The sequence below is a fragment of the Argopecten irradians genome, chromosome 5 (assembly GCF_041381155.1).
Source record: "Argopecten irradians isolate NY chromosome 5, Ai_NY, whole genome shotgun sequence".
Classification (NCBI taxonomy): Eukaryota; Metazoa; Mollusca; class Bivalvia; order Pectinida; family Pectinidae; genus Argopecten; species Argopecten irradians.
Window position 1 is genome coordinate 11,491,075 of NC_091138.1, and position 122,452 is coordinate 11,613,526.

Genomic DNA, 122,452 nt, shown 5'->3' on the forward strand with positions numbered 1-122,452 from the left:
TGACATTTGCAATCAATAGTGTAGTTAATCCTTGTAAAGTGTTAAAATCTTAATAGCTTGTTAACATGAAAAACTCATTAACTGTCTTTACGTACACCTTAATTGCATAAATACTGTACCAGGTGCCGTAACAGCTAACGATGTAGAAGGTTGTACAGATAGAGATGCCCTATCAATTACGGTATTAATCCCAAACCTCGCGTCCATACAACATACAGTGTACAAGGACATTTTGTGACGTATAAAAGGAACATTAACATTTAAGTTAAGAGTTATTATAATGTGACCAACCGGTGTGGGTTTGGGGCTATTCAATGCTATTTAATTGTCATGCGAACACCTGCCACTGGTCATAATAAATTTTGTGGGTTATTATTTTAAATGCAATGGAAATATTTCCAATATTTATTGCTTTACACTCAATACTTATATGTATTCATTTCGAGACCATGCTTGAAAATTACAATTTGGATTTTGTACGATATTGATGACTTCTTAGGGAGTTTTCCCTTTAGCATACCAATATTCAAGATTTCTATTTACACCGTGTATTATGAGAACTGTACCCTATTGTATGATCGTAAAAGACGACCAAATTTAGGATCTTATCTTTTCTCTTCTTCCTAACTGACTTTGTTTCCTAATGGCTTCCTTGGCACCGCCTCACTTTTGGCCTTGGGTTGAGCGTTCGCCCCTGTGAGGAAGGCTCTGGGTTCTGTGCCTTGGCCGAGACACACCAAAGTCTATAAAAGCGGTAGTTTCTTCTCCTGCTTAGCGCTCACCATACAGGGAGTGGGACGACTGGTTCGCCGGTTGTCATTATAATGTGACGGTGTGTTGCTTGGTGTCTTCGTCGGCATGCTTCAGTGATATAGTTCTATAAAAAGGGCAACAATTCCACTATACAAGAAGACACAACACGAACATACCGCAGTCTCCCAAAACACTCACCTCGCACTTTATACACGCAACACACCGCATACATGGGAGGCTGTACTTACATGACCCTGGCTGTTAATAGGACGTTAAAATAATCAAACAAACAAGCAAACAAGTATTACGATGTATGTATTTCCTTTGTGTTGTTTAATGGGACAGGTTGAAAAGAAAATTACACCATTCATTTTAACATGTATTTTGATTTAAAAATGACACATTCGGCTTGAAAGTGAACATAGAGGCTAGGCTGATTTCTTGATGTAATAGGCTTAACATTAAAGTTACTAAATCATTAGATTTACATAGATTTCTTAGGGTTTTTGACTTCCTACAAACGTTTTTATACCTGAAATTAGAAAGTTTTCAAAATTACAACATTTAATTTGAACTATTGGCAATGTTTATCAACGTTAAAGTATCGTTAAACACAACAAGAAATTGTATCTGTCGGCATTGACTGTTTACAACGGAAAGAACCGAGTGCATCATTGAGTTCGAAATCGAGGTCGCTGAAAATCTCATCCGGCTAATGGATATAGATGTAATAACACCACTAAGAGGCAACTTATAATTTATCGGTTCCATTGGCCTGATTAAGCGTAATAGCCTATATATTTACAGCGTATCTCAGTGGCGTAGGAAGATGGAGGGGAGGGGGCAAATGTCATCAATATTTGGAACCTCGCCCCGCACCCACAGTAGGAGATTAATTCTTTAATTCAACACACAACCATATACACTTTATAAACTTTTTTCATATATCGTTAAGTAGAATCCTGGTACACATTTATAGACAGTGGCGTCGATAAAAGGAAACTAATGAATACGTAAATTGCCATGCGAGCGCCGAAGGTGCGATATTTTGGAGAGAATCTCCTACGAGAAAAAATATTACGATTTAGGATGGCTAAGATGATTTTTACGATGCATTTAGATGAATTTGCGAGCGCCGAAGACGCGAAAAATTGGTGTTTGAGGACGGGTCCGAGGGTCTCCCTTGGGAAAAATATTACGATTTAGAATTTTACGATGCATTTTGATGAATGTGGGAGCGCCTGAAGGCGCGAGATTTGGGTGTTTGGAGGGTCGAGAATCTCCTACGAGAAAAAAATATTACGATTTAGAATGGCTAATATGAGTTTAACGATGCATTTAGACGAATTTGCAAGCGCCGAAGACGCGAGAATTTGGTGTTTGAGGGGTCCGGGGGTCTCCCCCGGGTAAAAATATTACGATTTAGAATGGCTGTGATGAGTTTTACAATGCATTTTAATGTTTTTAAAGCGTTCTTAACATGATTTTTTTTGTATTTAAAGTTACCTGCATTTAGAAATGATAATTGTGAATGCCGTCATATCATTATGCAACTCTGCTCGAACTGAACATACCGGCTTCACACCATCGGCACATTGTTGTTTAACACAAAATAATAATGAATTAATTGTCTTGCTAAGTCATATAAACAAATGAATATTTTAAGAGACATTTTTTTAAATAGTACGTAGAATCCCTTGATTGACATTTTTAGTCTAGTTCACGAAAATGTGCAGGAGGACCCTTTTTTCTTTCAAATGTGCAATTATAAAACATTTCAGTCGACGAAAATGGGGGGGGGGGGGGGGGGGCAAAAAGACATGTTTGCCCCCGTCCTGGGAAACGGGAAGGCAAATGTCCCCCCCCCCGGCCGTTAATTATTTATATATCATACATGAATACAGGTGTACATGTACATTATTAAGCAAACATATACATAGGTCTACAATGCATATGTAAGGTATATTTTTGCTTTGAAAACGTAAAAGTACACATAAAATTTAGATATATAGTTAGGCTGATTTTTTAAGAAAAGTTATATAATTAGTGACATGTGGGGGAATGTCCATTGGACGGATAGACACTATAACTAAGGATATATAGGAAATTTTCATTAGACGCATATATATTATAGCTTGGGCTATATAAGGAATGTCCATTAGACGGATATAGACTATAACTAGATATATATAGCGAATGTCCATTAGACGGGTAGATATTATAACCAAGGATATACAATGTATAGTTAATGTGAAATATTGATATAATGATAAAAGAAACACACGTACTTACTTAGTCCGCTAAACATGCCTATATTATTAATTTTTCCCCATTTTTTCCCTTATTATAAAGTCTATATATTAGGCCATTTTTTTAAAAGCCTAACAATATTGGCAGGTTTAGCGGAATAGTACCTAATATCATGACAAATGAAAATAAAATAATGGTAGAAGCAAGCATGAAACCATATAATATAATGAAAACTCTTCTTTATGGCTGCAAAAACCTGTACAGTATAGGATTATTTACACTTAGAAACTCTTCACAAATTTCAACGTTTATTAGATTAGCACAGTAATCAGGAACCTGTAGTCGATAAATTTGTGTTTTCAGTCGATAGCAGATATGTCCATTATGCAGATGAGATTTCCTTCGATCGAATGTTTTGAATGTTCACGCGTCGCGCATGCACATAGGGGTTGTTTACACTCGCCGAAAGATAATATGAAATAGTGACAAGGTCGTTTCTATTTATTTTCAGTTTTTCTCCATTCTGAACAAAATTGTTATACAAACTTTTAATTTTTTTATTAACACAAAGTACACAACTTTTACAATTATTTTTAGTTCTATAAATATTTGTATATTTTATTACATGATTTTTAACGATTTAGTCCCTTTAAGGCAACGAACCGCCACAAAAATACTGTTATCTTTATGTGAGAGGGGAGGTAACTCGTAAATAAATAGACGGACAGTAACAAAATGATCTGGACACATCAGATAGTATATCGTTTTAAATGGTACAGGTATTTAATGTCACATTGTTCGATTACACATCACGATACTGACCGATGGTCGAAATAATACTAACCTTACGTGATCGAAGATTGCTTTTATTTCTACCTTTAAATGCTTTCAGGAAAGAAGACTTATAACTTACAATATCAAAATGTGTTGCCTTTTATATAACATGCATAAGATAGGAAACGGTTCCTTGATGAATCAATTTATATGATCTCTAAAGAACGTTCGTGCAGGAATCATAGAAAAAGCAAGACTTAGTGGATGTTCAAAAATTTGAAGATAGTAACCATATAATCGTTCATCATATAGGTGATAGCATTAAATCAGAGTTAATTTTATAGAAGGTGCTTACTTTGGTATTGTTTGAGCAGACCTATTGGTTATAATTGTTTATGGGTTAAAGTGCATGAGGCAAATATAGATTCGTCTTGGGTAGGCGATATTTCTGGATATAATTTTATAAATAGACGAAATCACGTATTTTAAGAAACAAAACTGAGTTGGGATCAAAGGGGTACAACTACTACATATGTATTAGTAAACTACTGAAGTATGAAAAATAAGTATGTTTTTTTTTTAACTTTTGTTTATCCTTTTAGTATGTGTTCATATCTTTTTATATACCATGTGCATAGAACACTCACCTTTCTTTGCCAAAAAAAAAAAAAAAAATACGTGTCAAGTGCGGAATGTCCATTTGCAAAAGCTGACTTTTATAGAGGAAAATATATACTATATCATGATTTTGCTGTAATATTTACAGTTCCGCTGCACTGACACCAGATATTTCAATATTGCTAGTGCTTATTAGGCTTTTTCGCCAGAACTACTTGCCTTGTGACACAATTTTTTTTATAAATTTTCTGATAGTTTGACCCCATCAATGTTGGCTGACATACGTTTGACAGCACACCGTAAAGCTGTTTATCTACTTTAAGGGCAGTAAGGGTAAATTGCTGCGGCTGAGAAAACTTTAATCAGCTAGCCGGTCACTTGGTACCAACGCATCATCCGTTTTTACTGTATATTTATAGAGAAAAACTAGTCTTCTAGTATTTTTTTAATATCTGCAGTGGAAAACAATGACAGTGATATCCCTGCTTTGGGTTTTGTTCCGGACATTATCCCATACCAGTTTGACCCTTTGATGAACACTGATAATTCTCTTTTTACCGAGAAGGGAGATAACATCGGCAGAAGTTTCAGATGCTGATCAAGAAAACCCAAGAAGGTAATCAAGAGGATCGGTTGACAAACACAGCATGGTTTGTGTTACACCTATTATTTTAATTTATTGGCATTAAATATAGATGTGGATGCCTTCATGGGTAAGTGAATATAATCTGTAATATATCTTACATATTTTTTTTACATTAAAATCATCCATTGAGAACAATTAATTTCTCCTTTTATTACATTATAAATGCATTTGTATGATTGATATCAGTGACTTACGACTTATATAATTTGGCCCTGCAGGTAGGGCGCTAGAATTGTACCTGCTGCCCCTATTGAATGATCGTAAAAGGCGACTAAATTTAGGATCTTATATTTTCTCTTCTTCCTACTGACTTCTTTCCTAATGCCTCCATTGGCACCGTCTCACTTTTGGCTTTGAGTTGAGCGTTTGCCCCTGTGAGGAAGGCTTTGGGTTATGTCCCAAAGCACGCCGAGACACACCAAAGTCTATGAAAGTGGTAGTTTCGCTCCTGCTTGGCGCTCAGCATACAGGGTGTGGGACGACTGGTTGGCCCATTGTCAGATAATGTGACCGGGTAGGGTGTGTTGCTTGGTGTCTTTGGCGGCATACTTCAGTGATATAGCAATTTAAAAAGGGCAACAGTTCCACTATACAAGAAGACACAACATGAATATACCGCAGTCTCCCAAAACATGCACTTCGCACAACATACACGCAACACACCACATACATGGGAGGCCGTCTTTATATGACCATAGCTGTTAATAGGACGTTAATTAATCAAACAAACAAACAAATCACCCGTTGTCAGTATAAGGTGACCGGGTGGGGTGTATTGCTTGGTGTCTTCGGCGAGATGCTTCATTGATAAAGCACTATAAAAATATTAAATTCCACTTACTGTCTAAAAAAAGGGTAGAAGGCAAAACGCGCACCGCGTACGTCATACACGCAACACACCGCATTCATGGAAGGCTGTCTTTACAAGACCCTGGCCGTTATAAGGACGTTATTTTTATGTTTCAATAAATAGGACGTTAATTGAATCAAATACCATACTAGTGTTGTGTATCCATGTAATAGTGGCACACTTGCCCTTTTTCACTGGCCATAGCCCTGCAGGTAGGGCGTTATAATTGTACCTGCTGCCCCTATTGCATGGTCGTAAAAGGCGACTAAATTTAGGATCATATATCTTCATTCTTCCTTGCTTACTTCTTCTTTCTAACGTCTCCCTTTACACCCCTTTACTTTTGGTCTTGGGTTTAGCGCTCGCCCTTGTGAGGTAGGTTCTGTCCCTGGCCGAGACACAACATAGTCTATAAAAGTGGTAGTCTCTGCTCCTCCTTAGCAATATAAAAAGGACAAGAATTCCACTCTTACATGGAGACACAACACGGACATACCGCAGTCTCCCAAGACAGGCATCTGGCACTTCATATACACCGGTCCGCATACAGGGGATGCCGTACTTACACGACTCTGGCTTTTAATAGGACGTTAATTAACCAAACAAACCAATTCACTGGCCACATGACAAAGTCGCTGAAAACATCGCACAAGTATGTCCCACCCGGTCATATTATACTGAGAAGGTTAACAAGTAAATGAGTCTTCATACTCCCTTTAGGTTAGCGCTTGTAACTACCAACATTATAGACCAAGGTGTGTTCCAGCTTAACTTAGAGCCTTCCTTACGGGGCGAGCGCTCATCTGAAGGCCAAAAGCGAGGTAGTGTCAAGGGAGACGTTAGGAAAAAGAGAAAAGATAAGATACTTGTAGTCGACTTTAACGATCATATCATTAAGGCCATTAACAAGTGCCGCCAATACCATCTATACTGTCTTACCTGCAAGACAGATTCTATATATCACGAATTTAGTTGCATTTAACATCAAGGGAATGATTGCAAGGTTCTGGGAATTTTTTTCCAGGCAATTTTTTGTTTTGTTATTTCACTTTCAGACCAATAGTTAGATAAATATATTCCATTCTGCTAAATGTCTGAAAAAGCAATTCACCTTTTGACAGATCGGGAGACCTTTGTCTCTATATTTATTTATAGATAGTTGATGGACGTAGGCATAGTTGCCTCTATGTTTATAACTTGAATGTTATGGTTAATATATATTGTTAAAGCGAATAGTCGGACAAACAAAGGCTTAAGTCGGTAAAAATGGTGTTAATATATCCAGTATAATTTCTTATGAAATAGAAAAATAAAATCTCCCATCAAAATCGCTCTGTATGCGAAGAAATTAATATATATTATAGGAATCCTAATACGTCTTCCCGACCGACTATCAGTGCAGTTCACTCTTAACGCATATCCACGCAGCCTCGTTTTCAAAGAGTTAGGCGAATTTATATTTAGAACTGTGCTAAATTTACACGGGGCTTCCCCATAATTTCAATGGTCAAAACTGGACACCGTAAGCAGAACCTGACCATCATTATGGTATACAAGGACTTTTGGAAGACCAAAGAACGTTGAATGATGTTTGGGAATATATTTGGACAGGATATTCCCATTTTTAAATGAAATCGGTAGGTTTAGAAGTTAAAACGATACAGCGATATACAGAATGTTTACGTATCGATAATCTACACTGCTGAAAACCAATACGTACCGGTATATAGAGAAGAATGGTTAGTATCTTACAATACAAGGCTTATTTTGGCGCGAGACTTAGGAAAGCCGAGATGACGAGGCTCTGCCGAGTCATTTCGGCTTTCCGTGTCGAGCACCAAAATAAGCCTTGTATTGTAAGATACTAACCATGTATTCTGTTTATCCTGCAACCATTATGGCATTCAAAACGAAAGCAAATTGAAAGTTATTTACTTGGTTTCGCTCGAAGCGGGACGCTTCTTTGATGCGGAGGTAAAGATTCATTCGCTAAACCGAATGAGAGTGTACTCTTTTTTACTGCCGTGGGAAATAAATAAGCGCATTCACAAACAGTACCCGTAATTCTATTCAGCGTGATATATCACTGAAACAAAATGAAATACTCAAAAAACAATAAATACTCATTAAAGAATAACTTTACAGTACATACCTTTGCCATGAGCCAAGAAAAAGACGACACAGCCATACGAGATTTTCGATATCGTAAATATGATGTCATTCCGGTGAATGCGACGTCACGTTTTAGCGGGACTGAATGACGTTTCATTCACCGGAAGGTTCATGTTCTGAGTCAAGTTAGAAAAAGTTCGGTTAGATATGTAACAAATTCACATCATCGTATTGACGGATAAAGCACAAGTTTATCCGGCAGTAGTTATCAGTCAGTATGTGGGACAGTTGCAAGATAAATCGATATATTGATCCAGCCCTACTTGACACCGCCACATGGTCCCGACCAAGTGTTGTTATATTTAGGTCGATCTGAAATGTATGATGGCCGCAACATCCACCATCTTGAAATCTTGAACATCGAAAGTTCTACCGGAGCAATTTGGCTGAAACGATCCTGACATATATAATGTAGTGCCACAAAGTGTTGTTATTTTTTGGGTTGATCCAATATATAAGATGGCCATCACAGCAGCCATCTTGAAAACACATTTTGAACTTCTCGAGATCTACCAGTGAGATTTGGCTGAAATTACCTGAAATGATCCTGACATAGTAAATCCCGACAAAGTGTTGTTATTTGTAGGGGTGATCAGAAATTCAAGATGTCTTCCACATCTATCATCTTGAAAACACGTTTTGAACTGCTTCTCAAGTTCTACCGGTGCGTTTTTGCTGAAACTTGCCTGAAATATTCCAGATATGGTCCCGACAAAGTGTTATTTGTACGAAATCAAAGATGGACGCCAAGTGGAATTTAGCTGTAACTTGTCCAAAATGATCCTGACATGGTATATAGAAAGTTTTACGGCTTGATCCCAAATCGGAGTTTCCATCTTTAAAGTGCTATATGGTGTGTTTCAGCCAGTGGTCTGAACCCAGAAAGTTAGTTAGGAATAAGAGAACAGATAATATCCCAAATCTAGTCTTCTTTTACTATCATTTTTACTATCATTATTACGCTCTGCATGCAAGGCCGGCTTTCTCCCAAAAGTTCCAGTGGTCGACAGTAACGGTAGCCCGGTAGCCCTGGTGCTACCACAATAAGGAAAGGTCTATCAGTAACTTTATAAGCGGTAGCCCGCCTGGCTACCAAATATTTAAAAAAAACTTAATTAAAGGTGCTCCACCGCCGACAGAGCATAAACGATGTTCATCATTTGAACAATAATTGGGTGTTTAATCGTGTATATATATATGTATAATTAACACAAAAAATAATATAAAATAATTTACTTCGCCTTTGGTGCATGCGCAATCAGGACTTCATTCCATATAGGATATAGTGGCACGGAATTTTTTCGGGATGCAATTATTTTTTTTTATATTTTAACTTGAAGTAAAATTAGAAACTCAAACATTTCAATGGTGGTAATGGTGTAAAGTAAGAAACTTTTGTAAATGAAGAAAAATACTAAATCGTCTGCTCCTGTTTTTAATAGTGAAAAAATACCATTTGTCAGCGGTGGAGCATTTTAAAGGAATCGTCATATTTTCGCCAAAGAAATGAACTTCAATAAATAAAATATCGATGAAAAATTAATGTGTGCTCTTCCGTGTTTCTTTTTGGTCGAGATTCGTAATTATCAAGCGTCTGTATGACATCTGGTATTGGATCTAGAAAGCGTTTGTAACAGATGACTTTTGGTCGTAAGCGTCTGAATGATGATCTCGGTATCGAGTGCGTTTGTATCAGAACTGCATAGATACTGACTTCCGCAGAGCGCGTATTTGGCATAGATCGGTTTGGAAAAATGTCGCTCTCCCGGTGGTTACTAGGGACTTCACCACCGGCAGCCAAATAGGCCAAAACTTCGGAAGAAAAAAAGGACAGTCAACGTCAGTACGAAGCAAAGCGAGAAAGAAAGTACAACAAGTCATGGTAACGCGAGATTCCATGGCTTTACTTTTCTGAATCCGAGCAGAAGATGTTTTGCAGGGTTTGCACAAAGCTCTCACCACATGACGATTTAAGCAGCTTCGTGCGGGGGTCTTCAAATTTTCGAATCGATCCCATCAGAAAGCACTGGAATTCTAAGCAACATAAATGTAATCGTTTAAAGGAAAATGCCCGTGTTTCTGTCCCTGGAACCACAACCGCGGCAAAAACATTAACAATGCCGAACAAAGCAGCAGTGAACAAACTGTGTGTGCTTTTCCGAAATGCTCACTTTGTTGCTAAGATGAGGAGACCGTTCACAGATTTCGTTCAGTTGTGCCAGTTGGATGTAGCTAAGGGAACTGATATTGGAAAGACATATCTAACAGACAAATACTGTCAGAAATTTTTAATATCAATCGCTGATAGTGAGAGAGAGACAACCAAAAGAGCAGAGTTGAAGAAGTTCCATTCATCTCGATTATTTCTAATGGTTAAACAGACTATTCGTCAAAAGAAACCGAGATTGTTTACCTGCGATCTTCTCTAAAATGCAAGGTAAGTTACATGTATACATACCGGTCATATCTGATTGGAATAGTTTACAATTTTTGTATTGTGTCTCCTAGTAATTCTTGAGAGGGTTATAAAGGATGACAAACTTATTCTGAGGGATTGAATTGATTTCTAATGTTTTGCGCTTTGAGTAAATTATTAATTACAGCTCGGCATATTTCAATTTAATAATAAAAGTTTAATTGTGATTTATAAATATGCTTCATAAGCATTTATATCTTTATGAAGTAGTTTTCCCTTCGAATTCATAACTATTGTTCTTTCTTTTTCTATCAGGTGAAAACTTTTTTGTTGGTGTGAAACATGTTGGGAAAGCAAAAAATTGTGGCTATGGGCCCAGATGGTGGCTCTGTAATGTTCGGCAACAAGTCGGGTGTAGTAAAACGAATGGCAGCTCACCAACAGACCATTTCTCAAAGGCATTCACTGCTCAGCTCACAGGTTAGTTTTTGATTTTGGTTAATTAACTAAAAGTACCCTTTTTATACTTTATTCAATGCAAAGGTTTAGTTGTGACGTCTTTTTATTACTTCATATGTAATGTTTGGCCTACGTTTGATGTATGGTAACAATACCAGGTAGATTTAATATGACTATTTATTTTAAATTTGTTTAAACTTTTTTTCAAACTAGAACTGGCATACAAAGACGCAGTGAAGGGGATATCTATACATCAAAAATGTAAATTGCTGTTGACAAATCTGTACTTGTTCTACAAGTAAGTCTGGGCAGGAGTGAAGATGCAGAAGAATACAAATATTTTTTAAAGTCCAGATTTAATAAGCATATTTAAACATTTTAAAACTTAGACCAACATCCATTTAAAAAATACCAGAGAGGTTGACATGAGTTTCTCATTCTGATTATAATGCAAAGAAGCTCAAATTTAATGTTTTCTTTACTTTTGTAAACTGATATTCTCCGGTACAGTCCTCTGCACAGGTCTAACCTAAACATTGCGGCGGAGAGTTTGAAAAAGTCGGTGAAAGTGCCATCCAGACCTGGGGGGACTCGATGGCTGCCACACACTCAGCGAGCAATCAAGACTGTTTTTGATGGTGCAGATGTAATCATACTTCACCTTGAGCAGGTAATTCCCATGCCTTCTAAAATCTTGTCAGTTACATCCATTTTTTATCAAGATTTCCCAGTTTTCATACAGAGACAGGTTATATATGTTTTCATTAAAACATTATTTATTTATCTGATTTGCCCTATCATAATTAAAGAATTTGTTTTACACAGATTCAACAAGAACCAAGGAAAGAAGCGAGTGCGAAGGCGCGGAATTTCTTGAAAGTTCTCAAAGATAAGTCCTCAAGGTTTTGGCTGCATCTTATGTTAGATGTAGTCAAGGCATTGAGTCATGTGTCTGTGACAATCCAGAATAACACTTGCACCTTGGCAGACATCTACTCAGAGTTGGAAAGCGTCAAACAGATTTTACAGAAGTATAAGACAAGGTACTTTACTAAATCAGAATACAGTAGCAGTACTTTATCTTGAACCAAAAGTGCACGCATGTAAATGTAATTTAATAAATTCTTTTTTTTACCTTCCTCATATGCACATAATGTCACTGTAGATTAGACCTTGCTTACTTAAAGATGCTCCACCGCTGACACATGATATTTTTTCACTATCAAAAACACGAGCAGACGATTTAGTATTTTTCTTCAGTTACAAAAGTTACCTACTTTACACCATTGCCACCATTGAAAAGTTTGAGCTTCTAATTTTACTTCAAGTAAAAGTTACAAAAAATAATTAATTGCATCCCGAAAAAATTCCGTTGCACTATATCCTATATGAAATTAAGTACTGATTGCGCATGCACTAAGGGCAAAACAAATAATTTATATTATTTTTTGTGTTAATCAAACATATATATACACGATTAAACACCAATTATTGTTCAAGTGATTAATATCATTTATGCTCTGTCGGCGGTGGAGCATCTTTAAGCATTTCTTTGTGCTTTGTTTGCTTTCCTAATATGTGGTGTTGGCTTTCTAATAAAACTACATCTAATAGAATTGCATGTTAACATTGACAGTGATGGCCCATTTCTACGAACACTAACAGAGTCTACTGAATTTAACGAGTTTTCAAGTCTTGGTAGCACAAGGATTAGACTTTTGGACTCCATTATCGACAAATTAACTGTGAGATTTGGAGGCGACTCTGCCCTATTCAGAGTATCCTCAATTCTTTGTGTGGATAAATGGCCCAAAGTTTTCAGTACAGATATAGGTAAAAATGCTAACAAAAATAACCTACATTGTAGTTGTCATATGGTATTTCACCAATACTTAGATGTGCATGTGTAATACAGAATCAAACAGTAATCTTTTTGAAATGTGAAAAAGTGTAGTAGTGTTTTATGATCATTCAGTATTGTTCTGCTGACAAATTAGATCAGATCACTTTGGAGGTTAGACAATAATTGACTTTTTCAACTGGTTACAATTGTATTTCTGACTGTAAAATAAGAGTAAAAATGAGACAGGTCCAGACTGGAGAGATTAGTGATTTTTTTAAATATTCTATTTCATTTTCTTCCCTTCAAGAGAATGGGGATGAACATGTCTGTGTAGCAGTCAACATTTCTGGCCCAGCCCTAAGAGAATCCTGTCCAAATATGGATGTTGAGGCTATAGAGACTGAGTGGACAAGATTGAAAACTACTTTGACAACAAGGTGATTAACTGTTTATATTCGCAAAATTTTGAAATCCAAACATTGTCATACATCTAACCTGTTACTATTATTATTCCTATTACTTCTTGACATCAAATATTTGTTTTGTTCTAGGAAACACACTGTAACAGACCTGACTTCACTGGAAGGAACATTCAGAGAATCCTTCCCAAATCTCTTTCTATTGCTTAATTTCCTGTTGACACAACCTGGATCATCTGTTGAAGCAGAGAGAGGATTCTCTTGGTAAGTATTTTAAAAAGGATGTAATGTAAAATTCATCATTTGACATTTCTTATTGCTTATTAGATAAACACTTTGATTTATGATTTATAAATTTTCCTTTGGTTTCGTTTAGCATGAAAATGGTCAAGAGCGATTGGAGGTCTCGTTTGGGGGAGCAGAACCTCAGTGATCTCATGATGGCCACCCTGGAACTTCTAGAGGTAGGCAAGTTTGATCCACTTCCTTGTGTGGAGCTGTAGTATGGATCAGGTCAGAGAGCAAGGCGCCCTTTTTACAAAGATGAGTTGAAGGTATGATATTAAATGAAAAAAGTACTATTTTTGAAAACTAAACTTTTTTTCAAGTTGTATATTGCTTCATTACTAGAACCTAACTTCTGAATGTTATGCATCCAATTCCAGAAATGCTACCTGCCAAGGGAAACAGATACAAGTGATCATGAGTCCTCTCTGCAGAGATTCATGGTGATGCAGTTATTCCAGATGATGGCATGATGATGGATGACAGTATCGAGGATGACAATGTTGTTCCAGTAGAAGACCTTGATGCCTTGGTTAAGGGTGAAACAGAAAATTATGATGCATCGGATGATGAGGATGAAGAAGCAGAACTTTCCAGAAAAGATTTGATTGCTCTGCCGCACCGAGCTTACAGAATGTTTTTAGATATGATTTGTTGAAATTAAATAAGAACCAAAGTGAAACCTCCAATTATTGTACTGTTTCATTATGTCAACAATTACCCATATGCATGCCCTCAGACACAATTTCTAGTTAATCTCGATCCATTGCTTAGAGGTGTTTGCGATATTTTAGGGCTACCAATTATCCAACAGGCCTACCAGAAAAAAATATAGGGCTACCACTTCAAAATAGTTAGTGTCCACCACTGAAAACCCATTCACAAAGCGTAACTGACATAGAGGGAATAAATGACCTTATCAGCTGGGAAGCTACAATCGATGAATTGCAAGTAGAGCGTTAAAAGTATACCTGCTACCGCGATTGCATTATCCTAAGGCAACTAAAGTAAGGATCCTATATTTTCTCTTCTCCCTTAGTAACTTTTTTCTTCCTCACTTTTGGCCTTCTGTTGAGCGCTCGCCTTTGTGAGGTAGGCTCTTGGTTCTATCATCTGACCGAGAGACACACCACAGTCTATAAAAGTGGTAGTTTCTGCTCCTGCTTAGCGGCCAGCATAACGGGATTGGACGACTGGTTCGCCCGTTTTCAGTATAATGTGACCGGGTGGGGTGTGTTGCTTGGTGTCTTCGGCGGCATGCTTAAGTGATATAGCACTATAAAAAGGGCATCAGCTCCATTACACAAGAAGACAAAACACGAATATACCGCAGTCTCCCAAAACACACACCTCGCACACATATGCGCAACTCAATGCATACATGGGAGGCCGTCCTTACAAGACCCAAGCTGTTAATAGGACGTTAATCAATCAAACAAACAAACACACTGATTAAATGTGATAGCACAATGAAATGGACATGAGTTTCTACAATTGTAAAGAAACAACATCAACATAACATAGTCTCCCAAAATAGACATACGTGCACACGCAAACATCGTGTTCCATAATTGGCCATGGTTGTTAATAGGACGTAATAAACAACAAACCAATCGATGAATTATCTTTTTCTTCCTGTCAATTTGAATTAGAAAATGTGCGGTGGCTAACGTTAATGATGATGATGTTTATTGATACCAAAGAACTTTCGCTTTGTTACGTTGTGTTGATTGGTTACCGCAAATATCATAGTAAACTCACAATACTCAGTGAAATTAAACACAAAGCGGTTCATGATCAGAGGTCACTCTTAATTTTGTGTAGTAATAATTAGATACTTTACACAATATGTATTTTCAGGGTGACCCTTCTGGGGAATCAAGCCGTTATTAAAGCGCCGGCATCATTACTTTATGAGATGATTATATGTTTGTAAACCAACTACAAGAAAATTAGCTATGATATGAACCTGTGTATACTTGTGTTATCATACATGTATATAGATAATGTTGGGTTTTACGGCGTGAGATATATGAGCTCTACGTAAATCACATGCTTTCTAAATGACGATATAACGATTATACTCTATACCCCTTGGTATAAATCACAAACATCTGCCAACTCGAAACTCGTAAATTAATTTTCTAATGAAATCTTCATCGAAATTCTCGGCATGGGGCGTGATTACAACTTACTTAGCAAATAGTGGTAATTTATCCCATCAAGTTTAGCGCGGGAGACATTATTTGGTTTGTTATAAAACCACTTCTGATAACGATTATTGGAAGGTGTGGAATCGTCATCGGCGCGTTCGGATGCAACAATAAGCAATACCGGGTGCACTTGTTTGGTAGTTCTTTGGCGCCATGTCTTGCGAGATGCTGAAGAGGGTGTCGAGACGCACAACATGTCATCGTTAGACAAGCGCTGGCATAAAGTGGGCATCTTAGATGTGTACTGATTAATCGGTAATCAAACTGTCCTTCACAAATGTCATACAATTTCTTAATCCCCGAAACTGTGTGATTTTGTACGTAGCTTGGATTTTGCCGTTTATTTGTAATATCTTGTTGAATAACTATTGATAAACAAACTCGCAAACAGTTTAGTCTTTAAGCTTTACTGTTTGGAATAGTGTACAAAATAAGAAAATCTAATCCAACTTTTGCAGCTTGTCAAATACATCCCCTTACTGTGTTTTATTGTGTTTTAAGTGTCGTTATATATCAGGTGACCGTGTTTGCGTTCTGTGTGGCTGATATTGAGGCGGAATGCTTCGAAATTCTACACTTTTTGTCCAAACTGTAGCAATTTCAAAAACTACTTCTTTGTACATAAAATATAGATTTACCGATATACAATGTAATTAAATTGGCAAACTAGGCAGAAATGCTATAAAAACACTTTTTGTATTATAGACTGGAATTTTCAATGAAAATTAGGTCTATGTATGTAAAGAGTGCATTTTTATGTATTAGCATTTTTAATGTTCAGGATATCGTTTTGGTGCCAAGCCGGCTTCCAGCGTCTCCCTTCTGTTGGCAATGTCTCGTCAGAGTCATAAAAAAGACCTCGACATCAACAAGCAAGAAAATGGAGCCAAACAGCACAACGGGAAGTTATACATTCTGGTCAATAAATGTAGATAAAATATGCTAGACAGCACATCAGCTATATAACAGACAGAATAGGATTAGAAATAGTTGTATTTTTAACTGATTCCGAAGCATATCAAATCAACCATTATTGCTAAAATGGCAACCTTGGCTACATCTGGTATAGATATTGTTAAGGGATTTGTACAGTAAAATAGCAACACACTCCACTGAGAAAATTGATGAAGATTTGGTTTGTGACAACCAGCTTTGCAGGGTTCCAAATATATTATCAAGACTAGTTTTTGTGAGTCGGCAATGCATTCTTTGCGTTCTTTGTAGTCATTCAGATGGCTTAATAATTATTTGTAATAATTTCGTTCATATATGCGAAAGCACTCTTATATCATCAAATATGTCCAAAATACTAGCCCCTGGTGCTGCCTTTTCATGGTTCCATGTCAAGCACTGTCACAGTAAATCTTCTGTTATACCAAATACAAACCCCATTAAAATTGCTACTCCGTCGACAGAGCTCGACAGAGCATAAACGATAAAAACACATATCAACACAAAAGAAAACATAAATGTGCAATTAGTGGCGAAAGCACAAAATTTGCATTGTAATGGTGGTAATTGTGCAAAGAAAGTAACGTTTGTAACTGAAGAGAAATGTTAATTCGTCTGCTACTGTTTTTGTTTTTGCTATTCGTCAGCGGTGTAGCATATTTTGTTATATATATTTATAATATTTCTAAGTTTTAGATATTATGTTACAAAGGTATATGGACATTGGCCGTCCACCTTATTTAGCTGATAACGAAAATTTACACTATACCACAAATTCGACAAGGTTACTAATGTTTACAAAACAAATATTAAATCGCATGTTACATAGCAACGTACTCGGGCTAGAAGGCAATATTTTCCTATTGAATTTTTGGCGAAAATTATATCATTTCTCTGGAAAAAAATATTTGCCGTCGCGCTCACAAAGAGATGACAGCGATCAACACCTGTCTACAAGAGCCGATAACTCAGCAATGTACAGCAAACTGTGTGGCATAAGATGATCGAAGCGCAGTTGTCCAAACCGTCATTTAGCTACGCATGATCACATTTTAAAAAACCCCAGACATTCACATTAACACATAAATTACAGGGAAACCCTAGCTGTTAGTGAAGTTCAAGTTCAAGTTTTTAGGTCACCTGAGACGAAGTCTCAAGTGACCTATTCTAATCGCCTTTTGTCCGTCGTCGTGCGTCGTATGTCCGTAAACGATTTATATTTTCGACTTCTTCTCCAAAACTGCTGAAGCAATTTCAATAAAATTTTGCACAAACCTCCTAAGGCATAAGGCCAATCAAAATTGTGAATTATATGGTCCCCACCCCCAGGGGCTGTAGGAGGGGCCAAACGTTGTAAAATTTAGTAAAATTTCAAAAATCTTCTCTACTCACAGATGTGGTAGAATCAAATACTCTTCATAGATAGAAAGGTCTTAAGGTCCTTTACAAAACTTGTGAATTATATGACCCTGGGGTCTCTAGTTTCCCCTGGGGAGGGGGTTAAGTTTACTATAGTGTATATTGGGAAAACAAATTTTTGCGCATTATTTGGTCATTTGTAATAGGAAATGAGTCAAATGTTGTCATAATTATCAGTATGAGATGGCCATTTAATCCTATTAACAAAATTTCTATGACTGACCCCCAGGGGCCTTAGGGGCGGGGTCAAAAGGGGTCAAATAGGCCAGAAATTCTGGAAATGGTAGAATCAAATACTTTTCATAAATAGAAAGGTCTTAAGGTCCTTTACAAAAATTGTGAATTATATGACCCTGGGGTCTCACGTTTCCCCTTGGGGAGGGGGTCAAGTTTACTATAGTTTATACAGGGAAAACACATTAATGAGCATTTTTTGCTCAATTTTCATTGGAAACGAGTCAAACTTGGTTAGAATTATTAGCCTGAGATAGCATTAATATCATATCCACATTGGTCCTGGGCGACCCCCTGGGGGCAGAGGGGCGGGGCTAAAAAAAGGGTCAAATATGCATAAATTTCAATAATATTCTTTTAAAATTCTGGAAAATGGTTAATCAAATACACTTTATAGATGAAAAGGTCTTAAAGTTTGTTTAAAAAAATTGTAAATTATATGACCCTGGGGTCTCCTGTTTTCCCTTGGGAAGGGGGTCAATTTTACTATAGTTTATATAGGAGATACACATTAATGAGCATTTTTTGCTCAATTTATATAGGAAATGAGTCAAACTTGGTTAGAATTATAAGCCTGAGATAGCATTTTAAAATCATATCCACATTGGTCCTGGCCGACCCCCTGGGGGCAGAGGGGCGGAGCTAAAAAGGGTCAAATAGGCTAAAACTTCAGAAATCTTCTAAAATTCTGGATACAGTAGAATCAAATAATTATAGATGGAAAGGTCTTAAGGTGTTTTATAAAAATTGTGAATTATATGACCTTGGGGTCTCACGTTACCCCCTGGGGAGGGGTCAAGTTTACTTTAGTTTATATAGGAAAAACATATTTGTGAACATTATTTGCCCAATTTTCGTAGGAAAGAAGTCAAACTTGATTAGAATTATTAGCCTTAGATATAGCATTTTAACATCCATATCCGTCCTCGATGACCAGAGGGGCAGGACCAAACAGGGTCAAAATGATTAAAATTTCAAAAAAATACCTCTAAGTTCACAGGTTTGATGGAAGCAAATACTCTTCATAGTCTAAAAAGTCAAATTTATAAATCACTGACCAACTTCAAGGCCCAGCATATAGTGTTTATATGTCTTTAATTTGTTTCATTATTTGTTTCATTATATATTCTAACTCAGGTGACCGTTAAGGCCCATGGGCCTCTTGTATTTACTTCTGCTGACTCATCAGTTGGATATACATACATACATTAATACATTGCATTCAAATGAATCATGAAATACATATTGTCCACAGATACAAGTAGACAGTACTTATAATCCGAAGAGTATTTAATTGATTAATAAAGATCTTTTTTCGCAGCTATTAGGTATTTTGCTAAGTTATGTAATTCTTTTTCATTCGTTACATTAAAAAGCTGTATTAGTTTATGCATACTTTCTTTAAAATAATAGTTCTTCATGATTTTTTGACGGATATCAGAGAAACATGGACATTCATCTTCAACATCATTTAATTTACACAAAGTTCATATTCTTATTGATGTATATTTTGGTAACGACCGTTTTCTGCATTAAGATTGTGTGCAGAGATTCCTATTTTGGAAATTTCTTTGAGAAGATCTTTTAAGATTGGTTTTTCTTAAATAGTTTTGCCAAAATCGTGGTTAAGACACGAGTAAAATAATCCTTTTGAAGATCTTATTTGTTCAAGACAATCTGGTTTATATATATTAATTTATCTTTTTTTTTTTAAATTATGCAATAAGTACTGTTATCTATATTATCTGTTGCCAGGTAACCTTAACCTATTCTATATAATGCAATTTTGATATTTATCACCCATACATAATTATGGTAACACATTTAATAACATTATTTCAAAATACAATTTTGAGTTTTCATCAGTTTCAACCAATACTTAAATATTCTTTATTTTCTTAAGACCACCAAAGGATATCTACCAAGTTCTATGAAAACCATAGCATTACAAGTATTTTTACGTACGCCAAGTAAACGTTTACAAAACATAGTGCTTTATGAAATCACCATATTTCTGAGATGTAACTTAAAATACTATCGACATAATTAGTTAGTATTACGTTAATAATCAACCAATCAAACATTTAAATAACAATCCTGACATCCAGAACTTATTTAAGAAATAATCTACTTTGATTTAAGTCTAGTCAAGTTTAAAGCAGGTATATTGTTTGGTTTAAAGAAAATGATAAATGTTTATTACACATTATGTGATAATCATGTAATGAATACCATTTTTTAAACACCTGCAGCACCTCGTGTTCACTGCTAAAACTTAAGACGACTTTCCAGCAACCCAATCAGGAAACGACAAGCAAATTATTTTGCTTTTCGGCACCATTTATGGTTGGTCTTTATTTGATGTATATTATATATTAACAACACGCGACAAGAATTAAAACAAAACTTACAAGTGAGAGTATTATCGATATGTGTACAAATATCTTTAAGATGTTGATTAATTTTCCTGTTTCACTATACCACGCCAATAATTAGTCTCCACAAGGACGGATACTCTCCGAGTAAACTGCCGTAATATTATCTTCGTCTTCGTATAAAATTACCTTTGAACATTTAAGCTCTGTATATATGTTTACAAGGACAAAAAACTGACTATTTGCGCCATAACCTATAACAATAGCGTTACCTTGCACCAGTCGTCACTTCATTTTTTTCGGGATGTGTCCACCGATATGATAATTTGTTTTATCCTTCTCTGATAATTTGCATTAAATGCTTATTTCATTGAATCAAATCCTCATACTGTCGTATCCACATTCCTGTAATGTGTGCTTAGACATTTAAAGCACGTATTCGTTTTACAACAAAGATCATATTATTTAGCACGAACAGAAACATTCGTCGGTAACAGGAAATTGCACTTTTGTCCATCGACATCTCATTTTCTTTTTACGATGTTTCCGTTTTCGCGTTATTCTACCCATGATTTGGTTTATGTGCTTCTGTCGGAGTTTGTTCCTTGGCCGTCTCATGCGACAGTTCCATCGAAGAATCTCGACCATTTTACTTTCTTTTGGTACACAATGCATGCCAACAGGCCACGAACACGAGACTGCGTTGGAGCATGTTCCTTTTTTAATCCACCTTGGCCAGAAGAGTAGGCCTTGGTCCTCCCATTCATAATGAACCTGGCACGTTCCCTGCGAGAGAAGCCACCGTTTGAAGAGTTCTATATTTTCCTCGCTAACGTCCACTACAAGTCCATTACGGTTTGTAAATGTGAAGTTCACACGGTCAAAGTCTTCTTCCAATCTCCGCTCTATAGAACTCGTCTCTGCATTTGATAAACTCACATAGTCAACATCAGATGTCGAACTTAGAGGAGAATCAATCGACATCCAAAATGGCATAAAGCTTTTGCCAAGTTTTTTCAACAGTTTCTTTGTTTTGAGATCCTTCTTTCTGGGTCTATATTGATTATTAAATGGCGGAAAATGAAATGGTGTCGGATCGTCAGATGACGTTGAGATAACATGTTGCCCTGGGAACATATCCAGTGACGGGATACGATGTCTTTCTGGAAATATGTTGTTGATTAGTGGTTTCTCGTCATCATTATATGCGTGAACATAGAGGGATTTGCCCATCAGAGACATCGTTACAAGTAGACTGCAAATGTCCATATCGGCAGGAGCTAAGAAACCATCTTCAAAACAAAACAAATACGCCATTAGAAAAGACATTAACAAAACATGCATCTACATACACTAACCACAATTGCAACAATTTGAAGAATGCTTGAATGACATTTTCTGTCTAAGACAAAATATAGATACTGGACATGGCGCAAATATTGGGGTTATGGACCATCTTTCAAGCAACATATACGCTATTTGACATGACGGTAACAATAAGGGACCGTTCATAAAACAAACTATACGGATTACAGTATAGGACCGTCTGTAAAACAAACTGTACGAATACGACATGGCGGTAACAGTAAGGGACCGTCCGTAAATCAAAGTTTACGAATAAGACATGGCGGTAACAGTAAGGGACCGTCCGTAAATCAAAGTTTACGATTAAGACATGGCATTAACAGTAAGGGACCGTCCATAAATCAAAGTTTACGAATAAGACATGGCGGTAACAGTAAGGGACCGTCCGTAAAACAAAATGTACGAAAAAGACATGGCGGTAACAGCAAGGGACCGTCCGTAAAACAAAATGTACGAATAAGACATGGAGGTAACAGTAAGGGACCGTCCGTAAAGCAAAATGTACGAATAAGACATGGCGGTAACATTAAGGGACCGTCCGTAAAACAAACTATACGATTAAGACATGGCGGTAAGAGACAGTCCGTAAAACAAAATGTACTGCACTGGAAAATATGGCTATACTTAAGATTGCAGTCTGCAAAATGAACATTATACATGCCAACTGTAGTTATGTAGCCGTCGATGATACAAAATGTATAGAATGGGACATGGTTACGGGGTCATCTCCAATAGAGGTCCCTTATTCATGAAAAACTTGTTAAGAATGTCATTCTGGTAGAGCGTTGTAACAAAATGCGCGCCAAAAACATGATGATAATAGAAAACGCCGTCTGTAATAACGAATTATTACATTACGTTCACTTATAACGATATGAAAAAAGTGCATTTTACTAAGATATACGTCATTACACATCGTCACAGTGGTGACGTGACCTGTTACAAAGCAATAATATCGCTCAACTATACTAAAGTGTACGTCAATGGCGGTAACATAGTACCATCCACAAAGTAAAAAAAATGTAATTGTTATTTGTAATAACCAATGGATGTGTTAGACGTGACAATGCCAGGCGCCATATGCACTTGGTGTATTTGACGGAAATAACTACAATGCAGAAAAACGTGGAGTGTAAAGCTGGCAAAGATAGTGAATGGCCGGTCACGTACTTCTTATACCGTTCTTAGTATAACAACAAACATCATCCAGTCGTATACCCTGTCAGCATGCGTATTATGTACTTCTCGGTAGGTAAACTCAGGTTGGTAAGTAAACACGTACCTAATGACATTAACAAATGCATATTTGTTACACTTGGTATGCGCGGAAATTTCCCTGCATGTCCAATGTGCATTGTTGTGTCTATTTCTGTATGTACATGTAAATTATTGGTCTGACAGGGTGTCTCTAGCACTCAAACATATAAGAATCACGTACATTAGTCTGTCTATATGTCTCCATGTCTACTAAAATGTTTACTTCCGATACATGACGTCCGTCCGTCCGTCCGTTGCTTTCTTTGTAGTCACCATTCATGTTTTCGTGTTTGTAGTTGGTAAGATCTGTTCGTAAAAGTTGTTTTCATGTTCGTGTTTCAGGTGCTCACGCAAGGTCGCAATAAAAATAATCCTCTTTTAGATGTACCATTGTCCGTCCGTCCGTCATTGCTATTCATACATGTCTAAATTTGTCACTCTCTCCAATAATAATATGACCCTGCAGGTAGGGCGTTTGAATTGTACCTGCTGCCCCTATTGCATGATCGTAAAAGGCGACTAAATTTAAGATCATATCTTTTCTCTTCTTCCTAACTGACTTTATGTTTCCTAAGGCCTCCCTTGACATCGCCTCACTTTTGGCCTTCTGTTGAGCGCTCGCCCCTGTGAGGTAAGCTCTGGATTCTGTCCCCTGGCCGAGACACACCGAAGTCTATATAAGTGGTAGTTTCTGCTCCTGCTTAGTGCTCAGCATAAAGGGAGTTGGACGACTGGTTCGCCCGTTGTCAGTATAATGTGACCGGGCGGGGTGTGTTGCTTGGTGTCTTCGGCAGCATGCTTCTGTGATATAGCACCATAAAAAGGGCATCAGTTCTACTATACAAGAAGACACAAAACGAATATACCGCAGTCTCCCAAAACACGTACCTCGCACACATACACGCAACACATCACATATATGGAAGGCCGTCCTTACATGACCCTGGCTGTTAAAAGGACGTTAACTAATCATACAAAAAAAATATAAAAAAAATCTCTCCTAATAACAATAACATAGCAGAAGCTCTATTCACGTCACTATAAATGTCATCAGCAAAACTCGTGTATCGATGTTGACAATAGATGTTAATGCAAGATACATTAGTGCTTCAATAGTACATCATGCACCAATGGTCTGTTTGATATAAAGGCGAGCCTGTATGACGTACGAACGCCGTCCCATTAAGCATACTCAGACTTCCACAATAATAATTATTTAAGACAGTAAATGGGAGAGCTCCATGTAGACTATAGCTCGGGTTTCCGACCTGACGGTTCTGTCAGTGTCAGTCCGCCGTATAAACACCACACGCCTTTCTCTCAACTAATCCCCGCTTTTAATCAAAACCACAAAAACGCCAATATAACGCTGAATATAAGATGCCATTCGCTAACTACAGATGTTTTCCATTTCCGAGTTGGATAGTTAGTTCGATTTTACGGACTATAAGACCGGGTAATCTGCCAGGCCTTAGTGTCAGATTCCAGAGATTAATAGACGGATACACGGAAGAAGATATAAGGCGTGGTTCGAACAGGTGCTCTGTAACTTCCGTCTTGTCAAGCTCGGCCATCCCCTTAATCTCGTACGCATGGATTTCAAAATCGCCGATTTGGTGACCTTACCATGCGATAAGTTAATTAAAATTGCGTTGTTATTTGATATTAAACAGATTTTATACTTACCAATGTGGTATAAACGCTGTTTTATAATTCCTTTGGTTATATTCCATATGATGATATAATATCATGTCCAAGAAATGCACGTGTCCATTAACCATAGATGTTCATACGACACATGTAAATGGTCAAACCAACACCATCACTAAACGAAAGCATGAATGGTTCTTAACCGCATCACAATAGCACAATGACAACGAGTTGAGAACAATGTTCCATAGTATGAATGGCTAAGTGGAGATTACATAATTCACCAGAAGACACTAACCGTCATATCTTGCGTTAAGTCCATAACAATATTTTCGGCTGTATGGCAAGTTAACCACAACACTACAACCACAGATTAGCCCGTTTCAGCGTCTCTGGTCAAACTGCGTTACATCTACCCGTACACGCACACTTTTATAAACATCTGTTGAACACGACTTGCCAGTTATTTAAGCTTACAAGATGCTATTGATTCTCTCTTATATCAAACGTAAGAATGACGCTGATTGTGGCATCAGTGACACCGAGGCGGAGTCATGGGAACCGCCTGCGTAAACTGACAGAGTTTCGTCAGCACCAAGCACTAGAGCTATCCGTGATTTCTGTCACGTTTGCTCCTATATAATAAGTTAATAGGTTTTTTTTTCATGCAATCGTCATCTGATTTGCTTAGAATGTAATGCGAAGTTCTGCACAAATATGTGTCAAATCTTATTTTCTCGTGTTCTTCCGTTGGGAATATTTTTCTATTTAAGCATTTCAACAATAAAACAAATTGGTACAAAAGTTCATTCATGTGACCAATGCATTCATAAATTTATTTTTTGAATTTCGGCCATTAAAGATTTAATAAAAGAAAAAGAAGTTATCAAAAAGTCATCAAAATATACCTTGGTTGAGTAAAAACTGTTTGATTATTTATTAATGTAGAGTTCCAACTGATTTTTTCCAAATATTTGATCATAGCTACTGCGATATATCCCCTATCATCTTCGTTACTCCAGGGATCACTATAAATGGACGTTTCGTAGATACTTTGAAGGCATACTGTTCTGTTTATACATGTAGTAAATTGACCAGCATCGTTTTACAAAGGAAAATTGCAAATCTTAGCTAAACACTTTCATTGAAAAGCGAAGAACTGAACAAGTCAATATTATTTTACACACGCTGTCCCCTTGACAAATTAAGATAATTATGTTTAACAAAATCTATTTCTCATCTTATTGATCTTCGCAATGTAATCACTGAAATATAGCCTTGAATGCAAGTGGGTGTCGTCTTACATGACAGGCGTGAAAATAATGGAACCAAAAGTGAGTATTCATTCATGCATCAGTAGGTATAACAACCATTTTTCAGGTTTCCGATGAGCATGTCGTCATAGAACATTAACAAGTAAGTTTGTGAGGGCGTTACTACGTACGGACAATATATTACCCATTAATCACTTCTTAAATCGATATTGATGCCCGTCCATCCTCGAAAAATTATTGGTAAACCATCGACGTGATTGACGAACAGCCCCCGGTTGATATACAGACCACCGAACAGGAGATGTAAATTATTACGCTTTAAATGAAAAAACGCAGTCTTCGATAAAAACGCCAGCACGAATCTGATTACATTCCGAAAGAACATTGCATTTGACATTTTTAGTAGGGTGTAAATCATCTGGGTGTTTAGGAAGCAAGATCGGCTACATTCCAAGAGTTTAAACGATGTTACACAATTAGATCTACAAACGCTCTGTAGTAAATAGACCATTAACTATATGCGATTGATTCCTTAAGACAGCCGTGCACGCATTTTTAAGGCGACTAAACTTGTTCAAGAATTTAAACACTTAATTGTCATGAGTATAAAACATATATCTCTTAATTAGTTCTATTTTATACCCTCTTCATAATTACGTTAGTCTAAAAAGTGAATAGATTCAAAAGAAGAAATCGCAGAAAGACAAAAACTAAACTCTTAGCACTTATCGCCGGTATGTATTTGAGAAATATTGATAGCGTTTGCGAGCATGGGATTCCAGCGCTTATAAAGAGTTGTTTTGTTTCAACACACAGTTCATTAAGGACAGTAGCTAATTAAATCTGCCAATTTCATATCCGGTAGTAAATGTACGGTTATGTAATGTCTTCGCATATGTTCTCGTGGTGCGGGTAAAATCTATGTAAAAATCAATAATCATAAATTTCATGTAAAACTAAAGCTGTTGGAGAACAGCAAAGCTCGCCTATTCAGAAGAAGTTGATGTTCAAGTATTTACTATTTAAACATGGAAATATGACAAGTTAACAGACTCAAAAAAAACCTAAAGGGCCCAAATTGGTTGTATTATCACGTTCAGCATCCAAACGCATTAGGAAAAAAAATCATAAACATTTATGATGACTTATGCTTAAACAATTGACAAAATAGAAACTTGCTCAAAAACTTTAACATGGAAATATGACAAATTAACAGACTCAAAAACCCCCTAAAGGTCCCCAAATTGGTTGTATTATCACGTTCAGTATCCATACACATTAGAAAAATAAAATCATAAACATTTATGATGACTTAAGCTTAAACAATAGACAAAATAGAAACTTGCTCAAAAACTTTAACATGGAAATATGACAAATTAACAGACTCAAAAACCCTCTAAATGACCCCAAATTGGTTGTATTATCACGTTCAGCATCCATACACATTAGGAAAATAAAATCATAAACATTTATGATGACTTTAGCTTAAACAATTGACGAAACAGAAACTTGCTCAAAAACTTTAACGTGAAATGGGACGCCAACGCTGACGCCGACGCCGACGCCGGGGTGACAACATTAGCTCCCCTTATTCTTCGAATAGGCGACCGATTACTATGAGTCTATGATCGTTGGCATCACAACAACAATCATCATTTCGAGAATGTGATTGTGCAGATATGACCCACATTTGATATGGCGAGCGTCAAATATACTCTTACTCGTCTTTGCTTCTCTTATGCGGTTTCATTTTCGTTTTATCGGTGTTGAGATATATATTTCTATGTTTGAGCCAAGATACAGAGGGTTAAACACCTACCTACGAAAAATAATAAAAATAAGGACCTTGAGGGGTAGTATTTCACAGATCGTATTTGAGTTCCTGAGAGCGAATTATCTCATGGATTCAAGGCTCTCACAATTTCCTGTTTGTATAATACATGTCATTCACCATTCTCGTGATTTGTCCGTGCATTACTCGATTATCTTATTACGTTTCGATCGTTTCACAGCGACCATGCATTCTATGGAAAGTCGCGTATTGCGGAAAGCAAAAAAATCCGACTTCAATCATCGATATCAATTTCGTGACCAAGAGCACACGGGCATATAAATTTAGATATCGAGCAGACTGTAATACTGTAGATATATAAACATTAGTTATTTTACAGTATACACCCGATCTTCCCAAAGTTACATGGCTCTATGACAGGCCAAGCGTTCGCACACTAGGCATTTGACCAACTCGATCCCCTTTTTCTCCCATTTCTAAGTATTCCCGACCTATTTGAGGTAGATGTTTACCCACATGTGTTATTTAGATTGAGGTATAAGACGACGTTTGATGTTTACCTTGCTGACGTTTAGCGGGTTGGGAGGTACAGAATGAATATCCCCACAGCTTCTTGTTCGGTGCTATTAAGATATAGTTGAATAAATGCAGATAACATTCTTTTTACTTTATCGCCGACAGATATAAAACGCATATACCAAAAGGTGCATTGCTTTCCACAAGTTTCTTAATTCGAATGTGGATTGCATCCTGCAGTTAGCACGTTGTAACAGGTTATCACCGGGAGACGCTTTTAGTGTCAGGGCTCGTCTCACGCTGGCTTGTCATAGACGCTTTTTGATAAAAAAACTGAAGTCAGATTTATGATCGTATTTTAGAACATTGATACACCGCACTCTATACTTCATTTCCACATCGAGCGAGATAGCGCGGTAGTTTGTAACATTTCTATTAATTGGCGCCATAAAAAGTCTCGAAATGGGAGTAAAACTGAAAGGAGTTCAAAAGGAATACATAAAGACAGCAGAATTGAAAATTTCATGGAAAAGATCCTCACTAAAATGATAATGAAGTGATCAATTTGAGAGTTGCATCTTCTCTGCTGGCATTAGCGCCACTGAACATTGATTAGGACGGAGTAAAATACAACTTAAGGTTGATTTCGCTCTAGACTCCGATAATAAAGTTTGTCCGTGGTCATGAAGCGTTTAAAGCAATGATGAGCAATATAAATAATTATCTAATACATGTATTACAGTCTTCAGAACTTTTTCTTCTAACAGGTTTAGGTATGGGTTAAGCAAATGACTAATTCAAATATATACATGAATATGTACTCAGTATCTTATAAACGAAATTAGGAATAAAGAACTGGTTAACGAACAGTAAAAAGAAAAGAAACATCAACAAGAATAAACAAACAAACAAAAACATGAGCGAATAAAGGGTGTAACAAATGTTATCAATGGAGAAACAAAACGACAGAACAAAAAAGTGAACAAGTCAAACAATGGATAAAGAAACACCCAAAGGGAAAACAATATTCGCAAAATACCCTGTATCATCCCTATATTGTAGGCTACAATGTATAAGACTATTGTGGTAAGGAAAGATAGGTGACGTGAAGTACTTGCTGTTTAACAGATAACGATGTCTTCCATTGAATTTTGCCAAAGCAAATCAAAGATACTAATAGAAAACACAAAGGTGAATAGCTAATGAAATGATGGAAGAATCAAGCAAAGAAGAGAATGGTGTAACAAGGAAGAAAACAAATACGGGTTTACATAACCACAAAGAGAGATGTCTTGTTATCTCTAACGTCCTATTAACATCTGGGGTCATTAAGTTGTATTGTGAATGTATGTATTTTTCTGGAGCTGCTGTATATTTGTGTTTTGTATCCTTATAGAAGTGGAACTTTTATCCCTAATAAATGTGGCTATTTCACTGAAGCATTGAAGCTATCTCGCATAAGACACCAACCAAGCAAGCACATCCCACAAAGGGAAAAGAAACAAAGACATGGAGATGTACAAAGAGCCAACAAATGGAGTAAACAGTCACTGAGAGTGCAAAAAAGACAGAAACAAAATGAGAGGAACATTGAATCAAAGTGAGGAACAAGATACAAAGAAAAAGATAACGGATGAAACAAAGACAGAAAGTAATAAACAGGAAAAGAACACAGAAACAATACACAATATAAAAACAAAGAATTACAGCGTTTTAACCGAATGCAGCATTAAATCCCAATGACAATGTTACAAGACTTCTTTGCGATAAGACACAACACGAACAAACCGCAGTTTCCCAAAACACGCACCTCACACTTCACACACGATATACACTGCATACATGGGAGGCCGTCTTTACATGAACCTGGCTGTTAATAGGACGTTTAAATAATCAAATAAACAAAGAATCAATCTTTGCGATATGATTTAGACTAACTGTTAACACACAGGAGCTTAGATTTTAAAGAACAAACAACTGACACATGGATTGAAAACTTCTTATACAAAAGGTTGGTTAGCATTTCTGTAATTACCAAAATTACACTTCCATAATGAAATCATATATAATTTACACTTCTTGTATACGTGCAGCTATTCTCCATTTATGAAAGGAAATTCAACCACTCGTTACTTCTATATGTCGTATGGCAATTCAATGGTTGTGTACATGTGGACAATTATACGTGTCATCCATGTAGCATCTTTAAGTGGAATTTATCACGCAATAGGCTGAATACGACAGAATCTGGTCCGGATCATGTGCTTTTTTGCATTAATAAACCACGTTCATAACATTTTTTCTCTTTGCATTAAAAATCCATGTGCATTTTAGCTATTTTTCATCCAATAAATCAAATAGCCATATAAATAATGTCATACTGAAGGAAATATAAAAACCCCAATAACTTCTACAAATATGTCAACAATTTAATGTGTAAAACAAGACACGATATACTATATTATAACTGTATACTATCCTTCTCGGCAGCATCCTACACTAAATCGCACGTTCACTCTTAGAGGTGTTGAATAGCAGGGTCAACGGTTAGCAGTAGGGAGATAAGAACTACTTAATTCGGATCTTAAATGATTTATTATATCACCAAACCAAGAGAAAACGCCAAAGTTTCACAACTATTTCTAAGTCAAACTTTAAACTTTTATCTACTTATATTTTAGTAATAAAATGTTATTTGAAAGTCAAATCTTGTCATATCAAGTATATTACGTATAACATTTGATCAAATATATAATATTTCTATAAAATACATTTGTATGGCAGAAAGTGTAGCTCTCGTTGGCATCCAATGATAATGAATTTAATTGCCTTCTACGCGGTTTCATGTACAAACGACGATGATTATGCTAATGACGACGACGGCAATGATGATTGGCAGGAGGAGGAGGCGAGGAGATGTAAATGTGAAGTGATAATTATGATAAAATGACAAGAAAGATTACGGAGATTAAATTTACTTACCAATTGCCCCTTTCCGTCTATGAGATGTTAATCTGTGTATAACAGTTATGTGTGATATCCCTTACACTATGTATATAACACAGTGATGCGAGAGTGATGGGCGTACTCGGCTCGGTGTGAACTCCAGTCTTCCCGTCTCCACTCTCAGGTCTCTTGGTCTCCGGAGTACGGAGTGGCCCCACTCACTAACAGACTGTTCGATTGACGACATTCCCGGCTAAAGATCGGCGTACACAGATAGCAACAGATAACACATCTCTCTCATGTCGGAATCCAAACGAGCATGCGTCTTAGCACGTGCCTACCCTGCATCAAGTTAATGCTGAGTTTATTATTGCTAATTTATTATTCGGAGAAATATTTATGACCTATATCTTGTCAGATTCGGCACATTGTTATTTCTTTTCAGGATTGCCATCTATTTTTCCAAATCAGGATCAGGTCTTCAAGTACATATTTTACAACAATCTGCCTTTTTTAATTGAATTTAAGCCAAAACGTTCAGTCGTATACTTGAATTACTGAAAACGACATGGATGCACACCACGACATCTTATAAAAACCGTCATTTCGATTTCATGTAAAGTTTCTTAATCATACCGGGATGTGAATATAATTTGAAACTGAAGTTTTTACGACATAATCTTCAAAAGGGATTGTCGTGTTAATATCACCACAAGTACAACTATCAGCACATTGCTTTCCGCTGAGCGGTTATTCCGATTCGCGTATCAATCACACAGGCTGTGTTTTATAAGAGGATTTTCCGTGTTCTCGGTAAAAAGGCTGTATCTATTTTCATCACCAGCAACCTTCATTTTTGACTTGAAATAATACCGACCCACTTAACAAATAAGTTTCGCGTATTCTTTAATGATTAACTTTCAAATTAAAACCCAAAGTGTGCTCTATTTTCAATTTTATAGGGAATATTTTTTCTATGAAATCATTAAGTCATTGTTTTAGCCAGTCAGAAGCATCGTCACAAATCAAATGGGGACGTCATCTTCCCTTCGTAATATAGTTCTAACCCAATGCCCGTTACACGAAAGGATGAATTTTATTCATCTGCGGAAATTTTTGCTTTTAATTAGGGATTGAAATTGTTAATACCATATTTTAAAGTGTAGCATTACATCTCAGATGTTTGAGACTTTTTGAACAATGATCTTTAGGTCCATTTCAATTTACTACATTATCATCTAACTAGTAATGATTTCCATGTAGGTACAAAATGTATCTTACAGTCAAAGAACTATACATTAAACGTTATCTCAGATAAAATTTTAGACATTATTGAATATTTGTGTTAATAAATACCTACAATATAAACAATTAATCAATTAAAACTGCATCATAACATAATTAATTATTAAAATGTGTCCTTAAAATACACGAAATTCAATTGGTATATCTTCCATCAGTAGAAGGTTGTGGTGTGATAACATTGTTATATAATATTGATCTGATCGAAGCTGGCTTTGACAAACATATGTATCGTGCCATTGATGACTTATTCGAGGTAAAACATCGCTTCACAAATGGCACAGTGGATACCTTTGTACCTGGAAATCACAAATGGCACAGTGGATACCTTTGTACCTGGATCTCGGGAGTGCTGCTTTAACTCCGGCGTGGCTTTTACGTGGACACAGTCACTGAGCATTACGATATGTTTTTTTCAATAAATGAGATAGCATACATATAGAACTAGTGTTACATTAACTTACTCATGTCTGGATGACAATGTCAGTTGTGCTATCTAAGCTACTTTACAGAAGTTCTATCGTACATATTGCCAAATGTATCCCGTACGGGGCTCCTGGCGATACTCTTAATTAAAAGTCGATTTTAGGTTTTAATGTTGATATTTAAAATTCAATTTACAAACTGTTAGACAGCGGTACATTGAAGATGCATATAAAGAATAAAGGTATTTGTATCCAAGAGGCGGCATAGAAATACTCGAGAGACTGTGCATTCAAAACGAGCACCATATTTATGACTTTGTTTACAAAAAGTGAGACATCTTGATAATACGTTTGTTCGAGCGGTCAGACACTTTCCAGTTACGGGGTTTCGGGTTTCGCTAATATTTAGCAATACAGTCATTGCTGCAAGTATTTATATAAATTATATTTGATGGATAAATGCATTTATTTTTGTTCGGCGACATTTCCAAATCATGCCATTTAATTGCTCTTACATGACGTCGATCAACACTCAAAGAACTAAAAAAAACACGATTGGTTCAGGAACTTGAATGGTGGATAAGTTCACTTATCTCTGCATATGTATTACAAAAGAAGTCGCGGCGCGAAAAAAAAGAAGAAAAATGCATCTGCGGCTTATACTTCGGTGCGAATTATAGTATGGAAATATGTACTAAACAGTTTACAAACCCTGCAGGTAGGGCATTAGAACTGAACCAGCTGCGCTTATTGTCAAAGGCGACTAAATTTAGGTTTTTATCTTTTCTGTTCTGCCTTATGTATTTTTTTCTTTCTAACATCTTCCTTGACACATCTCGCCATTATATGGAAGGCTCTTGGTTCTGTCCCCTGATCGGGACACACTTTAGTCTGTAAAAGTGGCAATCCCTGCTCCGCTAAGCGCTCAGTATAAAGGAAGTCGGACGATTAGGTTACCCGTTGTCAACATAATTGTGACTGGGTGGATGTGTTTGTTAGGTGTCTTCGGCGACTTGCTTCAATGGGATAGCACTATAAAAAGGGCAGGAGTTCCACAAAAGACGTACCTCGCACTACACTCACAATACATACACGAGAGACCGTCCTTGTACATTTCCCTGGCTGTAACAGGACGTACATATAATAATCAAATCAAACACGGTGTGAGAGTTGTGTGTTTAGTAAACAAGATTTTCACTGTTATCAGTCGACGCAATAAACGAAACGAAACCAAAGTCATTTAAAGTTCTATAGCGATGATATATGTTGTCACTGTGACCTAGCTTTGAATGGCAGCCATTTAGATTTGACCTAGCGTCTGATGATGGGTGTTATTGATTTGACTTACATTTTGTTACTGGTTGTCGCTGTGACCTAGATTAAGTTTGTAGTACTGTACATTAGAATTGGGTGGTGGTTGTGGCTGTGACCCAGATTTCAACGACGAGTTGACCTAGATTTGTCACTGTGACCAGACGTCGATTTGGCCTAGATTTAACTGGATGCCGTCAATTCCTTAAGATTTAAGATGGGTATATTCGATTTGGACTTCTTTATCATTTTTTCCTTGTATTAATTAATATTAGTAAAAAAGTAAAAGGCGGCTAAATTTAGGATCTTATTTTTTCTCTTCTCAATTAAATTGTCTCCGTTGACACCACCCATCTTTTGGCTTTCTGCTGAGGGTTCGCCACTGTAATTTAGGCTCTGTGTTCGAGACCCACCCACAGTCTATAAAGGTCTCTGGTCCTGCTTAGCACTCAGTGTGTAAGGAGTAGGACGACTGGTTCGCCTGTTGTCAGTATAATGTGAGCGGGTGGGGTGTGTTGCTTGGTGTCTTCTATGACATGCTTCAGTGATGTAGTACTATGTAAAGACACAAAACGAACATACTAGGCTCCTAAAATACGCACCACGTATTCCTACACGCAAGACTTCACATACACGAGAGGCTGTCCTTAAGGACAATGGCTGTTAATAGTACGTAAAATAAACCAAATAACTACATGCTTCCAACCTCTCGCAAAGGAAAAGTGTGGCCAATAAATTAGTTGCTACCACAGTTGAGTCCACACATAATCCCTTTTCATGGCCAATCAGGATTACATGATAATGAAAAGAGCTGAGTCCACCCCTTTCTGCAGGTAGGGCGTTATAATTGTACTTGCTGCCCCTATTGCATGATCTTAAAAGGCGACTAAATTTAGGATCTTATTTTTTCTCTTCTTCTTAACTGACTTTATCTTTCCTAATGCCTCCCTTGGCACCGCCTCATTTTTGGCCTTGAGTTGAGCGTTCGTCCCTGTGAGGAAGGCTCTGGCTTCTGTCCCCTGGCCGAGACACACCAAAGTCTATAAAAGTGGTAGTTTCTGCTCCTGTTTGGCGCTCAGCATACAGAGAGTGGGACGACTGGTTCGCCCGTTGTCAGTATAATGTGACCGGGTGGGGTGTGTTGCTTGGTGTCTTCGGCGCCATGCTTCAGTGATATAGCACTATAAAAAGGGCAACAGTTCCACTATACAAGAAGACACAACATGAATGTACCACAGTCTCCCAAAACACGCACCTCGCACAACATACACGCAACACACCACATACATGGGAGACCGACCTTACATGACCGTAGCTGTTAATAGGACGTTAATTAATCAAACAAACAAAACAAACCCCTTTCGTGGCCTGTCGGGATTATTGCATGACCATGAAAGGGGCTGGACATGTGTGCAGTCAGCCATGGTAACAAAGCTGTAAGAGGGGGGAGATAATTATCAGTACCACTTTGTTCTAACGATGCAATGCAATAAGGAAATCACATATATTTAAATAAACATAAAAAAAATATCTTTAAAGACGCACTACCTTTCCGGAGCAAAATATAAAGATTTCTTTAAAAAAATATTAATAACATTAGCAAACACATGCCGATGGCATAAGATGAGGTTATAACACCAAACTTATACAAGATTTCCTGCGTAATTTATATGAAAACAGTGGAGAGTCGTTTCGCTGTTTTGCCGTCTGGCGCAGTGGCATTCAAGTAACATGTGGTATATAGGACGACGGCGGGAAACATAAGACGACCCGCGTTATGAAAATTAAGCTTTTATTTGTTTTAATCAAATTGTTCAGGAGGTGATGATAAATGTAGTTTTTAACGGTAAGTTAAGAACTTTTGCGACTCTACTAAATTATCGATCTCGTTTTACATTCCCATTTTAAAAGTTAAAAACCGTTTTGGAAAAGTAGCGGGCCTTTAACTAATAAACATTTCAATTAATTTATTAACAATTATCATATAATAGCTGAATATCAACCTCAAAGTATTGTAAAGAAAATGTTTAACTCATCAGGAACCTTTACCCAACAAATGACACTTTGGAATTATACAGATGGAATTGATTTCAAATACAATTTACTTCACATTTTATGTTTCCAACAATTTCTTTTTTCAGTAAATACTTCTTTTTCTTCCGATTGTTGAACAGAGCATGATAATTATAATTTTTTTATATTTTGGTGCACTAATTTGCATAATCAAAGTTTTTATATCTACACATGGCAAAATCCTTATACTCCTTACGATGGATAATCACAAACTGATGTATTAACATTGACCAAGAACCCCTGGTACCGAAAAGTACTTACGAGCATAATAGATGCATGTAAATCAAACAAAGAACAATATGAGTGCTGTGGGTATAGGGACGGAGAATGTATAGTTTTATTCAACCTGTCTTTTTGTTCGAGGTTAAGAAGCATGCAGCGAGTCAGTTATTGCATGATTTCTCGTCACTCGGGACTTATTACCCCCTCGCTTCGCTTGGGAGTAATAAATCCCTTATTACTCGAAAGCCATGCAAAAACCTTACCAGCCACACTATGAGATTTGAAATCGCATAACGATAACAGGGTGAGTGTACAATAACGTGTACAGTACCGTGTACAATGCCGTATACAGTATCGTGTACAATGCCGTGTACAGTACCGTGTACAATACCGTGTACAGTACCGTGTACAATGCCGTATACAGTATCGTGTACAATACCGTGTACAGTACCGTGTACAATGCCGTATACAGTATCGTGTACAGTACCGTGTACAATGCCGTTTACAGTATCGTGTACAATACCGTGTATAATACAGTGTACGGTTCTGTGTACAATACCGTGTACATTGTACAATACTGTATACAGTACAGTATACAATACCGTGAACAGTACTGTGTACAATACCTTGTACAGTGTACAATACTATATACAGAACAGTATACAATACCGTGTACAATACTGTATACAGTACAGTATACAATAACGTGTACAATACTGTATACAGAACAGTATACAATAACGTGTACAATACTGTATACAGTACAGTATACAATAACGTGTACAATACCGTTTACAGTACCGTGTACAGTGTACAATGCCGTGATGCTTACACACGTAAGAACCCCCTGTCAATGGACTCATTATAACACATTAGCAATGCATGTAAAGTCCCCTCTTAAACCTAGAGTGTCGTGTGATAAAACATTATGAAATGCCTGTCTTCTTTTACTTGAATAGTTGTCATTTTATAGTTTGTCTACTAGTATTTACATATGCGTGCATCTTTGTCAATCCATGGCTGTTTGTAAAGGCGATATTCTTTCCAGTCTCTCTCATCACATTTTGTGCAGAAAAGACAACAGCTATTAAACTTTTTACCCATCCCGATATGTTCCTGATAAGACGTACTCTTGAACACAGAAATTGGTTCTCTGTGTCAAGATCAGAATACATGTATAGTCGTGCTGAAATAATGGAGAGGTTTATTTCAAAATACACAGCCCAGAACAGCTGTCTTGTCTGATCAGGCCACGTTTTATAATGTATCCTCAATACTCCGGAGAAACCGAGTAGTAGTCGGTCTAGGACCAGGACGGCAATCTAATGATCTACTAAGAAATAAAACTACATATTACTGTAGCCTTTATCGCCACCGTTGGATCAAACTCGAGGGTGTAGTCGGCGAATTGAGAGATATACAAAATGTTAGAAACCACCTGATCAGGGAGTCGCCACTGACTAATTGGCAGTTTTACTAGGAAGTGAAAGTTGTCTTAAAACGAAATCGACTATCACTGTGGATATCTCTTTGAGCAGAATGAATCTTAATGATCTGTACCACAGGAACTTGGGAATCACATACAGTATACAATAAAGCGGCATAGCCTATCGTACTGTTTGCATTTTATGTGTTAAGTTTTGGTAAAGTAAAAATGATACATCTTGTAATACAAAAACACCTAAAATCGTCTAATCATAGTCATTTGATATAGAACAGAACCAACCCAATGCAAAACTCGAGTCCTATTAAAGGCGCCTGCATTTTTTTCTTAATAAAGATTTCATTTTTAAATGTCTTGGTAATATTCTCTGCTACCATGACAAGGTGTCAGATTATATTTTAATCTGCAAATGCCTGTGGTCATATATTTGCCGTTTGTGTCGCCGTGCCGTCCATCCAGTCATTTTCAAAACTCGAACTTTAACACAAAATCCTTTTCTTCTCATAAAAGTTCTGAAATCCAACGTATCAGAAACATACTATTTTGAAAGTCGTAACTTTGGTCTTCTCCTTGGCACCGTCGGTCTGTAAATGAACACAATAGTAAATATTTAGTAACACAATAGAAATATATTTAACATGATAATTTGATTAAGTTCTACTATTTTTTTATGAAAATTCTGGCAACTAATGGTAAAAAAAAGTTTATAGAATGTCAAAAAATGTTAAGACTAAAAGACTCTACAGCGTCCCAATAACGAGCCACGAACACTAACCTGTATGTACAAATAATACTTTAAAACTGCATCGGTTTTACTTTACGATGTACATCATACAAAATATGTACATGCATGATTATGCATTATTGTATTATAAACCTGTTGTATATGACAATGTACAATATTCCTAAGGTTATACCTGTGTATGTCAATCAACTATTCTAGGTAACAATAGAAACATATGTATGATCAATAGCGTTGTTCGGGAGTCAAAACATTCTAATACCTAAACTACAACTTTTTCAGGAGAAGCAAAAACTTTATACAGTTGGGAGCAAGCTAAACTTGGTAGTGAAGTGCAATGGAATGCACAAGTAAAGTTAATTCCGGTTCACATTGTAGTGCACTAGAGTTAAGATCGTAGTGCACTATAGAGTTAACACTGTAGTGCACTAGAGTTCACATCGTAGTGCACAAGATAAATGAACCTGATACTCCTACTTACATTGTACATGTACAATCAGTTCATGTTTATATTTCATTGAATGGTTTTGAATATCTTTCAATTATTCAGATGAATTACCAAATGTACTCTGTATTTAGTCTAAATTACACATATGAAACCCATTTATGTACACCAAAACAAGTAACCATTTTATTTAATAAATTAATTATTTACATACTAACTTAGTTATGTTAACTTTTAGATACAGAGTACAGCTAGAGTTTTAATATTAAAGTCAGGAATATACCGTAACCTGCAATATGGCTTAACCACATGCAACTTTTCTTAAGATATTTTTTACCTTTCCGAAACGGTTTTTAATTTTTAAAATGGGAATGTAAAACAAGATCGATAATTTTGTAGAGTCCTAAAAATTATTAACTTACCGTTAATATTACATTTATCATCACCTTCTGAACGATTTGATTAAAATAAATAAAATGTTTATTTTCATAACGCGGGTCGTATTATGTTTTCCGCCGTCGTCCTAAATACCGCGCGGTAGTCGACTATCACTGCACCAGACGGCAAAACAGCGAATTGACTCTCAACTGTTTTCATATATTACACAGGAAATCTTGCATATGTTTGGTTTCGTAACCTTATTTTAGATCATCGGTATGCATTTTCTCGTGTTATTAATGTTTTTGAAGAAACCTTTATATTTTGCTCCGGAAAGGTAATGGGCCTTTAAGATATTTTTTTTCAGAATTTAAATGAATTTATTTATTTATTTACTTAAAAAATAAATAAGGATCAAATATCTTATACTTGTTATAATACATATATAATAATAATAATAATATATTTTATTAGAGTGTCACACATTTTTCAAACATACAATAAAATATATTTGAATTAAAATGTTAAGTCTAAAAGACTTACGAGACACTGTTTAAAATATAAGCATTCGATATAGTACACGTTATAGCTTTGGCAATATGTACATGTAACTAAAAAGAAATTGAACGTCTTTTCTTTAAAAACTGAATATAGAACTAGCTAAAATCGACTGCATTGCACTGTTTGACATCAAGTAATAAAATTTTTCATTGGAACTATACTTTAAAAAGTCATTATTGATAATATTAGCTCTGTTAAAAAGTCTTTGCCGTTCTTCATTATAAAAGGTACAGTCGCATAAAAAATGTGATTCAGTTTCTATTTCGTTAAAATCACAATATTTACACAGTCTTTCTTGTAAAGGAGTCACTGGGTTAGAAAATTTGGGTTTTTTTTTTTTCTTTTTTTTTTTTTTTTTGTTTGTTTGCAAAGATTTTTATTATAGTCTCCCAGACACATTAAAATGTGTTACATGGATTATACAAATACAAGTTACATTTTAACTGCACGTGGCAGGATGGACAATATATATCATTACCAATTACTAAAATATGGACAATTAATTTGGAAATTAACAATACTTATACCGTACTACTATCATAGCTTTTATTCACATCTACAAAAATACCATCATTTTTCTAATGAATAGAGACACCTTCTTCAATAATTGGATATTACAAATACCTAAAAGGCCACCCATCTTATGAAGACTAGGATTACTATAATAATACTGTGGGATATATTCAATACGTATATTTTTTATTTCTTCGTGTTTACAAACAAAAAGATAGTGAAATTCATCCCTGATATTTTCATTGCATAAATGGCATATTCTCTCACGTTTCTCAACATTACGCCATCTTCCAGTCTCAATTGGAATTTTTAAATTTGATGTACGGAATTTAGTTATGTATACTCTATTCATTTCCGATAATTTTATAAGATAATTTTCAAATCCAAATTCTTTTTTATATATTAGATAAGTTTGCCCTCTGGAGGAATTTTCCACGTCTGAGGACCATTTTTGTATAAACTGATCTTGAAGGCGTTGTTTCATAAAACTTTTATAAAAACTGTTAATCATTTGTATTTCATTGAGGAAGATATTTGACTGACCAGATTCATCAAAAATATTTTTAATGAAAGATATTCATTTAAAAGTGTATATTCCTTCGAAATGTAACTTCGAGATTAGTTTATAAAGTATACTACTTAATTTATTTTCATTTTGTATAAGTCTAATCCAAAAACACAGCATTCTCAGTTTAATATTTATTTCGAGTGGGAATCTTCCCAGTTCCCCATACAGCATAAAATCTGGAGTGCTACTTCTGACTTTAAGTTTTCGTTTGCAGAATTTCAGGTGTGTTTGCTCGACTGACTTTAAATTCCCATACCCCCAAACTTCGGAACCGTATAGCAGTATTGGTTCAACTAACGAATCAAATAATTTTAGTTGTAAATCTATTGAAATAGCTTGGTTACGCACCTTTTTACATATAGCGAATATTGATTTTTGGGGTTGGTCAACCAATCTGTTAATAGCGTTGGAAAAATTACCATTATATTTAAAAGTGATGCCTAAATATGTAAAAGTATCTGTTGTTTCCAAGACTTGCAAAATAAAACCATTATCCATCGTGGAGTGATTCTTTCTAAATCCTGTCTGATTTTTTGAAATGAGGTTTCTTTGAATAGAGTATTTATTCAACCTTGTGTTTATGATAGAAGTAAACAATTTCCCAAGACAACTTATAAGGGTTATTGCTCTATAATTATCCGGATCTTCATCACTTCCTTTATTTTATTACATGGGTTTTATGATACCAATAGTCCAACTCTCAGGTAATAATCCTGTATCCAAAATGACATTAAAAAGTTTACAATATATAGTTAATAGTTCAGGCGGAGAGTTTTTTAAGTATTCATTTAATATCATGTCAATACCAGGGGCCTTATTGTTTTTTAACTGTTTAATAGCATTACGTAATTCAAGTTCGGTTATTTCACTATTCAATATATCATCCTCATCATCATCATCACCATCATCCCCATCATCATCACCATCATCATCATCATCATCATCATCATCATCATCATCATCATCATCATCATCATCACCACTTCTATCATCATCATCATCATCATCATCACCATCATCATCATCCATCATCATCATCATCATCACCACGATTAATCTTTTTGAAGTATCTATAGAAAATATCTAAGGGAATACAAGGGGATTTCTTTGTCGACTGACTAAATTTATTCAAAGTTTTCCAAAAAGCCTTAGGATTACATCTTGATAGTGTTCTCAGTTCTTTCGCACATTTCTCTTGATATTTTTCAAAATTAATATGAATTGTCTTTCGATATTCTCTTCCCTTTTTATTTAATTGTGTTTTGTTTTCTCTCGTCTTATTCGACTTAGTGAAGCGGCCTGTCTCTATATGCAGTGGTATACTGCCACATCTTAGCTTAGCTAAGACACTACGGTGTGGTCGTGGTAACGAACAGGTTATATACGGTTCCGGCTGTAGATCTTTTTTGAACTTCCTATAAGTTCCCAACTTGTTACCGTTAACAAGACCTCGGCCATTTCACAACTTATGAAACCATTTATGTTCCTCACGTATGAATACTTTGCGTTTGATTTCGCCGAGTATATTTCTTGATGCACTCGCACTCGTAGCCACAAGGACCTGACCTATGCTCGTAGCACGAAAATTTTTAACCAACAGTATACATATATATATATATTATAGTATCAAGGGTATGAACTCGGCGGTCGAGAAAAACGAACCTATTTTTTTTTATACCATGATTATTTTAATAAATGGGCTCTATACACCATTGACGTATATCTTACCTTAACGAGAAATAATTGATCTTTCCGTTGAGTGTTTGATGAACAAAATTGGCCAAGTATTGACGAAGTTATGGCTTGATGAATCGTGAAATTTACGAAAAATTTGCTAGGTAGACATTCCCTGTCCGGTCGAAATGCCGTCTCGCCTCTAATGGGTACCTCAAAAACCAAGCCAAAATCACAAAATCTACGCTTGTGGTGGTAAATAGTACCCATAACTGTGTTCATCCATAATCTCTTTTGGAGGTGTCATGACCCGTACTTTGTAGAAACTCCATTAACATCGTGTAGCTCACTTACTTTAACCATCACCGCCGTGTTAATTTTTCTCTCGGAATGCTTCTCGATTTTACATATCGTGACTACATTATGCAAATTATGTAGCGTTGTGCTCACAGGGACCTGGCACGATTTTTTTGAAACTAACAGTATACATATATATTTTTATAGTATCGATACTATAATATATATATATGTATACTATTGGTTAAAAAATTTCGTGCCAGGTCCCTGTGGTTGTGCTTGTCTGTAAAATCGAGAAGCGTTTCGAAGAACAAATGAACTTGGCGTTGATGTTTCATTTAATTTTTGTATAAGGTCGTTGACAGTGTTGATGAAGATTGAGAAAATTGCGAGAGACAACAAACAGCCTTGTTAACGTTGATTCCGTCTGTTAAAACGTCGTTTACTCTGACGTAACATTTAACGTTACTATATATACATACAACGACATAATGGCGTCGTAAATTTTGCCACGTATACCACATGGTAAGAGCTTGTACCAAACGCCTTCTGTAGATCGATGAAACATGTAAACGTTGAGAGATTAGCGTTTTTTCTATTGCTAATAATATTGTAAAGAGTGTAGATATGTTCCTGACAACTCCTTTTTCTCCTTAATCCATTTTGCGCGTCTTTTATTATGTTTTCACAATCCAACCATGACGTACATTTACTAATTAAATAGCTATATTTATTACTGATCAAAAATGAGGTATTCTAGATATATAAATAGCTATATTTGTTTTAATTTATTTCATGTATTTAATTTATTTTTTTATTTGATTTTATTATTTATTTATTTGAATCATATATCTTTATTCTTGCCATTCCAGACATTAACAGCTATATGTAATTGTATTTCACATTTAGAATGTCAGATTTTGTACATTTAGCAGTTTTGGCTATTACACTTTTATTATACCCTCATAAGTCGCCTGGCACAATGAATTTTACCTGTACCGGCCAGGCTCCAGGGCAAGAAACCAAGCTAGAGGTCGCCTGTCTTGCCATGCATGACTGCCCGACTCCTAATCCTGTAATTACATATGAAGCCAGTTCAATTAACAAAAAAATACTGTCGTTTTAGTGATATTTAAATCAAATCCTTATTTTTGTTTAAACATATGTTTCTACCCATGTAATATTACATCATAATATTTGAAATATATTTTGATTGATATATTAGAGATGCTCCACCGCCGGCAGAGCATAAATGATGTTCATCGTTTGAACAATAATTGGTGTTTAATCGTGTTTATATGTCTAATTAACATAAAAATTAATATAAAATAATTTATTTCGCCTTTGGTGCATGCGCAATCAGTACTTCATTCCATAGGATATAGTGCCACGGAATTTTTTATGGATGCAATTAATTGTTTTTTATATTGGTTTTTTTTTCAATTTTTTTAGGGATTCAATAAATTATATTTCATATTTTTAACTTGAAGTAAAATGAGAAGCTCAAACTTTTCAACGGTGATAATGGTGTAAACTAAGTAACTTTTGTAACAGAAGAAAAATACTTAATTGTCTGGTCCTGTTTTTGATAGTGAAAAACTACCATTTGTCAGCGGTGGGGCATCTTTAAATTTTGATTTATCTCTATATATATCTATGTATAAACATACGTAATCTATATTGAAATTAAGCAAAAGTTGTGTACATTTATTAAAAGATTATAAACTAAAAGTGATGACCTGTACATTAAAATAATGTGGAGTGTCATATGTAATTCATGTTGCCAAGAGGCATTTTAGGTATTTTTATCATATATATATCAAGGATTTCTAACTACATATGTGTACATATTAATTTATTTTAATTGTTATCATATCATTATTACATGTACGTACATGTAGATGTAAGTAAATGTATAATTGATGTGTAGTTGTACACATTGTACATGGGGATACAGGTATACACTTCACCTGCATAAATGACTTGCAATTTGTATACCGTAAACTATAAAAACACTGGGCTGTCGTTTTGGTTACTAGGCCCAGGGCCCTTTATCTCCCTATTTCCCCATCCCACCACCTGAGGTGACACCTTACCTGATCATGAGATGTCAGCCAGGCGTCACAGGTAAGGTGTGCCTATTTTCTTTAACCCCAGGGGTTCCATTATACTGTAGCATTCAATGCAGATGATAGCATGCTGTGACAGCCTCTGTACCTGATTAGTTTAGTAAAGTCTAACTGTGTACATACTACTAATAATAATCAACTTATATTGCTACTTTTATCAAAATACGCTTATTCTTTCAATTGAGAATAATTGTTATAATATTTTTTTCCCTCAAAATTAAGATAATTTATACACGTTGTTTTTTTATCTTGTTTTTATTTTATTTATATTTTTTGGGAAGATGGAGAGGGGTTTATTAATTATGTATTATATAGTTTAAATTTATACTATATGTGTAAATGCTTCGAGAAATACCCCTTGGGCTCCCTTATACCCAAGCCCCACCCCAAACCCACCTAGCTATATCGTATGTGTATTTCACCGCTCTGACACTTTATAATTCTGCCTCTGGCCGTCAAATATATAATATATATTCTAGTCCAAGAGATCTAGTATAGAAAATGATGTGATTACGTGAATGAACGTATGTAAAATCAGATATTTAGATAATATACTTTATAAATATCTGTTAAAACCTATAATCTATCTAGAGTAAATGTAGCTTCATGAACACTGTATCTAAAAATACAAGTTATCTAATTGACAAGTTTAATTGTCCATATTACTTTCATCCCCAATATAACAATTGTCAGTAATTGTAAGGATCCATATTTATTTCAAAACGAATATAAGTTATACCACAAATAAGAATATACTTGTATTTGTAAGGTTATACTGGAACATGTGTGTATCACAGGCACTGTAAAACTGAAGTTCACTATGTAGTTCACTAGAGTTAACATCGTAGTGCACTAGAGTTAACACTGTAGTGCACCAGAGTTAACATTGTAGTGCACTAGAGTTAACACCGTAGTGCACTAGAGTTCACATCGTTGTGCACTCTAGTGCACTACAATGTTTAGTGCACTACGTTGTTCACTACAAAGTGCACTAGATACCAAGTTAATTAGTTTGCTCCCAACTGTATACATGTATACATGTTACTTAATCTAAAGAGTAAGATCGATGTACTTACGTGAAAAAGGTAAAATATAGTGTTTTCATATTGTGACTGCCCTGTACGTACCAGAAGATGCTGTTCTAAACTTGGACTGCTATACAGGTTTTACACGGGGTTTGGTCAGGGATTCGTCAGTTGACCCGAAGGGTCAGAATGACCTATTGTCATCAAGCGTCGTCCGTCGTCGTGCGCCGTCCGCCGTGCATAAACTTTTCATTTAAACGCCTTCTTCTCAATAACCGAGAGCCCATGTTACTGGTATTCGACCTGCAGCATGCTGGGATAAAGGGCTACAAAGTTTGTTTTATAAATGACCCTGACTTTCATTAAAGGTTACAGGTGTCAAAAACAGCTTCTTCTCAAGAACCAAAAAGACCCAAGGTACTCATATTGGGTCTATGGCATGCTGTTAAAAGGGCTAACAAGTATGTACAAATGAATGACCTTGACCTTCACTCAAGGTCACATGGATGAATAAAGGCTAAAATCTTTAAACGACTTTTTCTCAAGAACCAAAAGGCAAATGGTACTCATATTGAGCCGTGTCATGTAGGGCTACTAAGTATGTTCAAATGAATGAACTTGACCTGAGAAATGAGGTTAACTTTATTAAAACAAATGTTTCATCTATTTTCTCAATTGGGTTATTAATTTGGTTACACTATCAATTTGGGTACAATGACGTTATATAAAAGACCAATAGACAGTATCCATAGTACGTTTAAGAAGTCTTAGTTAGGGGTCCAGATCAAGAGTGGTATATTTCAAGCTCAAATATTTCAAAAAGTAGCTCGATAACACCCGTTTTTCTTTACAAGCAAGACAATCAGACCTGTTAGAAAAAGATGACATGGGTCTTTCCAAAAGTATGGAGCTACCTTAATCAAGATTTTGACTACCGAACGACGATACACACCCTGATTCTGAAAGAGATCATCTAATTTTTAAGTTAACGTTATGCTTCGATTTATTTGGATAGGTCGTTATTATAAGCCATGGCAATTACAAAACTCCAAACAAGACTAAAATGAAATGTATTTCGAGAGAATGAAAATTGATCGCAAGTTACACCAGAAACATAATTATACGTTTCTGGTTACGAAATATGTTAAGTTACAATTTATTTCGCATCAAATGCGCCCTCTTACCGGAAGTTGTAATATTATACTACTTCCGCAATAAACAAAACCTATCAGAACAGGGCCGACAGAGTTTCAGCAGGTAATTATGAACAAAACATTTAATAGATAGAGCTGATATTTTTACAAGTTAGTTGTAGAATTGTTTAAATGTGGTATGAAAACAAATTATGTAAATCCAAGCAGCTACATATAAAGATGTAGTTGAAAAAGTCATCACGTCCTGGATCTGACTCGGTGTTTGTTAGGCCTACGTAACGTTACAAAATGTACAAGGGAAATTGTTTTATCATTTTATTTCTGATTATAATGTTCATTATAAACAGGCGTGTAGTTGAAGGCAAGGACGTAAATGAGAAGGATAAGTCACACTGGGTTTTAGGGAAGTACAAGGCTGCAACTTTTGTGTTTGTGCACTGACCGTGACATTGGGCGACGACTGATTTTCCTTTGATATCCGCCGGCGCAGCCTTTGATGTAGCTTGCGGGTGCGAGGGTTACCGTCTTACTTTCTGAAGCGGGCCGTCATTTCATGAGCTGTCGTATTTTTTTTTCACGAAAATTTAAAGAGGCAATTCACTCAGGTTAATTCTATTACATAACCCAGAAACAAACTATGGCATAAATGTATTGTTCTACATTTCTTATGAAACATATAACATTAAATATTGACAAATTCCACGTCAATGTTTAATGTTATAATTGATACCGTTGTAATTACAAATCGTTGATCAATACAATAAAGCAGGTACAATACGTACGCTGTATTCATACCCGAGCCAAAGTCACGCACGTTAAACTAATGAACTACATAAGCACCGAGGAGGTGATAAATGATTTTGAGGCAAGATAATTGGCCTAATGAGGTAAACACACTCCTCTCAGAGCGATTTCAGCAGTTCTAGACAAAAGTTGTGTTACTCTACGAGCAAGGGACATGGTTCGGCATACAAGATGTTTGACCAATGTGTAATGGCGGACAGCGAGCGGTTTGAACATTTCACACGCATTTCACCAACATGGGCTTTTCTGGCATATCACAGTAATATGGACTGATCTAATTTCCATTAGAACTGGGTTTTTCCCCTGATATATGTACACATTTTAATGTTCTTTTACACTGAATTTTCCCTTTAAGACCTATAAATCTTCCGACCTTAAAACAAGTAATAAATGTTGTGAAATTTAATAAACTTTACATTGGTGTTTCGTTTGACTCGATAAGACAAGTATTTGATGAGAGAAATGTTTTTTATTCCCGGTACACAGGCGTCTCGCGTGGTGTTTAGTAATGTAAAGAGACAGTCACGAATCCTTCTCACTTATAAATCCTTGTTGAAGGGTATTGGATGTGCAAGCACTTTTTTGATGCAAGCGCAAAAGGCATGAGAAGGGGGTCTGAGGGAGTCTCACCTGGGAAAAAAAATTAAAATCGAGATTTCAAATAAGGTCATTTGGTCGCTTTTGACAGGATTTGCGTAATCTACCATTATGCAAAATTGTTAACACCAAATGGGTCATGCTGATACATCTGTAGGGTCTATAAAATATGTTTTAGTCTTGTGACGTTATTAGTTAATGAATTCATTTTAAAATATTATTTCAGGTAGGTATGTTATCTTAGATCCTAAGTGTTCAATGAATATGCGCTTATACTGACTTGGCAGATACAAAATTTATCTCCTCTGTTAGCAAGAAGATCTGTTCGCAATTTAGAATAAGCAAAATTCAGATCATCCCTTAATATATAGGTAACATCTTTATTTCTTATTTTCATATTGTTCATGCTATGATATCACCACAGAAACTTGTTTCCAAAATGTATGTGAGTACAAAATACATATCCACTAATAGACCAAATCATCTGTCTGTTAACATGAGTTCCTTTTCTTTTTGTTGGTATTTATTGATACACTCATTTCATTTAGGTTGACTAATCCACATCTACAGAGCTTAGCATCACCACATACAAACTCAAACACTTACATTCTCCATAAAATTATCTCTAATATAATTATCTCTAGAGACCTAATTTCACTAAAGTAGCTTTTTGACCTACACTTTTCCTTTGCTGTTGATACGGAGGCATGTTTGGCTAGTCTTGAATATAATCAGGTAAAACAATACACAGTTTTTATAATAATTTCCAATGCTTTTACAATGTATAGACTGTCACTTTTACACCTGGTATACTCATTCTAAAACAAGTTTCACAAAAGCATACACATAAAACTCCAAAGTTACTGATCAGAAAATTCCAAATGTACCTCTATAAATATTGGAATTTTTCAACTTTAATACATACTTAAGAAAAAGATGTGCATTTACAGGCTTATGTGTTTATAAGGCAGCTAAGTGCCTGATAAATGGGTTCCATCATACAAATATTGTAAGGGTAATTAGTACATATGTTTATACAATATTTAGGGGTAATCAACCAATTTTAATGGGTATTTTATCTGTGTACCCATCTTAACTGGAGCACTAAATAATAGTATAATAGGTATAAATAAGACACGTGTAACCTGGCTGGTGTTGGATTCAAAACTGGTAAGATTTGCCAAATACCTATTGAACACAAACCCTGTTTCACTTCAATTAAGTGCAAAACAAAACAATTGAATGTTTCTTAAAAATACATCTACAATTGATAATAACTTTCAGATTGTCAGTTACACCTGATTTAAGGCCCTGTTTCTTTGTAAAAGTCAGAACTGAAGATTTCTATCGTCTCACTTTGTTGTAAAATGACAATTTATATCATTATAGTAAAACAAGTTTATAACAAACACACAGCTGGTTATAAAGTAGTCAATATCATTCCCCATCAAGGTTTCTGTACGATTTTTGTAAGTGTGTATTGAGAACAATGCTTATAAAGATATGAAATTGTGGGTCTGTAGAGGTTCGTTATAAATGTGTTTTACTACATACATGTCTTTTCTGTTGATTGTATCCATGCATTGGACCATTCAGTGTAAATGTTATGATTAAACAATATTTTGTATTACAGGAAACGAACATGATCTTGCACTACACATGCATAGTCATGCGCACTTGTAATTTCAGCTAATTTTGATAAACTAACAAACTTATTCAGACATGAAAAATATAGATTTGGGAATGAAGATTCTAATACAATCTTAGTTTTCAGTCTAAGATGCAGACGTATCATGTTACCATGTAGCGATAGTGGAAGAATGGCAGAAGGTGACTTCTGATTTAAAAAGTCGCCAACATTTTTTTAGTTGACATTTTTAAAAATTGCAAACTGATTTATGATTCAATTATTTTATTTTCCATTGAAATTTGAATGGTCAGCTAAATAAATTGAATGTCATAATATGATTAAAATTGGATTATCGTGTACTGTGCAAGATCATGTGCCATGTTTTCTTCCAGTTCCAACATTGGGTAAGGTCAATGTTTTTTCAGGTTTTTTTTGGTAAACTGAAAAAAATACCACTTATTTTTGGAAGGTACTGAAAAACAAATATTTGTCCTTGCTGTCACCATGATATGACAATATATAAGATCATGTGCCAGCATTGAATATTTTAACCCCATAGTAACCAATGGAAGTGATCTAGTTTGTGAATATTATTAAAAAAATGAGACAATGGACTTACCATAGTCTTTTTTTTTTGAGTGAAAATGTACAATGTTAGGCTAGTGATGGTGTTATATAAAAATGATAAAAACGTTTAATAACTTTAAATATTTTCATTTCACTGAATCCTGCATTATATGTATTAGGCCTACTGTAAGACTGAGTTTTCTTTCATACCTACACGCGTAATACTGGCTGGTCCAGGGCAATACACTCATGTCGCCTGAGCCTTTATTGCATGGCTACCCATGCAACAAAGCCTTGTGACGTCACAGCGTCAACAAAATCTCTATTTCCTCAGGAAAATTTTAACATTTTTTTTGACAAATATGACTGGTTTTACTATAAAAGATGCAAACAACGGAATTTGTGTTGAAAGTATCACCTAATTTTTCTTGAATTGAAAATTGACTTTCAGTCGTGGATTTCTTCGAATTTATTTCAAAATGGCGGGATATTATAGTTGTAAAATTGCAATAAAACGTCGAGGTATGAAAGAAAAATACTCTTTCATAAGTGGATATGAAGGATAGGGATATTCTACCCTCGGGATCACAAAATGTTGCAAAACCCTCGGCAAGCCTCAGGTTTTACTACATATTGTGATCCTCGGGTAGAATATCCCTATATCCTTCATATCCACTTATGAAAGAGTCTTATAATATTGTATGTGCTGACCAGGAAGTATGATCATTAATGATTGAAAGGATAGATAGGATTATGTTTTTTTCTGATTTGATTTTTATCATTATAGGACCCCAGAGACGCTCACACCATTGATGGAATATACTCGTGTGCCTTTGATGCTGAGTGATGATTCAGATGATGACATTTTTATTAAAGATTCTACACATTATGGCGATTTAGAACTGAAACTCCTGCCTCCACAAAATGGCTTAAAACCACCATCTCTACAGCATCGCAAGCACAAGAGGAGAAAACCTCTCTCGGCATGTCAGATCATCTCCCTTGTCTTGTTTATCCTCGTGCTGGTCCTTGTGGTATCTCTTGTGATTTTTGCAGCTATTAATTCATCTTCATCTCAGGTCAGCCATGGGATCCCAATAGGAACTCTCAATAATCAGTCCAAGGTTGGCAATCAGTCAAAAAATTGGAATAGAACATTTGATGGATTGTGTAAGTATCATAGACAAGAGATACAAAAATAGTGGGTTTGGTTAATTAGATATTTAAATTCCAGTGCTTTATAGGATTATCAGACAAGTTTGAGTTTATTTGATTGTCTTGTGTAACGGGGACTTAAGACATTACATGAGTTTATTTGATTGTCTTGTGTAACGGGGACTTAAGACATTACATGAGTTTATTTGATTGTCTTGTGTAACAGGGACTTAAGACATTACATGATTTTATTTGATTGTCTTGTGTAACGGGGACTTAAGACATTACATGAGTTTATTTGATTGTCTTGTGTAAGGGGACTTAAGACATTACATGAGTTTATTTGATTGTCTTGTGTAACGGGACTTAAGACATTACATGTTTATTTGATTGTCTTGTGTAACGGGGACTTAAGACATTACATGAGTTTATTTGATTGTCTTGTGTAACGGGGACTTAAGACATTACATGAGTTTATTTGATTGTCTTGTGTAACGGGGACTTAAGACATTACATGAGTTTATTTGATTGTCTTGTGTAACGGGGACTTAAGACATTACATGAGTTTATTTGATTGTCTTGTGTAACGGGGACTTAAGACATTACATGAGTTTATTTGATTGTCTTGTGTAACGGGGACTTAAGACATTACATGAGTTTATTTGATTGTCTTGTGTAACGGGGACTTAAAGACATTACATGAGTTTATTTGATTGTCTTGTGTAACGGGGACTTAAGACATTACATGAGTTTATTTGATTGTCTTGTGTAACGGGGACTTAAGACATTACATGAGTTTATTTGATTGTCTTGTGTAACGGGGGGACTTAAGACATTACATGAGTTTATTTGATTGTCTTGTGTAACGGGGACTTAAGACATTACATGACATTTACTTAAGACATTACATGAGTTTATTTGATTGTCTTGTGTAACGGGGACTTAAGACATTACATGAGTTTATTTGATTGTCTTGTGTAACGGGGACTTAAGACATTACATGAGTTTATTTGATCGTCTTGTGTAACGGGGACTTAAGACATTACATGAATTTACTTAAGACATTACATGAGTTTATTTGATTGTCTTGTGTAACGGGGACTTAAGACATTACATGAGTTTATTTGATTGTCTTGTGTAAAGGGGACTTAAGACATTACATGAGTTTATTTGATTGTCTTGTGTAACGGGGACTTAAGACATTACATGAGTTTATTTGATTGTCTTGTGTAACGGGGACTTAAGACATTACATGAGTTTATTTGATTGTCTTGTGTAACTGGGACTTAGTCTTGTGTAAAGGGGACTTAAGACATCATATGAGTTTATTTGATTGTCTTGTGTAACGGGGACTTAAGACATTACATGAGTTTATTTGATTGTCTTGTGTAACGGGGACTTAAGACATTACATGAGTTTATTTGATTGTCTTGTGTAACGGGGACTTAAGACATTACATGAGTTTATTTGATTGTCTTGTGTAACGGGGACTTAAGACATTACATGAGTTTATTTGATTGTCTTGTGTAACGGGGACTTAAGACATTACATGAGTTTATTTGATTGTCTTGTGTAACGGGGACTTAAGACATTACATGAGTTTATTTGATTGTCTTGTGTAACGGGGACTTAAGACATTACATGAGTTTATTTGATTGTCTTGTGTAACGGGGACTTAAGACATTACATGAGTTTATTTGATTGTCTTGTGTAACGGGGACTTAAGACATTACATGAGTTTATTTGATTGTCTTGTGTAACGGGGACTTAAGACATTACATGAGTTTATTTGATTGTCTTGTGTAACGGGGACTTAAGACATTACATGAGTTTATTTGATTGTCTTGTGTAACGGGGACTTAAGACATTACATGAGTTTATTTGATTGTCTTGTGTAACGGGGACTTAAGACATTACATGAGTTTATTTGATTGTCTTGTGTAACGGGGACTTAAGACATTACATGAGTTTATTTGATTGTCTTGTGTAACGGGGACTTAAGACATTACATGAGTTTATTTGATTGTCTTGTGTAACGGGGACTTAAGACATTACATGAGTTTATTTGATTGTCTTGTGTAACGGGGACTTAAGACATTACATGAGTTTATTTGATTGTCTTGTGTAACGGGGACTTACTAGACATTACATGAGTTTATTTGATCGTCTTGTGTAACGGGGACTTAAGACATTACATGAATTTACTTAAGACATTACATGAGTTTATTTGATTGTCTTGTGTAACGGGGACTTAAGACATTACATGAGTTTATTTGATTGTCTTGTGTAACTGGGACTTAACATTAATGGTTTATTTGATTGTCTTGTGTAACGGGGACTTAAGACATTACATGAGTTTATTTGATTGTCTTGTGTAACGGGCTTAAGACATTACATGAGTTTATTTGATTGTCTTGTGTAACGGGGACTTAAGACATTACATGAGTTTATTTGATTGTCTTGTGTAACGGGGACTTAAGACATTACATGAATTTACTTAAGACATTACATGAGTTTATTTGATTGTCTTGTGTAACGGGGACTTAAGACATTACATGAGTTTATTTGATTGTCTTGTGTAATGGGGACTTAAGACATTACATGAGTTTATTTGATTGTCTTGTGTAACGGGGACTTAAGACATTACATGAGTTTATTTGATTGTCTTGTGTAACGGGGACTTAAGACATTACATGAGTTTATTTGATTGTCTTGTGTAACGGGGGACTTAAGACATTACATGAGTTTATTTGATTGTCTTGTGTAACGGGGACTTAAGACATTACATGAGTTTATTTGATTGTCTTGTGTAACGGGGACTTAAGACATTACATGAGTTTATTTGATTGTCTTGTGTAACGGGGACTTAAGACATTACATGAGTTTATTTGATTGTCTTGTGTAACGGGGACTTAAGACATTACATGAGTTTATTTGATTGTCTTGTGTAAGACTTAAGACATTACATGAGTTTATTTGATTGTCTTGTGTAACGGGGACTTAAGACATTACATGAGTTTATTTGATTGTCTTGTGTAACGGGGACTTAAGACATTACATGAGTTTATTTGATTGTCTTGTGTAACGGGGACTTAAGACATTACATGAGTTTATTTGATTGTCTTGTGTAACGGGGACTTAAGACATTACATGAGTTTATTTGATTGTCTTGTGTAACGGGGACTTAAGACATTACATGAGTTTATTTGATTGTCTTGTGTAACATAAGACATAATGAGTTTATTTGATTGTCTTGTGTAACGGGGACTTAAGACATTAATGAATTGATTTGTCTGGTAAGGGGACTTAACATTACATGAATTTACTTAAGACATTACATGAGTTTATTTGATTGTCTTGTGTAACGGGGACTTAAGACATTACATGAGTTTATTTGATTGTCTTGTGTAACGGGGACTTAAGACATTACATGAGTTTATTTGATTGTCTTGTGTAACGGGGACTTAAGACATTACATGAGTTTATTTGATTGTCTTGTGTAACGGGGACTTAAGACATTACATGAGTTTATTTGATTGTCTTGTGTAACGGGGACTTAAGACATTACATGAGTTTATTTGATTGTCTTGTGTAATGGGAGCTTAAGACATTACATGAGTTTATTTGATTGTCTTGTGTAACGGGGACTTACGACATTACAATAAAAAGTCCAAAAAGTAGAAATCTTAACTTTTCAAACGTGACGCAGGTAGGTTTTGATAATCAATCACTGCCGTGTTTTGACACATGTATTCCAATTATGCATACCAGGTATGTACAATGGATAATATGAATACAGGGAAAGAACAGTTTTCAATTAAACAATAGTATGTACGGTATGTTCCTATCTAAAGTCTCACTTTGTTTCATTTCTGTGTTTGGTATGTAAATGATGCTTACTTACTAAGTACAAACTCTGCATAATATAAAGGGATTTGAAGGATCCCCAGGAATTTGTAATAACTGTAAATGTGAGTTATGTGTGTTATTGTAACTAATTAATGTTAGACATTAATTCTGTAACCTTGATTCTTGATTATCAAATAAACACTTGCTCCATTCACAACTGTTACAGTACTTGTTATGTTAGGTGCTTGTTGATTGAATATGGTACATGATGTAATGTTGGAAATGTCTGTTTTAGTGGATTCTATGTCTGAATCAAATGTACGGCTGCTAGATGTTGATGGAGATGGACTAGATGACATTATTTTTGCATCGGCCTCGTCAGATAATGCATTAGCCTTCCTAAAACTTGAAGGAAATGAAGCAAAACTGAAAGAATTTTGTTCAAAACAAGGTATTAATTGAAATATGCATATTTAAACTAAATGCACTTTTTATTCTGATTAATTTTCATTGACAGTGGATTCTATAAAAGAAACACAATATTCTTGTATATATTGTATATTTTTATGTCGACCACTTGGAAGACGAGTCTCTGACTCATAGTGTTATCAACTATAAATAAAGTCTATTATTATTATCATTATTATTATAACACAAAATCTTGTTGTCTTGAAAAGTTATGTTCCAAAAATGGGTTACTCTATATAAATTGAGGCCCTCTATATAACCAGAATGCACTATGAGGAAAAATTGGGACAGTCGTTTTCATTTTCTATGCTTTAGACCGAAAAATATATAGCCAATAATCCTATGAGTAAATATTATTTTATTACAAGTTTTGAGAGTGAAAATATTGAAGTGAGATTACTATATGTATGTGCATACTTATAATAGCCTTTACTCTGAATGCCTTATAGGAGAGGGGTACCCTTGTGTTGGCTATCTGTATGCCCTCCGTGGCTACGATGGGAAGGTCCTCTGGAGGGAACGACTGTATTCCTCTGTCACGCTGATTAACTGTGCAGATGTGGACGTGGACAAGGACGGTCTTACTGACTGTATATTGTGTGGGCGTCCAGCTGGGGTCCAAGCTGTTAGTTCTCGGACAGGTCTGTGTACAGATACATAATCGTTATCTGTTCTTATTGACTATTACATGGTCTTAAGGAGTTCATCTTTTGTAGATCAACTCAGTTTGTTCTGTCTTTAGAAAAAAAAACCTAATGATGAAATAAGGACAAGTGATTGTTTTATTTTTGATAACATCCTAACATCAACTTACTCAGGAGAGTTTCATTAGCCATTCTTTTTATAATTATAGCAATTAGATATGTCAAATAATGCATTCATGTCAGCTATTTGATGATAACTCACTTTGTGCTATTCATGGTACCATAACAGAATTTTTATTATTCATTCAACTTTTGAAATAATTTAAATAAAAATAAAATGAGAACCTTTTATGTTCTAATTAATATATTATATAAGTATCTTTTTCTAATGCTTGTGAATTAAATGACAAGTACTACCAACCCCCTGTTCTGTAGGTAAGACACTGTGAATTAAATGACAAGTACTACCACCCCTCTGTTCTGTAGGTAAGACACTGTGAATTAAATGACAAGTACTACCAACCCCCTGTTCTGTAGGTAAGACACTGTGAATTAAATGACAAGTACTACCACCCCTCTGTTCTGTAGGTAAGACACTGTGAATTGAATGACAAGTACTACCACCCCTCTGTTCTGTGGGTAAGACACTGTGAATTAAATGAAAAGTTCTACCACCCCTCTGTTCTGTAGGTAAGATACTGTGAATTAAATGACAAGTACTACCACCCCTCTGTTCTGTAGTTAAGACATTGTGAATTAAATGACAAGTACTACCACCCCTCTGTTCTGTAGGTAAGACAATGTGAATTAAATGACAAGTACTACCACCCCTCTGTTCTGTAGGTAAGATACTGTGAATTAAATGACAAGTACTACCACCCCTCTGTTCTGTAGTTAAGACATTGTGAATTAAATGACAAGTACTACCACCCCTCTGTTCTGTATGTAAGACAATGTGAATTAAATGACAAGTACTACCACCCTCTGTTCTGTGGGTAAGACACTGTGAATTAAATGAAAAGTTCTACCAACACTCTGTTCTGTAGGTAAGACAATGTGAATTAAATGACAAGTACTACCACCCCTCTGTTCTGTAGGTAAGACACTGTGAATTAAATGAAAAGTTCTACCACCCCTCTGTTCTGTAGGTAAGATACTGTGAATTAAATGACAAGTACTACCACCCCTCTGTTCTGTAGTTAAGCACTGTGAATTAAATGACAAGTACTACCACCCCTCTGTTCTGTAGGTAATACAATGTGAATTAAATGACAAGTACTACCACCCCTCTGTTCTGTGGGTAAGACACTGTGAATTAAATGAAAAGTTCTACCAACCCTCTGTTCTGTAGGTAAGACAATGTGAATTAAATGACAAGTACTACCACCCCTCTGTTCTGTGGGTAAGACACTGTGAATTAAATGAAAAGTTCTACCACCCCTCTGTTCTGTAGGTAAGATACTGTGAATTAAATGACAAGTACTACCACCCCTCTGTTCTGTAGTTAAGCACTGTGAATTAAATGACAAGTACTACCACCCCTCTGTTCTGTAGGTAATACACTGTGAATTATATGATAAGTACTACCGCCCTTCTGTTCCGTAGGTAAGACACTGTGGTTTGGAGATACTCGTTTGATGTCCCGGACATGGAACGCATTCCAGGTCCTAGCTCTACCAGACGTCAATGGTGATGGCATCCCTGAAGTTCTGGTAGCTAATGGGGGTGACCCTGAGAAGGAGGCAGAGGTAAATAAAATGGCATAAAAAAGTAAATGAGGAGGTTTTTAAACATGCTGGGATGAAAGGCTATCAGGTTTATTCAATTGAATGACCTTGACCGTAAGTCAATATCATTTGCCAAAATCCTCGTTGACTTCTCCTCAATCAAGATACCAAGGGACCTTATATATTAATTTCATATTTACCAGAAGTCATTTAACACTTACGTAAGCAAATATGCCCCCTTTAAACTAGAATATAGTTAAAGTCAAGATCTTTCTTTCAGCAAACTTTATAGTTATCAATATATAACCATGCTACAGACTACTAAATGTTTAAGGTATCTCAGCTGAATCTTTAACCATTATTTACAACATAGTCCTGAATGTGGTTATCTCCCCTTAACTACACAGCTTCTGTTTTTAGGATCATGACAGAAGTGCTGGTCGTCTTTTGATTTTGTCTGGAGCGACAGGAGAGTCTGTGGGTCAGCGTTATCTTAAGATGCCTGACAGTAAAGAAACCTATTTTAGTCCTGTTATGTACACCTGTCAGGATGGTTCACAGTACATATTGTTTGGAAGTGGTGGCGAGACTATACCAGGTACAGAAATTAGGTCTTTATTTCTGTTCACTAAATTAATGATCATCTTTGATTATAGGTACTTAAGCAATCATACTGCTCTAGATCTTCCATGGAAAAACATCTTACTCACTAGATGGTATTGTATGGTACTGTATAACATGTCGTGGTTAAAATGTTTCTGTATTACCAACAGCCCTTTTAGACTAAATATTGAGTCTGTAGAATTATGGTATAGAAAGTACACTGCTGGTTGAGGAGAGACTACAAGATAAGATTGAAATGAATGACCTTAATGTTCGTTGAAGGTTACAAGGTAAATTCCAAGACAAAGGAACCTTTGTTTATAGCAATTTTAGGATTATCAGAGCGACTTGTATGTGTATTTCCCAGGCGACTTGATGGTGATATCTCTACCTGACCTCTACCACTATGTTACTGAGGATGATAAGTTAATACCAGGCTTAACAGGACAATACAACCAGTGGCCAGATAAGTCCAGACACCCAAGCACTCACATCATCACACTCTACAAGTAAGTTACAGTGGTCAACCAATCTGTTACACCGCGGACCTGATAACATCCCATAACAGGTCATATTCTGATGAACTCTTAAAACCAAATTATCATTTCTAGAATCAAGAAAGGGAAGTTATAATCTGCATTTTAAACAGTTTGCATATTTAGATGAAAAATGCATAAAAATCAACATTCTTTCAGGGTATGTATTTTTGAGGAATGTTTGACTTTTGTGCATACACATTTCCCAGCCAAAACTTTGGAGCAGAGACAGTTTATATTTTGTATATTGTAAAATTATGTTCATTTTGGAACACTTATGAGGAGTTATGTGCGTTCAGTTGAGAGCTTTATTTTGTACTGGCCTTCTATTACCATTACCGTTTGACTGTAAGGTATATATCACATGATTATCTGATATATTTTTATCTATTACCCAGGGGGACGACGAAGGGAGTAATGGTTCCTCCTGTCATTGTAGATGTGGATGGGGATGGCATCTTTGACATCATGGCCTCATTGTACGATGGTAAAAATATACTCTATAACGGAAAGGATCTGCAAATCATGTGGTCTGTTGACTTTCCTGGCCAGGAATCCTACAGGTGAGAAGCCTGACTATGGAGATCATTCTAGTTTTTAGCCCACCATCATCAGATGGTGGGCTATTCAAATCGCCTTTCGTCCGTGGTCCGTCGTCCGTCCGTCCTTCCGTCCGTCCGTCCGTCCGTCCTTCCGTCCGTCCGTCCGTCCGTCCGTTAACAATTCTTGTTACCGCTATTTCTCTAAAAGTACTGAAGGGATCTTTCTCAAATTTCATATGTAGGTTCCCCTAGGACCCTAGTTGTGCATATTGTATTTTGGGACTGATCGGTCAACAAGATGGCCGCCAGGCAGCCATCTTGGATTTTGATAGTTAAAGTTTGTTACCGCTATTTCTCAGAAAGTACTGAAGGGATCTTTCTCAAATTTCATGTGTAGGTTCCCCTAGGACCCTAGTTGTGCATATTGCATTTTGGGACTGATCGGTCAACAAGATGGCCGACCAGCCGCCATCTTGGATTTTGATAGTTAAAGTTTGTTACCGCTATTTCTCAGAAAGTACTGAAGGGATCTTTCTCAAATTTCATATGTAGGTTCCCCTAGGACCCTAGTAGTGCATATTGCATTTTGGGAATGATCGGTCAACAAGATGGCCGCCAGGTAGCCATCTTGGATTTTGATAGTTAAAGTTTGTTACCGCTATTTCTCAGAAAGCACTGCAGGGATCTTTCTCAAATTTCATATGTAGGTTCCCCTAGGACCCTAGTTGTGCATATTGCATTTTGGGACTGATCGGTCAACAAGATGGCCGACCAGCCGCCATCTTGGATTTTGATAGTTAAAGTTTGTTACCGCTATTTCTCATAAAGTATTGAAGGGATCTTTCTCAAATTTCATATGTAGGTTCCCGTAGGACCCTTGTTGTGCATATTGCATTTTGGGACTGATCGGTCAACAAGATGGCCGACCAGCTGCCATCTTGGATTTTGATAGTTAAAGTTTGTTACCGCTAATTCTCAGAAAGTACTGAAGGGATCTTTCTCAAATTTCATATGTAGGTTCCCGTAGGACCCCAGTTGTGCATATTGCATTTTGGGACTGATCGGTCAACAAGATGGCCGACCGGTGGCCATCTTGGATTTTGATAGTTAAAGTTTGTTACCGCTATTTCTCAGAAAGTATTGAAGGGATTGTTCTCAAATTTCATATGTAGGTTCCTCTTGGACCCTAGTTCTGCATATTACATTTTTGGACTGATCGGTCAACAAGATGGCCGACAAGCAGCCATCTTGGATTTTGATAGTTAAAGTTTGTTACGGCTATTTCTCAGAAAGTATTGAAGGGATTGTTCTCAAATTTCATATGTAGGTTCCCCTAGGACCCTAGTAGTGCATATTGCATTTTGGGACTGATCAGTCAACAAGATGGCCGCCAGGTAGCCATCTTGGATTTTGATAGTTAAAGTTTGTTACCGCTATTTCTCAAAAAGAACTAAAGGGATCTTTCTCAAATTTCATATGTAGGTTCCCCTAGGACCCCAGTTGTGCATATTGCATTTTGGGACTGATCGGTCAACAAGATGGCCGCCAGGTAGCCATCTTAGATTTTGATAGTTAAAGTTTGTTACCGCTATTTCTCTAAAAGTACTGAAGGGATCTTTCTCAAATTTCATATGTAGGTTCCCCTAGGACCCCAGTTGTGCATATTGCATTTTGGGACTGATCGGTCAACAAGATGGCCGACCGGTGGCCATCTTGGATTTTGATAGTTAAAGTTTGTTACCGCTATTTCTCAGAAAGTATTGAAGGGATTGTTCTCAAATATCCTATGTAGGTTCCTCTAGGACCCTAGTTCTGCCTATTGCATTTTGCGACCACCATCTTGGATTTTATTAGTTTAAAGTTTGAAAAGCAGAAAAAAGAATTGTAAGTTTGAAAAGCAGAGAAAAGATCCCTCTTTCGTTTGTCAGACATAGATCAATCTTTGGTGGGCGCCAAGATCCCTCTGGGATCTCTTGTATAAAGAAGTGGTTTGATAACGTTTAATTTATGTGGCATATTGTAGCTCTGCTTTTGCAGAGCCTCCATTTTGCCGTCATAAGAAGAGCTCTATTTAAACTTAATGTTCTCAGAGCACTACCGTAGATGGGGATATTTTTTTAGTGGCATGAAATTTTGGCGTTTTTGTATCGGTATAGGATTGTTAAATTTTGATGTGTTTAAATTGAGTGTTTTTCCTGTGTTCTGTAATTAGTCCATAACACTTATCTGAACAAAAGTCTGTAAAAAAATCTGAATTACAACTAACAATTACATGCTTCATCCTATTTTTGCAAAGATCCCTCAACAATGAAAAATTGATATGTTTTGATTTGAAGCCATATTGATACAAAGACAACACTTTGAAATATTGGTCATCAATAGAAGTGATCACTCAAAACACACACCTTTATATTAGGTCTTATTACAAAAGAAAGTTGCACAGGTATTGTTTTTGTGGTTGGCAGGATATACCTTAACTGTATACAGAACGTGATTGAGTCACTTAACGTGGGAGTACATGTTCACTACAGTATGTAATCAAATCTGTGTAGATGTATTGAACCTTATATAAAAACAACAAATTACGTAGTCAAATTTTGGTGTGTTGAATTTTGGCGCTTTTATACCAAATGCCAAATAAGCCAAAATATGACCACGTTTAAAGTATCCAAATAAACAGTTAATTTCCCAAAAATTACTAATAAAAGATTTTTTTATTTTCAATTTTATTTTAAACTTCTATTATTTACTGACTACCAACATAAGTATATGCTTGATTAAATGTTGCATACTGAAACAGCTTTAGTCTCCAAAGTTTGTTTATCTGTTTTTGGTTAACAGTACACCAGCTCCCGGTCATTTTGATGGTGATGGAACCCTGGACTTCATGACTCACTGGAGTAATGGACAGTGGCCTGTATACAGCCATTCACAGGTAATGAAGAGATATCCATTTTACAATTAGTGTATGCTTCTGTTAAGTAATGCTTGTGCAAAACTGATGATTAATCATAAGTTATACATGTATTTCTCAATTTTTCCTGTTAGAATTAAAAAAGATATGAAAAGAATATGATTTGCATGGGTAATGAATTAATTTACTAAAATATTTTAAGTAGTGTACATATTCATTTATAGTTACTGCTGAAAGAACAGAACAGATCAGATTTTCATGTTCAATTATATTTAATTGCAGTCTGGAAAAACAAATGCTGTACTACAAATTCTCCAATTAATAAGAATCCATGAATTCATCAATATTTTTTTGGAGATCTCTCTTTAATGGTCCATGATTTCACGTTCATGATATTGCTGTGTTGGTGTTTTTAAAATAGCTATGATCCGATATGTATATTTATCAAAGGACCTTAATTTCATGCGTTCAGAGATGTGTCAGTGGTGAATGAATGAAAAATAAATCATGCATTCTTTAATCTACAGACAGTGATTTTGAGTGGTAAAACAGGGGAGATAATCTGGAAGATTGACTCGGAGTGGTATGAGATGTCCTCTGACCTCAGTCTCCACACAGATGATCCACTCAGGGACATGTTTTTATTCAAAGTAAAGGGACGAGGGGCTAATATCCACACAGGCAAAGATGAGATCCTGATACGTACAGGGAATTCACAAAATCTGCAGGAGGTAAGATTACTTTATAAAACTTGTTAAACAACAGTTTGTATCTAACTGATCACGGCACTGTCTATTGGTATCCTTAATATAAAGTCAGAGAAATGATGACTGTAAGGAAATGTTTCACTGCTGAAATATTTTCTGAAACATTCAATGTTCTTAAAAGCCATAAGTTGTTTCTTAGTCAACCTCTATAAGATTGTAACTCAACCTGAATTTGTATGATGATTGCTGTTATTTGTAAATACAATTAAAATCCTCCAGAGTACCTGTTAATGATCAATATTAGATTTTATTGAATCTTATTTGCAGTATGAAGATAAAAGTCATGTTCACCGCCGGCATCTGGGACATGAAAGTAAAAATATTACTGTATCAGGTAGGCAGCTTTAATGTATATACATGTATCATCTTTATTTCAATACCCCCTGTAGTTTTCTGTTGCCAATGTATTGATAAAGATTTGATGTACAACATTGTCTGAAGTAATATTTCAATACAAAAAAATCTCTATAGTTTTCTTCAGTGCAGCTATATTGTGACTAAATGGCATTCAAAATTACATGAAGGGCAAAATAGTCGCCTAGACAGTAGACTACAGCTGGTACTTCAAAATTATCTTTAACTTCAGATCAAATCTATTAGGTACATGTAATATAACCCTATTAAATTGTGTTAATTCTGACAAAACTGTTCTCTATACATTCCAGTACTCTGATAACAAATAGTTTTACCATGCGACACTGCCGAGAGTTGTCAAAGTCCAACAGTATTGTCAGAATATTAATAAAAATAAAGACTTTAGATTTCAAGCAAGAAGTTTTTATTCAATTATATAGGTTGGGTTGATCATATTTGATCAATAAAAAATCATACCTTTAGGAGATATATTTCACACTTCAGAAAACAATTGAGTGTGATATTTTGATAATTATGTAACAGTGCTGGAGATTCAGATCTTATGATGATATATATCACAGAGAAATAATATTACCATAAACCACTGCGTTATTGTACAAACTTTAGATAACGTTTTGAATGAATGATGTTGTTTAGTAAAAATGAGATTTCTTAGTCATAAATTTTTTAGTGTAATGTAAACTTTAGGAGAAATGGTAAAACTATTTTAAATGAGAAACTATATCCAGGCTGTAGTATGAAGGCAGCTGCTATTTAGCAAGTAAGAGGGTTCTTGTTAAGTAATTAGTAATAGTCTATTACATGTGGCACATAGAGCATGACTCAAGGGAGATTACTATTGATGCACAACTGTATTTCTTGAGGGAAATCATTATTGATGCAGAACTGATCTACAAAAAGAGTTAAATATTATTGCTACAGGACTTCATACATGACTTTATTAATAAAGGGAGATTACTGTTCATGTAGCTCTGTATAACTAAGTCCAAGGGGAGATAACTATGTAGCTCAGTATAACTAAGGGGAGATAGCTATACAGCTCTGTATAACTAAGGGGAGATAATTATTTATGCAGCTCTGTATAACAAGTGGGATATAACTAAATAGCTCTGTATAACTAAAGGGAGATGTCTAAAAAGCTCTGTATAACTAAGGGGAGATAACTAAATAGCTCTGTATAACTAAAGGGAGATAACTAAACAGTTCTGTATAACTAAGGGGAGATAACTATTTAGGTAGCACATACTGTGTATGATTCTGTTACTAAAGGGAGATTGCCAGTGATAAATTCACTTTATGTAGCCCCATATTTATAAAGGAGATGATGGCACTTTAACATTCAAAGGAGATGATATCAGTTTTAGCTTTGTGATAATACTAAATGGGAATAACTCTTACAATACAGACCACCTCAATATGACAAAGTCATTCTTATGTATCTCAAAGAGTATCCAAAGCCTAGCCAATCCTTCCAGAAAATGCCATTGTACATCCCTGTGGTTGGAGTGTATTGTCCGCCAGGGTAGTACTGGCCATTGGGGTGTGCCAGGGTGCAGTAGTTATACCACCACCCTGCAGTCATCTGGGTGGCACAGCCATGAGGGTCTGGCCTATCGTAGGTGTAGAAGTAACAGTTGCTGTTATAGCTGAGATCGTCTGGTACATTTCCGTAGGCGTTCACAATAGATAGGCGGTAAGATTGGTCAGCACCTTCTACCTTAAAGTATTGGTACGTTATCTCTCTTCTGTTTCCATTAAAGTCCTCCATATATACAGTCATCTTAGTTTGTCCTGTGAAGTAAAGATGAAAGTAATATATAGAATATGCAATATGTGAATTATATGTCTTTTTGTCTTCATTAAAATTTTCTTACATTTGACTTAATTGACTTTGATAATATTTAAATCAAAAAGATGCAGATGCAGGAAAATCTTTCTAAATTGCCTGAATAAGCTTTCCTGCACTTGTCCAATATGTCAAACGTCACAAACGACTCGGATATTTTGGTCCTGCAGCCATTTACCTTGTATTTTACCATATGACTAATCCATTCAGCTGATTATTTTTTTGTTAGAACTAACTCATACTGGTAGTTATATTACAAATGATAACCATGATCATGTCCAAAATGTATTACAAGTCATATATTGTATTATTAAGTCTTGCTTACGGCCTTGGGAGAATGTAGTACGATTTGTAGTCATTATGTAACCTTATGCATGCTTCTACTAAGACCAGTGTCTCCCTTGACAGTGTGCTCAGAAACATATATACATAGAGATTGGAAACTCATTCTTTGTCTTTGTTGACAGGCAGCAGGACCTCTGGTTTATAAGCATTTTCCCTTGGCTAACTACTTTTAAGTGTATTCTTTTAAACATGATATTTTTGCATAAATACAAAGTTTAAACATTATATCATGGTTTTATGTGACCAGATTTCCCGATTGATGTTATTTAATATGATTTTTGAAAGCATGAAAATCAGCAAATTTTCAAAACCGGAAGTGCATTTTGTTTTATTAATAAATAAGTTAAAATATATTTTCTTCTATCCAAAATCGTATTCAAACCATCTAAAAATTACTGAACTTGTATAACATATCAAATTTATTCTGCTGTATTTAACTATTTAAAAGTTTATTTAAAAAACCCTAAGCACATATAGAGGTACATCCGCCTATCGTAAAAATGGCGGAGTTGCCAATCTCTATGTATATATGTTTCTGGTGTGATTATTGATTTCTACAATTCTTTTTTCAATTCTACAATACTTTTTTTTCTTTGAACCTTACGGTTCATCAGAAAAATTGATGAATACATTCCTGCTCATCTTTTAATGAACTTGAGGTAGTTGAGAAGCTGTAATGCTATAAATAGCACCTGTTGGATCTTATTTACCTGTTGAGGTGAGATAGTAGATTTGGTTGAGTCCGACCCAGTAGTCCCCATGAGGAGTTCCAAATCCACTCACGTAAACATTCCATGGTTGGTTGAAGTTGACATTTCCATATAATCGCTGTTGTATGAGAGTGAAGGAGCCATCTTCTGTGTGGTTACAAAATACCTACAGCAACATATTACTCAGCTTTAACTAATATCACTACTACTCATAAATGATTTATATTGATTGTGGTTGAATTTGGTCTGAATCATATTTTAAAAAGAAAAAGAAATTTTGCATAAAAATAGGGTCTGACCCCAGAGACAGTGTAGGGATATGCATAGTAACTGTTATCCTGATATGAAAAATATTGCTTATCCTTATGTCTTATATCATTTAGCTGATATTAGTTGTTTATTTTAAATGACCAAGTTGAATGCATTGTATGATATTGTTTGGTTTACTTTTTAGTTCACCTGACCTGAAAGGCCAGTGAGACTATGTTATGGTACGGCGTTCGTCCATCAACATTTCCTTAAATCGCTACTTGTCATAGAGTTCTACGTGGATTGTAACCAAATTTTGCCAGGAACATCCTTGGGGGAAGGGGATTACATAGTTTGTATAAATTTTAGCTCTGAACCCATGGGGGCAGGAGGGGCGGGGCCTGGAAATAGAGGTAAATCATTTAAATTGCTACTAGTCATAGCATTCTGTATGGATTTTTGGCATGAAACACCCTCTGGGGAAGTGGAACAGAGTTTGTATAAATTTGGTTCTGATCCCTAGGGGGGGGGGGGGAAGTCTTCCAGTCTAGCCAACTTTTGGGATTTTAGGTGAGAAACAGGTAGGGTAAAAGGTTGGCCAGGGTGGAATAGGTGTGTTTTACTAAAACAACATAGGTTCTACTAGCACAACACTGACAGCACAGGTAAACCTCAGGGAAAACCATATCCTAGTAGATATTCATTAGATGTCGATATTTGATTAAGAATGATAAAATTTTGGTTTATGTTGGTTTGTAATGAAATAAATTATCAAGCCGTATATGTATGTATAAACTGATGTTTTAACTTCATGAAACAGAACAAATGCTATTCAAATGGATCATGTTGATCAAAAATATTTTTATATCAGAAAAATTGTGTACAACATATTAACTATTTAAAGATGCTCCACCGCTGACAAATGGTATTTTTTCACTATCAAAAACAGGAGCAGACGATTTAGTATTTTTCTTCATTTACAAAAGTTACTTAATTTACACCATTACCACCATTGAAAAGTTTGAGCTTCTAATTTTACGTCAAGTTAAAAATATGAAAAATAATTAATTGTATCCCGAAAAAATCTGTGTCACTATATCTTATATGGAAGCAATTACTGGTTGCGCATGCGCCAAAGGCGAAGTAAATTATTTTATATTATTTTTTGTGTTAATTAGACATATATATACATGATTAAACACCAATTATTGTTCAAATAAAAAATAACATTTATGCTTTGTCGGCGGTGGAGCATCTTTAAAGAACGAACAAAAACCATTAACAACAGTGTTATACATTGGACCTCTTGTCACACATTTAGTGCGTCTGAGTGTGATTTAAATAGAAACATTTATCATTATAAAAAATATCCCAATCTGTCAATTAAATACGATTGAATTGAATATAAGGATTGAATCTTGCTTTGGTTGATTTCATGGGATTATGTATAGAGTTCCCCTTGAAACAAATTGAATATGAACTGCTCATTTTGTTCAATTTGTTTGAAGATGAACTCAATTCATCACCCCATGAAATCTACCAAAGTAACATTTGGCAACATATCTCCCATGAATATAAAGAATTTCCATCAGAATATCACTGTTCAATTATTTAGCCCATCAGGGTGTTGTCCTGCACACATTGTCAAAGTAAAGGTCCATTTTACAAGTAATTGATAAACATACCCATTTTTGAGACATCACTATTTACGATTTCAACATTTGAAAGTTGTGCATTGTTTTCTCATTTATGCACAAAATACATATCATGGTATACCCAGAGTTTAATTGAATTTACAAAGAATAGGTAACGTTTCATTTGATATGAATCAATTTCATATTAAGTAATAACTGTATATTTTCAAAACTAATCAAAGCAAGTTCAATCTCAGAATACCAGAAATTTTAGTGTTTTTTTTTCAGTCGTAAAAGAGATGAATAGAAAAAGAGGAAAGTTGTTCCATCTTGTATCTATTAAGATGAAGAACCATGTAGTTTAGCTACACTGAAAGGTATTATAATATCACCAGTATCTTGCGACGCGTCATTATTGCTGTATATGTATATACATGTATTATGTTTGTTTCCTCATTCCAATAAGTTGTAAAAAAGAAAATAAAGTATATTATGTAAATACAGTACTATGAACGGTAGAATCAAATCTTACAATAAATATAGGTAAGTGACCCTAACCAGAGTTGGTGTTCGGGGAAGACCCCGTAAGTAACTACTTTTAACTTGAACATAATTAATTACCTGATGGTCATTCAGGTATGACCAAGTCTGACCAAGGTGTGAAAACAGGAAAGTTGGCCAGACTGGAATGATGGTCACTTCAAAGGTTGGCTAGACTGGAATGAACCCCTAGGGGCAGGAAGGGGGGGGGGGAGTTTCAATGAAATAGAGGGAAATCCTTTAAATGGCTACTATAGTCATAGAGTTTAACATGGATTGTAATCAAATTTTGCCAGAAACTACCTTGGGGGAAGGGGGAACAGATTTTGTATAAAGTTTGGTTCTGACCCCCGGGGGCAGGTGGGCAGGGCCCCAATAGGGGAAATATAGGTAAATCCTTTTAAATCGCTACTAGTTATAGAGTTGTACATGGATTGTAACCAAATTTGGCCAGAAACATTAATGGGGACGGGGTAATATAGTTTGTATAAACTTTTGCTCAGACCCGGAGAGGGCAAGAAAGGCGGAGCCCAATAGGGGAAATACAGGTAAATTGTTTAAATCGAGTGCTTTTAGTCACAGTTCTGCATCCTCCAGGGAAGGGGACCGGAACAGTATTTGTATAAATTTTTGCTCTGACCCCAGTCCCTGGAGCAGAAAGAGTAGGGCCCAAAAGCGGAAATAGAGTAAATTTTTTAAAATCCTCCAGAACAGAAAAAATGATCCTGTTTTCAGAACATTACTTGGCATTACAAACTAGGTAGGTGATACAGGCGCTCTGGGCCTCTTGTTCCAGAAACATCTACATGGGTGTAATCTGCCTTATATGTATCGGACAATGTCAGTTATTGTAATGTAAAAGTGATGTTAAATGATATGGTGGAGTTGTTATTAATTGTAATGTAAAAGTTACTTTGTATGACGTGGTGGAGTTGTATTGTAATGTAAAAGTTACCTTGTATGATGTGGTGGAGTTGTATTAAATGATATGGTGGAGTTGTTATTAATTGTAATGTAATAGTTACCTTGTATGATGTGGTGGAGTTGTATTGTAATGTAATAGTTACCTTGTATGATGTGGTGGAGTTGTATTGTAATGTAATAGTTACCTTGTATGACGTGGTGGAGTTGTATTGTAATGTAATAGTTACCTTGTATGACGTGGTGGAGTTGTATTGTAATGTAATAGTTACCTTGTATGACGTGGTGGAGTTGTATTGTAATGTAATAGTTACCTTGTATGATGTGGTGGAGTTGTATTGTAATGTAATAGTTACCTTGTATGATGTGGTGGAGTTGTATTGTAATGTAATAGTTACCTTGTATGATGTGGTGGAGTTGTATTTGTAATGTAATAGTTACCTTGTATGACGTGGTGGAGTTGTATTGTAATGTAATAGTTACCTTGTATGATGTGGTGGAGTTGTATTGTAATGTAATAGTTACCTTGTATGATGTGGTGGAGTTGTATTGTAATGTAATAGTTACCTTGTATGATGTGGTGGAGTTGTACTGTAATGTAATAGTTACCTTGTATGACGTGGTGGAGTTGTATTGTAATGTAATAGTTACCTTGTATGATGTGGTGGAGTTGTATTGTAATGTAATAGTTACCTTGTATGATGTGGTGGAGTTGTATTGTAATGTAATAGTTACCTTGTATGATGTGGTGGAGTTGTATTGTAATGTAATAGTTACCTTGTATGACGTGGTGGAGTTGTATTGTAATGTAATAGTTACCTTGTATGATGTGGTGGAGTTGTATTGTAATGTAATAGTTACCTTGTATGACATGGTGGAGTTGTATTGTAATGTAATAGTTACCTTGTATGATGTGGTGGAGTTGTATTGTAATGTAATAGTTACCTTGTATGATGTGGTAGAGTTGTATTGTAATTTAATAGTTACCTTGTATGATGTGGTGGAGTTGTATTGTAATGTTATAGTTACCTTGTATGATGTGGTGGAGTTGTATTGTAATGTAATAGTTACCTTGTATGATGTGGTGGAGTTGTATTGTAATGTAATAGTTACCTTGTATGACGTGGTGGAGTTGTATTTGTAATGTAATAGTTACCTTGTATGACGTGGTGGAGTTGTATTGTAATGTAATAGTTACCTTGTATGACGTGGTGGAGTTGTATTGTAATGTAATAGTTACCTTGTATGACGTGGTGGAGTTGTATTGTTGTAATAGTTACTTGTATGATAGTTAGTTGTATGTATGATGTGGTGGAGTTGTATTGTAATGTAATAGTTACCTTGTATGATGTGGTGGAGTTGTATTGTAATGTAATAGTTACCTTGTATGATGTGGTGGAGTTGTATTGTAATGTAATAGTTACCTTGTATGATGTGGTGGAGTTGTATTGTAATGTAATAGTTACCTTGTATGACGTGGTGGAGTTGTATTGTAATGTAATAGTTACCTTGTATGATGTGGTGGAGTTGTATTGTAATGTAATAGTTACCTTGTATGACGTGGTGGAGTTGTATTGTAATGTAATAGTTACCTTGTATGACGTGGTGGAGTTGTATTGTAATGTAATAGTTACCTTGTATGACGTGGTGGAGTTGTATTGTAATGTAATAGTTACCTTGTATGATGTGGTGGAGTTGTATGTGTATTGTTGTAATGATTGTACCTATGTAATGACCGTGAGAGTTGTATTGTAATGTAACAGTTAACCTTGTATGACGTGGTGGAGTTGTGCCATACCAAGTATACACCACTGTCTTGGTACCCTGCCTTCCTCACACTGTTACAGTCTGGTGGAACAGAATATACATATCGGTACTTTAAGAAGTATGTATTAAATAGAGGATCTTAAATAAGTGACTATGTGATATGGAATTTATCAAACGAGTTCAATAATTTGATATGCCAAGAGCCTTTACGAGATTGGCATATCAAATTATTTAATGAGTTTGATAAATTTCATATTACATACTAGTCACTAGTGTAAGAATCTATTTATCACATGAATTTTATAAATAGAAATACAAGTAAAACTTTTAATTTCGTCTCTACATAAAACAGTGGAAATCTGGCTCCGCTGTGACGTTTCCGTCTACTGAGACAATCATGCGACGTCATATATAGATTATGATGTCAAAAATATATGTGACATCATAATAGTGTTATTACCCATGTGCCTTACGATATTTATGTCATGGTCCTATTATTATTATTCTCTTTATTGCCTCCAGATTTGAAGATTACAAAAGCATGAATAATAAACACAAATATACAAAGCATTTTTCAATATAAGAGTAATACAAAGTAAACATTACATTAATAAATAGTTATTTGTTCAATAATGTAAGTACAAGTATAAGTATATACCAAATATCTTATAAATATTCATTTATACGTTAAATATAGGATGGCATAACAAAGTGTGCAACCCGATGCTTTTTATTATCTTATTTATTATTCATTACCCATTATTTTTTTGTTATACGAAATTTATAACAAAATCATACAACTAACAGTAGGGGTAGGCAGAGCCCTACAAGTATTAGCAAGGCATTACGGGCTCGCACATCTATTCTATAATTTTAAGGACACAGCATGTAATTCACATTAAAGTGTTATACTTTAAAAACATATCAACTCCTCTTTTTTCAGTTAATACATGATTAAGCATAATATAATTTACACATCTTGTACACATAGACAACAGATTTTATTCTGAAATCATTCAGTTCTTCTTCACTAATAGTGGACGGGCCAGTAACGTGATAATAGGATTTTATATTGGATTTAACTTTAGGCTTTATAGGAGCTATGTAAACTATAAGGATGAATTGTAACTTTGTAAGGACCATAAGTTTTAGGGTCAACCATGTACTAATTATTCCAACCTATTTTTGCAAAATAATTATGTTTTATTATTTCATTATCATTAAAGAGACGAGTAGATTGCAAAATTAAATTAATATATATGACTATATATAATAAAAGGCATTTGGCAAAAATGCATGAAATTCTGAATCAGTAACAGCGAAAATAAATTGGTGTACATTTACTGTATGTGTTATTTAAACCTCAAACACTTCATCACTGGCTGGTACTTGGTATAAAACAAAGCAGCAGCTCTAGGGATAATGTAATAACGTCTCTCCCACAGGGTTGAGTGCTAAAGATGACTACAGACAACACCATATAACATGTGAGGAAAATGCCAACCTTAATACAGAAATATTCCTCATGGACCGAACCATCATCGACCAACCGATCAAAGTACTGGACGTACCTATCCAAACATACTCGTACACAGGTATGGTAATTCTGGTGACATACATGAGTACAGAAAAGTGATATGTAAAAGTGAAGTGTAGTTAAAATGTCCTAAAGGTGCTTGCATGTTTATTCTGTGCTACACAACATCTTGTTAAAAAGGTTATAGGTAAATGATAACATTGCACATTTGTCAATGTAATAATGCAGAGGTGTACATACAGATAATGTATTTAGTTAATCCTTATGTGTTATAATGCAGAGATGTGCATACAGATAATGTACTTAGTTAATCCTTATGTGTTATAATGCAGAGATGTACATACAGATAATGTATTTAGTTAATCCTTATGTGTTATAATGCAGAGATGTACATACAGATAATGTATTTAGTTAATCCTTATGTGTTATAATGCAGAGATGTACATACAGATAATGTATTTAGTTAATCTTTATGTGTTATAATGCAGAGATGTACATACAGATAATGTATTTAGTTAATCCTTATGTGTTATAATGCAGAGGTGTACATACAGATAATGTATTTAGTTAATCCTTATGTGTTATAATGCAGAGATGTGCATACAGATAATGTGCTTAGTTAATCCTTATGTGTTATAATGCAGAGATGTACATACAGATAATGTATTTAGTTAATCTTTATGTGTTATAATGCAGAGATGTACATACAGATAATGTATTTAGTTAATCTTTATGTGTTATAATGCAGAGATGTACATACAGATAATGTATTTACTTAATCCTTATGACAGGGACATGTTTCTGATGGTTTATGAAAACATGTAAATCAGTTTCTTGTTATTGTATCACTAATAACATGATTTTAACTTTATAGTTAGCAGACACAAAGATTCCTCTTCCCCAGAGAACCAAACAATGTGTGTGGTGCTGATACCATTAGATCGCTCCACAGGTAAGATCATCACAGACATGATACATACAGAACAATCATTTCAATCATAATCATTAAAATTATGATCATGTAGAAAATTAATTTCAATCATAATCCAGTGTAAATAATCATGCACTTTTCTGTTGATTGGGGTTTCAACATTCAAGTGTCTCTTTCCTTACAATTAAAGAACTTGTCCAAGACATATTCATGTTACATACATATTACTGACATGTACATACATATTACTGACATGTACATACACATAACTGACATATACATTACATATAACTGACATGTACATACATATAACTGACATGTACAATTACATATTACTGACATGTACACACATATTACTGACATGTACGTACACATTGCTGACATATACATACATATTACTGACATGTACATTACACATTACTGACATGTACATACATATTACTAACATATACATACATATTACTGACATGTACATACATATTACTGACATGTACATACATATTACTGACATATACATTACACATTACTGACATGTACATTACACATTACTGACATGTACATACATATTACTGACATGTACATTACATATTACTGACATGTACATACATATTACTGACATGTACATTACATATTACTGACATGTACATTACATATTACTGACATGTACATACATATTACTGACATATACATTACATATTACTGACATGTACATACATATATTACTGACATGTACATACACATTACTGACATATACATACATATTACTGACATGTACATTACATATTACTGACATGTACATATTACTGACATTTACATATTACTGACATGTACATACATATTACTGACATGTACATACATATTACTGACATGTACATATACATATTACTGACATGTACATACATATTACTGACATGTACATACATATTACTGACATGTACATACATATAACTGACATGTACATACATATTACGATATTACATATAACTGACATATACATATACATAATATTACTGACATGTACATACATATTACTGACATATACATACATACTGACATACATATTACTGACATATACATACATATTACTGACATGTACATACATATTACTGACATATACATACATATTACTGACATGTACATAACATATTACTGACATGTACATACATATTACTGACATATTACATACATATATTACTGACATATACATACATATTTACTGACATGTACATTACATATTACTGACATGTACATACACATTACTGACATGTACATACATATTACTGACATGTACATACATATTACTGACATGTACATACATATAACTGACATGTACATACATATTACTGACATGTACATACATATTACTGACATGTACATACATATTACTGACATGTACATACATATTACTGACATGTACATACATATTACTGACATGTACATACATATTACTGACATATACATTACATATTACTGACATGTACATACATATTACTGACATAGTGATACATACATATTACTGACATGTACATACATATTAGCTGACATGTACATACATATTACTGACATGTACATACATATTACTGACATGTACATACATATTACTGACATGTACATTACACATTACTGACATGTACATTACATATTACTGACATGTACATACATATTACTGACATGTACATACATATTACTGACATATACATTACATTACTGACATGTAGCATACACTACATGATACATACATATTACTGACATGTACATTACACATTACTGACATGTACATACATATAACTGACATATACATTACACATTACTGACATGTACATACATATTACTGACATGTACATACATATAACTGACATGTACATATACATATAACTGACATGATACATATAACTGACATGTACATACATATAACTGACATGTACATTACATATTACTGACATGTACATACATATAACTGACATGTACATTACATATTACTGACATGTACATACATATAACTGACATGTACATACATATTACTGACATGTACATACATATTACTGACATGTACATTACATATTACTGACATGTACATACATATAACTGACATGTACATTACATATTTACTGACATGTACATTACATATAACTGACATGTACATACATATACTGACATGTACATACACATATACTGACATGTACACATACATATAACTGACATGTACATACATATTACTGACATGTACATTACACATTACTGACATGTACATACATATTACTGACATGTACATACATATAACTGACATGTACATACATATAACTGACATGTACATTACATATTACTGACATGTACATACATATTAACTGACATGTACATTACACATTACTGACATGTACATACATATTAACTGACATGTACATACATATTACTGACATGTACATACACATACTGACATGTACATACATATTACTGACATGTACATACACATTACTGACATGTACATTACACATTACTGACATGTACATACACATAACTGACATGTACATACACATTACTGACATGTACATACACATTACTGACATGTACATACATAACATGGAGCATGTACATACATTACTATTTACTGACATGTACATACACATTACTGACATGTACATTAACACATTACTGACATGTACATACATATTACTGACATGTACATACATATTACTGACATGTACATACATATTACTGACATGTACATACACATTACTGACATGTACATACATATTACTGACATGTACATACACATTACTGACATGTACATTACACATTACTGACATGTACATACACATTACTGACATGTACATACACATTACTGACATGTACATACACATTACTGACATGTACATACACATTACTGACATGTACTACACATTACTGACATGTACATACACATTACTGACATGTACATACACATTACTGACATGTACATACACATTACTGACATGTACATACACATTACTGACATACATACACATTACTGACATACATACACATTACTGACATGTACATACATATTACTGACATGTACATACATATTACTGACATGTACATACACATATTACTGACATGTACATACACATTACTGACATGTACATACACAATTACTGACATGTACATACACATTACTGACATGTACATACACATTACTGACATGTACATACACATTACTGACATGTACATACACATTACTGACATGTACATACACATTACTGACATGTACATACACATATTACTGACATGTACATACATACACAATTACTGACATGTACATACACATTACTGACATGTACATACACATTACTGACATAGTACATACACATTACTGACATGTACATACACATTACTGACATGTACATACATATTACTGACATGTACCACTATTACATATTACTGACATTACTACACATTACTGACATGTTACACATTACTGACATGTACATACACATTACTGACATGTACATTACATATTACTGACATGTACATACACATTACTGACATGTACATACACATTACTGACATGTACATACACATTACTGACATGTACATACTGACATGTACATTACACATTACTGACATGTACTGACATGTACATACATATTACTGACATGTACACATACATATTACTGACATGTACATACATATTACTGACATATACATTACACATTACTGACATGTACATACATATTACTGACATATTACAGACATGTACATACACATTACTGACATGTACATTACATATTACTGACATGTACATACACATTACTGACATGTACATACATATTACTGACATGTACATACATATTACTGACATGTACATACATATTACTGACATGTACATTACACATTACTGACATGTACATACACATTACTGACATGTACATACACATTACTGACATGTACATACACATTACTGACATGTACATACATATTACTGACATGTACATTACACATTACTGACATGTACATACATATTACTGACATGTACATACACATTACTGACATGTACATACACATAACTGACATGTACATTACATATTACTGACATGTACATACATATTACTGACATGTACATACATATTACTGACATGTACATTACATATTACTGACATGTACATACATATTACTGACATGTACATTACACATTACTGACATGTAACATACATATTACTGACATGTACATACATATACATGACATGTACACATTACACATTACTGACATGTACATACACATTACTGACATGTACATACACATTACTGACATGTACATACACATTACTGACATGTACATACACATTACTGACATGCACATACACATTACTGACATGTACATACACATTACTGACATGTACATACATATTACTGACATGTACATACATATTACTGACATGTACATACATATTACTGACATGTACATACATATAACTGACATGTACATTACATATTACTGACATGTACATACATATTACTGACATGTACATACATATTACTGGACATACATGTACATTACACATTACTGACATGTACATACATTACTATACATACATACTGACATGTACATACATACTTTACTGACATGTACATTACTGACATACATAATTACTGACATGTACATTACACATTACTGACATGTACATACACATTACTGACATGTACATACACATTACTGACATGTACAACACATTACTGACATGTACATACATATTACTGACATGTACGTATACACATTACTGACATAACATTACACATTACTGACATGTACATAACAACATTACTGACATGTACATACACATTACTGACATGTACATACACATTACTGACATGTACATACACATTACTGACATGTACATACACATTACTGACATGTACATTACATATTACTGACATGTACATACACATTACTGACATGTACATACACATTACTGACATGTACATTACACATTACTGACATGTACATACACATTACTGACATGTACATTACACATTACTGACATGTACATACACATTACTGACATGTACATACACATTACTGACATGTACATACACATTACTGACATATACATTACATATTACTGACATGTACATACATATTACTGACATGTACATTACTGACATAACATTACACATTACTGACATGTACATACATATTACTGACATGTACATACACATTACTGACATGTACATACATATTACTGACATGTACATACATATTACTGACATGTACATACACATTACTGACATGTACATACACATTACTGACATGTACATACACATTACTGACATGCACATACACATTACTGACATAACATTACACATTACTGACATGTACATACACATTACTGACATGTACATACACATTACTGACATGTACATACACATTACTGACATGTACATACACATTACTGACATGTACATACACATTACTGACATGTACATACACATTACTGACATGTACATACACATTACTGACATGTACATTACACATTACTGACATGTACATACACATTACATGTACATGCACATACACATTACTGACATAACACATACACATTACTGACATGTACATACATATTACTGACATGTACATACACATTACTGACATGTACATACACATTACTGACATGTACATACACATTACTGACATGTACATACACATTACTGACATGTACATTACACATTACTGACATGTACATACATACATTACTGACATGTACATTACACATTACTGACATGTACATACACATTACTGACATGTACATACACATTACTGACATGTACATACACATTACTGACATAACATTACACATTACTGACATGTACATACACATTACTGACATGCACATACACATTACTGACATGTACATACACATTACTGACATGTACATACACATTACTGACATGTACATACACATTACTGACATGCACATACACATTACTGACATGCACATACACATTACTGACATGTACATACACATTACTGACATAACATACACATTACTGACATGTACATACACATTACTGACATGTACATACACATTACTGACATGTACATTACATATTACTGACATGTACATACACATTACTGACATGTACATACACATTACTGACATGCACATTCACATTACTGACATGTACATTACACATTACTGACAATAGTACATTACACATTACTGACATGTACATACACATATTACTGACATGTACATACATATTACTGACATGTACATACATATTACTGACATGTACATACACATTACTGACATGTACATACATATTACTGACATGTACATATTACATGACATGACATACACATTACTGACATACATACACATTACTGACATTACATACACATTACTGACATGTACATACACATTACTGACATGTACATACACATTACTGACATTACTGACATGTACATACATATTACTGACATGTACATACATATTACTGACATACATTACACATTACTGACATGTACATACACATTACTGACATGTACATACATATTACTGACATGTACATTACACATTACTGACATGTACATACACATTACTGACATGTACATTACATATTACTGACATGTACATACATATTACTGACATGTACATACATATTACTGACATGTACATACATATTACTGACATGTACATACATATTACTGACATGTACATACATATTACTGACATAACATTACATATTACTGACATGTACATACATATTACTGACATGTACATACATATTACTGACATGTACATTACATATTACTGACATGTACATACACATATTACTGACATGTACATACACATTACTGACATGTACATTACATATTACTGACATGTACATACATATAACTGACATGTACATACATATTACTGACATGTACATACATATTACTGACATGTACATACACATTACTGACATGTACATATGTACATACACATTACTGACATGTGTAACACATTACTGACATGTACATTAACACATTACTGACATGTACATACATATTACTGACATGGACATGTACTGAACATGTACATACACATTACTGACATGTACATACACATTACTGACATGTACATACATATTACTGACATGTACATACACATATTACTGACATGTTACATACACATTACTGACATGTACATTACATATTACTGACATGTACATACACATTACTGACATGTACATACACATTACTGACATTTACATTACATTAACTGACATGTACATACATATTACTGACATGTACATACACATTACTGACATGACTGACATGTACATACACATTACTGACATGTACATACATATTACTGACATGTACATACACATATTACTGACATGTACATACATATTACTGACATGTACATACATATTACTGACATGTACATACACATTACTGACATGTACATACACATTACTGACATGTACAATTACATATTACTGACATGTACATTACACATTAATTACATGACATAATACATGTACATAATATTACTGACATGTACATACATATTACTGACATGTACATTACACATTACTGACATGTACATACATATTACTGACATGTACATTACATATTACTGACATGTACATACATATTACTGACATGTACATACATATTACTGACATGAAACATTACACATTACTGACATGTACATTACATATTACTGACATGTACATTACATATTACTGACATGTACATACATATTACTGACATGTACATACACATTACTGACATGTACATTACATATTACTGACATGTACATACACATTACTGACATGTACATTACACATTACTGACATGTACATTACATATTACTGACATGTACATACACATTACTGACATGTACATACATATTACTGACATGTACATACATATTACTGACATGTACATACATATTACTGACATGTACATACATATTACTGACATGTACATTACACATTACTGACATGTACATACACATTACTGACATGTACATACATATTACTGACATGTACATTACACATTACTGACATGTACATACATATTACTGACATGTACATTACACATTACTGACATGTACATACACATTACTGACATGTACATACATATTACTGACATGTACATACATATTACTGACATGTACATACATATTACTGACATGTACATTACACATTACTGACATGTACATACATATTACTGACATGTACATACATATTACTGACATGTACATTACACATTACTGACATGTACATACATATTACTGACATGTACATTACATATTACTGACATGTACATACATATTACTGACATGTACATACACATTACTGACATGTACATACACATTACTGACATGTACATTACATATTACTGACATGTACATACATATTACTGACATGTACATACATATTACTGACATGTACATACATATTACTGACATGTACATACACATTACTGACATGTACATACATATTACTGACATGTACATACATATTACTGACATGTACATACATATTACTGACATGTACATTACATATTACTGACATGTACATTACATATTACTGACATGTACATACACATTACTGACATGTACATACATATTACTGACATGTACATTACATATTACTGACATGTACATACATATTACTGACATGTACATTACATATTACTGACATGTACATACATATTACTGACATGTACATACATATTACTGACATGTACATACATATTACTGACATGTACATTACACATTACTGACATGTACATTACACATTACTGACATGTACATACATATTACTGACATGTACATACATATTACTGACATGTACATACATATTACTGACATGTACATACATATTACTGACATGTACATACATATTACTGACATGTACATACATATTACTGACATGTACATACACATTACTGACATGTACATTACATATTACTGACATGTACATACACATTACTGACATGTACATTACATATTACTGACATGTACATTACATATTACTGACATGTACATTACACATTACTGACATGTACATTACATATTACTGACATGTACATACACATTACTGACATGTACATACATATTACTGACATGTACATACACATTACTGACATGTACATACATATTACTGACATGTACACGTAACACATTACTGACATGTACATACATATTACTGACATGTACATACATATTACTGACATGTACATTACATATTACTGACATGTACATTACACATTATTACATTTACATTACACATTATTGACATGTACATACATATTTACTGACATGTACATTACATATTACTGACATGTACATAACATATTACTGACATGTACATAACATATTACTGACATGTACATACACATTACTGACATGTACATACATATTACTGATGTGTACATTACATATTACTGACATGTACATAACATATTACTGACATGTACATAACATATTACTGACATGTACATACACATTACTGACATGTACATACATATTACTGATATGCACATTACATATTACTGACATGTACGTAAAACATTACTGACATGTACATACATATGACTGACATGTGCATTACATATTACTGACATGTACATACATATTACTGACATGTACATTACATATTACTGACATTTACATACATATTACTGACATGTACATTACACATTACTGACATTGCATTACATAAACATTAAGTGTCATGACCATTTCTCAAAGTAAAATTGTAAGGTATCTATTATTTCTCTGTGTAATATCACTGTCCACTGTGACTGTTTGATTATAGATACATTGGTAAGTATGTTCAAGTTCATGATATGAATGAATTTCAGGTGCTGTAGGAGATGTGGATGGTGATGGTCAGTTGGACGTGGTGACCATAACTGGCCTTATTGGACAGCTAGTGGACGAGGGTTACAGCTTTACTAAAATGAAGGGGATTACCATGATCAGTAAGGTCAGCCTGGTTCCTCTTCTCCATGACACTTCTCAGCAAGTCCGCTTAGGCCCGCCATCTGACACAGACCAGGAACACAAGTGGAAAGGTCGCTTGTTACCAAAAGAGAAACAAAACTGGGCCAGTTACCTTGGTACAAGGGGCAACAGTATCTACAGAGATTACAGGCGTTAATAAAATCACAATTACCGGTATATTAAATGGCAGTGTACTGAATTTATAAGAATATCCACAATGGCTTCAGTGGTCTCTTCATGTGTTTAAAAGTTCTGTTATTTCAATGAAAATTGGGATTAAGGGGTGTTCAGGACAACTAGCATGATTGAAATGGTTTCCATTAGGCACAAGTTCCAAAAATGGCAGTACACCTATTTACTGCAACTGAGGGTCATCTTAACTAGGGATGGGGCCCTTTCTGAAGGACATCAGTTTTCTATTAAAGGGACAATTCATTCTAAGAGAACATTAAAATTTGTACATATATCGGAAAAAACCCAGTTCTAATGGAATTTAGATCAGTCGGTTTTACTGTGATGTACCTCAAAAACCCATGGTGGTGACATGTGTGTGAAATTTTCAAACTCGCTCGCTGTCCGCCATTACACATTGTGGTCGAATATCTTGTATGCCGAACCCAGTTCCTTGCTCGTAGAGTAATGCTACTTTTGTCTAGAACTGCTCAAATCGCTCTGACAGAAGTGTGTTTACCTTATTAGGTGAATTGTCTTGCCTCAAAATCATTTTGCCACCTTCGCAGTGGTTATGTAGTTCATTTGTTTAACGTGCGTGACTTTGGCTCGGGTATAGGTACAGCGTCCATATTCTACCTGCTTAATCGTATTGATCAACGATTTGATATTTCAACGATATTAATTAAAATACTTAACAATGACGTGGAATTTGTCAATGTTTAACGTTATTTGTTTCTTAAGAAATATAGAACAATTCATTTATGCCATATCTCACTTCTTGGTTATGTAAAAGAATTAGCCTGAGTGAATTGTCCCTTTAAGTAGCCATAGATGATCTCAGATCTTACACACTGTCATGCTTGATGTAAATGATATTTATTTCAAACAAGATTTTGTAAAGTAAATCTTCAAGTGCTATCATTTTTGTGAGCCTTACAATGCAAAAAAAAAAGATAAATCTTTCAGACAAGTTTGATTGATGTTATAGGAAATGAGCTTAAACTAAAGATACACTTTAACATATCTCATCGAGAAAAGCATTGTAATATTGGAGCAGCTATATTTTGTTTACCCCCTATAATTTAAGACTTCCTATCGTTGTTCATATGATGTCACAATAGTCATTTAACTTGAGATACCTACATATTGCAATGTATTGAAAAAGTATTATCGGTATATGCTGAATATGTGCAAAAACATATCTGTAATAACAAAATGTTGAATATCACATTTGAATTTAAAGTTTGTGTTATGTTTACATCAGAATTAAAAAAAAATACTATTTGTTATTTCATAATATTATCTATATAATTTATTATTGATATGTTTACATAAGAATTATAAAAAAAACATTCCTTTTTTGTTATTTCATAATATCATCTATATAATTTATTATTGATATAAAAAGTTGGTCAAACCATGTGTGTAATGTGGATTAATATTGATATAAAAGATAATTTACAGATTTAAATTTTAGAGGTGTAACACTTAAATATACAGCTTTAAATTTGAAAAGGACCAAGGTCATTCATATTTATACCAATTGTTCAAGTCATATGGCAAATAACCTCTAAAGGGGACTCATCATTACAATTTTGTCAATGAGCGTTACATTAAAGTTCATGTTGGTAGGAAACTAATGACCATATTGATTCTTCTAAGCTTCAAATAAATAAAAAAAATGTTAAGTGTAAAAGATTGTTGATATATAAAATGTATGATGAAGAATTCTACCATCGCATTAACTGGTTCATCCTTGAAATGTAACATAATGGACTATTCAAGCTTTTGAATTAGAACAGCTCGAATGTTTTTTAAGGTTGAATTACTTTATGGTTAATCTGTGTAAATACTGTTTAATATATGCATAAATGTTACACTATAATTACTAATATAATAGCTGTAGCTAAGTGTTGATAACATGTATATAATCAGAAATCTCAGATTTTATACTGAATTTACTTTTACCTAATGTTGTTGTTTACATATTCTATTTTTCCATTGTTTATATATCCTATTCAGGACTATGCAAGTTGTCAGATGTTGTTAACTTATTCTATTATATAACTATGCATTCCAATTGGCTTTACCAGTATTTTACTGCAATTATACTTATAGCACCATTTTATTTGAAATCCATTTTTATATGAATTATATACAGATATGGTAATTTTTAGTGATAATATTGATAGTATATAAACTAGTCTATGAATCCAGCATCCTTGATACTCCAGGGGTTTCGATCACTAAGGATACAGTCATACAGTTAACCACAGTGTACTCTTATATTACTCTTTTAATGTGCATCAAAGGACTAGATTAACTGTTCTGTTGCCTCCAGTTTTACTGTGAGATAGTCCAGGGGTGTAGAGATCGTAAGTGATTGGATCCCCTGGAGTATCGAGGATGTGAATTCACCGAATAGTCCTGTAAACAAAGAGTTATTTCCCTTCCTAAATATATAATCTATTTTTGTATTGTGTGTATTCGTTGATAATTAATATTCATGACATATCAATATTTCCGATTGTTAAGTTATAACAAAGGGACCATTAATTAGGAGAGTAATGGTCTGGGAGGAGTGTAACAGGTACACTTATTATAAGGAGGTTATATTCTCATGTTTTATTGATTTCCCACCTGTTCTTTACAATCAGACTAGCTGTCTCAAACAACGATTTGTTAGTGGTGATTATTTGTGTGATAGAAGTTTCATTATACATGTATATTTTGAAACCTTAGCACATATTTTGTTTCTGTCTTTGTTTGTTGCCAATTAAAATAAATTAAAAGTATGTATTTATCCTTTTGGTGTGAAAATGTACAAGGCTACCAGTTTAAGATATGTTTTTTATTATTAAATACCATGTATATGTGCATTGCCCATGTAAAAGGTTATTTTAGTGTCACAAATCTTTTTTTCTAAATCAGATACACATTTTCATACTTGCATATTTTTATACTGTATATGCTATGTAGATAAATTAAATCTTATAATAGGTATATTACATCAGTCTACATTTTGTTGTTGTTTGAGCAGTCTATCTAAAAGCTTTATAATTAAGTCATTTATTAATAAAACTTTCTTATTTTTGACAATGAATAAGTTAGACTTTGAATATAATAATTGTACATATTGTACATAGATGTTGAACATGTTTCTGATGGTGTCATATTGATTTATGTCTTTATAGTTAGGTTAAAGTCTCAAGTTATGAAATGCTCAGGTAACTTGTACTTCCTTTTTAACTCTTAGTTTTGAATCTCTAACAATCTTCAATCTCCATGGCAACAGCCAATGTGAAGATGGAATGTATATATGTGTAGTTATGTACATGTATAATGTGAACGCATCATCCATGGTTAACATGGTTGATTTATTTATAGCCATACATATTTGTATGTGATGAATAAATTTGTTTAGCTTTATTTTTTCTAATGTAACATATTTTAGTGAACTGATTTTATTTTCTGGGATTTGAATATTGTTTTTTTTTTAATTCAGAGTAGAAAATGTTTTAAGATTCGGAACATTTATTAAACGAATACAACTTTTTTGAGGGGATGTTAAAATATGTAATACATTTGAAACCAGCTTTCAATATGACTCCGATGATGTATTTGTTTGATATCAACATAGTACTAAGTTTTAGACATAAATGTAAACATAGTGAGTCACAATTGAAATCAAAAGGTCTTGCAACTTTATTTGTTACATAGCTGGTAGACATCATTAATTTCCTTCAAATTTGTATTAGGATTTATGTTTTTTATTGAAATATTTGTTCATGTACATATATTGTTCAATTCTTAATATCAAATGTAATTGCATTGAAGTTTAAAATTTCTATTCAAGATGGCCAACGAATTTCCAATCTTCAATTGATGTACTACAGTTTTTTAAGTGTTTATACAAGAATTGTGTTATCTGTTATCTTACTGAATTCTATAAAAGTTCAATACACATAAATGAAGTGTATACTATTGGATGGTTAAACTAAATGGTAATAGATGTATGTAGATGGTACGTGATACATATGTATTTAAGCAGAAGCATGAAAAATATGAATTAAGTAGGTATATTTCTGATATAAGGGTGTATATACTGTTTTTATCTCTAACTTCACTTGATTGTGTGTTTGTTAGTTTGCTGCAGTAATATTTTACAGTTGTATTATAACAATGAACAGAGGAGATGCTTTAATTTTGGCCAAGAAGAAGTTCTTTTCACAAAAATTAAAACCAAAAACACATTTCAAAAAGATGTGCTTAATAATTTGTTCTGAGGCTGCAATCTAAGTAATATTTAAGAAATGTGGTGTTGTTTTTATCTTTTCAATTTTGACATATGAAAGGTGGGTAAACAACTCTTGTATTATTATTTGCAAACTAGGGGAGATACCTACCTGTTAATTTTGTTGTGATAAGAAGTGTACTAGTATAATTAGTTTGAGTTTTATTAAAATCTTGTGTTTGTATGTTATATCTGAGTGATGTACAGCATGCTGTTGTTACTTGCAAGCTTTTATTTTGGAATTATTTTTTTTTTTTATTAAGTCACTCATCTGTGATTACACCTCAATAAACCAATTTCTTTCAATAAGAAAATAGTGTTTCTTTTATCTTGCAGTCAGAGGAATGATAAGAATATACCTCATTGTCAGAGACTAGAGCATAGTGTGATCTAGGACAAATATACATACATGTACAAGACTTACTATGCTTTCTGGTCATATGGTAGCTGAAAAAAGTCATGCCATGAGCAACAAAAATTACAATATAGTATATGATTTTTTTCAATTTCTTTAAAATAGATTGAACAACATGCAGGTATGCAGATCTAACCAATACTTGTTCTCCTAAGCAACACAATAGTGAAAAAATTTATTTGGAAATACTTTAAAGATGAGTATTACCTGACTATTTAATTAAGAATTTTTTTTTCATTATATTTTTTTTGTTTCTTTCAATATTTTTTGTTTAGTTTCTGAATATCTTTTTAAGTTATATGTGCTGTAACTGGACGAAAATTTTGACACGCTATTTTTTCATCGTTGATCTATTGAAAACCATAAGGTCTGATGAACAAAGCTGTAAAAATCATTCAAATGGCTTCAGACGACTTATAAACGTTAGTTATGACACAGAAATTTTGTACTGTAAAATTGTTGTTTTTATGCCTTAAATATGTTTACATGGAAACATCCATGCAGAAATCACTTTACAATTACTAATAACATTGTAAAAATGTAACTTGAAATTGTAGACCACAAGTTGGCTTCATGGTCTGACCGTATGTACTCATTTCACTTCACTATTGATGTAAATAAATTATTTTTGGCAGAAATTATAACCTATGCATTGAAAGTACTGTAATTTTCAAAAAGTTGGTAATTTTTGGTGATTAATAACATATTAAAAGCTCATCTTGATTCGTGAGTATGAAAAATACAGCATATTTACTACCTCAATGGATTATTGGGTGCACGAAGGGAAGTAACTCAGATAAAATAAGACACTGACGTTTCATTACGCGGATTATCTCCCTTACAACATATTAGATGCGATAGTACGGTATGTGTTATATAAGTTTATAGTTTCTTTCGCGTGCATATTGTCAAAAAGAATATTTAAGAGAAAGGTTTAATTACTTAGCAAAATTCGTTCGCGTCTGTACACCTCAAGCCAGCCATTCTTTAAAATTATCTTATCGGTACTGTATCGTCTGCAAACAGGTGCTTTCTTTTGTCAAACATCTGTTCGACCATGATCGCATTTTCGTTATTTTAAGGAGCCGCATACACTGTTCCAAGTAATTGTTATATTTAATAAAAGTAGTGAAATAATTTGAATTTTCGTCAACGGTGTATAGACAAAGACAAGTGAATATGCCACCAACTACAGTTATATTTGTTTTACTCATTTTGTTTAAGCGTCTGATTGATAGGAAATACTTCCGGTTTTGAAAGGTGAGAGGGCAAGGCCTATTTTACAGATGGATTGAGTAAAGGTTTCTGTCACAGAGTCACTCTGCATGACCATCTGAGGACTTTCTGTGTCGTGAAAAGGGGTTGTTAAAGTCGAGACACATGTCATAGTGATCATGAGTCGAGGAAAGGAGGCCGCGATGACGAGGAATCCTCGGAGGGATAAGTCTGAAGTCAGCTGCTGCATCAAATATTTGATGTTCGGATTCAATGTTTTGTTTTGGGTATGTAAACAATGAATTATGAGTGTTATAGCTGTATGGATATTGTATAAGTGTCAGAAATAGCTTGAAATGCATATAAGATTTTTTTTCGGAAAGAAAAGTATATGTCTCTACATTTACTTGAATTTAGGGGTTTAAACCCTACAAATGGCATTTAAAGAAGGACAAAAGGACTCAAGTTCATGAACACAGTATGAATAATCTCAATGCAAATCTGTGTTAATGATATTTTCCCTGGATGGTACATAATATTAACTCTGTTCACAGTAGATCACTTTATCTGTTAATAAATTTGATGATGTTTTATTAGCTAAGACTATTGATTTCATATTGTCAGTTTAATTTGTACAACTTAAAGTTTTTGCCTTAATTAGATTGTAGTCCATGATTATCATGACACTTTATGTATAAACTAACACTGATATGATTTAGATAGTGTTTAGATATAAAACATTTCTTCATTTTAATTAAATTGTTCAGAAGGTGATGTTAAGTGTAGTATTAACGGTAAGTTAACAGTGACTTTTGAGACTACAAAATTATTGATCTCATTTTACATTCCAATTTTAAAAATTAGAAACTGTTTGAGAAAGGTAGTGGGTCTGTATGGGAATTAAATCTTGATAAAACAATTCTGGTCAACAAAGTCTAAGATTAGACATGTATACAATTGTCAGAATGTGTTAGAACAGACTTTTGGTAATATCCTCTCATGACAAAAAGCCAAAATTTGAAAGGAATCGGGTTAATTCCTGTTGCAATTGTATACATATATCTTTTGAACTAATAATACATGTTCACTATGTACTGACCACAAATTTCCTATATATGTATATATATATAATTTGATTTTTAATTGAAACTGACCGTCACAATCTGACTGTATTAATCTAATTATTATTGATCAATCATCAACAGGTTCCATTTAAGTGTTGGATTCATATTTATAAGTTATTCTGATCATGACCTGAAGGATGATCAGAATGACTTATATATATAGTCGTTTGTAATTTATAACTGTTTTCATACATTTTAAACTTCTATGATCCAGTTCCAGTGATGCAGTTGAGCTGAACTTCATGTAAGGGATGTAAAGGAAAGGCATTCTATGAAGTGTTTTTTTTTTAACCCTCACAAAATGTTATTGTTTCCATGGCTAAAAGAGCATTTTATAGTGTGATTATGCAATCACAATTTTCCTGTACAAGACCTCTCAAACTTTTTTTTAGTTATAACACAAGCTATATACATAGTAGTAATATTGGGCTAAAACTTGCATGAGATGTTTCTGATTACGAGATGGTCCAGTTCAAGTGTTGTTGCTTGGGTTTTAATTCTGCCGCAGCACCACTTGATTTTTTTTTCTCAACTTCCACTGGTGTGATCTATTGATTTGATGATATTGTATGATGTTAAGGAAGGGCTGTGTTGTTTTCCAAACATTCATCTTCAAAATCATAATAATTATTTATTTAATTTTTCTTGACTTATTATTCAACTGGATTCAAAGTTGTCTCATGATAGTAAAAGCCCTTGGGCCTTTTTTTTTGTTTGATAATTATGATGTACATGTAATAGGATCTTAGATGAGCATTCATTTCATATGAGATTTATGAAAGAAATATAAGAAGTTTTTATTTTAGAGGCTCACAAAAATAAAAAAATTTGGAATGTCTACAAGTTTCATAAAATTTCGTATGAAATGAACACAAACTTAAGGTAGCTTTTATCACATTAATACAAATCCTACATTTCGAGAAATCTCAATGTAAAAATGTGTACAGCATATTCTAGCTGAGGCTTCCATTTTGTCACAATATCTTCAAATTCTGAAGTCACATTCATAATGTTTACTGAAGTCAAGTCATGATGTCACAATGGATTTCCAACCAATGAAAAGTGCTCCAGGTTATATTACACTATAGTGATCATATATGCAAAAACATTACAATTCGAAAAAATATTGGATATTAGATAGGCACATTATGTGATAAAAATTAACTTCATGCACTTGCATTTTGTCATGTGAAATGAAAGACACAAATTTATGTTTCAATTTTACAACATGTTTTAATGATGTCTTATTAAATATAAAATGCTTTACATGGTATATTGTGTCTTGTGCTCTATATATGCACATGTAGCTATGAGACAAAGAAAAAAATATAATATACATAGATTTTTCGTATAGATACATACAAGCTCTTAAAAACAAGTTATAACACTTCTTTAATTCTATGCTTTGCTGTCTGAACAGCTGTTGAATGTTGAATTACCTGTTTGATGGTTTATTGGAATCAGATATATGATCAAATCACGCCATGTAAGAATTGATTATTCGCTTTACTATAGATCTGTAGTCAACTTCAATGACTGAATGACTGCATTTGTGAATATGAATAAATGATGGTCAGAACAAAGTACATGTACTTGATGTTTCATGATCATCAACAAATACAACGATTAGATAAAATGCAGGTATATGATGCAGCTAACACAGCTGTCTGCACAAATATTATTATTTCCAAATGTTATGTCTTTTAAAATTGGCAACTCAGGATAAAAAAGCCAAAAGCCAAAATTTCATTATTTAAACATACACCATGAAACATAGGTAATTCTGTATATAAATACTACTGCTTTACTGTTCTTGATAGCTATAACATAAAGCTCATGATAGCTGACGTTATTTTTGGAAGACCTTTATCCTTATAAAACTTTCATGGAAATTTTATTGGAAATCTATAATGTTGTAAGGTTGATCAATAAACATGCGACCTCCAGTAACTCTACCGGTATGTATAATACATCTAGTACCCCAAGGATTGTTTATCTTGTCACGTTGGTAACAAACAAGTAAATATGTACTGAAGCATGTAGACTATTCAATCAATATTTATTTATACATATTGTATCACTAGTTTCCTGTCATCTCTGGGCTGTGTACATAAATTTATACCTACAATATATACCCGACACGACCAGTGTACGTCATTGACACCACAGGTCGATATTTGTCTCTCCATCTCGCTGTAAGATCTAGACTTTAGTTCCTTACTTTTTTTATAAAGACTTTAAAGGGCCACTACCTTTCCGAAACGGCTTTTAATTTTTGAAATAGGAATGTAAAACGAGATCAATAATTTTGTAGAGTCGGAGGATTTATTAACTATACGTTTACTAGCACACTTATCATCACCTTAAGAACTGTTTAATTAGAATAAATAAAATGTTAATTTTCTTAACATGGGTCGTTTTATGTTTCCCGCCGTCGTCCTAAATGCTGCGTGGTAGTTGACTATCACTGCGCTAGACGGCAAAACAGCAAAATCAATCTCCACTGTTATTGTACATTAGACAGGAAATCTAGCATATGTTTCGTGTTATAACCTCATCTTAAGCCATCGATATATATTTTCTTTTGTTATTAATGTTTTTAAGAAACCTTTAAATTTTGCTCCGGAAAGGTAGTGGGCCTTTAAGAGAAGTTATTGATGTGTTGAATTCAGTCTATATGTACTCGGTTTACTTGTTATGCTTCACTGCAATCCTAGAAAACTACATACTAATTGCTAGGGTTAATCTGAACTTTGTTAAAGCCCAATTGAAATAGGTTGTCAATCATATTTTGCATGGATATGCGTAAATACACGATACACAACGTGTGAAAATCTCTTTCTGCTCAACGAGGCGGCCACATTCATTTTTAGAGAAAACCACTCAAAAAGTATGATTTTTCAACAATTTATGTGGAAAATGGCGGGAAACTGCATGTTGATGACGTCATAGTGAACATAATTGGCACATGGGGGATATTTTCGGGATGCAATGTGTTAGCAAATGTATTCAACTGTTATATGGCAAAATATGTTGTTCTTTACTGGAGAATTAATTTTGGGGCCATAATCGAGTCTTAACGTACCTGCTCCTTTGCACGGATGGTATATTTCAAGCATATATACACGATTAAACACCAATTAATGTTCAAATGATGAATATCATTTATACTCTGTCGGCGGTGGAGCATCTTTAATGACATCTAATGAAACCAAATCTTTGAGAACATTTGTGTATGTTAAGAATAGGTTTGATAAATCAAATCCCTTGTTGGTTATACAGTGTAGCTGCATTTGACTGATAATGTAATCTGCCAGCTTTTTATTACATTTAGATATCCATGTGTTTAATTGTCTCCATATACATAGTAATTATTTAGCCCCTAAGACCTTAAAATAATCAACTTCTTCTCATTATCCAATTTCAATTCTGGAGATCCTAACTGTTGCTTGGTACATATAGAATACCAATATTTTAAAATTTGTTTGAATTAATTTGATGATTTTGACTGTCAACTACTCGAATAAAATACAATGTACATACTTATACCGGTAAATGAGGATATGAAAGTATTAAGATAAGCATATTTACCTTATAACTGCAGTAACCTGAAGGTCATAGGGGTTAAATTACAATAGAGACACATATGGATATTTTCATTCATCTTCAAATTATGATGTTATAACCCCAGATGCAAGCAAAGTTCCTAAAAAATTTGGTAACAATTTCAATATGTCATGTAACAAACAAAATTAGTGCAGAAGAAGAATACAACTCATCAGGAATGAAGAAAGATTGGTGGCCTTTACGGATAGATTAAATGTACCAATTCTACATGCGCACTTAAACAGCTGGCTAATGACTTCAGTCCAAGGAATCATTCATCTTAATTTTCTACAAGTTTCCGTGCTAATTACTACAAAGTGTTTACATTAAAGTGTTATATGGATAGACAAACAAGCTTGCATGTGTACACAGAAAAGGTTAAAGACTATCTGTATGTCAAATTATAAATCGAAGCTCCGATCATGACTACATATCTAGATTCACAGCCGCTTCAAAGTATTGACTGAATATTTTTTGTTAAGTTGGAGGACAATCAATTCCATTAATTTATGATTGACAAAAGTAACACTGTTTGATTGCATTGGTCAATGGTTTAGACAGCGTCTTAATGTATGTAGGATTTTGTAGAAATTGAGTCATGATCAGGTGTCCAAAGATAAATACAATTTGTTTACAGTAGTACCAGGTATTGATTAGTCTGACTTGTATATCTATAAATAACAAAAATATAATTAAAATCTGTTGGAGCTCTGCATGGCTATAAGGTTCACAATAAGGGGAGATACAATTCTAAATTAAGAATGCAGATTTAACGCAGTTGTAATGAAGATTTCTTCAGATCTGTCTGGTTCTAATTAAAGGGTCCTAATGAGGGTAGAGAATCTAAAACTAAAACTGGTGTAGACTGGTAGCTCTACCAATGTTGTGTAATCAATGAAAATCAACCATGTTTGGATTTGTGCATGCAGGTAGACCCATCTATAAATTTTGTCATATCATTGCTAAAATATACATAAAACTGTTCAAAGGTCGATACATAAATATCCATATGCAATTTTCTAACAAGTTATGGTGTAGGTGTTTATTTTTGTAGTACATTTGTCTTTCAATTTGGTCACAAAGCCAGGATATTGTGGTTACATGGATTTTGCATCCTGTGATATGTTGTGATATCTATTTCAATTGACACTACATATCCATTGTTACCACTGTATATAAAATAATGTACCAATAGATATGGAAATGATCACCGTTATGAAATGACTCGTCCATCATATCATCAGCTGTTTATTAGGGGTTAGACTTCAACATCTTGAAGTGTACATCCAAAATGAATAAAGAATATAGATATAAGCATTAAATATAATGTTGATACAGCATATATATGGTCATTCCATATCAAGAAAGTTTAAAGATGCTCCACTGCCGACAGAGCATAAATGATATTCATTATTTGAACAAAAATTGGTGTTTAATCCTGTATATATATGGCTAGTTAACACAAAATATAATTAAAAATAATTTATTTTGCCTTTGGTGCATGCGCAATCAGTACATCATTCCATATAGGATATAGTGTAACAGAATTTTTTCGGGATGCAATTAATTATTTTCGATATTTTAAACTTGAAGTAAAATTAGAAGCTCAAACTTTTCAATGATGGTAATGGTGTAAAGTAAGTAACTTTTTTAACTGAAGAAAAATACTAAATCGTCTTCTCCTGTTTTTGATAGTGAAAAAAATACCATTTGTCAGCGTTGGAGCATCTTTAATGTTTATAGGAATGTGGTTGTGGATCCTAACAGACATATATATATATATGTGTTATGTTTACATAAAACAATATCAGTCAATTTGCCTTCAAAAACACAACAATATAAGTGCACATTGATTCAATGAGACAAGATGAGCGAAATTGAAAAAAAAACAATTTGAATATCACAGTGGGTAGCTACAGTTAATAGGTATAGTTATACTGAAAGTATGCAATATATATGTATCATTAATATATAATGAAATATTTTTTTTATTTCAGTTAATCGGAGCAACAGTGTTAGCTATTGGATTATGGGCATGGACGGAAAAAGACATGTTCAACAACATCAACAAAATGACCAGTATAACCCTTGACCCTGCACTCTTCTTCATTCTGATTGGCTTAGTCATATTTATCATCGGTTTCTCCGGCTGTGTAGGGGCTCTCAGGGAAAACACATGTCTACTCACATTTGTAAGTTGTACTCTGCATGTATATTGCCACTAAGTGTTCTCCATAAATACAAGCATGTTCATCTGAAAATGCATGTAGAGCTGGCACATTTGTTATAGATAATGATCATTTATATGAAGCTCATACATATACGATACATGTGTGGTAGGTATACTGGTATCTGCTCACAGGCGGGTATTTATATTATAAAGATAACAAGGCCAAAGGCATTCAATGCAATATTTCATTGTGTTAATTTGTCTTCTTTATGAAAACTGCAGTTGCTTGATATTTTGAAGCACTGAGATCAACATCAATGACATGCTTGATTCTCTCTTGAAATTTTATTATAGCTGATTGTGCAATAAAATGTTGTTTTCTATCAGGTGAGAATCTAATCTTATATCTGCGGTGAAATGATGTCGTCACCTTTTTTTTTTTTTTTTAATTATTTGAGTAGGAAAACAGAGTATTACCCTGTTTTTGCATTAATTGCCAGACTTTGTACTGTAATGTCTAAATCTATTTTGAATGTGTAGAGACATGAGATACTCAAACTTCCTATCCGATTGTTCATTATTTTCACATGTAAACTGGCGTATGTTCCATAGATAAAGTGTCAATATACTGTGTCATGTACACAATAATGTCCCGTTATAACAAGTAGTTATTGCCCTCGATAGAATTTGATACCAAAGTTTTTTCAGAGTGAGGAGTCTATAAATTGACTTATTTTTAATCACCTCCTCAGAATTTATTTACTTTGTTTCTCTGTGTAAATATGAATCAACCATTTGGTCCAGGTTTATTGAATACTGTAAATTCTGGCAGGTGGACAATAACATAGTATAAAGACTATAAATTAGATTATGTAAATAGGAGTATAATCATTTTGACATTTGGTAATGTCCTGTCTGTTGTAGCTAGACTCTGAATTAACTCGGATAAATTTAGATCAGGAGAGGTGGTACCTTATATTTTACATATATGGAATAAAATGTCACTTGCCATCACTCAGTTTATATTTTTATAGATTACACACATAGTTTTAGAAATTTTGTATTTACACTGGCGTTTAATTTAAAACAACTTTTTGTTATGTTTATAGACTGGCAGAAGATATGAATTAAATTCATGATTACAAAAATCTTGTGTTACACACATAGATCTGTGTAAAATACCTGGTAGATAATCAGCACTCTAACTAGGTTAATTAGTTTTGTGTACTTAGCAGAAATTTTATAATTTATATAAATTAACTTTGTTAAAACATGAAGTAAGCATAATAATTAACTTAGTTAAAGATGCTCCACCGCTGACAAATGGTATTTTTTCACTGTCAAAAACAGGAGCAGACGATTTAGTATTTTTCTTCAGTTACAAAAGTTACTTACTTTACACCATTACCAGCATTAAAAAGTTTGAGCTTCTAATTTTACTTCAAGTTAAAAATATGAAAAATAATTAATTGCATCCCGAAAAAAATCTGTAGCACTATATCCTATATGGAATAAGTAGTGATTGCGCATGCACCAAAGGCAAAATAAATTCTGCTACATTATTTTTTGTGCTAATTAGACATATATATACACGATTAAACACCAAATATTGTTCAAATGATGAATATCATTTATGCTCTGTCGGCGGTGGAGCATCTTTAAAAACTTGAAGCTAGCAATCTGAATTCACATGTTAAATCTGGAACTTCTCTAAATATATTCAAGCAAAATCTGATGTTCTTTTCTAATTTGATTTAATTTTCTTGGCATCTCGATCTTGAGCCAGGTAATTCATGATTGATAAGTGGCCAATAGTTTTATAGTAATGATGGTAAATTATTGACTGTTTATAATTAATCCATGTATAAAGTTTACTCCAATTAACTTGTATTATTGACAGTAAATCAATAACTGTACATTGGAAAATAATTTGTAATCAACACTTTTATCATAAAGAACAGAACGGGCATTGTACATTGCCTATCATATTAAAAATTCAAAATGTTTTTTATGATCTTTACCAAATGTCTATCTTGACAGCAAATTTCCTTTATTTGGTAGGTACCAATAGTTTAAATCTTTTATGGGTAGAGGGTTGTTTTTCAACAATTTAGCTATCATTTCCTAATAATATCATTACTGTACATGTATATTGTTCGCTAATATAACAATTCTTTTGATTTTTACTAATTCTGTAATATATCCTTTACCTGCATTTATGAAGGATCATTTTATATATGGAAACCCATTCATAGCCACACAGATATATACTTAAGAGTGATTCTCTTAATGCCCTCTAATCTTTAGGAGTTTTGTATTTTCTTGAACTGTGCATGGGTGCTAACGTTTTCACTGGATATGGTTCATATTAATGGCGAAGAGTTTGTTTCAACTATTATTTTATACACCTTTTATCTCCATTATTTCACTTACATGTAGATATAAGTATAGCTTTTCCAACTTACCAAAGGGTTATAATTAATTGTGCACCATTGTGCTGCTAAATATTTGTCTATTTTCATTGTCCCATATTACTGTTTGTGTTTGTATCATATTATGTAATCTTGTTTGTTATGTGTGTCTTAATAAGGAGGCAGATTGCCTCAAAAATTTGAATTTGTTTTAATTTTGTCTACACGGTTGGAATTACTACTTTGTCCTGTAAGTATAGCTATAGGGACATTTGCAGCACAGTTACTTGTTAAGTCTTAAATTCACGGTAACAATCGCATAAGTTAAACCTCAGAACACAATTTGTTGATTACTAAAGCTTTGTTAGATGCAATGGACCTGAACAGCTGTATAGTGATATAGCCTAGACTGATATAAACTATAGACATTGAGTCCCAGCTTCTACTGCTCCGACTGCTGCAGTAGGGCGTTTATACATACAAAGGCTGTGTCACTTTTATGTCTGACCTGCACTGATGACTACATCAGAGAAGTTGTTTATTTAACTCATTTACCTGTAAAATAATCAGGCATTACACTCAACATAAAATTTTCTTGATCTTACATTTTATTGCCAAAAAAAGTTGGTGGTGGATGGGGGGGTGTTATAATTAATTAATACTGCATTTTGGTTTGTCATGGTATGTCCTACAGCTACTGCAGGGGTTTCATCAAATCTTGGTTGCAGTAATCCTTATACAGAGTAGATGTACACAACCTACATTGGAACAATATACCTACACCTTTTTCAGTGTTATGCCCCAGCTTTAAAACAAAAGTTGGCTTAATTAGGTTTAGTTAGACCAATATTTTATGAAATATATAGTTGCTATCAAAACAGAAACATTATATGGACAATCGCAGAACAATAATATTATTTTGATATAGTGATATAAATCCACCATATATTGATTTAGAGATACATCTGCGAAGGAAAACCGAATCAACAAATTGTACAATTATTGAGATTGATAAAGACAGTGACAGTCACATTCTCATAAGGACATACCCAGGTACACATATCCAATGTGTATATAAGGTTGATGGTGAATATATATCTATTATAGTATTGGTACGAAATGTGGTCATGCATGGCTGTGTCATGGGAGATTTGCCAGGACTGGTCCTAGCTATAGGGACATTGTCAGGCTACAGACTCGGATCTCATTCATTCTCCTGCTGATCCAGAAATAATTCTAATGAATCTTATGTGTCATACCAAAAATAGAATAATTACAATAAGGTTATGTAGATTTAACAGCAGTCTCTTAGATACAGTACATCTATACTTATGTATAGCTAATTCTCTTGGAATTTGTTTTTATTCATTTTCTTTTTATTTAACAGATGAATTGGGGAAATGGTATTTAAAAAAAAATACATTTAAAATTCTAATTGTTTTGTCTTCCTGTTTTTTAGTTGCTGCAAATTAGTGATATTTACCATCAATATTACTGTTACATGTATTAATTACAGTACTAATTAAGCTACAATGTTTAAAAAACTTACATTCTTCTCTTATCACCATAAGATGAGGTGGGCCATTCCATCTCCTTTCACCTTTGGTCTCTTGTACATCCTGTCTGAAAATATAATCTCAAAACTAATTCAGTGGAGTCATGTTGGCAGTTCAGTATAACCTTTCCTTAATGAGGATACAGCCTGTTCCCAGTATGACATCAATATCTGAACAATTGATACAGCCTGTTCCCAGTATGACATCAATATCTGAACAATTGATACAGCCTGTTCCCAGTATGACATCAATATCTGAACAATTGATACAGCCTGTTCCCAGTATGACATCAATATATGAACAATTGATACAGCCTGTTTTCAGTATGACATCAATATCTGAACAATTGATACAGCCTGTTCCCAGTATGACATCAATATCTGAACAACTGATACAGCCTGTTCCCAGTATGACATCAATATCTGAACAATTGATACAGCCTGTTCCCAGTATGACATCAATATCTGAACAATTGATTTGCTTGAAATGAATTTTCCTTAGCAAACACTTGATGGACATGCAATCTCCATTTGCTCTTAAGAACAGATCATTCTGCATTACAAATAACATGTCACATCAACATATTATTTCTTTTCTAAGTCTTTAATTGTTCTTTTTGTGTTGTCTCCTATCTATCTATACATTTCAGACGTTTAGAGTTAAAGCCATACATTTAAGTACACAGAACTATCAACTAAAATGGTAGATACATGTAGAGAACAATTTATTGAATGTTCCAAAGGAGCTAGGATGTGAGGTGTTTGTATTTAATCTTGTTTTGTTTTCAGTTTTGTGTGTTGGTCGGTCTGATCTTCTGTGTGGAGTTGCTGATTGGAATTCTAGGTTTTGTCTACAAAGACTGGGTAAGTACTAGGTAGACAAATAACCTGCATGGAGCTGATCATCTTATCAACATGGAAGGAAAAAATGTAGGTAGTTGATTTGTTGAATGCAATCCCTATGCAGTATCAATATGTACATAGTTTTATTTCTCTTCATAGCATATATAAATAAATAATTAAATGAGGTATTCTCTGGATTAAATATGACAAATTATATTTAATGATTGAATAGATTAAAATCTGTATTAAGCATGAATTTTAGTTGAATGTTGAACTTTTTACTTTGACAGGTACGAGGTGAAATAGAGATGCAAGTGAGGACAATGATTGTAAATTATCGTGAAGACATTGACCTTCAGAACCTCATAGACTGGGTACAGGAGGACTGGGTAGGTTGTGTTTTAGGTCATCATTCGACCCCATTTGTCTGTACAGGTTATTAGGTCATCATTGGCCCCCAATGGTCTTGAGAGGTTATTAGGCCATCATTCACTCCAAGGGTCTTGAGAGGTTATTAGGTCGTCATTTGAACCCAAGAGTCTATAGAGGTTATTAGGTCATCATTTGACCTCAAGGGTCTTGAGAGGTTATAAGGTCGTCATTTGACTCCAAGGGTCTTAAGAGGTTATTAGGTCATTATTTGACTCCAAGAGTCTTTAGAGGTTATTAGGTCATCATTTGACCCCAATAGTCTTGAGAAGTTATGAGTTCATCATTTGACCCTAAAGGTATTGAGGGAGGGGTTATTATGACATCATTTGACCCAAGGGTCTTCAGGGGTTATCATTTGACCCCAAATGACTGTATCTGAGCAGTGTATGGTGGCCCAGCAGTGGATAATGTGTTCCAACATGGTATCATTAGTCCTCCATCTCTGGGTCCCAGTTTGAATTACACCTGGAGTAGTTTGTATCTGGGTTCTCTACCTTTAATTCACTACCTAAACCTATTATGGCCTGAAGTGTGGCTGTTAATGAGATGTAAAACACAAACAAATGTTATCATGCTTTATCTTTCATGGTCACCAATGCACTGTCAGCTTTATACTGTAAACCTTTCACATTTCAAATTAATTTAAAATTCTTTTAAAAAAACTTGAACTTGCCTGAAAGAATCTGGATCATCTGGTTACCAGGATGGCTGAAATTATTCTCATGCAACTGACCTGTATCTGATTGAACTGTTGTGAGTTAAGAAAGCAATGAATTTCTTGTGTATTTGTCTGATTTGTGTGGTAACTATTGATATAATCTATGGTATGTGTATTTGTCTGATTTGTGTGGTAACTATTGATATTATCTATGGTATGTGTATTTGTCTGATTTGTGTGGTAACTATTGATATTATCTATGGTATGTGTATTTGTCTGATTTGTGTGGTAACTATTGATATTATCAATGGTATGTGTATTTGTCTGATTTGTGTGGTAACTATTGATATTATCTATGGTATGTGTATTTGTCTGATTTGTGTGGTAACTATTGATATAATCTATGGTATGTGTATTTGTCTGATTTGTGTGGTAACTATTGATATAATCTATGGTATGTGTATTTGTCTGATTTGTGTGGTAACTATTGATATTATCTGTGGTATGTGTTCTTGTCTGATTTGTGTGGTAACTATTGATATTATCTATGGTATGTGTATTTGTCTGATTTGTGTGGTATCTATTGATATTATCTATGGTATGTGTATTTGTCTGATTTGTGTGGTAACTATTGATATTATCTATGGTATGTGTATTTGTCTGATTTGTTTGGTATCTATTGATATTATCTATGGTATGCGTATTTGTCTGATTTGTGTGGTAACTATTGATATAATATCTATCTATGGTATGTGTACTTGTATGATTTGTGTGGTAACTATTGATATAATCTATGGTATGTGTATTTGTCTGATTTGTGTGGTAACTATTGATATAATCAATGGTATGTGTATTTGTCTGATTTGTGTGGTAACTATTGATATTATCTATGGTATGTGTATTTGTCTGATTTGTGTGGTAACTATTGATATTATCTATGGTATGTGTATTTGTCTGATTTGTGTGGTAACTATTGATATAATCATGTAGTGATTTGTGATGGACTGTATGGTATGTGTATTTGTCTGATTTGTGTGGTAACTATTGTATATATCTATGGTATGTGTATTTGTCTGATTTGTGTGGTAACTATTGATATTATCTATGGTATGTGTATTTGTCTGATTTGTGTGGTAACTATTGATATTATCTATGGTATGTGTATTTGTCTGATTTGTGTGGTAACTATTGATATAATCTATGGTATGTGTATTTGTCTGATTTGTGTGGTAACTATTGATATTATCTATGGTATGTGTATTTGTCTGATTTGTGTGGTAACTATTGATATAATCTATGGTATGTGTATTTGTCTGATTTGTGTGGTAACTATTGATATTATCTATGGTATGTGTATTTGTCTGATTTGTGTGGTAACTATTGATATGATCTATGGTATGTGTATTTGTCTGATTTGTGTGGTAACTATTGATATTATCTATGGTATGTGTATTTGTCTGATTTGTGTGGTAACTATTGATATTATCTATGGTATGTGTATTTGTCTGATTTGTGTGGTAACTATTGATATTATCTATGGTATGTGTATTTGTCTGATTTGTGTGGTAACTATTGATATTATCTATGGTATGTGTATTTGTCTGATTTGTGTGGTAACTATTGATATTATCTATGGTATGTGTATTTGTCTGATTTGTGTGGTAACTATTGATATAATCTATGGTATGTGTATTTGTCTGATTTGTGTGGTAACTATTGATTTATTTGTGGTAACTATTGTTATTATCTATGGTATGTGTATTTGTCTGATTTGTGTGGTAACTATTGATATAATCTATGGTATGTGTATTTGTCTGATTTGTGTGGTAACTATTGATATAATCTATGGTATGTGTATTTGTCTGATTTGTGTGGTAACTATTGATTGATATTATCTATGGTATGTGTATTTGTCTGATTTGTGTGGTAACTATTGATATTATCTATGGTATGTGTATTTGTCTGATTTGTGTGGTAACTATTGATATTATCTATGGTATGTGTATTTGTCTGATTTGTGTGGTAACTATTGATATTATCTATGGTATGTGTATTTGTCTGATTTGTGTGGTAACTATTGATATTATATCTATGGTATGTGTATTTGTCTGATTTGTGTGGTAACTATTGATATATTATCTATGGTATGTGTATTTGTCTGATTTGTGTGGTAACTATTGATATTATCTATGGTATGTGTATTTGTCTGATTTGTGTGGTAACTATTGATATAATCTATGGTATGTGTATTTGTCTGATTTGTGTGGTAACTATTGATATAATCTATGGTATGTGTATTTGTCTGATTTGTGTGGTAACTATTGATATTATCTATGGTAATGTGTATTTGTCTGATTTGTGTGGTAACTATTGATATTATCTATGGTATGTGTATTTGTCTGATTTGTGTGGTAACTATTGATATAATCTATGGTATGTGTATTTGTCTGATTTGTGTGGTAACTATTGATATTATCTATGGTATGTGTATTTGTTGTCTGATTTGTGTGGTAACTATTGATATAATCTATGGTATGTGTATTTGTCTGATTTGTGTGGTAACTATTGATATAATCTATGGTATGTGTACTTGTCTGATTTGTGTGGTAACTATTGATATTATCTATGGTATGTGTACTTGTCTGATTTGTGTGGTAACTATTGATATAATCTATGGTATGTGTATTTGTCTGATTTGTGTGGTAACTATTGATATAATCTATGGTATGTGTATTTGTCTGATTTGTGTGGTAACTATTGATATATCTATGGTATGTGTATTTGTCTGATTTGTGTGGTAACTATTGATATTATCTATGGTATGTGTATTTGTCTGATTTGTGTGGTAACTATTGATATAATCTATGGTATGTGTATTTGTCTGATTTGTGTGGTAACTATTGATATAATCTATGGTATGTGTATTTGTCTGATTTGTGTGGTAACTATTGATATTATCTATGGTATGTGTATTTGTCTGATTTGTGTGGTAACTATTGATATTATCTATGGTATGTGTATTTGTCTGATTTGTGTGGTAACTATTGATATAATCTATGGTATGTGTATTTGTCTGATTTTGTGTGGTAACTATTGATATAATCTATGGTATGTGTATTTGTCTGATTTTTGATTGTGTGGTAACTATTGATATTATCTATGGTATGTGTATTTGTCTGATTTGTGTGGTAACTATTGATATAATCTATGGTATGTGTATTTGTCTGATTTGTGTGGTAACTATTGATATTATCTATGGTATGTGTATTTGTCTGATTTGTGTGGTAACTATTGATATTATCTATGGTATGTGTATTTGTCTGATTTGTGTGGTAACTATTGATATTATCTATGGTATGTGTATTTGTCTGATTTGTGTGGTAACTATTGATATAATCTATGGTATGTGTATTTGTCTGATTTGTGTGGTAACTATTGATATAATCTATGGTATGTGTATTTGTCTGATTTGTGTGGTAACTATTGATATAATCTATGGTATGTGTATTTGTCTGATTTGTGTGGTAACTATTGATATAATCTATGGTATGTGTATTTGTCTGATTTGTGTGGTAACTATTGATATTATCTATGGTATGTGTATTTGTCTGATTTGTGTGGTAACTATTGATATAATCTATGGTATGTGTATTTGTCTGATTTGTGTGGTAACTATTGATATAATCTATGGTATGTGTATTTGTCTGATTTGTGTGGTAACTATTGATATAATCTATGGTATGTGTATTTGTCTGATTTGTGTGGTAACTATTGATATTATCTATGGTATGTGTATTTGTCTGATTTGTGTGGTAACTATGATGTATTTTGTCTGATTTGTGTGGTAATATTATATATCTATGGTATGTGTATTTGTCTGATTTGTGTGGTAACTATTGATATTATCTATGGTATGTGTATTTGTCTGATTTGTGTGGTAACTATTGATATTATCTATGGTATGTGTATTTGTCTGATTTGTGTGGTAACTATTGATATTATCTATGGTATGTGTATTTGTCTGATTTGTGTGGTAACTATTGATATAATCTATGGTATGTGTATTTGTCTGATTTGTGTGGTAACTATTGATATTATCTATGGTATGTGTATTTGTCTGATTTGTGTGGTAACTATTGATATAATCTATGGTATGTGTATTTGTCTGATTTGTGTGGTAACTATTGATATTATCTATGGTATGTGTATTTGTCTGATTTGTGTGGTAACTATTGATATTATCTATGGTATGTGTATTTGTCTGATTTGTGTGGTAACTATTGATATAATCTATGGTATGTGTATTTGTCTGATTTGTGTGGTAACTATTGATATAATCTATGGTATGTGTATTTGTCTGATTTGTGTGGTAACTATTGATATAATCTATGGTATGTGTATTTGTCTGATTTGTTGGTAACTATTGATATAATCTATGGTATGTGTATTTGTCTGATTTGTGGGTAACTATTGATATAATCAATGGTATGTGTATTTGTCTGATTTGTGTGGTAACTATTGATATTATCTATGGTATGTGTATTTGTCTGATTTGTGTGGTAACTATTGATATTATCTATGGTATGTGTATTTGTCTGATTTGTGTGGTAACTATTGATATGATCTATGGTACATTTATTTTTAACCAATATGGTTGCAGTTACTGTGTTGTGGGATGACTGACTATAGAGACTGGGAACTCAACAGATATTTCAACTGTTCATCCCCGGGGGCAGAGGCTTGTGGGGTACCATTCTCCTGCTGCAAACCTACAAATGTGAGTGTGAAATTCTTAAGATCCCCTACTTCATTCATAAACATTACTGAAACATTTGTCACTTTCACCATGGTATGGGGAACATCAACCATGGTATTGGGAACAGTAACCATGGTATGGGGAACAGTAACCATTGGAATGGACCATGGGGAACAGTAACCATGGTATGGGGAACATCAACCATGGTATGGGGAACAGTAACCATGGTATGGGGAACAGTAACCATGATATGGGGGACATGGTAACCATGGTATGAGGAACATCAACAATGGTATGGGGAACACAGTATGGCATACATGGTATGGGGAACAGTAACCATGTAGTAGACCATGGTATGGGGAACAGTAACCATGGTATGGGGAACAGTCAACCATGGTATGGGGAACATGTTGGGACGAACCATGGTATGGGGAACAGTAACCATGGTATGGGGTACAGTAACCATGGTTATGGGGAACATAACCATGGTATGGGGAACAGTAACCATGGTATGGGGAACAGTAACCATGGTATGGGGAACAGTAACCATGGTATGGGGAACAGATAACCATGGTATGGGGAACAGTAACCATGGTATGGGACGAACCAGAACAGTAACCATGGTATGGGAACATCAACCATTGTATGGGAACAGTAACCATTGTATGGGGTACAGAACCATGGTATGGGGAACAGTAACCATGGTATGGGGAACACAACCATGGTATGGGGAACAGTAACCATGGTATGGGGAACAGTAACCATGGTATGGGGAACAGTAACCATGGTATGGGAACAGTAACCATTGTATGGGGAACAGTAACCATGGTATGGGGAACAGTAACCATGGTATGGGGAACAGTAACCATGGTATGGGAACAAACATATGGTATGGGGAACAGTAACCATGGTATGGGGAACAGTAACCATGGTATGGGGAACAGTAACCATGGTATGGGGAACAGTAACCATAACATGGTATGGGGAACAGTAACCATGGTATGGGGAACAGTAACCATGGTATGGGGAACAGTAACCATGGTATGGGGGAACAGTAACCATGGTATGGGGAACAGTAACCATGGTATGGGGAACAGTAACCATGGTATGGGAACAGTAACCATGGTATGGGGAACAGTAACCATGGTATGGGGAACAGTAACCATGGTATGGGGAACAGTAACCATGGTATGGGGAACAGTAACCATGGTATGGGGAACAGTAACCATGGTATGGGGAACAGTAACCATGGTATGGGAACAGTAACCATGGTATGGGGAACAGTAACCATGGTATGGGGAACAGTAACCATGGTATGGGGAACAGTAACCATGGTATGGGGACAGAACCATGGTATGGGACAGTAACCATGGTATGGGGAACAGTAAACCATGGTATGGGGAACAGTAACCATGGTATGGGGAACAGTAACCATGGTATGGGGAACAGTTACCATGGTATGGGGAACAGTAACCATGGTATGGGGAACAGTAACCATGGTATGGGGAACAGTAACCATGGTATGGGGAACAGTAACCATGGTATGGGGAACAGTAACCATGGTATGGGGAACAGTAACCATGGTATGGGGAACAGTAACCATGGTATGGGGAACAGTAACCATGGTATGGGGAACAGTACCATGGTATGGGGAACAGTAACCATGGTATGGGGAACAGTAACCATGGTATGGGGAACAGTAACCATGGTATGGGAACAGTACCATGGTATGGGAACAGTAACCATGGTATGGGGAAAAGTAACCATGGGTGGGGAACAGTAACCATGGTGGATGGGGAACAGTTACCATGGTATGGGGAACAGTAACCATGGTATGGTAACCATGGTATGGGGAACATAACCATGGTATGGGGAACAGTAACCATGGTATGGGGAACAGTAACCATGGTATGGGGAACAGTAACCATGGTATGGGGAACAGTAACCATGGTATGGGGAACAGTAACCATGGTATGGGAACAGTAACCATGGTATGGGGAACAGTAACCATGGTATGGGGAACAGTAACCATGGTATGGGGAACAGTAACCATGGTATGGGGAACAGTAACCATGGTATGGGGAACAGTAACCATGGTATGGGGAACAGTAACCATGGTATGGGGAACAGTAACCATGGTATGGGGAACAGTAACCATGGTATGGGGACAGTAGTACCATGGTATGGGGAACAGTAACCATGGTATGGGAACAGTAACCATGTATGGGGAACAGTAACCATGGTATGGGGAACAGTAACCATGGTATGGGGAACAGTAACCATGGTATGGGGAACAGTAACCATGGTATGGGGAACAGTAACCATGGTATGGGGAACAGTAACTACCATGGTATGGGGAACAGTAACCATGGTATGGGGAACAGTAACCATGGTATGGGGAACAGTAACCATGGTATGGGGAACAGTAACCATGGTATGGGGAACAGTAACCATGGTATAGGGAACAGTAACCATGGTATGGGGAACAGTAACCATGGTATGGGGAACAGTAACCATGGTATGGGGAACAGTTACCATGGTATGGGGAACAGTAACCATGGTATGGGGAACAGTAACCATGGTATGGGGAACAGTAACCATGGTATGGGGAACAGTAACCATGGTATGGGGAACAGTAACCATGGTATGGGGTACAGTAACCATGGTATGGGGAACAGTTACCATGGTATGGGGAACAGTAACCATGGTATGGGGAACAGTAACCATGGTATGGGGAACAGTAACCATGGTATGGGGAACAGTAACCATGGTATGGGGAACAGTAACCATGGTATGGGGAACAGTAACCATGGTATGGGGAACAGTAACCATGGTATGGGGAACAGTAACCATGGTATGGGGAACAGTAACCATGGTATGGGGAACAGTAACCATGGTATGGGGAACAGTAACCATGGTATGGGGAACAGTAACCATGGTATGGGGAACAGTTACCATGGTATGGGGAACAGTAACCATGGTATGGGGAACAGTAACCATGGTATGGGGAACAGTAACCATGGTATGGGGAACAGTAACCATGGTATGGGGAACAGTAACCATGGTATGGGGAACAGTAACCATGGTATGGGGAACAGTAACCATGGTATGGGGAACAGTAACCATGGTATAGGGAACAGTAACCATGGTATGGGGAACAGTAACCGTGGTATGGGGTACAGTAACCATGGTATGGGGAACATCAACCATGGTATGGGGAACAGTAACCATGGTATGGGGAACAGTAACCATGGTATGGGGAACAGTAACCATGGTATGGGGAACATCAACCATGGTATGGGGAACAGTAACCATGGTATGGGGAACAGTAACCATGGTATGGGGAACAGTAACCATGGTATGGGGAACAGTAACCATGGTATGGGGAACAGTAACCATGGTATGGGGAACAGTAACCATGGTATGGGGAACAGTAACCATGGTATGGGAACAGTAACCATGGTATGGGGAACAGTAACCATGGTATGGGGAACAGTAACCATGGTATGGGGAACAGTAACCATGGTATGGGGAACAGTAACCATGGTATGGGGAACAGTAACCATGGTATGGGGAACAGTAACCATGGTATGGGGAACAGTAACCATGGTATGGGGAACAGTAACCATGGTATGGGGAACAGTAACCATGGTATGGGGAACAGTAACCATGGTATGGGGAACAGTAACCATGGTATGGGGAACAGTAACCATGGTATGGGGAACAGTAACCATGGTATGGGGAACAGTAACCATGGTATGGGGAACAGTAACCATGGTATGGGGGAACAGTAACCATGGTATGGGGAACAGTAACCATGGTATGGGGAACAGTAACCATGGGTATGGGGAACAGTAACCATGGTATGGGGAACAGTAACCATGGTATGGGGAACAGTAACCATGGTATGGGGAACAGTAACCATGGTATGGGGAACAGTAACCATGGTATGGGGAACAGTAACCATGGTATGGGGAACAGTAACCATGGTATGGGGAACAGTAACCATGGTATGGGGAACAGTACCATGGTATGGGAACAGTAACCATGGTATGGGGAACAGTAACCATGGTATGGGGAACAGTAACCATGGTATGGGGAACAGTAACCATGGTATGGGGAACAGTAACCATGGTATGGGGAACAGTAACCATGGTATGGGGAACAGTAACCATGGTATGGGGAACAGTAACCATGGTATGGGGAACAGTAACCATGGTATGGGGAACAGTAACCATGGTATGGGGAACAGTAACCATGGTATGGGGAACAGTAACCATGGTATGGGGAACAGTAACCATGGTATGGGGAACAGTAACCATGGTATGGGGAACAGTAACCATGGTATGGGGAACATCAACCATGGTATGGGGAACAGTAACCATGGTATGGGGAACAGTAACCATGGTATGGGGAACAGTAACCATGGTATGGGGAACAGTAACCATGGTATGGGGAACAGTAACCATGGTATGGGGAACAGTAACCATGGTATGGGGAACAGTAACCATGGTATGGGGAACAGTAACCATGGTATGGGGAACAGTAACCATGGTATGGGGAACAGTAACCATGGTATGGGGAACAGTAACCATGGTATGGGGAACAGTAACCATGGTATGGGGAACAGTAACCATGGTATGGGGAACAGTAACCATGGTATGGGGAACAGTAAACCATGGTATGGGGAACAGTAACCATGGTATGGGGAACAGTAACCATGGTATGGGGAACAGTAACCATGGTATGGGGAACAGTAACATGGTATGGGGAACAGTAACCATGGTATGGGGAACAGTAACCATGGTATGGGGAACAGTAACCATGGTATAGGGAACAGTAACCATGGTATGGGGAACAGTTACCATGGTATGGGGAACAGTAACCATGGTATGGGGAACAGTAACCATGGTATGGGGGACAGTTACCATGGTATGGGGAACAGTAACCATGGTATGGGGAACAGTAACCATGGTATGGGGAACAGTTACCTTAGTATGGGGGACAGTAACCATGGTATGGGGAACATCAACCATGGTATGGGGAACAGTAACCATGGTATGGGGAACAGTAACCATGGTATGGGGAACAGTAACCATGGTATGGGGGAACAGTAACCATGGTATGGGGAACAGTAACCATGGTATGGGGAAACAGTAACCATGGTATGGGGAACAGTAACCATGGTATGGGGAACAGTAACCATGGTATGGGGAACAGTAACCATGGTATGGGGAACAGTAACCATGGTATGGGGAACAGTAACCATGGTATGGGGAACAGTAACCATGGTATGGGGAACAGTAACCATGGTATGGGGAACAGTAACCATGGTATGGGGAACAGTAACCATGGTATGGGGAACAGTAACCTGGTATGGGAAAGTAACATGGTATGGGAACAGTAACCATGGTATGGGGAACAGTAACCATGGTATGGGGAACAGTAACCATGGTATGGGGAACAGTAACCATGGTATGGGGGAACAGTAACCATGGTATGGGGAACAGTAACCATGGTATGGGGAACAGTAACCATGGTATGGGGAACAGTAACCATGGTATGGGGAACAGTAACCATGGTAGGGGGTACAGTAACCATGGTATGGGGAACAGTTAACCATGGTATGGGGGAACAGTAACCATGGTATGGAACAGTAACATTGTATGGGAACAGTAACCATGGTATGGGACAGAACATGTAACCATGGTATGGGGAACAGTAACCATGGTATGGGGAACAGTAACCATGGTATGGGGACAGTAACCATGGTATAAGTACTGGGAACAGTAACCATGGTATGGGAACAGTAACCATGTGTCATGGGGAACAGTAACCAGTGGTACCATGGTATGGAGGACAGTAACCATGGTGTGAGGAACAGTAACTATAGTTTAGGGAACAGTTACCATGGTGTGGGGAACAGTATTTTTTAAACCATGGCATGGGGAACAGTAACTATGATAAGGGGAACAGTAACTATGGTAATGGGGACAGTTACTATGGTGTGAGGAACAGTAACCATGGTATGGGGAACAGTAACTATGGTATTGGAAACAGTTACCATGGTATAGGGAACAGTAACCATGGTATGGGGAACATCAACCATAGTATGGGGAACAGTAACCATGGTGTGGGGAACAGTAACCATGGTATGGGGAACAGTAACTATGGTTTGGGGAACAGTAACCATGGTGTGGGAACAGTAACAATGATAAGGGAAACAGTAACTATGGTATGGGGAACAGTTACCATGGTGTGGGGACAGTAACCATGGCATGGGGAACAGTAACAATAATATGGGGAACAGTAACAATGGCATGGGGAACAGTAACTATGATAAGGGGAACAGTAACTATGGTAATGAGGACAGTTACCATGGTGTGAGGAACAGTAACCATGGTACGGGGAAAAGTAACTATGGTCTTGGGAACAAGTGCTGCAATATGAAATAAAAGTTAGGTTGGAACGAATGCTTCAACTTAAGAAATAGAAATTCATTAAAATTTTATTGCATCAATTGTTAATCATATATTACAACTTACTGGCAATTTTATATGTATGTAAAGTAAAGGTTATGCCTTGTATTTTGTGCTGAAATAATTCATGAAACATTTTGTTGAATTTGTTTCGCTCAATTTTTATATTTCATAATGATTTCTGTCTCCATTCAGGAAATAATACAAAATCGACACTGTGGCTATGACATTTCCAAACCAGAACATGTAAGTTCACATTATCTATCTTACCTCCATAGCACCCTCCCACTCTCTGTGTTAACATGGCAGATAATTTATGTATCAACAAGATTTAGTCAATATTAAATGTATAAAATCTAGTCATCAAAATTTCTTTCCACACCAATGTATTCATTGTTAAAGCTTGATCCAGTATCAAATGATGGACATTCATTATTTTATAATCAAATTTTGTTTCAGTCCTGTCAATGTAATATGAAGATATAATTTGAATTTACGGTCACTAGAAGGGGAACACTTCATTTGTCATTAATATCGATACACTAGTATATACATAAAACATTTTTAATAATTTTGTAATAAAAATATTTGTGTAACAGGATGACATAAGAAGTCAGACGATATATACAGAGGGCTGTATACCTCAGGGAGAGAAATGGATGGAAGTAAATCTCATACCGGTCGCCTCAGTACTGGTAGCCATGGCTGTCCTTCAGGTAAATAATATTTTGATATAGTTCCCATTAGACATACTGGAGCTAGCCCTGATAGTAATTGCCCTGTATGTCTGACTGTCCATCTATCTGTCCACAATTTGATTCTGCAGATTTCCAAAAAAAAACAATTAGCATATTGTTTTGAAATTGCACATGGTAATATATCTTATAATAAATAAACTGAAGATGGCCAATAAGGATTCATTTCTTTTTTTCTGACAAATTCAAGATGGCTGTCATGATGCCTAAAAGGGTCATAATTTTAAATTGTCCTATTTCAATAAAAATTGGAATACAGGGATAGAGGTTTTTGGAACATTGAATGGCATGGTTGCAATTTTTATGGATTTTTGTACCAATTAAAATGACTAATAATAGCAGTGATTTCCTCTAAAACAAAGCTGTAAACCAACCTTGATGAATTAAAATAGCATTTGTACTTCATGGACAAATAACTGATTGCTAAAATACATTGCGTATGATTACTGATTGCTAAACATTTTATGTATTAATTTACTCATTATATAAACCCTTTATTTTCTGATTTATTACAGATATTGGGGATCTGTTTTGCTCACAACCTCAAAAGTGATATACTTGCACAGAAAGCGAAGTGGAGATATCCATAGGTCGAAGGTCATCCAGCAGAACTTGATATATTTACACATTTCTCATGGACTAAGGCGTCACTTTTATAGACAAACAGTGCTTTTATACAAAAGAATTTATCACTGTTATTGGGTGTCCTTTTTATCATCATTTGAATTTTTATGGAAATAATTTCTTGCCAATTGTAAAGTGCATGGCTTTTCCTCACTGTCACTCTGTTTAATATACAAGAAGAATTTGAAATGCCCGGGATTAGAGAAGAAACATCACATATAACTGTATACAACGACATCTTACATTTCCATGCTAAAGATCTTGTTGCTGTACTGCATGAACATAGACTATTGCAAAATGTGTCACCATTTCCATTGTTGAAACATGTTAAAATTTATTAACAAATTATCTTGTTTGTACATAAGTTTTTGACAATGTAGATCATTAGAAGGATACATTTTTATGAACAGAAAAAAACATATATATAACCTTTTTTATTTAACTGTCAAACACTTCTCTCAAAATTTAAGATTGAAGGCATATGAAACATAAAGATGATTTTCTATATCAGAGATATAAGGTGATGGTATCATTAAAAGGTAAATGTATTAGTACATATGTATTCCAAAGTATGTCTTTAATATTATAATAAGATAGTTATGTTGTTGTTTTTTTTTGCCTTTTAAAACTTTTAAAACTGCTTCATGCTTTTTTACATGAAACAGAATCTCATTTTGTTAGTGATAAAACCATTAACTTGAAGTTGTTTTGTAATATTGCTAACATAAAGATTTTTTTATGAAAATAAGACTATTGTTTTGATCTGTGTTTAACATTTACCATTTTAGCGATTTTGCTTGGTAAACTTTATAGTAACAGTATTGATGGTTACATAGTAGTCACCATGGCAACAGCGTTGTGATAGTTACCATTGAATGTATAACAAAGTCACCATGGCAACAATAGTGTTCATGAGTATTTATTATCTTCCTTTAAAAGAAGCAGATCTCTGAGTAACGGAATGTGACTTTATTCAAACATCTTCAAATATTTCATCATTCATGATGTAGAATATTCATCAAGAATATTAACAAAGGAAATAAGAGAGATAGAGAGAGAGGGAGAGAGAAGAGAGAGAGAGAGACGGAGAGAGATAGAGTGAACATTTGCTGGCAATGTTAAATTGATACTAAGTGATGACTATATGTAAATGGTTGATAACACTATTATTCATTTCCTGGAGTACACTGTATATTTGTTTCCCAAGTATATTCTTTTATCTGTACACCGTTTTTAGATATTTTCACTTTTCATATAGAGTTTGTTGACACCACAATTAACTGGTTGATTATCGAGTACTACAAAGCAACACTTTGATATACTATAGAAATGTATTTTGTACACTTAAATTATACATAATAGAGTCCACTATTATTTGACTCTTAGCACGATATGTATTTGTAAAGTCCTTGGTGTTGATGTTTCCTAGGATACACAAAACGGCAGCTTGGACATTGTCACTTTGTAGATGTTTATCACAGAGCTAATTACTACAGTAGTCTGTTGCCTTGTTTACTTAAAACAAAGATATAATTTTTTAATGATTTTCTTGGAAAGTGTTAAAATTTGTTTAGATTTAATGCTGACAGTGATTTGAAATGGCAAATGAATAGTAAGTTGTATCTAATTCACATTAATGACAAAGTTTCAGACTTGATCAGTGCTACTAACAATAGGTTACTTTAAAAAATGTCTTGGGTATAACTTTGAATACTTTTGTTCACATCTTGCTTTATAATCCAATATTTTAGGTAACAGATCTGAATCATGATCATCAACCATTGTATCTTTTCTCCCATCTGTGGTGATTTGTGGATTTCCGTGTACCATTCAATTTAGAATTACAACAACTGTGGCCTTTAGAGTGTGCACCCACCACCCCCTGAATGCATTGACTGTGACAGACTACTACTGAAAGTCTACCATCAGCCAACAGTACAATATCAGAACCCTATACCAGAGGATATAGCTGATCAAACAAAAATCACAGCTGTTTCCTGTATTTTCAGAAAACTCAGAAATTTGTTGAAGCACTTGATGACTTTTGTGCCTTATCCTCTTTCCACTGGGTGGCCTGATTCTACATCTTGTCACATATTGGTCTATATAGGTCGTAACAATCGTCTGAGGCCCACTGTTATCAATACTCACACATAGTGGTATGGCACCTTACTCACATCACTGATCTTCTATAGTTGGGGCTTTATACAGCTAGATTAATTTATCAATATTTTATGTACAATGCTTTTTTGTGTATAAATCTGTACTGACTTACATATTTGTAATGATTTGTGTATAAATCTATACTGACTTACAGATTTTTGTATAAATCTGTACTGACATACAGATTTGTGTATAAATCTGTACTGACTTACAGATTTGTGTATAAATCTGTACTGACTTACAGATTTGTAATGATTTGTGTATAAATCTGTACTGACTTACAGATATGTGTATAAATCTGTACTGACTTAAGATTTGTGTATAAATCAAGATTTGTGTATAAATCTGCACTGACTTACAGATTTGTAATGATTTGTGTATAAATCTGTACTGACTTACAGATTTGTAATGCTTTTTGTATAAATCTGTACTGACTTACAGATTTGTAATGATTTGTGTATAAATCTGTACTGACTTACAGATTTGTAATGATTTGTGTATAAATCTGTACTGACTTACAGATATGTGTATAAATCTATACTGACTTAAGATTTGTGTATAAATCTGTACTAACTTACAGATTTGTAATGATTTGTGTATAAATCTGTACTGACTTACAGATTTGTAATGCTTAGTGTATAAATCTGTACTGACTTACAGATTTGTAATGCTTTGTGTATAAATCTGTACTGACTTACAGATTTGTAATGATTTGTGTATAAATCTCTACTGACTTACAGATTTGTAATGATTTGTGTATAAATCTGTACTGACTTACAGATTTGTAATGATTTGTGTATAAATCTGTACTGACTTACAGATATGTGTATAAATCTATACTGACTTAAGATTTGTGTATAAATCTGTACTAACTTACAGATTTGTAATGATTTGTGTATAAATCTGTACTGACTTACAGATTTGTAATGCTTAGTGTATAAATGTGTACTGACTTGCAGATTTGTGTATAAATCTGTACTGACTTACAGATTTGTGTATAAATCTGTACTGACTTACAGATTTGTAATGCTTTGTGTATAAATCTGTACTGACTTACAGATTTGTAATGATTTGTGTATAAATCTGTACTGACTTACAGATTTGTAATGATTTGTGTATAAATCTGTACTGACTTACAGATTTGTATTGCTTTTTAATGAACCAAAAAACGGCTCAGATAGAGCTGAGCTTGTGGAGTTATCCCCCTTGATAATATAACTCCCAAGTTTCAGATTTACAATGGAAATGAGGATATTTTTTCTTTCCAATTCTCGATTTTTCAATTCCAGGGATTCAAAGTATTTTACTTTTCCCTACAAATTATAACTTTTCAACTAGTTTTTATTCTACCTGAAATGTGCCATTGGAAGATGCTAACACATCCATAGTACCGCAACTACATTGTTTATAGTTAGTCTGTTGGTGTTAAAGGGAAAACGAATTTGTAAATCCAACAGATGGACAGTAAACCTGTTATAAATCAAACACTCCACTAACTTCTATTCCATAAACTTGAATTCTCTGACAACTTGATGTGTAATTACTGTCCCATTATCCACTTGGAATAAACACAGTTTAATTATCGTAATATTTATATCTATGTTACAGATCTCTGTGAGATAGCTACACTAATACACCAGAAACATATTTTTTCTCTCAGTAAAGATTGAATTTTAATACTCAAGGTTTTCAGCTGGATTAGTGGGATGTCAGATAAGAGTCTGTGTTGTATGTGGCTGTTGTAATAGTAGATGATTTGGTTAGTAATTTGATTGAGCAATACACACTGAATTATGTATATATATATTTTAAAAGTCCCATTTGACCACTGTAGCAACATGTGTTTCCTTTGCTTAGTATTTCTGTGATATTGTAGTACTGTACTCCCCAGACGAAGTGTTTAAATGTTAAAGAGTATTTTTAAGGGTTGTGTGTTGTCATTTACCAAATGTTCTTTTTTTATGAAGCATCAGGATTTAAATCACAGGGACTTGGCACATTATAAACCATTTCAAACTTTCATTTATCAACTAGGGTTTTTCTTGTGCCAAATTCCTAGGGTTGTTTTAACCACAGTCACTTGAAATACTGATGTGATTTATACATTATTCCTATAACCATGAAAAATAAGTATTTGACTAATGTATATAATACCGTATATACGGTGCAAAATACAATGTGGTCAAAAACTGTCGAATTTGCAAGGCAATTCGCTATGTGATCAAGACACACAGAACTTAAAACTGTTCACAGAATATAAAGATAATGATAGAAATACAAGATATATAATATGAATAATGTATATTTTACAGTCAGAACTCCAAGCACCTGTGATTTTAATTGATAATAATTGGTTGTAGTCTAGTCAATAGATACTGTATTTTAGATTTGGGGATGACTTCTTTATTATTGTGAAGAATTTTAATCAACAGACTCAAATTGCCATATAGGAGGAATCATATAGAATGCAAACCACCTATTCTAAATATACAGCTAGATTTGGGGGGAAAACTTACTTGATAAATATTATATAGCTCTGTATTGTGTTGTAACCCCCTCTAGCTAGTTCTGCAGGTTTTTGGTTTTTTTTATTTTTTTTGTTATTTGCAAACGTTCAAAATTTCTGTTAATTGTGATTCACTATCATTTTTTCAATGATTGATATATATCATTTTGTGAAAACTTTTAATTTTTACACTTTTGTAAACATGTTGTGCTTGGTTCCCTATATATCATATATATTGATTTTTTTTTTTTAGATTGACACTCATTCAGGAAAATTATCTTAAGATTAAAGCAGAAATCTTTATTTGGTATAAACCTCATTATTAATAAAGATGTCTGGCTGAAGCAGTTGAACTAAATATATCATCTGCATTTATTTAAAATGGTAGGTTCATTTTGGGCTTTCTCTCCCACATTCAAATGAACACTAAAGGTGGTAGGTAGGAAAGTTTGCAGCACATAAACCTTTTACGAATTATAATGAACATCCAAAATTAAATTTTCAATTATTGCTACCAGGTAGAGGAGTAGGTTATAAATAATGACTTGAGATCTTAAGGTCTCGTAAATGTTTGGTATACTAGGTAGTTAACTTTGTGGGAATGAAATATTGTTTACACCTTCAAAAATCAATGTTGTATCAAAACGGAAATTTGCTCAATGATAATTATAATGACAGGTTCAATTTTCTTTAAAAAATGTTTAGACAAAGAAAAGGTACAAAATATGTTCTAAAAATATCTAAACTTCTAGACTAAATTCTAGACTAAATACAAACAAATTGTCAGAAAGATAGGGGGGGGGGTTAATATATTTAACAATATTAGTATATTGTTTAATATGTATTTTTTACAGAAGCTGTATTACTCCTGTTTTATTGTCTGTAGAA

At 34.6% G+C, this 122,452-nt stretch overlaps 4 protein-coding genes and 1 pseudogene across 6 annotated transcripts; 3 read left to right on the forward strand and 2 right to left on the reverse strand.

The window, feature by feature from the left end:
• The first annotated feature begins 10,848 nt into the window (after positions 1 to 10,848).
• Positions 10,849 to 14,636, forward strand: LOC138322852 (uncharacterized; annotated as a pseudogene).
• Positions 14,637 to 19,380: 4,744 nt separating this feature from the next.
• Positions 19,381 to 31,708, reverse strand: LOC138322853 (noggin-2-like). 3 transcript variants are annotated; one of them, XM_069266995.1, is made up of 2 exons: positions 31,514 to 31,708; positions 19,381 to 21,969 (listed from the first exon to the last, which is right to left on the reverse strand). In XM_069266995.1, exon 2 carries the CDS (start codon positions 21,944 to 21,946, stop codon positions 21,143 to 21,145), a length of 804 nt encoding a protein of 267 aa, XP_069123096.1. In that variant the 5' UTR covers positions 21,947 to 21,969; positions 31,514 to 31,708; the 3' UTR covers positions 19,381 to 21,142. The 3 variants fall into 3 exon arrangements, with proteins under 3 accessions (XP_069123096.1, XP_069123098.1, XP_069123095.1); XM_069266997.1 differs by lacking the exon at positions 31,514 to 31,708 and adding an exon at positions 25,248 to 25,506; XM_069266994.1 differs by lacking the exon at positions 31,514 to 31,708 and adding an exon at positions 24,986 to 25,503.
• Positions 31,709 to 47,789: 16,081 nt separating this feature from the next.
• On the forward strand, positions 47,790 to 91,353 carry LOC138322854 (protein FAM234B-like). The gene is made up of 14 exons (XM_069266998.1): positions 47,790 to 47,843; positions 52,126 to 52,508; positions 56,638 to 56,793; positions 57,260 to 57,451; positions 59,060 to 59,202; positions 59,602 to 59,779; positions 60,152 to 60,293; positions 60,719 to 60,883; positions 63,704 to 63,797; positions 64,304 to 64,507; positions 64,811 to 64,877; positions 74,376 to 74,525; positions 75,342 to 75,419; positions 85,243 to 91,353. Exons 2-14 carry the CDS (start codon positions 52,151 to 52,153, stop codon positions 85,539 to 85,541), a joined length of 2,226 nt encoding a protein of 741 aa, XP_069123099.1. The 5' UTR covers positions 47,790 to 47,843; positions 52,126 to 52,150; the 3' UTR covers positions 85,542 to 91,353.
• On the reverse strand, positions 65,305 to 71,374 carry LOC138322857 (ficolin-2-like). The gene is made up of 3 exons (XM_069267002.1): positions 71,352 to 71,374; positions 67,820 to 67,985; positions 65,305 to 66,709 (listed from the first exon to the last, which is right to left on the reverse strand). The coding sequence occupies exon 3, from the start codon at positions 66,696 to 66,698 to the stop codon at positions 66,330 to 66,332; it is 369 nt and encodes a 122-aa protein (XP_069123103.1). The 5' UTR covers positions 66,699 to 66,709; positions 67,820 to 67,985; positions 71,352 to 71,374; the 3' UTR covers positions 65,305 to 66,329.
• Positions 91,354 to 91,511: 158 nt separating the features above from the next.
• Positions 91,512 to 117,517, forward strand: LOC138322856 (tetraspanin-5-like). Its single transcript, XM_069267001.1, has 8 exons — positions 91,512 to 91,769; positions 98,210 to 98,404; positions 103,138 to 103,212; positions 103,482 to 103,580; positions 108,942 to 109,058; positions 115,712 to 115,762; positions 116,116 to 116,232; positions 116,787 to 117,517. The coding sequence occupies exons 1-8, from the start codon at positions 91,662 to 91,664 to the stop codon at positions 116,859 to 116,861; spliced, it is 837 nt and encodes a 278-aa protein (XP_069123102.1). The 5' UTR covers positions 91,512 to 91,661; the 3' UTR covers positions 116,862 to 117,517.
• The last annotated feature ends 4,935 nt before the right edge of the window (positions 117,518 to 122,452 follow it).

Bases quoted from the DNA above. Each gene is read 5' to 3' on its own strand.
- LOC138322854 (XM_069266998.1), top strand. From the start codon at position 52,151: ATGGAATATACTCGTGTGCCTTTGATGCTGAGTGATGATTCAGATGAT. The intron at 57,452-59,059 runs GTCTGTGTACAG...TCTGTTCCGTAG, and splicing joins AGCTGTTAGTTCTCGGACAG to GTAAGACACTGTGGTTTGGA. The intron at 75,420-85,242 runs GTAAGATCATCA...AATGAATTTCAG, and splicing joins ACCATTAGATCGCTCCACAG to GTGCTGTAGGAGATGTGGAT.
- LOC138322853 (XM_069266995.1), bottom strand. From the start codon at position 21,946: ATGGACATTTGCAGTCTACTTGTAACGATGTCTCTGATGGGCAAATCC.
- LOC138322856 (XM_069267001.1), top strand. From the start codon at position 91,662: ATGAGTCGAGGAAAGGAGGCCGCGATGACGAGGAATCCTCGGAGGGAT. The intron at 109,059-115,711 runs GTGAGTGTGAAA...GTCTCCATTCAG, and splicing joins CCTGCTGCAAACCTACAAAT to GAAATAATACAAAATCGACA. The intron at 115,763-116,115 runs GTAAGTTCACAT...TTTGTGTAACAG, and splicing joins ACATTTCCAAACCAGAACAT to GATGACATAAGAAGTCAGAC.
- LOC138322857 (XM_069267002.1), bottom strand. From the start codon at position 66,698: ATGACTGTATATATGGAGGACTTTAATGGAAACAGAAGAGAGATAACG.